Source organism: Eleutherodactylus coqui, chromosome 5 (assembly GCF_035609145.1).
Source record: "Eleutherodactylus coqui strain aEleCoq1 chromosome 5, aEleCoq1.hap1, whole genome shotgun sequence".
Classification (NCBI taxonomy): Eukaryota; Metazoa; Chordata; class Amphibia; order Anura; family Eleutherodactylidae; genus Eleutherodactylus; species Eleutherodactylus coqui.
The window spans coordinates 110156952-110301130 of NC_089841.1; the positions used below are offsets into that span (position 1 = coordinate 110156952).

Genomic DNA, 144179 nt, shown 5'->3' on the forward strand with positions numbered 1-144179 from the left:
GACTGAGTTCTTGTATGAAGAAATATTCCTTCATCTGGATGTGTAAATGATTGTTCTTATGAAAGTTTCTCTCTGACATTACAGGAAGGCAGCCGTCTATACCCATCAGTTGTTGCTAGGTGGCTGTCTCCCCAAAGAACAAATCAAATGATAGCAGTATGAACATCTGTCATCCATATAATTTAGCATTGTACATAAACACAGTGACTAAGCATGGGTCTGGGTTATTAGGTTTCTAAGTAACATCAAAAGGCAGAATATGAGGTTGCACGCTATGCAAACCATTTGCAACTGTGATCTATCTGGTCACAAATATAAGCTTTTACATAGCCTACTGAAGTTAAATGACACTAAGGCCTGCTTAGGGGGCTATGAGGGATGCATTAGTGGTTCACATGCTCCAAGAAAACACTTTAATTCTTTATCAGAAAATCTCTTATCACTAATGTATATTTAAATAACTACATTTCCTGTTTTCAGAAAACATTACGAGAAAAAGCCAAGTCAGGAGATATAGAATGGCCCAGTGGCCAAAAATCCAGGCAATCTTCTTCCGTAAAGAGGCACAGTTTGCGAGAATATCAGCAGAAATCTTGACACAGCCGCAGTGTATGAGCACAGCTTAAGACATGGGAAGGTAAACAATGCTACTATCCTGAGACTTGTCGATAGTGTAGCATAATCAAGTAGCAAGAGAAGCATCCTATTTATATTTTTTTTTATCTATGAGGTCATCTATATACAACCCACTCCCTCTAGCACGGGAGACCCACATGAACTTCCAATTCTTTTGATGGCGCTGCAGAATAAAGCCCCTAATGGCTGGCGACAAAAGACGTATGGAGGGTCATTAAAGGGCTAACTTGCATTTGTGGATTCCACGGCAAAGTGTGTCCACAGACAATGATTTTTGGAAGTATTCCTGAGCCCATGCAATGATTTGCATTGCCTGCTTTAATGAAGTGCTGCCTGAGGACCCGTAGATCTCAAGCATCCAATACTAACCTTCAACCTCGTCTCTTGAGCACATGAATTTCTGCAGATTCTCTGAATCTTTTGATGACATTATACACTGTAGATGGTAGGATATTCAAAGTCTTCACATTTGTATGTTCAGCAACATTTTTCTGAAATTGTTTCACAATTTTTAAATGCAGTTTTTCACAATTTGGTGAACTTCAGATCATCTTTGCTGCTGAGAGACTCTGCCTCTCTAACGTGCTATTTTTATAAACAGTCATGTGACTCAGTAAAATATTGACCCCCCCAGCTGTTTTTCATTAGTACCACATATTTTTCCAGCCTTTTGTTACCCTTGTGCCAACTTTTGTGAGATGTGTTGCTGCCATCAATTTCTAAATGAGTTATTTTTCTTTAAATGAAATAGAAAAATGTCTAACTTTCCCCTTCTGATATGTTCTATGTTCTATCGTGACTAAAATATGGTTATATGAGAATTCAAATCATTGCATTTTTTTTATATCTTCATTTATTTCCATTTTAAAGTGTCCCAACTTTTTTGGAATTAGGATTGTACGTTAATGCTACCATATATAGTTTATGCACCATTCAAATACCTGGCAAGGACTCATAGTTTTGCCTTAAGATCTAAAGTTTCAACTGTGGCCTTGATCACAAAATGAACAAAGCTCAGAAATATACCAGGAAATCACAAAGCATTCTCTGCCAAGTAAACCGCTGAACACATTAGAGGGGTCATAGAAATGTTAATCAGAAAACAACATAAAATAGTATCAAATCATTATTGTTTTCATTATCAGAAAGCTTTTGCGGTAAGTTTCGTCAACATGCACTATAAAGAAATGTGAGGTCACAGCGAAATCAAGACAGGAAATCATTTAGTTATATCAGAGATAAACAATAATACAGGAAACAGCAGATGTGCAAACGTCTTAGCAGAACACTGAATAATCTGACATTTTGCTACCAGTACAGTTCTACCTGTGGTGCTAACCTATGCCAGGCAGAACTTACATATATATGTATTATGTTCACAGGTGACAGATATTGCTGGATTGCCTTACAATGCCAGCCCATGTCCATGTGCTCCAAGTAGGTATTAGTGTACGTGAGTAAAGAGAAGGAGCGGGGAGCACAGCGCAGGGGACGGTACAGCAGGAGCGGTTAGCAGAAGCCTGGGGATGCAACCGCTGCAGCAGAGAGCAGAGGCCCGGGGAAACATCAGAACAGAGCAGACGGCCGGGAACAGCAGAACTGCAATGGGCAGCAGAGGGCCGGGGAACACAGAAGACAAGCGGGCAGCAGAGGGCTGGGAACGGTGCAGCAGGGGCGGGGAGCAGAGGGCCGGGGACGCTACACCAGGAGCGCCGAGTACAGTGCCGGCGACAGCAGAACAGCTGCTGCCCGATGAGGGCCAGAAACAGTACAGCAGGAGCGCCAAGCACTGTGAACGGCCAGGAAGCCTGCGAGCTGGGACACAAGAGTTACACTGGCCTGCCAGGACCTGTAGGCAAGCCTTATTTTGCAGCCAATCAGCGTCACCCCCCCCTGTCACTCTTGACTCCAACAGGACTTCCTGGTGGCGTCAAGATACACTAATACCCTCCAAGTACACCTCTATGTGAGAAAAAGGAGGGCTGCTCTCTAAGGCCTCAGGCACACTAATGTTTTGCGGCCGTGTGTTGTCCATATAACTCCACAGACCGCACTCAGCTCCATTACAGTCCAATAAGGTTTACACATGGACGTCTTTTCACACAGCCTGTTGGTCCACATAAAAAAAAACTCATAGCATGTCTCAGGGGCGTAACTAAAGGCTCAGGGGCCCAAGTGCAAGAGTATGAACTCTGGGCCCCCAACCCCTTCTCCATCTGCACCTGTACCAGCTGCAAAATGTATTTACATACATGATCTAGCCCCTTGGCGTAGGCTTTTTAAACATACCTAATTTCCTGGACCACGTGAAAATCTATTTGTAGCCCCTTAGTGCACTTTCACCCAGCCGAAAAAAATCGTGCCAGATTTCTGCATTGCGAGACGCACAAATCTCGCACGAATAGGAAACGCATTCTTTTGAATGAGGTCATACACATGAGCGATTTTTTTTTTCTGCATTGCGAGATAATATTGCAGAATGTCCTTGCTTTGGGTGTTCCCTTGGAACACCTCGCATTGCTCATTGTTTTAAATGGGGCCGGCACAGCATTGCATGTACGAGGTGCACGTACGTGTGATGGGATGCAAGGTTTATCCATTGAAAATAATGGGAAACCCTCTGCGATCCTCTGCCATGGCTAAAAGCATCGCTATTTTCCCGATGTAATTAAATACAGGAAATCTCCAGGTTATACCAGCATGCTCTATATCACTATATACAGGGAGTTGTAAGGCCGACTTCACATCTGCGTCAAAACCTCTGGCCTGGAGATTCCGTCACAGATCCAACCCGGAAGAAAAAGCGCTGCATGCCAGTGGCATGTCCTATTCCTGTCAGCGGAATCCAGCTGTGATTCCGGCCAGCGACCCCGTGCACCTGCTTTTTCTGTGCTGCGCATGATTCGCAATCGGTCACGCACAGTACAGATTTTTTTTTTTAAATATTCCTTTTTCCTGCGTCATCGCAGCCTATCTGCAATGTCAGTTGTGGATGGGCTGCAGGTTGGATGGCTTCTATTGACTTCAATGGAAGCCGTTCGTGTGGAGTCCGCAGTAAAATAAGGCATGCTGCGATTTTTCCTCTGCTCGCAGAATACACAGTTGGTTTCTGCAAGTTTGAAGTCAATGGAGGCCATCCAACCTGCAGCCCATATGCAATTAACATTGCGTATGGGCTTCAGGTATCTGCGTCATCGCTTGCTGATGGTGCGGGAAATACAAACATTGAAAAAGAAAAAAAAACCTACTGCATTGGCCGAAGGCAAGCCGCTGCAGTCATCCGCATTACAGAAAGATCAGGTACGCAGGCTCACAGCCGGTATCCACATCTCGCATGCAGAATCCCAGTTATTGTCCCAGTTTTCTGATGCTAACACATTGGAAAGAATGGCGTCCAGACTGACTGCCATACTTGTATTTACCAGACCCTCGTTTTCCTTGAGACTTCCATAGTTTTGCAAAAGAGGTACTACGGTACTGCGGTGTAACTTATTTCTCAAAAATATCAGTTGCCTGCAAGAAAAAGTTGCAGTGAGTTATGCCGGCTACAATCTAGCATACAGCAGCTGCACTACCCATATTCATCATACAGCCTGCTCTACCATAGCTATATGCTATAGTGGAGGGCATACAGTAACATTATATGCTACAATGAACAGTAACATAAATGTGCTACATTGTATACTCTAGAAATTCCTACAGCAGCACAGATGTAGTCTAAGCAAGCCACACAAAATCCTAAAACCTCCTTAGCAGTCATTTCAGTGCATCTCCAGCCATTCCTATTATTCTGCCCATCAGTAAAGCCTGCAGAGGGCTCTTTAATTTAGAGAGTGACACTATAATGTGCATAATACCTGCAGTCATTCATAAATCCTCCAGCCCACCCCAGGGCTGGGGGTCCAGGATGCCATGTGTGTCTGTGCTGGATACAAGAGCCTGCCTAGGGGAGTGGTGTATGAGGTTAGTCAGTGTGTGGGAGGGGAGACTGCCTGCCTGCCAGTCAGGGAGGGAAGAGGAGAGGAAGTGTGCAGCACAAACACACAGCCCCCTCCTCCAACACTGTCCCAGCACTGACACCGGGCTGCTGCCTGCACATGATGGCTCCTCTCTAGCTGCTGCACTGCATGCACTGCCTCTATAGGGAGAATCCAAGAGAAGTGACAGGACAAGCTCTGCCTGACCATGGACTCTGCATCCAACGGTAAGTAGTCCCCAAGGGACCTGGCTGCTGTCACATGTAGTGGTATAAGCATTAGCCACACACACAAGCTTAGATCATCACGTCCTCATCTGAGGTTAGTATGTGTGTTAACAAACATCCCTGCAAATCATCATGGCTGCAAGCATCAGATCAGTGATCATCACCCTATTCTAAGCTAAGCCCTGGAGTCACAAATAATGTAGTGCATCATGTGTGTGTCTAGAAATACCCCCAGAGAGTAGATGGCAGCCTGTGGGTAATGCATGGTGAGCTCACTGCTGCCCTGCCCAGTCCTGGGCTGTTTGTTGTTACTTTGCTGAGGGCTGGATACCTGCTGCTGCCTCTTCTGCTATCTGCAGACTAAACTATGGAGAAGCTGAAGGTCAACAAAAAAAGCAATCTACATGTGGGGAGATACTTCTAGGGAGCCTTCACTGTGTGCATCTGCCATGACCTTATGCCCAGTCATCTAGTGATTAATGGGCTGTAGTGTTTATTGATGTCAGTTGCTACTTTGTTACTACAGACTGTTATTATTGTTGCTCTTATAAATATTGTTATATCCATTGTCAAAACAAATGTCAGATAACATCAGCACAAGGAGAACTATTGGTGGATTGTTTACTAGATATTAAATTGCTGCCCTTCGCCAGAAAGAACAGGAAGTGCTGAGCATGAGCACCCATTGCTGTAGAAGTGGATGGCCTCTAGTCTTATTTTTGCATGGCTTTTTAATGATCTTGGAATTTAGGCTTAAAAAGCTTTTTTTTTAACCGTGTCAAATGGAAACTCATCCTTTTCAGGGATAGAACTAGTCATTGTCACTTTTGTTCCTACACAAAGCAATCAGTGCTTGGGTCACGAGGACCAAATTATGGAAGGCACATTGGTTTCCAGAATGCAAGAGGAAGCAGACTTGTTTCGCTGTTTTAGTATACATGTTATTACATTTTCCCCCCATCCCATTATAACTCATTGTGTGGCTTTTGTAGTGGTGTGGAGTTTACACCTGAAAGTATTATTTCATACCTAAGGTGAAACTTTTTCATTGTAACACGGTGTCTCTAGCCAGTGCCTCTTAGGATCACTCCGCAACCACTAGGATTAATAGATAGACATCCCAATCCCCTGAATAGGGTTTGCAGAAATGTATTCACATGTGGTGGAAATGGCGTGGAATTTCCACAGCGGAAAAAACTCAACAAATCTTCAGTGGAAAATCCTCACCAATTTGTGTGAATTCTGACATGGATTTCACCACTTTGGAGACCTTGCATCACGTGCACCAAGCACATGGTGCCGCTGGCCCCATTGAAAACAATGGGCGGTGCGAGAGAACCCACAAAGATAGAACATGCTGCGATTTGTTTCCTGGTCCAATGCAAGAAACTATTGCTCATGTGTATGACCCTATTCAAAAGAATGGGGTTCATATTTGTGCTTCTCGCAACGCACAAATCTCACGCAAATAACGTAATTCCGCCATCATTGAAAGGGGAAGAGAGTCTTGTTTTCACTGCATACACCTTCTGGCAGGCATGACACAACTTTATTGTATGGGTCATTCCAATTACAATGTTATCAAACTTATATAGTTTTACTTTGTCTGTGTTACTTAAAGTTTCCTTCTTTTTTTTTTTTCTTCCAAAGATATTTGATTTTCTGCTGCCATCTTTTATCAGCCATAACTTTTATTCTTCTGTCAATATAGTTGTGTGTGTGTGGGGGGGGGGGGGGGGCTCGTTTTTTGTGGGACGTCCTGTAGTTTTCTATTGATAATATTTTGGAGTTCATTTGACTTTTGAGCGCTTTTTATTAAACTCTTTTTCTTGGAGACAGCATGACCAAAAATATGCAATTCTGATGTGTATTTATTTATTTTTTCTAACGATATTCCATGTGCGGAATAAATGTTACTTGAAAGATCAGACTTTTATAAACATGGTAATACCAAGTATGTTTGTTTTTTTTTGTTTTGTTTTTTTTTAATCTGAAAAAAGGTGTTCGTTTTTATTTTAACTTATTTCTTTTTTCTTCTTAGTCTGAACTTGCAGGGGGACATTTGAAACACTCGTACAACGATTGGGACATTTAGAGGGTTAACAGCCTCAATCAGCCTTAGCGCTGATCGTGGCTTTTGTGGGCGGTTTTCGGCTATGACAGACAGTTGGCACCCACCTTGCATGGAGCAGGATCATCTCATGATCCCACTGCATATAAACCCCTCATACTCGGGACATAAATGTACGCCTTGTAGTGCTAAGGGGTTGTACCATGTTTAAAAGGTTTACCCCTGTTTACAAGTTGGAGCATAAGTTTGAAAGCAGTAGAAGCCCAGCCACTGGGATCTCCATCTATCCCAAGAACAGGGCTATGGCACATCCCTGAAGTGAGGGGCAGTGGTGGTCACACATGCGCACTGCTGTTCCATTCATTTCAATGGGACCACCAGAAATGGTCAAGCACTTGAACTCTGTTTTCTCCAGCAGTCACATAGAAATGAAAGGAGCTGGAGCGCGTATTAGAGTTGCGTGCATTTTTGGGTGTAACTGCCCCTTCTCTCTGTGTCTTGAGTTCAAAATGCTAATGCCCACAGACTAATTCAGTGCGGAATTTGCAGCCAGACGCCCGCCGCGAATTCCGCAGCAATGTTTGTCCATAGACATGCAATGGTAAAAGATGCTCTCCTGCCCACAAGCGGAAATCAATGGCGATTTTATTTTTAGTTTTTTTCCCCCCACTCATGGGGGGAGGATTGCAGCATGTTCTAATTTGTGCGTAAAATCGCAGTCAATGTAAGCTGTCGGTCCTGCGATACTCTCGCTGTGGGGACATCAGATGTATCGCAAGAAATTGCGTCAGCGCCACGTGTCATGCACTGCGCATGCACTCCGTCTCACCGGCTGAGACGCTCGCAGCAGATCCTGAGAGGTGAGTATAGGGTCTCTGGGGAGCACCGGGTCTGATTTCGCTGCAAGATTTCGCAGTCGGAATCCGACCCGGCCATGGGCACGAGGCCTATGAGTGACAACAGGAAATTTTATGCAAACCATGAAGCAGTACAAGAGTGGATTTGTTTTGTCCTGTATATATTATTTACAATTACTAATAACATTGTGGTAATTGAGTTACACCGTCGTGTTGTATCCTGGATGTATGAACTTGAAATGGGCTCTCTGTTATGTCTAGTTCAGGGCAAATTCATATTGAGACTGATGACTCCTCTTTTACACTTGGGCATTCTTGAGTTATTAGGTACTTGTCCTAGAATTACTTTGGCAAACATAGACATGGGCTTACAGGGTATAAATAAATTCAGAATTTGTTGTGCTGCTTTCTTGCTGTAGTGTCTGTGATTCCTATTATTTATGCTAGAAATCGGAGCAAATAATCAAGGATTCAAGAAAAAAAAAACTGTCAAAAAAAGTTGCAAAATGCCCTACCTCTTGTGCAATGGTGTGTAGAAGTTGGGGTTCTAGCGTGGACATTATACAGTGTAAGGAAACTTTATGGCATCTTACAGGGCCACTCCGTAATTTTTAAATTTTTTACATTCACTTAGCTACCCCATCGGTATATATGTAAGTGAGCATGTGTTACCTTAGGTAAGCCCTATTTACATGCAATGATTATCACTCAAAATTCGTTCAAACGATGGCTTTTGAGCTATAATTGTTGTGTGTTTCCTCTCTTCAGCTGACTGCTGATTTTTAGGTGAGCTTAATCCATCTTTCATCTGGAGATAACACAGACTGCACTGTGTTCTGCTTTGGGGCGCTGATTACATTTTATTCAGCTGACAGCCCCATGAGAGAACAAAGGAGCTGATTGCAGAGCTCAGATCACCTGCTGTGTTTTGCAAGCAGGGCCTAGAGCCTCATGTACATGCTAATAAAGTGCTAATGGGAATTAGTGCCCATTAGCACTTTATGCAAAATGATCGCTAAAACCCTCAATCTTTCAATGGTTTGAAAGATTGTCTTTGCATGTAAATGAGAGTTATTCCTTTCTAACTGAAACTCCTGGCCTCTTTCTCCTCAGATGGTCATGTAATCTCAGTTGACCAGCTCAGAATTTCTTGGATACATGCGGTCTGAAACTAGTCAATCTGTATCTGTTATGTTGTTGCATGACTCCTACCACAGAAACTGCCTAGAGGGGAATACTGACATTCCTGTTACAGTTAGGGTACATTCACATGGGTGAGCGAGATATCGGGCCAGGAAATTCAGCCTGATATCGAGCTTACCAACATGCATTCTTCACGTCAATGTGAGGTGTCTTTTATTCAAAAACTCCTTGCATAACTTCTGGGAAATTACAATCCTCAGGCGCGTTTCACACGCGTCAAAGGATCGTAAGTGCCCCCCATTAATTTCAATGGGAAACATTGCAATTGTATGCACATCGCACGGCAAATGGAGTGCCATGGGATGTCTTTTTTAAGGTCCCATTGAAAATAATAGGTGAGGCATACCGTGGGAATGCCTGAAGATAGAACAAGCTGTGAGGGAAAAACTTGTTCATGTGAAGAAGTCCATTCAAAAGAATGGTGCTAATATTTGTGCATCTCACAATGCACAAAACTCAAGCGAGATTCTTGTCCTTGTGAATAAGCCCTTACTGATGATACACAGCTCATGTCACACAGTTATAATAGAGGAGATCACAGCTCATCCCCCCTCACTGTATACTTCTGGTCTGTAGCTCATTTAGGTGAATATAGATGATAATGATAATTATAGCAGGCAGAATGGTAGGTAATGTTATACTGATGCATCTTGGGTAAGTTAAAAAAAATCTATCTTGCTCAAAATGGTGTCTGATAAGTATCAGAAAGGAGGATACATTGCATGTGAGTGACTGCACTAATATATACACATACACACACACACACACTGAAGTGTCCCTTTAATAAAAAAAAATATGCAATTAGAGTGCATACAGCTAAAACTGTCCAAAGACTTCTGATAACTGCTGAATAATAGCTGACACTGATTCTACGGGAGACTATAACAGAAGCACATTTTATCGGCACATAGTATGGAACCTCCTTCAGACTTTGTACACAGGAATAAGTTGTCTGCATGACCCCTACGGTTCCATGCATTGCTGCATGCTTGTATGTGGTATGGCGGTTCAAGAGTCCCCGCATGTTTATATTACAGGCACTACAGCTTCCCTAGGAAGTAATATTTCTACGAACTATAACCTCTGTAATATGGCTTGTGATAGGGAAAATACCACGTGTTGTTTTGTTTTTTGGCCTCTATCTAAAATTAAAGGCGCACAGTTACAGCAGAGCCGTAATAGTATATAAGTTACTATCCAATATAATTATAAATCCATAGTGAATCATAGCTGTTCTGTATCTAGTAAGATCCAGCAGCTGTAACCCATCTCACAGCGATCCGAGACATTTTGAAGGTAATACAGTAAGCGACACTACAGCTTCCTCCATTATATATGCAGCACAGCCTTTTTTCAAAAAAAGCAGTAAAAAAACGCTGATGCCCAGTAAGAAGAGTTGTAGGGCCCTTATTAAACTGGTAAACTACTATCAATGTATTGCTTACCAAACATACAGTTGTAGTTCTCGACACAAGTTATCTATGAAGATGTTATACATACTATTTACAAACATAATGTTACAGACTTGGACTTTCAAATAGAAGTCATCCTGCCATAATGATGTGGGAGACCCTTCTTAGAACCATATTGGGGTGCTGCATAAAAATATATAAGCCGGCTCTTGTTTGTGGTGTTTTATAGTAGGATTTCTCTCCATTTAAATCATTATATGAAAATTGCAAGGGGCTAATAAACGCACCATTAATTTTTTGGATTTTTTTTTTTTTTTTTTTGAGATACCATTTTAATATTTTTCATATTATCACAACCAGCGACATAAACCTGCCACATTGGTAGAAAAAAAATTCAGAGCAGCATCTGAGGACTGAACTGATGGGTCAGTGAGATTAAGGCCGGGCTCACATGAGCATAATTTAAATGTGTATTACACGTGCAACGTACGCGCACATAATATGTGGTAAATGGAGTCATTGAAAGTACATTGATTTTTTTTTTCCTTGATCCATTTGCGTATATTCTATTTTACCGTGTATTACGCGCAATAAAACTCTATTCTCTATTGATGCGTACAAAACACTGGAAATGTGCAATTAAATTGAGTTAAAAGTTGGAGAAAATTTTTTTTTATAGTTGAGTGAAAGCTGCTGATGTGATCATATCGGTATAAGATAAAGCAGATATAATCTTTATGACTTATGGTTTTTAAACATGTCAGTAAAAAATAAATAAAAAAAAAAAAAAAAATATATATATATATATCTATATATATATATATATATATATATATATATATATATATATATATATAAAAATAGTAGCTGAGATTGTTTTGTAAGTTGTCAAAAAAAAAAGAAATAATCAGGTTTGCAACGCTTACTGCTAGCGATATGGTTTTTGACTCTGGTGCCAAGTTTTAAAGGGAACCTATCATCATCTAAGTATAAGGGCTCACAGGGCAGGTACCAAGGATGTACTTTTTATACTTACCCGACTCCCTGTTCCCGCACTGTCAGCCCTGTGCTGCGGACTGATCTCCTCAGGCTGAGCACATGCACTTCCATTGTTCTCTATTGCAATGTATATGCAGAGCCTACAGAGACGAGTCCGCAGCACTGCATGCACCCCAACTTCCACTGGTGACAGTGTGGGAATGGGGAGTCAGGTATGTATTAAAGTTCCAGGACCTGCCTTATGAGCACCATAACTTACTTTGTGGTGCTCATAGGTGGTGACGAATTTCTTTTAAGTAACACTAGGTCTTCCCCAGTGTCACTTCAGTATAATGATATTTGGAGCTGAGAATTTCGGGTTGGGGAACACTGTTTAAAATTTACCTTCTCATACCCCATATAATAATTTGATATTCTTGCCTGGAATTGACAGGGCCGGACTACTAAATAGTAGGTTTCAGAGAGTCCCGGGTCTGCTGTCTGACATTTCCCATCAATGTGAAAGAGGATCTCTGTACTTTTTTTGGTGATTCACAATACTTATTTTCTAATGTAATGTTGGCGTCTGATCACAGGGGAAAAATTCTCAAACCCTCATATCGTTTTGAGAAGTTCCTGTTTTAGTTGTGAAAGCAATTGAGCAGACCTAGTATCTCTCATAACAGTGTATACGATACATATTCAGTTTGATGCTGGTAAAAATAATAAACTTTTCCAAGTCTCTATTTTAGCTAACAAAGTGCAAATGCTTTATGTAACACTCAGGAGTTTGTCACCTAGTAGCTGTACTAATGCAGCTGTTATACTGTATGTATTACACACATTGTATGCAGAAATATATATATATATCATTTCTATAGCGCCCGCATAGTCTGCAGCATTGCACAGATATGGTCATCACTTTCATCGGCCCCTTTCCCTATCAGGGCACACAATCCAAATTCACAATTAACTTTTTGGAGTGTGGGAGGAAACCAGAGTACCTGGTAAAAGCCCACGTAACTACCAGGAGAACATACTAACTTCATGAGTGAGTCAGATAAGCGAGTTCTGTAGCTAATTGTCCCAAGAAGTAGAGTACATGGCGTGCCTTAATTTTCATAAGCATTGTAGACTGTTTATGTGTACCTTTTTGAAAAGTATATAGAAAAAGGGGTATGAATTAGAGAAGTCCAAGAATATGTAAATATTCCTACAGACATGCAAAGTTTTCTTTATGCAAAATACTAGTGGCTCCTGGATGCCAGCCATGAGAGGATGTACTCGTACAAGTGAGAATTGTCTTTCCAAGCCTATCCAGTTGCAAACTATTTGTTATACCACATCTGCCAATTTGCACCATCATGTAAGTTGAAGAATCCTGTGCCAGCAATAATCTTCCCCATTTTGGTGTATTAATACAAGAGCAGCCTACAGACCCTGCATGTGCGACTCTATAACAATCCCAGCGAACCATCTGTATACTATGGTCCCTTTGGATTTTAGGTTTAGGTGGAGACACTGATGTGCAAACTTGCATTGCATGCATTTGTAACTTGTAAAAGTATATGTTTAAATGGCCTAAATTATAGGAGTGCACTCATTCCATGTTGTCCACTGGCATTCCTCAATTACTGTTTGTTAGAATATGTATCCTGTAAAATGTCTTTTTACCGCATATCTCGTGGGCTCTGCATGCCCGTCTGTAATGCGATAACTCGTAGGCTGTCAAATACATTGCTCTATGCAGTTCCGATCACATTAGCGTGTCGAGATTGCGCAATACACATGTGCAATAAAGAACGCAGCGTGTTCTATTTTGCCGCATATATATGCAAGATAGAGCCCATTGTTGTCTATGGGCGTATATATACTTTGCAGTATGCGGTATGCAGGGTCATGATCGGCTCCACAGCTGTAAAAATGCTGCAGGACACCTGCAGCGGTTTATGTTTGCAGTCATGTGAGCTTGGTGTAAGTGAAATATATTTATATTTTTTAATGTTTCCTTTATTCTTTTACCAATCTGGTTTCCTAATGTAATCACAAGTCTTTTTGCTTCTATAGAACTATTCATGAGACGTTGGTTAAAATATTTATTACTGCATAGAATTAAAGGGAACCTTTCACCACCGACCGCCACCATAGTTTTGGTGCTGTTCAGGGGGGTGATTGGGAACTGGTTTAAGATATTTTGTACTCGCCCACTCCCCCATTCCCATGGTGTCTGCTGGTGAAGTTGGTGTACGGTCTGAAAATGTGACTGGTCTCAGACTGCTGGGCACACGCTCTCCCATAGGCTGCTGTGGGAGAACATACGCACAGTGGTCTGAAAAGAGTCAGAATTTCATGGCTCCCTGCCACCTCACCGAACAGCACCATACCTTTATGGTGCTAACAGGTTCCCTTTAAATTGAGGTCAAAGTATTTCTCTAACTTACTCCTATGATCAATGTCAACTACACATGTCATGAAAGTTAGATTGGTGGTGGTATGAGACCACCGAATTAATCTTAGGAATTGGGCAGTACTTGTCCTATTTGCAGAGTACTTTTCTTGGGATTCGTGAAGGTCCCAGCTCTGATTTTTTTTTTTTAATGTCATTTGTAATTGCCACCTCCTAAAAGCATTGTCTGGGAATCTCATTTCCATCTTAAATCATTTCGGAATTACAACCATTTTTACATTTTCCCTTCATTGCCACATAATCAAAAGTAATTGGATGTTTGGATGATTTCATGACAAATTGAAAAAGTTAAAAGGCTTGGAGTTACCTCAAGTGTTAGATCTGCATTACGTAGTGGTTCATGGAAGCTGTGGTCCGAAAAGGTGTCAATGCAAGTGAAGGCAGCCATCTTTAGGGTGACAAAAAAAAACCAAACAAATCTATCAGGGAGATAGCAGAAGCATTAGGAGTGGCCAAATCGTGGGCGGACTTGGCAATACGAAAAGGCCTGGGAGAGCACTAGAGACAATTAAAATGGATGATTGCAGAATTCTTTCTTTGGTAAAGAAAAACCCCTTCAAAATATTAAGCCAAGTCAAGAACACACTCAAGGAAGTCCGTATAGCATTGACAAAGTCTACAATCAAAAGATGCCTTCAGGAATCTAAAAACAGGATATCTCAAGATGCAATCTACTGGTAACAAGAACAAAAAGGCCAGATAAAACCTTGGCAAAAAAGTCTTTAAAAGGACAGAGTTTTGGAACAAGATTCTTTGGCTAGATGAAACCAAAATTGGCTTGTACCACAATGATGGAAAGCGAACAATATGAAGAAGGAAAGGAAGGCTCATCGTGTGAAGCATATCACACCATCTGTTACATATGATAGAAGCATTGGTATGGCATTGTCAGGTATAGCTGTCAGTGGAATTGGATAACTGGTATTTATTGATGATGTGATTGTTGATGGAAGTAGCAGAATGAATTCTGAAGTGTATCAAGCTGTACTTTCTGCTAAGGCTCAGGCAAATGCTGAAAAACTGATATGAGAATGCAGTATAGCTGAATAATGACCCATAACATGCCACAGAAGTAACCCAATAGCTTCTTAAAGGGGTTGACCCACCAATATGAGTTGCCCCCTTTCCACAAGATAGGGAATAACTTGCAGATCGATGTGGGTCTGACCCCTGTGATGATGGCTGATTCCAAGAATGGGGGTGGGGGGTCTGGCACGTTCAGGAATGAAGAGGGCATCAGTAGTGTCTGTACTTTCACTAAATTCATTTCATTAGGACCTCCAAATGAATGGAGAAAAACCACTCATGTGCCACTCCATTGCTGGATGCTCCAGACTGCATTCTTGGTATTGGTGGGGATTCCAACAGTTGTATCCCCACCAATCTGCAAGTAAATCATATTGATGGGACATCCCCTTTAAAACAAGAGAATGAAATATTCTGACCTCAACCAGAGTGAGAATTTGTTTCACTTACGAAGACTAAACTGAAAGCAGAAAGACCCATAAACCAGCAGAAGCAGAAGTCACATCCAGTAAAGGCCTAAATCCTCTCAAGGGAGCAAACTCAGCATTTCGTAATGTTCATGCGCTCCAGACGTCAGGCAGTCCGTCAGCTGCAAAAATATTAGCATTTTTGCATTCAAGGTAATCGGTTCCTCTAATTATTTTGAGCTGTGTCCTTTTGAGGCACTATGTAAAAAATGGCTAGAATTCTTAAAGGGCTTACTGCAATATTTTTGTTAAACCTTTTTGAAGGAAATGTGAAAATCTACACTTAATTTACTTTGTGAGCGACTTAAGCTGCTGTATGCATTTGCTACATACTTTGGACTCTTCCCTTGGGAGGCATATGTCAGCAAGTCCTCCCAACATATACCTACGAAGGTAGACTCAACCATGAGCCTAAGAATACTGAACATGAGTAGTGAGCACCTCTATAAAAAGTCTACAATCTGTACAGGAGACCAAGTTATAGAAGACTAGATGTAGAATTACACTGGGAAATTATATTCAAAAGCAAAGCTTCAATTGGAGATATTCTACTGCTACAGCAGGCTATGCCCATTATATTGTATCTCACTGCTAAGCAAACTGACTAATCAAAGGCAAATACATTTATTTCGTTCTGGTTGCTAGGAGATGATGACTTTTGGCACACCACTTTTCCTTGATGCCTTGTATGGCATCGGCCCAGCTTGGATTATGTACAGAACATGGAGCCTGAGATATCTGAAATTGTGTGAGCAATTTACAGGATGCAGAAAATTTAGTAAATATCACGTGCTGCATGGACTGGGTAAATTTTAACCTAATTTCCTGGAATGGGCATATCCTGCAATCTGTTTGTGGATATAATACAATTATTCAGCTGGCGTGCTATGGTTACCCATACTAAATATTATGTGATGATGAAGATAATTCCCCCAGCTGTCCAGGTACAGTATCTTGTGTTCCAAGATGCACAGATTGTATTTGGCCTGTAGTTAATCAGCAGAATATATAATTGTCTTTTCAAAGGGCGCATTGTCTTATAAGAAAAACAAGTAGTGATTAAATGAGTATAATTCTGCACCATGTGGAGGGACAGTTGGACAGGGTGGAGTCGTAACTATGCACAAAGACATACAGGGCTGTTCTGTAGTCGTACAGTAAGCATGCTGAACTACAGAGCGCACAACCCTGTATCCGTCCTCAAAAGTGGAAAAATGTGACTAACTAATGAACTAACTTGTTAAGCTGAAGTGTTACAAATTGAGGTTAAGAAGGGTGAGTGTAGAAGAGGGAGGGGGGGGGGAGTGAGAGGAAGCACTCTAATGAAATGAGGAGTTACAATTCTCTCATATCCTTAAAGGGGTTGTCCCGCGAAACAAAGTGGGGGTATACACTTCTGTATGGCCATATTAATGCACTTTGTAATATACATCGTGCATTAAATATGAGCCTTAGGCCGCCTGCAGACGAGCGGGTCGGATCCGGCAGCGAGAAATCTCGCCGCGCGATCCGACCCCAGAGCCTGCAGGGACGAGCGCGTACTCACCCGCGCCTGGCGGCCCCGGATCTTTGATGTGCCGGCTGCCGCGCAGCCGGCGCATGCGCAGACCGGAGCCGGCGGCCAGGTGAGTGCGTGCCCCGCAGAAAATTAGAACATGCCGCGGTTTGTTTGCCGCGCGAGATTTCGCGCGGCCAAACCGCGGCCGTCTGCATAGGAGTGCGTATTGTAATGCACTCCTATGCAGACTTTCAGCGGCGGAAATCCGCTCGTCTGCAGGCGGCCTATGGCCGCCTGCAGACGAGCGGGTCGGATCCGGCAGCGAGAATTCTCGCCGCGTGATCCGACCCGAGCGCCTGCAGGGACGAGCGTGTACTCACCCGCGCCTGGCGGCCCCGGCTCTTTCATGCGCCGGCTGCCGCGCAGCCGGCGCATGCGCAGACCGGAGCCGGCGGCCGGGTGAGTGCGTGCCCCCGCAGAAAATTAGGACATGCCGCGCGAGATTTCGCGCGGCCAAACCGCGGCCGTCTGCATAGGAGTGCGTATTGTAATGCACTCCTATGCAAACTTTCAGCGGCGGAAATCCCGCGGGAAATCCCGCGGCGGGATTTCCGCTCGTGTGCAGGAGGCCATACAGAAGTTATTCACTTACCTGCTCCGTTGCCAGCGTCCTCGTTTCCGTGGAGCCGTCTAATTTCAGCGTCTAATCTCCCGATTAGAAGCGCTTGCGCAGTCCGGTCTTCTCCCTTCTGAATGGGGCCGCTCGTGCTGGAGAGCTGCTCCTCGTAGCTCCGCCCCGTCACGTGTGCCGATTCCAGCCAATCAGGAGGCTGGAATCGGCAATGGAACGCACAGAGCCCACGGTGCACCATGGGAGAAGACCTGCGGTCCACCGTGGGTGAAGATCCCGGCGGCCATCTTCGCAAGGTAAGTAAGAAGTCACCGGAGCGCGGGGATTCGGGTAAGTACTATGCGTTTTTTGTTTTTTTTTAAACCCCTGCATCGGGTTTGTCTCGCGCCGAATGCGGGGGGGCTATTGAAAAAAAAAAAAACCTGTTTCGGCGCGGGACAACCCCTTTAAGGCTATAAGTCTTAAGGCCCATTTAGAGACAACGATTATTGCTCAAAAATCTCTCAAAGCCGTCTTTTGAGCCATAATCGTTGTGTGTAACTGCACTTACATCGTGCAGTTTTCGTTAAACCATCGCTCATCATTGTCTTTTAGCATGCTAAAAGACAACAATGAGTCTTATCAGGGATTCACAGGGGGATACAGCTGATACTATTGTTTCAGATGTATCCTGCTCCCTGATGATAGCCTGGGTATGAAGAACACAGCCGTCCAGCTGCGTTCTCTATACCCTGCACGGAGCGCTCGGCTGTATAACAGCTGTGCGCTCTGTGCAGAAAACAGCTGAATGCAGAAGACAAGCGGGGCCACCCCGCTTGTCTTTTGCATCCTCCGCTCAGAGTGCTCGGCAGTATGACAGCTGGGGGTTCCCAGCAGGGAACAGCTGGATGCAGAGAACAAGCACCCCCCCCCCCTCCCCCCGCTTGTTCTCTGCATCCTCTGGAGCGCAAGGTGATTGCTCAACGTTTAAGCGATCATCTTGCATTATAAATGACACAACGATTATCGCTCAAAAGACATCATCTGAGCTATAATCGTTGTCTGAATGGTCCTTTAGAGCTTGTTCACACTGGCGTCAGCACCATATAACTCTTTCCATTTCTCTGCTCCTTTTGTGGAGCATTGAAATGGAATTAAACAGTTTCCATTTTTTTACCCATTGATTTCAATATTTTTGGTTCTTCGTAAAACAGATGTATTTCAGTTTTCATGAGCACAAAAAAGTCTGCTCTGCTATTTTTTTCCCGTTTTGGTTTCATTTCCATTTTTGTAAAACGGAATCTTTTTTTTTTTTTTTCTTTTTCTTTAAACACATTGATTTCAATGTGCAAAAACAATGGAAACTTTTTATTTCCATTTTTCTCAACAGTAACGGAAAATTGAATATGGTTAACAGAGGTGAATGCCAGTGTGATTAAGGGGGTTTTCCAGGATTTCATTGTTGATAGCCTGTTCTTAGGTTCTACTTCACTTAATTGTTTTAATTGCTCCCTGTACATTTAGTAGTGGTTGTGTTTTCAGCATTGTCTTGTTTGCTTCAATGGGACAACACTACAATACCCAGCACAGCCAGAACTTACTCCACAGAGCAATGTAAACAATTAAGAGGCTGTAGCACTTGCCCGAGTGGTCTATTCAAGCAGTTCATCTGTAGGGGTGCCCAAAGTTAGGCCCCACTAAACTGCTACTGAAAGATAAAGGAGTTTTCTGAGACTACTTTAAAGTTGGGTTGGATGAAGGAGAACCATGGCCGCCAGATGTTATTAAAGCAATGGTAGTATTCATTGACCATGCAGTTATCTTTTCTTAGTATTCCTGTGTTAAAGACAGTATAGGGGTGATTTCCATGCTTGCATAATAAATGGAAGGTTTAAATTGAGAGGTTGTTATATTAGGGTTTGCGGTGTAGCAGCGTTGTGTATGGGTCCCTTGAAAGTGATGTATTCAGGAAAGAGCAAATACAAGTGAAGGTCCACCATATGTGTCAACTGTGGTTGGACAAAAATGTAAACGGGTAGCAGGATACTCCAAGACAGCATGTGCATTTCTTGTTTGGAACTCAAAGCTATTGGGCTGGAACTCTGTTGATCCTATAGTTGTCGTTCTGCATATTCTGATAAGAGTTGTTTTACTTTAATGTTAGTCGCAGCCTTCAGATTAATGTTTTGGTACCTGATTTGAAAAAGACAACGTGTTTCATTACAACAGACAACATATATACAATACACCAGGCTTGCAATTACCAGTAGTGGGCATGTTTATTTTCTTTGCCTCATTTTTATCATGTGTGTTATACATTCCGTAAATTTGACATCACATAGTGAAAGTGACGAAAACAAGTACGGGATCAGATGCTTGGAATTCATAGTATTTTAGTCACAAAGGCAAATAGAAATCGGGAGCACCCACCAATATGCCACAATCTGCCCGAGTAGATATATATCAAAAAATATACTCACCTTAATAGGACCGGATCCTAGGTCCACAACATCAGTCCAGCACAATATAAGAAAAGGCAGCATTCAAAGGTGCAAAATTTAAATAGATCACGTTAATATGACCACCTTCTACTTTCAACATCGGCAGCATGTAGTCCATGAAGGAAATTGTGTGTCGTTGGGTGGGGATATAAGGTGTGCGATAGGCTGTCTGCTCATATGTCACTTGTCATTGAGTATCAGAAAAACAGCTTTATCAGCAGCACTCCATTTCAGCCAACATAGGAGGGACTGGAAAAATGCAACAGCCACAAAAAAGGAACTTGAACCGTTGTTCCAGCAAAAGCTTGAGCCACTTGGGTCGAAACATAGCATTTTGGACATAGAGCAATAAAGGCTTGGATATTGCAGCACTTTATGCTGCCACAGATTGTTTTTTGCACTATGTCACTTGTCATTGTCATGGGTAACAGGAGCAATTTATCAGAGTTACAAAACGGATGAGTATTGGTTTTTGGGTCAGGAGTGGCAGTATTTCTCAAACATCACAGGTTGTGAACTGTTCACCTGCTGCCTGTCTAGCTACTTTCTGTGTGACGCACTTTGATTACTCTAGTTATTAGCTGGTGGTCATAATTAGCATTAAGCAATTATTGAAAAAATCTGGTTGAGAGTGACCAGCCCAATTTAAAAAAAAAAAGGAAGAAAAAAATAGTGAATCAGGACTTCTGTTCCCAATGTACATTAAAATCAGTAGGAGTAAAAAAAAAAAGTGGATTCTTTAATGTGGCTTCCTTGAACAGTGGACAAGGTGCACTGCTGCTTTGCAGTGGTAGGGGTTTCAGGCTCAGATCTCCATCAAGGTCCTTTTCAAACCCAGAACTCCAGTGCTGCAAGGCAGCAGTGCTCATCCAACACACCTGTCCTTTCTACTCCAAGCAGAGAGCTAATGTTTTTGGCAATTTCTTCTGAAAGTTGGATTGGGAAGATCCGATTTAACAAAAATCAGCCTGATTTGTATCACCTAGCCCATCGCAGTGAGCAACACCAATGATAATAATGTGACCCGACTATGTATAATAACTACTCCCCAGTAGATATACAGTATATATTGCCATAGTGTCAGCAAAGATTACTCTTCCTGTAGCGACTACTTTTGAATAAATTGTGTCCCTCTAGTGGCACCCGAGAATCTGTTCAGGCGCCTGCTGTCACCAGCAAAACACAGTGTACGGAGTGGAAGCAGATTGCTCCGACCTCTGTATAGTGGGCATCGCTGGTAATTGCAGGTACAGCTCCTATTGATTTTAATGGGAAACAGGTTTACACTTTGCACCTCGTGTTGTGGTGCTGACTGTGGGTGCCCAAACAGCTGATTGTCAGGAGTCCTGTGTAGTAGACCCCAGCCAATCAACTATTGATGACCTATGTCCAGAAAACCCCTTTAAGAACTCATATCAGTAACCTTCTAACATGCTAATTGTTCCAAAATTTCACTTGTGGAATCCAAAACATGTCCGATTGTGAATCCAAGAAGTAACGAGTATCTCAATGCACTCTGGACAATACAGAAGTTTACAGCAACTCAGGAAATACTTTTATAAATGAATTAATAGGAGGTCAGGAAGGGAGGAGGAGTGCAACTGCAGGTAGGGCATAAGTCAAACTTCCTACTCCCTCCTAAACGTCTCATCTGTAATTAGTAATAACTGTAGTAAAATGGTAACATCAGGCCTAATCTATATTATGTAATCAGTATTTTTATTTTGAAGCCAGAGTTAAAACATTCCTATCGACTTCTCCCAAAACGGACTCTATGATCTTTCGGCTGTGACGGCTATAAAAGAATGCATGACCAACTTTAGTATTTGTTAGGCCGCCTGCATACGAACGGGTCAAATTCGGCATGCGGGAGTTCACAGCAAAATCTGACGCTGTGCCCGGCTGGTGACCCGGTTTACCTGTCATTTTTCTTCTCCTTTCTCTGCACTGTGGATGGTCGTGGTGAGCCAATGTCAGACATGCGCAGTACAGATTTTTTTCTTTTTTTAAATGTTTATTTCTCCCGCGCCATCACTTGGCAGTGGGTACCCGAGACCTTTTCTGCAATGTTAATTGCGGAAGGGCCACAGGTCAGAAGGCTTCTATTGACTTCAATAGAAGTTGTCTGTGTGGAATCCGCACAAAAATAGAGTGTGCTATATATATTTTTTTTGGGGGGGGGGGGGTTCCTCCGCTCGTGGCAATTGCAATTTGTTTCCACGAGTGTAGAGGAAGAATTTCTTTCCCATAACATGCTGTGAACGGTATTTCCCAAACGCCCACCACGGGTTCCACAATGCAAATCCGTTTATGTGCAAGCACCCTTTAGAGAAGAACTCTCCTGTGTTGAGGACCTTGTCAAACAACTCGTCATATTTGAACCTCTGTGGTTGTGACATGGAGGGGACATGTGGTTTAACTGCCTTGTTCTGGTGATCGATTTATAACTGCACACATTAGATTGTAATCCGTTATCAGACTCTGCATGCTGGCTTTGAGGCCGGAGTCATTATGCCAGTAATGACAGTAACATAATGTTTCCTAATTAGAGCTTTCCCAGTAAACACTGCACGACTTGTAATCCATGTCTGAAGGTCATTACGACGACAGGCCCCACCCCAGACGGGAATTTTGTGTCCCTAGGCTCAGCTCCAGCAAGCAACACAAGTAATAAAGTAGCTGATTGTTTTATTTCCACGCCATTGCTTCTTTGTATCAAACATGTGTTTAAAAAAAAAAAGGAAAACAGAAAAAGGTTATTACAAACAGTTATAAATGCGTTTTACTGCAAAACCTTTATTTTGTTAGTTCGGGTTCTGACATCCTCATTGCGTCCTATTGTGGTTCATAACATAATATGGAGTTTACCCTTAATTGCTTAATCAATGCATTTATAAGATGCCTACATGTCAAACTGTTGACATTATTTCTGTGTACTAGAAAAGCTTTATATGCAGCACATATTGCCGGACCTTCTAATAGGGGATCACAGATTAGAGAAACCATAGCGTAAGGCCGGATGCACATGGCCGGATTTGCATTGAGGAATCTGGAGTGGGCGTCCGCCTCCGGATTCCGCAGAAAATGCCTGCCATAAGCATGCAATGTAAAATTGGGCTTTCTTACCCACGAGCGGAAATCGATTGCGACTTTCTGCTCTGAGGGCAAATTGCAGCATATTCTATTTTGAGCCGGATTCCATGCAGATGGTTCCATTGAAGGCAATGGAAGTTGTCTGACCTGGGGCCTTTCTGCAATCATCATTGTTGATGATCCCTGGGTCCTGGAAAGACCATGCGGTAATGTACTTAATGCCTGTTACCGGGATTATTACTTCTGAGCCTTGTCCTCCCACTGCAAATAATATTAAAACCAGTAAATGGAGTAAATTGAAATTTGAGAAATCCCGTTCACATGTTGCTGAAATAATCTACAGTATACATTTACTTGCAGTGCGGATTTTAAATCCACAGCATCTCAGTATATTTTGGATTTTTATGCAGATTAAGGCCTCCTTCCCACGAGCGTGACGGGGTCCGCCGCGTAATATTACGCAGTGAAGCCCGTCACGGCGCCCCCCAGAGCCCCTATACTTACCTGCGGGAGATAGCGTGAAATCGCTTCCCCGCCCACCACCGCCGCGTCACCGCCCGTCACCGCCCACCACCGCCGCGTCACCGAGCGTGTCACGTGACGCGGCCGGCCGTGTCACGTGACGCGGCCGGCCGCGTCATTTGGCGTCAGATGACGCGCGGCGGTGGGCGGGAAAGCGTTTTTTCACGCTATCTCCCGCTGGTTACAGCGGGAGATAGCGTGAACGGACGGCTTCCATTGACTGCAATGGAAGCCGTCAGTGCGTACAGCCCGTCCTCACCCGCAGAAAATAGAGCATGCTGCGGGTGAGGACGGGAGAAATCGCGGTGCGTAATTCCGCGCTGGAATTACGCATCGTGAGCATTGTGCTATTAGGTTCAATAGAACCTAATAGCTGCGGGCAACGCAGCGGATTTTCGCCGCGAATTACGCGGCGGAAATCCGTTCGTGGGAAGGAGGCCTAACTCTCCTCAAATCCACAGGCTTCACATGGATTGTGGTGTGGAGTGCAGAGCGGGGAGCAAAAGGAGAGATGCAAGTGTGTTTATATATATATTATATGTTTCTTTTAATTAGAGCTTTCCCAGTAAACACTGCACGACTTGTAATCCATGTCTATATATATTATAGTGTATAAAGGGTATGAATGGTGGCCAAGAGGAGCATTAAAGGAGCAATATTAGCAGCTGGTAGCCCTTGCGGTTTACTGATTATTGCCGTGGTGCAGGTGAAGCCCAGCAATTAGTGCTACACACAGCGCTAACTAATTGCCAGGCTGTACTTTCAGGTGCAGTCCGGCGATTGTCGGCAAAATACTAGCAATAGCTGCTAGCACTCATATGTAATAGCACCCTATAAGTTAATTTTTGACGCTGGGGGCATTATCAGTTAATAGAGGCCATATGGGGTATTATTACTGAATGGGCCACTGTGGGTGAGAAGATTATGTAGAGGTTTGGAAAATACATTCTGCACGCAAGTTGTGACTCAGCCTTCCATCCTTCCGAGGTCGGTAAAATGAGAACCCAGCTTGGTGGGGGGTAATATGTAATAATTACCTGAAAGGGCTGTGGAATAAGTTGGCGCTATACAAATACCAAGATTTATTTAATAGCAGCAGCTGTGAGCCCTGTCTCCTGCCAGTGAAGTTGTTTAAAGTGGCAGTGACATTATGACTTGTGCTTATTAATGTTCTGTTTATTGATAATTAATTACCAGGCAATGTAATGTCTGCCAACACCAGTTTAAAAAAAAAAGACAAGTATTGATGAATATTGTCCTTTTTAGAGATAATGGTGATCATAGAATGGTAGAGTTGGAAGGGACCTCCAGGGTCATCGGGTCCAACCCCCTGCTCAGTGCAGGATTCATCCCAGACAGATATTTGTCCAGCCTCAAAAGAATTCCATTGAAGGAGAACTCCCCACCTCCAATGGTAACCTGTTCCAATCATTGATCACCCTCACTGTCAGAAAGTTTTTTTCTAATATCTAATCTGTGTCTCCTCCCTTTCAGTTTCATGCCATTGCTTTTAGTCTTTCCTTGTGAAAATGAGAATAGGGCTGATCCCTCTGCACTGTGACAGCCCTTCAGATATTTGTAGACCGCTATTAAAGAGGTTGTCCCGCGCCGAAACGGGTTTTTTTTTTCAACCCCCCCCCCCCCGTTCGGCGCGAGACAACCCCGATGCAGGGACTTAAAAAAAAAACCGCTCAGCGCTTACCTTAATCCCCGCGCTCCGGTGACTTCTATACTTACCGGCTGAAGATGGCCGCCGGGATCCTCTTCCTCCGTGGACCGTAGCTCTTCTGTGCGGTCCATTGCCGATTCCAGCCTCCTGATTGGCTGGAATCGGCACGTGACGGGGCGGAGCTACACGGAGCTACACGGAGCCCCATTGAAGAAAGCAGAAGACCCGGACTGCGCAAGCGCGTCTAATTTGGCCATTCGACCATTTTAGACGGCGAAAATTAGGCGGGCTCCATGGAGACGAGGACGCCAGCAGCGGAGCAGGTAAGTGAAAAACTTTTCATAACTTCTGTATGGCTCATAATTAATGCACAATGTACATTACAAAGTGCATTATTATGGCCATACAGAAGTGTATAGACCCACTTGCTGCTGCGGGACAACCCCTTTAAGTCTCTTTTGCAAGCTAAACCTTCCCAGATCCTTTAACCATTCCTCAAAGGACATGGTTCGCAGACCGCTCACATCTTGGTAACTCTTCTTTGAACTTGCTTCAGTTTGTCTGTCTTTTTTTAAAGTCTGGTGCCCAGAAATGGACACCGTATTCCAGATGAGGTCTGACTAAGGAAGAGTAGAGGGAGATAATTACCTCACGTGATCTAGACTCTCTGCTTCTCTTAATACATCCCAGAAAATAGTGTTTGCCCTTTTGGCTGCTGCATCACACTGTTGACTCATGTTCAGTCTATGATCTATTAGTATACCCAAGTCTTTTTCACATGTGCTTCTGCTTAGCCCAATTCCTCCCATTCTGTATGTGCTTTTTTTCATTTTGTTTGCCCATATGTAGGACTTTGCATTTCTCCTTGTTAAATACCATTCTGTTAGTCACTGCCCACTGTGCACGCTTTTCTAGATCTTTTTGAATACTCTCTCTCTTCCCTAGTGTTAGCTATCCCTCCTAGCTTTGTGTCGTCATCAAACTTGATCAGTTTCCCATCAATTCCCTCCTCCAGACCATTTATAAAAATGTTGAACAACACTGGGCCTAGGACAGAGCCTTGTGGTACCCCACTTGATACATTCTTCCACTTGGATGTGCAGCCATTTATGACCACTCCTTGAGTACGATCACTCAGCCAGTTGTGAATCCACCTAACAGTTGCCTTGTCAATCCCATATTTGGTCATTTTCAAGTATAGTATGAGATACTTTGTCAAATGCTTTACTAAAGTCAAGATATACCATATCCACCGCATTTCCCTGATCAACCCAGTCAGTGATACTGTCATAGAAGGAAATTAGATTCATCTGGCAATTACTGAGCTCACAGAATGCTTGTATAAAATTCTGATGTAGATTTATAGCAGGCACATTGATTTAGGTTTATTGTAAAATTCCCGTATTAAAATAAAAACCCTTGCAAATGCACTGTGCATGTACTGTCTTTGAAGACCGCTTACCACTACTTTGGAGTGATGCAATTGGCAGGCTGTTTTACAAGATGATAAAGCTATTTGTTCCATTAAATATGTAGGGCCGATATCCTTTCATCGCATTATAATCTGTTCTTGAAAAGTGAAGCCTTGTTTTTGTCTGCAGAGACTGTTGATGCTTATACAGAGTTGCAGATATTCTGAAGTTAGAACTTGCCAAACTCCATCCTGCATTAATGCTAGTCAGCCAAAAATGCATATAAATAAAATTTTACTTTTTGGATATATTAACACATGCAGTTTTTGGTGTAGACCTTTAAATCAAAAATGGGTCAGGCCTCATGTCCACGGGCACTCATAGATTCTGAGTGTGGAATCCCGCAGCAGATTCCTGCCGTGCCCGCAGACATGAGGCAAAAAATACATTTACTCACCAGTCTGGATGTGGGTCTCCTCCGTCGCGGCTGGATCTTTTTTTCTTCTGCACGGTGGATGCGCTTGGCACGCCTGCCAGTGTGCCGCATGCATGCGCCATGCTTTTTTTTCTTTCTTCAAATGTCTTGCTTTCCCGCGGATTCGCGGCACATCCACAGTTTCGGCTGCGGTTTGCCGCGGACCGGACGGCTTCCATTGACTTCAACAGAAGCTGTCGCTGCGGGATCTGCAGAAAAGTGGAGCATACTGCATTTTTTTTTTTTACTGCGTGCAATCCGCACGCTGGGAAAACAGTGACAACCTGCGAACGCCCATGATAGTCTATGGGCATATTGCAGCGGATCATCCGCGCAGGTGACCCACATGGATTCCACAATTCAGTTATGTCCGTGGACATGAGGACTCATGATGAAAAAACATTTTATTCATTTTTTTAAAATTCCTGGCCTTTGCGAGGTTCTGATCAGAGACTCCACCCCCCCCCCACCGTGTGTATTTATTTTCTAAGCTCATTAGTAATTTTAAAATGTTTCTCTAGTTGTAAACTATTAATGACCTATCCATAAGATAGGCCAACAATAGTAGATAGGTGGAGGGTACACCACCCAAGACCCTACTGATTGAGCTATCCATCGGGCCTGTGCACTCATCTACTGAGCTGATTTTGCAGGAAGCAGACCGCTGCATTCCCACTGCAGTGGCCTGGCTTGGTATGATGTGCAAAATTTCTATTCACTTCAATGGGGACTTTGCCTGTAATACCAAGCCTGACCACTGCAGTAGGGACAGAGCTGTCTGCTTCCTGCAGAAATCAGTTTGGTGCACAAGTGCATTGACCTGCTAAACAGAAGTTGGATAAGGTCCCAGCTGGCTGACCCCCCCCCCCCCCCCCCCCAAGGATAGGCCATCAATAGTTTAAAGCTGAACAACCGATTTAATATGGTATAGCTTGCTATGGTGTGCAAATATTTTTAAGGTGGAACTCAAAGTCCTTTCCCCTTTGGCTGGCTGTACACCTTAGTCTTCGACCATCTGAACCCTCCAATTTCTGAGCATCTAGGCAATCTGAATGATCTGCCGACATTTTTGCATAAAATTAAACATACAAATAATGGCTTTTAATCCTCTGCATTTCCATCATTAGCTAAAGTAAACTCAGCAGCTGCTGCTTGCTCTGGTGTGTGTGTTTATGCGAGGGATTTATGTGGCCAGTAGATTCCATTGTCTTCTCCTGGCATGAGCAAACTCTTTTACTGGCATAAATTTACTCAGTTCTTGTTTGCCTTGCACATATACCATGTGTCCCTGAAAATAAGACAGTCTTATTTTTTTGCCCCAAAAAGGGCACAGTGTCTTATTTTCGGGAGGAGGGGGTGGGGCTTGTACTTACCTGTTCCGCGGCATCCTGATGCTTCCCGATGGTGTCCGGCAGTGGCGCGGCGGCCTTCTCTTCTCACAGATGCCTTCTGCTAGCGATGGGGCTTTGAATACCCCGCCTCAAGTAAAGCAAGCGCTGTGATTGGCTAATCGAGTGCTGGCAGCCAATCACAGCTATTCAGGGATGTCATTCACTGAATGGCAGTGATTGGCTCATCGGGCGCCGGCTGTGATTGGCTACCTGTGCTCGATTAGCCAATTACAGCGCTTGCTTTGCTGGAACCGTGGTATTCGAAGCCCCGTCACCAGCAAAAGGCAGCTGTGAGACAGAGGAGGCCACCGTGTCGCCGGAGACCATTGCCCCGGACCATGTTTTTTTTTTTTTTTTGTGGGGCACCCGAGAGAGGTCCTTTTTTTAGGGGAGGCCTTTTATTTCAAGCCTCCCCGAAAACCTGATAGGTCCTACCCCGATAGTAAGACCTATTTTCGGGGAAGCATGGTAATATGCAGCCTCTCAAATGGAACGTCTTTTGAGCGGCTGAACAATGATTTTTATGCCGGTTAAAAACCCGTGGCTAACAACAAGTGAATGAATAGAGTACGACTGCCCACGTTTACACGTAACGCTTATCACTCACTTTTGTTAATTTGAACGAATTTTGAGCAATCATGTTGCGTGTAAAAGGGCCTTAAGATGTAGGTTTACCTCCTTAGGCCGCCTGCAGACGGCCTGGTCGTATCTCACTGTGAGAATTCTTGCAGCGGGACCCTAACCGAGCCCCTGCAGGGACCAGCGTGCCACTCGCCTCTCCCTCGGCTCCGGCTCTTTGATGCGCCGGCTGCTGGCTGCGGAGCCAGCGGCCGGGAAGTCACATTTCTGTGGGCAGTTAACTCGCAGGCGTCTGCCTAGGATTGCATTTTCTAACGCAATCCTATGGCAGCGGCCACGGGCGGAAATTCTGCGGGCACCTTACTCCTTGCACTCCCCTACTGGCAGATGTTGGGGGAAGATAAGGATCAACCAGTTTGGATTTCAACTATCCAATCCTTCTGTTCTTCGGAAGATAATCCGCTCTGTCAGCAGCTTTCTCATTTCTCTGCATTTAGAACACATGCACACTCGGCTGATCCAAGCTTGCTCATGTATGGGGGTGGCGGACAAGATAGCTGTTGGCAGAAAGTGTTCAGCTAACTATGTTACATGTGTGGGTAGCATGCTGGAGGCTCAGTATGTTTGACATTTACCTGATATATTTTTGTATGGGATATGATGATCATAATCTACAATTAAAGTAAAGAAAATCCTCTTTCCATACACTGGTGAGGTTTGCTGTTTTAGAAGACTAGTCTGAGCACAGATACCTACAGTTTAAAGCATTACCACTTTTGGCTACATGAGACCTGTCAGGTCACACTATGCCGACCACCAGCTTCGTCTGTTAGGTCTGCCCTGACAGAAGATTTTCTTCCTTTCTGCAGCAGCGTTTTGTGGAGTTGCAGGGTTTCCACTAAAAATAAGACCCTGGCTTATATATATTTTTGCCCCAAAAGTCACAGGGTCTTCTTTTCGGGGGATGTCTTATACTTGCCTAGCATGCACTGTCTGGATCCCTCCCACTGGTCTCCGTAGCTTTGGCCCGCTTGCTCACAGTACTTGGCCGCCGACAGAAGATCGCTTGTTGGTAATGGGATTCGTAAACCCCGCCAGCAAGCGATGACCGTGATTGCTTCTTCAAGCGCTGCATTGATTAGCTGAGCCGTGTCGCTCAAGAACCAAATCAATGCAGTGCTTGAAGAAGCAATCACAGCCATCGCATTGATTCATCGAGTGCTGCATTGATTGGATTAGCCTTGGTGCTCAAGAACCAATCAGAGCCGTCACTTGCTTGAGGCGGGGTTTACAAACCCAGTTACCGGTAAGCGGACTTCTGACAGGGGCTTAGGACTGCAAGGAAGCACATCAAAGCTCCGGAGACCAGCGGACGGCGCCTGCTAGGTAATGTATTGATTTTTTTTTTTTTAATGTAGTGTAGCTAGGGCTTATTTTTGGGGTAGGGCTTATATTTAAAGCCCCCAAATCAAGGTAGGGCTAAATCTAGGGGTAGGTGTTATCGGAGAAACACGGTATATGAGTGATCATCCTTCTGGCTCTGTCTACAGTGCTGTGATGTTCCAAGGCATCATTATCAGTCCATCAGCTCCCCTGTTAAAAAAAAAAATAATAATTAAATTGCTTAGTTCTGCTACTGTCTATGTATCTAGCTTGGTTCTGGGGCTGTATCTATGTACTGAGCTTTGTTCTGGTACTGTATTCACTGAGCTGTTCTTGCGTGGGTTTGCTGTCATCTTGCTGCTATCAGTGCAATATTTGTTGAAGTCTGACTATCTTGGACTTCTTTTTTTTAAGTATAGACTATGTTACAGCTTAGCTGCAGACCGTGCTCAGTGCAGTTATCTGAAGGAGCAAAGCTAAAAAGCAGGCAACCTTGCATAAAATAAATGGCAAACAAGAATCTATGATTCCACAATAATAACCTGAAAAGTGTACCCCGCAGCGTTATTTGTATACCATCAGCAGACACCTCTCTGCTGCGTTAGCTGTGCCCTACCATCCATCGACACTCGGGTGCTCCATCCACATGGCGATTGGTTATGCAAACCTTTAAATGGCCACAGTATTAGGACTGAGACAATACACACAATGTCCACAAGGGGGCCACCACAGTACTTGTAACCTCGATCATCTTATACACTGTTGCATGATAAGCCTTAGCAATTCCTCACTAAACCTCAGTAGCTATAGCATCAACCTGACTACACAGAGCTGATATATTTTTCTCACTTCGTGCTCTTTTACATTATCATCAAAAAAAGTGTTGGATCGTGCGAATTTGAATGATCGTTCAGTGTAAATACAGGCAACGATTGAACGTCAAATTATAATTTGTCGCTGCTCATTAATTTTAAGCAGGCATAAAAATTGTTTGCTCTTCGCAACGCGTTACATTGAAACAGTCGTTCATTTACTGGTACCGTGCCCTCAATGGCTGAGCGATCCAGCAAATGAAACCTTTAGATGATTTCTCTACAAATTCCCATCATTCGCTTGGGCAGAAGATTTCTCGCTCCATATAAATAGACCCCAACATGTTAAATAAACTGCTGCAGAATCATAATATCATCTACTATGAAGGGATTGTCTGGGCTGGACAGCCCCTTCCCGTATCTCGTTTTTATAGGATGGTTCCGGGGTGAACCTTTTGAAGGTGCATTCATGCCTACCTTCCCCTTCCCCCAATTAGCTATTTGTAAGAATGAGTCCTTCTAGTCTTATTTCAGCACAAACCTAGTATGAAGGCTGCATTTTTGGCTCCATAGAAGTCTATGGAGCTTTACTGTATATTCATATTGACTATTTTTTTCTCCAGCAAATTAAATTTTAGCATGTTTCATGAAATTTTGTATTCTGGGGATAATCTCCCCTAAAAGCAAAGGTTCTAAGGGAAAATACTTCTGTTAAACAGAGCTGTGTGTAGGCATGATCATTTGGAGCTATAGAGGCTGCATGCACAAAACTCTTCTGTGAGCATGAGTTCTTAAAAGGGTTGTTCCACTAAGTGAAGTTATGCAGTTATGCCCTACCCACAGGATAGTTGGATAACTGTCTAAGAACAGAGGTCCCGAAGGTCTCCAAGTGAGCATTGAGACTAGAGATGAGCGAACGTACTCGGTAAAGCCGATTTCGCAATCGAGCACCGCGATTTTCGAGTACTTCACTACCCGGGTGAAAAGATTCGGGGGTCGCCGGGGGGCGGGGCGTGGCGTGGTGGAGCGGGGGGTAGCAGCGCGGAACAGGGGGGAGCTCTCTCTCTCCCACTCCCCTCTGCAACCCCCCGCTCACTCACGGCGCCCCCCCGAATCTTTTCACCCGAGTAGTGAAGTACTCGAAAATCGCGGTGCTCGATTGCGAAATCGGCCTAACCGAGTACGTTCACTCATCTCTAATTGCGACGGTTGAGCAGATATGTTATGTAAAAATTTTAATGAGCAGCTGTGTGAATGTGATATGAAATATGCATTCTGTATATTGTATAGTAGTTCTGTATTTGTAGCTAATAAAACCAAGATACAAGCAGCAGATTGCGGTTCTTTCACTGTTCATGTTTCAGGCTGTCGGCTTCTATAAATATATTTGGAGAAGTGTTGTATAAGAGAGAGAAGCATATGAAGTGTTGGAGATCACTCAGGCGTTTTTAGGTAGGGGGGGGGGATGGGGGGAATCCCCCCCCCCCCTCTTGATTCTACAGAGCTGCTATATTACTTATGTGACGAAAATGACTGGTGATCAGTGCCGCTTCGGTCAACGCCTTGGACAGTGCCGATACTGATGGTATTCACACCCCATATCTCCATTTCCTAGATATGTGTTTGTTAAAATACAATTATGGACATGTGTATGGCACTAGGAAATGAGGACTTGGGGGTTAATTGCAGTCAAACCTGATTTTTTTTTTTTTTTTTTTTTTAATTAAAGTTTTGCTAGGACTAGTTATACTGTATAATATTGTCCCTATGTATGCCAAGTTAGTTTGGGTTCCAGAACAGTGCAGTTATAACCAGTACTGTGTAAAATGGCTATAAGAATCGCAGAACATTCAGTTCTTGGAGTACTCGGTGTGACATTACTCTAGGTGGGAGTTAATACTATTTATTAGTATGACCTAAAAAGGAACACAGAAATAATCTCCTTTTATGTAGTACTTGATTAAACAAATGTCAACAGCCAGGAAATCAGTGAACCAGGTGATGCTGAATTGATTTCATATATTTTATAGAAATTATGAACATACATATCAGCATGCAACTGATATGGAGGAGATATTCCATTTCAGCAGCCCTTTACTTTCTCCCTGCTGAGTTGCCTATAGTAGATAAATAAGGTTGCTTTTATGTTGCATTTTGCAATGTCTAGCATATGCCTGCAATAGATATCCCTGTATCCTAAGACATCCATCATCTGAGCGCTGAAACTATTTTTTACTTGGAAATCTATAAGCTCCAATGTTTATAAAAAAAAAAAAGTGTATACCCAGCCATGATGGGAATACTCCTTTACTGGTGTCTGCAGAAATATTAGGATTGATTCAAACAGGTAGCCTTTGTCTCTGCAGTATGAAGGGAGTTGGGAGGGGAACATTTAAAAGGGTGCTGCCAAACCTACAACCATTGCTCCTATGCCTAAATAGAGCATATGAATGCCATGGAGCAGAGGCCCCTCACTCAGAGGCTCCCTCTATGAATTGGAATGGAGGACTGGCAGACTTTGAGCCATCCTTCAACTGAATGGCTGTCATGTAATACCATATTTTCCCCGCAGCAGCCACTGCAGGGGCAAAGACTGGCTGGCTGCTCTTATGTCCCTTTTAGATTAGCTGATTCTTGTTTAAACATGCGAGTGACGTCACTGCTAACTCATTCGCACCCTTGCAGCCTGTTTAGACAGGTAGATCAAAAGTTTTTTTATGCTACCTGGGTTGTGTGGGTGGAGTTCCAAGATTCCCCCTCTCACATATCCTGGCTGAGTAGTGGAACGGTCTCATGAGAGATAAACCAAGTGGATTAATACGGAAATTCTGAGAAACCCCTATAAATGAGTATGGTCTATGATCTCAGGGTACTTTCACCCCTCTAAACTACTCCTTTTTTTTCTTTTTCACCTCTCATCTTCTTTAGCCTACTTATCTAATCTTATATGCCTCTGATTGGTCACAGCGCTCAGCCAATCAGAGGCAGCGCTTTTAGGAGGCGGGGATTTTTCAATCCACGGCCAGAGGAGAAGCTGAAGAAGAGTGCCTTCAGCGATCGTGTTCCATTGATTTCAATGGGGCTGGCGGTGCTACCGCTGGCCCCATTGGAATCAATGGGAGAAGATCACTACATATTGCATACCTAACGCAGGAGGAAGTGCAGAGGCGGTTAAAAAGGATTAAAATTGATAAATCGCTGGGTCCAGAGGGAATACACCCAAGGGTTCTAAGGGAACTAAGTGATGTGATAGCTAGACCACTATTTCTTATTTTTATGGACACGATCAAGACCGGGGTTGTACCATTGGATTGGTGCATTGCCAGCGTGGTTCCAATTTACAAAAAGGGGTCCAAAATAGAGCCTGGTAACTACAGGCCAGTAAGTCTCCCTTCAATAACTGGAAAAATATTCGAGGGATTTCTGAGAGACGCCATCCTAGAATACCTCGAGGAGAACAACGGAATAACTCCTCACCAGCACGGGTTCATGAGGGGTCGATCATGTCAGACCAATCTGATCAGCTTCTATGATGAAGTAAGTTCTAGGCTGGACCTGGGAGAGTCTATTGATCTCATATATCTGAACTTCTCTAAAGCATTTGACACCATGCCGCATAATAGGTTGATATATAAAATGAGGCAGCCCTGTCCGGGTGAAAACGTGTATCTGGGTAAAGAACTGCCCCGGAGATAGAAATCAGAGGGTGGCAATAAATGGTTCGTTCTCTGATTGGGCCACCGTTGCTAGCGGGGTGCCACAGGGCTTAGTGCTAGGCCCCATTTTGTTCAATATATTTATCAATGACCTGATAGAGGAACTGCACAGTAAAATATCAATATTTGCAGATGATACAAAATTATACAATATAATCAATGCAACGGAGGACAAGGTACGGCTACAAACGGACCTAGATAATCTGCGGGCTTGGGCAGAAAAATGGCAAATGAAGTTCAATGTTAATAAATGTAAGGTTATGCACATGGGCAGGAGAAACGGATGTCACCAATATACACTAAATGGGGTATTGCTAGGGAAAAGTGAGATGGAAAAAGATCTGGGGATACTAGGGGATTGTAGACTTAACTGGAGCAACCAATGCCAGTCAGCTGCTGCAAAAGCTAATAGAGTCTTGGGGTGCATTAAAAGAGGTATAGGGGCGAAGGACGAGAACCTTATTCTCCCACTATATAAGGCACTTGTCAGGCTTCACATGGAATACTGTGCACAGTTCTGGTCACCAGTGCTCAGGAAAGATGTTACAGTGCTTGAGGGGGTTCAAAGAAGGGCAACTAAACTAATACATGGAATGAGAGGACTGGAATACCCAGAGAGGCTATCAAAATTTAGGACTTTCACCCTGGAAAAAAGAGGGTTAAGAGGCGATCAAATACTATGTATAAATATATTAGGGGACAATACGGGGATCTCTCCCATGATCTGTCTATACCAAGGACTGCGACGGGTAACAAGAGGGCATCTGCTACATCTAGAAGAAAGCAGGTTTCATCACCAACACAGAAGGGGTTCTTTACTGTAAGAGGAGTGAGACTGTGGAACTGTCTGCCTGAGGACGTGGTGATGGCAAAATGCATTGAGGAGTTTAAGAGGGGACTAAACGTCTTTCTGGAGCGGAAAGGTATTACAGGATATAGAATTATGTGACCAGCGGGTTTGTAGTTCCTACCTAACTGTAAGACCCAGAACTGTCAAAGGTTAACCCAAGGATTATTCTGGTTGCCATTACTGAGTCGGGAATGAATTTTCCCCCAAATGGGCTAATTGGTTTCTGCCTCTTGGAGTTTTTGCCTTCCTCTGGATCAACTAGGGGTTCAAACAAGCTGAACTAGATGGACATTGTCTTCATTCAGCCTAACATACTACGTTACGATCTCCTGCCATGGCTGTGATAGCCCTGCGGGGTAGGAGGCTGTTTCCCTGCGAAAACGCCTCGCATCCCGGTCTTCAGAAGGATTGCGAGAGCGATATCGGGGTGTCAATCGCATCCTGTTATCGCAGCAGCCCTGAGGGTCCGTGATAGATGGAGATCTGCAGTACAAACTTCTTAGCTTGGTTGGGAAAAGCCTCACAAGTACAGTACATGAAGAGCATGATGACGTTTTTATTTTCATTAACCTTGACATATTAACTAGAAGTCCACCTGTGGTGTAGAGGGTCGGTACTGCGTCTCTTTTTAGAATTCTTGCATGTAAAACCTTTCCATATAAACCTCCACTTTCATTTCGCTGGAAGAAGCTGTTCATGTTGGACTGAAAGTTCTCTTTAGTAAACCGTTTATTATTTTTTTTGTCATTTTTCTGCTTGCATTATTTTAATAGCGGCTTCTTCTGTTTACGGTGATTGCTGTCTTTGTACAACCTGTACACTCAGTCTGAAACCAGATAAACATTTAGGAAGGAACTGTAGTATCAAATACCTGACAGCTAGCAGCCAGTATATTTTCTAGGTATTGGTAACTATTCACAGTATCAGAAGGGGCTCAGCTGCAGCACCAGGATCGGACCATGGAAAAGATTGATGTACTGTTTCCAGAAGAGCGTGGCTGTGTATTTTTTTTTTTTTAACCTCATAAACCCCTTTTTGAATTGTATACCATCAGGGTTGTTAGCAGCAGTGTTCCATGGCATAAGGTGACCTAAGTCTGTAATCTGTTGTAGAACCCAGTACTTTGCTGTAAATCCCCCTTATTGGTAGTTAAAAAAAACAACAAAAAAACCTCAATTTGGGTGCCATAATTTAATCGTAACCTGTAAATGGCTGTCTTCTAACCTGTTGCCACACTTTATTAGTATGATTAAATATTCAAAAATAATTTGCAATATGTGCAATAGTTGTATTGATATACAGAACTCAAACATTTTTAGGCCATCAGGACTACAGTTAAAAGGGTTATTCCAAGATCTTTTTATCATCCCTGATATCCCCACCGATCCTGAGAACAGGGGTTGTGTGTCCTCCTCTCTGTGTGTGCACTGCGCATGCGCAACTGCCACTGCATTCAATCTCCGCTGGGGGGGGGGGGGGGCGCAGTAAGTCCACAAAATCCCCATTCTCAGAATTGGTGGGGGGATCTCGGCCTTTTAACCCTTTCCAATCCACTGTCTGACATCTTCCTACATTCTGATTAAAGCTTGTACAGCTCCAATGTCAGAAGCGTCCGACAGGGTATTCTTACCATCTATTGCCAGCCACTCTGTTGTCGGAGCCTCTCTGGCGCGCATACAATGGCTTTAGCCATCTGATGGCACCGTTGTATAACAGCAAAAAGAGAGAGCCTTTTAGGAAACCTCGAATGCAAAATTGGATTGGATTGGAAAGGGTTAATGGACCGTTAGCTCTCTCCTCCTCCTAGAACTCTGATATATTGCTGTAATAGTGGGCATATCAGTTGTTAACCAAATTTCCTAGAAATAGGTATAACTAATGAATTTCCGTTCAGAATTTATATTGTTTTATCAGAATAGGACAAGCCAGCTACGACTACATACATATTTGGCCAAAGGCCACCAGAGCAGAATTCCTTTAACTCACGAAAATAAATTTTCACCTATCCAAAGGTTAGGTGATAAGTAGCTGATAGTTGGGGATCTCATCGCTGGGACTCCTACCAATCACGAGAATGGAGCTACCATATCTCCAAGTGTCTGGTATTGTAGCTTAGCCCTAACCAAATGGATGGGGCTAAGTTGTAGTAGCAGGTACAGCCCATGAATAAGACGGGCACTGTTTCTGGAAAACTGTTTTCCAAGTTCCATGTAGTAAATTTCATGAACTCCTTATCAAATTGACAGGAGCTGTAAAGTATAGGGCAATTCTATATTTTGGGCAGAGTTTGCTTTCAATAGAATAAGAAAATGTTATATATTTTTTTTCTTTTCACAGATCGGGCTCAATTGCCTAGGAATATGATAGAAAACAGTATGTTTGAGGAAGAACCAGATGTGGTTGATCTTGCTAAAGAACCTACCTTAAATCCCCTGGAATCTGAAGAAGTGGAATATGAACCAAGAAGCTCTCGCCTACTTGTGCGTGGTTTAGGTGAACACGAAATGGATGATGATGAAGAAGATTATGAATCCTCTGCGAAACTGTTGGGCATGTCATTTATGAACAGAAGTTCAGGTCTTCGAAACAATGTAGGGAACTACAGACAGGCTCAGGAGGGACTTTGTCCTGTTCCATCAGCAAGGACTGTTATCGTGAGCGTTGTAGTTGTTGTGATTTTAGTTTCAATAGTTACAGTCATTTACTTGCTTCCAAAGTGTACATTCACCAAAGAAGGATGCCATAAAAAAACTCAGCCAGTGGAGCTGATATACCCCATTGCTACTAATGGCCAACGCTTCCCATGGACTAAAAGTAGACTTCCGAATTACATAAAACCGTTGGAATATAACATTACTCTTTATCCTAATCTTACCACAATGACATTTTCTGGCAAAGTTAATATAAAGTTAAATGCCACTGGGAACGCAAATGCAATTGTACTTCATAGCTCAGGTCTTCAAGACATACAAGCAAACGTCACTTTAAGAAGCGGTGCCACTCATAACCTTTCCGTTTTGGAGTATCCAACTTTTGAGATGATCGCTATGGTTTTGCCTGAAACATTGCAAAAAGGAACAGAGTGCTTGCTTACCATTGAATACCACTCAAACTTTTCAACTTCCTACTATGGATTTTACAAAATGTCATATGTGAAGGAACAGAATATCAGGTAAAGTAACTAGAAATGTAATCTAATCGCTGTGCTGTCAAAATGGCTACATCTAAGCTGTATGTGGCTTCCACACCACTGGTTAGCGGATACTGTGTTAGGGTTACTTGACATTAATGATGAAGTGTGCCACAATGAAAATCTTATTGGATTGTATCTTTAGTCTGTGTGTTGCTTTGATTTTTGTTGATGATCATAAAAACAAAATACATTAAAGGGGTTGTCTCGCGGCAAACATCAAAATTTTACATTAGCCCATTCCCCCCGTCACCCCCCCCTGGCATAAAATAGCAATTTAAAGCGGTTTTTAAACCGCTTGCTACTCACCAATCCGACGAAATATGGAGTTATAAAAATCTTCTCCCTAAGATGGCCGCCGGTCCTTTCCCAGGGATGCACTGCGGTTTTCTCCCATGGTGCACCGTGGGTCTTCTCCCATGGTGCACCATGGGCTCTGTGCGTTCCATTGCCGATTCCAGCCTCCTGATTGGCTGGAATCGGCACACGTGATGGGGCGGAGCTACGATGACGACGCGGTGACCAGCTCTCCGGCACGAGCGGCCCCATTCACCAGGCAGAAGCATGGACTGCGCAAGCGCGTCTAAAAACGCCAGAAGACATCAGAATTAGACGGATCCATGGCGACGGGGACGCCAGCAACGGAGCAGGTAAGTGAATAACTTCTGTATGGCTCATATTTAATGCACAATGTACATTACAAAGTGCATTAATATGGCCATACAGAAGTGTATAACCCCACTTGCTGCCGCGAGACAACCCCTTTAACCTTCAGTCATTTTGAAATTTCACCAATTTTTTAATGTCCTATTAGCTTTTCCTTATGGTCTTAATTTAGGATACTTGTCTTTTTAGGCAAAGACACAAATTTAACCTCTTGACCCTTAAAAGTGTATATGTATGTCCTACAGCAATGGGGTTCATATGGAGAGTGTGCTGCCAGTTTTAATACTGATGGTTGTCAAATGCTCACAACTGCTGTGATCAGTGTTTATACTGATCATGGCTATTAACTCTTTAAATTCTGACAGCGAGATTTAAATGTCCTGGTTTGGAATTTAGGGGTCCTGAAAAATCCCCCTCCTACCCCAAATGAGATTGCGAGGTGGTGTTAGTTTGTCATGGAAGCCCAGAGTCTTCTGAAGGCCCCAGGGCCACCATGTATTTGTGCCTGTGACCTGTCCTAATACAATAATACAAAGTTCAAAAATACTCCTTTTCCCATATTTATAAAAAAAAATTCAAAACAAACAAAAAAAACCCTAAACATATTTGGTACCACCACGTCCGTAAGGCCTCCTTCCCACGAACGGATTTCCGCCGCGTAATTCGCGGCGAAAATCCGCTGCGTTGCCCGCAGCTATTAGGTTCTATTGAACCTAATAGCACAATGCTCACGATGCGTAATTCCACCGCGGAATTACGCACCGCGATTTCTCCCGTCCTCACCCGCAGCATGCTCTATTTTCTGCGGGTGAGGACGGGCTGTACGCACTGACGGCTTCCATTGCAGTCAATGGAAGCCGTCCGTTCACGCTATCTCCCGCTGTAACCAGCGGGAGATAGCGTGAAAAAACGCTTTCCCGCCCACCGCCGCGCGTCATATGACGCCTTATGACGCGGCCGGCCGCGTCACGTGACACGCTCGGTGACGCGGCGGCGGTGGGCGGTGACGGGCGGTGACGCGGCGGCGGTGGGCGGGGAAGCGATTTCACGCTATCTCCCGCAGGTAAGTATAGGGGCTCTGGGGGGCGCCGTGACGGGCTTCACAGCGTAATATTACGCGGCGGACCCCGTCACGCTCGTGGGAAGGAGGCCTAAAGACCCACTCTATCAAAATAATGAATTACTTATCCTGCATGGTAATTGTCGTCCTAAGGGTGCATTCACACAAACGTATATCGGCTCGGTTTTCACGCCGAGCCGATATACGTTGTCCTCGTGTGCAGGGGGGGGAGGATGGAAGAGCCAGGAGCAGGAACTGAGCTCCCGCCTCCTCTCTGCCTCCTCTCCACCCCTCTGCACAATTTGCAATGGGGAGAGGCGGGGCGGGGGTGGGGCTAATTCACGAAACTTAGCCCCCCCCCCCCTGCTCATGAGGACAACGTATATCGGCTCGGCGTGAAAACCGAGCCGATATACGTTCGTCTGAATGCAGCCTAAAAGAAATGTGTAATGCTGAAAGTTTTTAGTTTTTTCCTTGGTCACCCCACGACTAAGGTCAAATTGAGATGGCGATATATATAAACTTGAGAGTTGTTTTAATTTAAAATATATATACACACACACACACATACTTAGTATGATATCAGTAGAAACCACAGGTCGTCCTTGGAAAAAATAAACCTTCACACAACCCCTCCGGCGGAAAGAGAAGTGTCATGGTAGTCAGAAGATTGCAGTAGACCTATGTTTGTCTGTTTTTGTTTTTTTTTTTTTTTTTTTTTTTACGTAGTAGAGCAAAAAACAACTAAATTTTGGTATCGTAGTAACTGTATCTGTACTGTACCCTGTAACTGTACGCACAGAATATTATGTAATTTTTACCGCAATTTCTTTGCCACAAAAAGTATTCCACATCGCCCCCCCTCCCCCCCCCACCAAAGATGGTGAAATTGCTTTTTGTTTTTTCTATTTCATTGCATTTTGAGAGTTCAAGTTTTTCAATACATTATATGGTATACTAAATAAGAATATTGAAAAATGCTACTTGTCTCGCAAAAAACAAGCCCTCGGGCTGCTACATAAATTGAAAAGTAAAAGTTATGATTTTTTTGAAAGTGGGAGAGAGAAACTTAAAAAAACCACATCCTTAATGGGTTAACTTGGGTTGATCAAGCTGCGAAGGTCTTCATTGCCTTTTATGTCTTTGTTGTGGTAGTGGGTCAAGCACTTAAACTCTTTTCTGCACTACTAGCATCAACTGCGTATTCTCAAAGTTCTGTATGATTAGCATGCAATGGTTGGAATTGCTCTTTGAATAACACAACCACTTATCAGATCGTTACTATGAAATTAAATAGTTGTCGGAGGGCTAATGTTGAATCTTGTGTTTTGGCACAGCACGTGGCTTGCAGCTACACAGTTTGAGCCCCTCGCAGCAAGAAAAGCTTTTCCTTGCTTTGATGAACCGGCATTTAAATCCACATTCCGACTGGAGATCAAAAGAAGTGAAGAACATACTGCTCTATCAAACATGCCGAAGGTATTCTATTCTCTCTTGTATTGGTGTGTGATAAGAAATGGGCATACTTAATACAGCATATCTGCTGAATGTCTAAATCGGCAACATCATTTTATTTTATTTTTTTAACTTCCACAATTGTCTTCTGGAGGCATATTTAGGATTTCAGCCGCAGCTCAGCAGCGCTGCTGATTAGAGCCACCTGATTGGCTCTTCGGCACCACGTGACTACACAGCGTGCACGCGGATTGCCTTCAGCAGCCGTGCACTACACACTACAGTTAAGCAGCCGTGCACTACACACTACACTTAAGCAGCACGGGGTTAGGGTTTAAGTTTAGGGTTAGGTTTAGGTAACCCTAACCCTAAACCTAACCCCGTGCTGCTTAAGTGTGGTGTGTAGTGCACAGCTGCTTAACTGTAGTATGTAGTGCACAGCCGCTGAAGGCAATCCGCGTGCACGCTGTGTAGTCACGTGGTGCCGAAGAGACAATCAGGTGGCTCTATTCAGCAGCGCTGCTGAGCTGCGGCTGAAATCCCAAATATGCCTTCTGGAGACTTGCTAGTAAATGTAACACTGTCTATTTTAGCCTTAAAGCAACCCTCTGGTTTCAGGACAAAAATCAGCCCATGATTGGAGAAGGGTTCTATGTCACTTGGAATTGCACTTTTTTGTCATTCTTCCAATCTTCCAATTCCAAGACCAGTTTTCAGATGTCCAGTATAGCTGATGCAATCTTCAGACTACCTTGTCTCAACAGTGGATTGGTGGTGTTGGACTACTAATGCACTATAGCTGTTCTCTGAAAGGCCAAAGCTGCTCACATGATCAGAGAGTAGTGCACCGATTGCATTAGGTAATTAAATAAAAGAAAAAATTGTCGCAGACATCTTGGACAGCCCAGCAGAATCCAGAACTAATGGTTTGTAGGGGCGGCAGAGGAACTGCAGGTAATATATCCTCCCCATCCTATCCCGGAACAGATTTTTTTTTTTCTCCTCAAAAACTGGAGGGTTGTTTTAATTAAAAATGTATTTTATTTTTGGGATAATCTGAAAAAAAAAAAAAAAAACTTGTATCCAAAAGCTCTTTTTCATCAGAGAAAGTGATGCCAAGCCACAGACAGTAGAGGCCCCTGTGCAAGAGCAGTAAATGGGCCTCTTGTTCTCTTCTAGCTGACTGTAGAGCGCCAGTGGAAATCATCCAGGTAGTCCATTACATTTGCAATCAATAGTCAGCAGGAAGCTGCTTTTAGGCCGCCCGCACACGGGCGGGTCAGATTTTGCATGCGGAATCCTGCAGTGGGATCCGACCCTGTGCCCGGCCGGCATCTGTGCGGAAGTCTTTTTGCTGTACTGCGGATGGTCCGCACGGCGAGCCTTCTGACATGCCCGCTCCGGATTCCACAATGCAAATCCGCCCATAAGCAGGCGGCCTTAAAGGGGTTGTCTCACGAAAGCAAGTGGGGTTATACACTTCTGTATGGCCATATTAATGCACTTTGTAATATACATCGTTTATTAAATATGAGCCATACAGAAGTTATTCACTTACCTGCTCCGTTGCTAGCGTCCCTGTCTCCATGGATCCGTCTAATTCTGCTGTCTTCTGGCGTTTTTAGACGCACTTGTGCAGAAGGGTCTTCTGGCTTCTCTTCGCTCCGGCAGGAGCGGCGTTCTGGCTCCGCCCCCTTCTACGCGTCATCGCGTAGCCTAGCCCTGTCACGTGTGCCGATTCCAGCCAATCAGGAGGCTGGAATCGGCAATGGAACGCACAGAGCCCATGGTGCACCATGGGAGAAGACCCGCGGTGCACCATGGGAGAAAACAGCAGTGCATCCCTGGGAAAGGAGCGGTGGCCATCTTGGGGAGAAGATCTTTTAAAGTTCATATTTCGTCGGATCGGTGAGTAGCAAGCAACTTAAAAACCGCTTTAAATTGCTATTTTATGACGGGGGTGACAGGGGGAATGGGGTAATGTAAAATTTTGATGTTTGCCGTGAGACAACTCCTTTAAGGTGGCAATGTGCTCCTATGCAGCTGCACAGGTTACATCCACCCATGCCATCACTTTCTGATCGGTGTGGATCCTATTGGATGGAAGTCAGCGACCATGAGAATGAAAAGCTGTGGCGTTGGCCCTTTTACTTGAACAGACCTATGTTGCTGTTCCCTGCATAGTGGGTGATCGGGAGCGTCCCTATGCATGGGAAAACTTCAAAGGGGTCACGGCAATGAACTTGTGTTACAGCCTTTCGTTTCCAGCATTGTGGGAGTCCTGGCAGTCAGACCATCACTAATCGGAAAGTGATAACCTATCTTAGAGATGCGCCCTTTCTTTCTGTGGTGGAAGTCTTTTGATTATGTTTTATATATTTTTAAAAACTTCATTTTTTCCTCTCTGCGACATTTCATGATGCAGAAACGTTTTGTAATTTGATTCCATAAATTTGTTGGCTCCGTTTTCATTTTGCTGATTTCCATTAAGACCATTTATAGTAACTTTAAAAAGCTGAATACATTTGTAAATACGAGGCTTATGTGTCGTTTATATATCTTGAGTTACAGTATGTCTGACGGCCAAGAACTGCATTCAGATTTCTGCTGTTTGTTACTAAAAGCTGCCAACAATGACAGACTGCACCTTACAGACTCCTATATCTCAGCCGAGCTGCTATAATCCGGTGCTGTCAGCTCAAATGCATTTTGAAATTGAAGTTTTTCCCATCTAGGGTCACTACAGATTTTCCAGCTTTATGTAAAAAAAAATAACCTTGTCTTTTCAGATTAAAACAACCGTACTCCCGGATGGTCGTCTTGATGAGTTTGCCACCAGTGTAAAAATGAGTACCTATTTGGTTGCATTTATAGTGTCTGACATGAAAAATGTAACTAAAGATGCCAACGGGACTTTGGTAAGTTTAAAGCTTAATGTAGTAAGTAACCTCTCTTAACCCCCAACAGTTCCGCTAAATTTGGAAATACACTCCCAAAAATTAACACTTTTAATTGAACATTTTGAATTTACACCTTGTGTAAATATATTTGACATAGAACTTGGTTGCCTTAGCTGTATTTTTAGCTTCTTGGTGACATAACTAATTTTAGCTTTAAAGGGATTTTCTGGGCACAAAATGGAAATTCTGAAATCTTGGAGGTACAGCTAAGTAGCGGCAGCCTGTACCTTTTTATGTGTTGCTCTGGACCCTTTTGCTTCTCCCATGCAGCTGCCAATCTGCTGCTATGTTTATATGCGTTACTAGTGCAGTAAATGCAGCAACAGACTGTTACCTACAACTTCCAGAGCTTATTTACCAGCCAGCCTTGTAGCTCCGCCCACAGCTCACAGGTCCTACAACTTACCAACACCAACCTCTCTCTCTCACTCAGCGTGCCGGAAAAATCTGGCTGAAACTGACAGACAGGACTCTCCGGCACTCTGAACTGCACAAAAGCTTCTGTCCTTCCATCCATCACTGCTCACAAGATGTTGAAGGCTATGGACGGGGAAGGAAGAGGCCAATACGGCCAAGATGTCAGAGGAAGTGGAGCTATTTTTCAGGCGGAGGGTCACATGACATAGAAGATGAAGAAAGTAGCTAGATAAGATCGTGGGGTTGCTGCAAATAGTGTATATCCTACGAAATATGTTCATGTATAGCACATGTGTGTTACGGTACCTTAAAGTAGCCAATGGGAATGGAAACCAGTGATCTGTGGGGGTTTCTTCAACTTTGTATCCTAATGAGCATACTGATGCTGCAAATTTTAGGTTGATTGTGATAGCAGAGCACAGAAAGTTATCTTAACCAATTAAAAGCTATGTTCTCTTGTTGCAGAAACCCCATTGTAAAGTACACCCTTGTAGCCCAGCACACTGTGATATCGCATTGCTTTAAAGGCCCGTTTAGACACAAAAATGTTCGCTCAAAAGATTGCTTTTGAGCGCTCATTTTGCATAAAACTACTACTTGGTACTAATGCCTATTACTACCAATTAGCAGCGTGTGAGCCGCGGGGAGCTGTATTCAGGGAACAGACCACCCGCTGTTTTCTGAATACATCCCCTTTGTTCTGCCGTGCTGATTACAGCTAAGACAATGTTATCAGCTGTAATCATCTCTCCGTGGGCAGAGCACAATGTGCGGTCCGGCTAATCAGCTGTTCTGCTGAATGACTGCTTTCATGCCGAACTGAAATCCATCGTTCGGCAAAAAACTGAAAGATAGGCACATTTATACGCAACGATTATCGCTCAAAAGATGGCTTTTGAGCGATTGTTGTGTCTAAACGGGCCTTACGAGTCAAGCTAAAGAAAAATGCATCTATGTAGTCTATCCGGTATACCATAAATATGTATGCTTGGAAAATCTTTCTTGGTTATGATGTGTTTCTCATTTTGTTTTATAACGAACATATTCCCTTTATTAATAGGTATCCATCTATGCTATACCACAGAAGATTGACCAAGCCCAGTACGCATTGGACACTGCAATTACATTGCTGGAATTTTTCTCAGACTACTTTGGAATTAAATATCCACTTCCAAAATTAGGTTTGTACCCTGTTGGCCTCTACATATAAGGTGAACTTACATCATTTCCTGGGTAGGACTTGGTGATGAGACTTTTTAAAAGAGTTGTTCAGGATCGCTACAAAAATGGGCTAAGGGGAGACATGAGATAAAGTAATAAAAAAAAAAAATTATTTGTCAATGCCGCTCTGGTGCTTTCCCTTGGTCTTTGTTTATTGTTCTACAGCCATGACATCACATAGATATACTTAACTGCAGCAGCCAATCATTGTGCCAAAATTATGGTTGCAGCAAAATATGCACTGTAATATTCCAGTGAGCACTATATTGATTTTGTACTGGCGGGACCCTTATGATTTACGTGTATAAGTATATGGCGTTTTTTTTTTTTTTAAGTGTCTAGAAAGAAAAGTGTGAATAACAGTAGTCGCAAAATGTGCTAAATGTATTAATGGCACACATTAAAATATTGGAGTAAATTGTGCCAGGTAAACTTTTGGAAAAAATGACTAAAATGTCTAGAAACTTTTGCCAACTTGATCATACATTATGCACCACTGTGACAAATTTTATCTGTCTGGTCTAGTTTTCTCTTGTCTAGGGGCTTATTCCCACATCCTTGTGCTGTCCATATATTTACAACACTAACACATTTCAGTCAATATAGACATGCATTTTTTTCTACAGGACTATAAAAAATTTATACCACAGCTTGTTCTTTTCTGATCCAACTTCTTGAACTGTCGTCCATTCAAGAAAATGGTTTTGCAAAAGGGACTTCACACAGAGGAGACATCAGAGTCCACTCTGTTTTTCACTGATCATTGCGAAGTAATTCTAGAATAATCAAGCCTCCTTTTAAGGGTAGACACCCACTTGCATTTTTCTTGCACGTTTTTCACGCGATATCACTGTGTTGTTTTTTTTTTACGCGATTGTCAATAGGACTTTCTAATGTTAAAAGCAAATTGTAAGTTGGTGTTTTGTGATTTTTGTGCGATGTGCTTTAAACATTAGAAAGTCTCATTGGCAATCCCGTTAAAAAACGCAGCGATATCACGTGGAAGAAATGCACAAGAAAAACACAAGTGGGTGTCCACCCCCAGGGTTTTTTTTTGCACGTGAGAAAATAAGATGACACATGGATCACATATACACCTAGAAAAAACCCTGACATGTGTATGGATGTCACACGGATATACATGCGATAAAATAGGTCTTTACCTTACCTACGTGCATGAAAGTCATGACTCGGTGCTTGCACCAGGGAACTTGACTACTAGGGTAACTACCTCGGAAGGATGGAAGGCTGATTCAACCTTGAGCCGGCTACCTGAACAAGGCGGGGATTGAACCCGTAACCTTCAGGTCGTGAGTGAGCGCTTAGGACTGCTTTTCTGCTGCCCTAGCACTCTGCGCCACATGAGGCCCTTTTCATGCACGAACGAAGGCTAAAATGTGATTGTTCTCAAGCAATAGAAACCAAGTTATGATATGATGCCTTTTAAAGGCTAACTTTTTAATGGAGATAGATATATAGATAGAATGTGTGTGTATGTATGTATATCTGGTACCATTGTAATCGCATTGACCCGCAGAATAAGTTAACATGCAATTTACACCATACTGTAAACTCTGTGAAAGTCAGATCCCTCCCAAAAAATGGTGCAATTGTATATTTTTCTCATTAAATCCCACTGAGAAACTTTTAGAAGTTTCTTAGTACATTGCATTTTAAATTTAATGATACCATAAAAAAAAATACAACTCATCCCAAAAAAGACGAGTGCTCCTTTTGTCGATTAAAAAAAGGTTGTATCTGTTTTTGTATTTCTTGACTTGTTTAGCCTATAAAGGGTTTTTACTGGAATCCATATTGTTGGCCTGTGTATAGTGTAGATCATCAAACTGTAATCATTGAGGGTCCAACACCTAATAGCCCCACTATCAGCACAATGAAGGGCCAGACGTGATATCTGGAGCACCATGGCTGCTTTACTGTTTATCCAAGAACAGCAGTTTGATCAGCTTTGTTACTACAGCTCAGCCCCATTTTGCTATCCAATGTATATTCATAGAAAATCCCTTTTTAACCCCTTAAGGACCACATGCGGTAAATATACTGTATAGTATAAAATACAGAGTGGGGTTAAAGCCCTTGCTTCTGCAACCAAGCAGAAGCAGTCACAGCTGAGAACCCAAAGGCGAAGGGAGAAGTGGTTTCAATGAGCGCAAAGTACTAAAAAATAGAAGTGTTTCTTCCACTGCGTGACCCAGTGATCACGTGACCATCGGGATCCCCTGCTGCAGCAGAGCTGCAGGTTCCTAGCAGACCATGATCAGCTCTGCCAGTAACTATTGTCACCACAGGGAATGTTTTCCCCTGTGACTGGGGCTCCTATGGATGCCCCAGCTACAGTGGAAAAGTGTTTAATAAAAAGAAAAAAAATGTGAATGACCCCCAGAGGTCTTATATGACGTCAACGAAATCAGTCACTGTAAACATCCTATAATCCAAAACCATACATAGTATATATCAAAGAATCCGAAACAAAATGAGGAACCCGTTCCCATACTTTATTTTAGCCTAAATATACAAAATAAAAAAAATACATAACTATAAATGTTAAAACCTTTTTTTTTAGCTTTTTGCCCCTAATAAAACTAAAAAACAGGGAAAAAAGTCAGTGAAAAAGTAATTTAAAAAATAGCTCTATATGTCACGGGGGAAAAAAATAGGACCGTTAAACCACCACATGGGTATAAAATCCCTAAAAAGTGTCTGGTCTTTAAAGTACAAAACAGCCTGGTCCTTAAGGGGTTAAAGCCATTGATTTTGATAGCAGATCAACCTCTTTGAAGTTCAAAATTGACTGACTACCATTGACCAGTCTTGATCTATATGCCATAATATAGTATGTAATGAGAATATCTCTTGAAAGGAATTATCGAAATAGTATGCCATCCCTTATCAACAGGATCGGGTATATCTTTCGGAGAGCCCCTCCAATCCCAAGAATTGGGGTCTTGAAGTATTCCACATAAATGAAGCAGCAGTTGCCCATGCAAAAAGCCACTCTATGCATTTCTGTGGGTATGCAGAAAACTGCCAAGTTTAAGCGCTCGACAATCTCTGACACTTTCATTAAAATGTATGCAGCAGCAACAGGCATGCACAGTCGCCGCTGCATTCATGTGGACACCCTGGATCTTTGTCTTCAGGATTGATGGGGTTTACCCCGATCAAAAATAACTTTCTACCTTGGCACAACTACTCTAAGCAGCTACTGTATAATATAGATCTATATAGTTTATTTTTTAGCTCGGGGTTTCTAAAGCTGGATAGATTTATATGTATAAAAATGGGACCTATAAATACTGTTTATGCTTTGAAAAGTGATCATGGAGCGACACAGTTCTGCATGCACGCTTAATTACTAATCCCCAGTAGTCCTCTCTTTAATCCCTTGTTGTGCTGCTGTAGCGCTCCAGGGCATACTCTTATGTTTATTTGCTGAACTACATTACTTCATTAGCATCTCATTTGCATCAGTTTTAATTCTTGCACATTATTGAGTTCCCAGTTTATCATATCTCTTGATTAGTTGCTTGTTCTCGGTGTAATTATTTAGTGTTCTCTTACTCTGTGCAGTCAGGTGAAAACACTTAAAATGCTCTCAAAATGAAAATTCTGCATGTTTGGTGATATGAAGTTATGATTGGTATTCCTGCTCCAGGAGTTCTTGAGTTGATGAGCAGAAATAATCAAGAGACGTTTATCAGATTTTGGTGTCGTCTGTTTGACACTACAAAATATTCTGTTGCTTTCAGGCAAACATACTATTAATGCAGCTTTATGGTTTAGAAATGAGAATACTTGAAAGCTGCCAAATGCATGGAAACGATTGGCCGCAAGCCACCGTTCTGTTATCAGTCCGTGACTAGGCAGAGAGCGGAGATATTCCGTTGTTATAGCTATGCTTTGGAAAAGGCTCATATGCGAGGGTCTCATATATTTTTTCATGATTGGTAACTGCAGTATATGGTTTTATGCAATGGTTTATCCAGAAGAAGAATATGTAAATGTGAATGCATCCTAGTGATCGTACAGTGGATGTCTTCCCTCCATTGTATGGTAGGTGCAGTGACTGTTTTTTACATTCCCGATCGTTGACTTTTTTCCCCCCAATTCAGCAATTTTGAAGCTTTAACTTTCTGTTCCGTTTCCTCGTCATTTTCTTGATTAGTTTATGAAAACTTATATGTACATTTGAGCATAAGTTTACAGGTTTTTTATATAAAAAATACTCCCCTTGTAATAGTTACCTTGCTTTGCTCATCTAGTACAGATCTTCTCCGTATGATAGTTTACAGCTGCATTTAAAATTTTTGCACATGGAGGTTTATGGGATGCCACTGATGGCATCCCTATCAGGCCTTGTATTGGTTGCAGCAGTCATGTGGGTTAATAGCCGCTGAAGTAAGCAGAAGACTGGAGCGCGCTGGGGGAGCAGCACAACAGCAGGAGGTTAGTATTTGTCTTCCCCCCCCCCCCCCCCCCCCCATTATTGCATCCCCAACTGCCACTAATTTAACTTTTAAGGATAATTGCTACTTCCGGACCTGTTCCTTAGAAGTCTTTCCTGGACCAATACATCCTTCCATGCCTCTTGTTGAATACACTATACCACTATTCCCAAACTCCAGCTCTCAGGGACAACTAACAGGTCATGTTTTCAGGATTTCCTCAGTATTGCACAGGTGATGTAATTATTGTCGGTGCCTCAGACATTGCCACAGGTGTTCTTACTATAGGAGATCCTGAAAACATGACCTGTTGGTGGTCCCTGAGGACTCGAGTTGGTGATTCCTGCACTCTTTCAGCAGAATAAAGCGCCGTGTCCTAGTCTGCAAATATTGTGTAGGAATGGTTTGGGGAACATGACAGAGTTCAAGGTGATAACTTTGTCCAAGTTCCCCAGATCTCAATACGATTGAGTATCTGTGAGATGTAATCGCAGAGATTAAAATAGACCGTTCTCCATCACCGATGAATTAAAAACAAATGAATGTTGAAGCATCACATTAAAAATATTCAGAGTGCAAATCCAGATGAAAAACTAGGCTATAATTATGAGTGCACATGGTATTAAAAAACATTAGTGCCCTTTTACATGGGCCGATAATCATTCAGATTTCCGCTATGCAGCTAGAATCTAAACAATGATTGTTCAGTGTAAATGCATGCACAGATTGGACGACTAACGATAGTTTGTTCATCGTTTAGATTCTGCATGTATAAAAACTGAACAAAAATCGGCCAGCATAAACAGATAGTTCTTCATCTATGAACGACTGCCTGTTTACTGGTGAGTGGAGGCCGGAACAATTCCCGCCTCCATTTAATCAGCAATGATCGTTTCTGTGTAAAAGCTCAGAGACCATTAGCGCTGGGATTATCTGTCTGGCATTTGCACCTGTCAGGTCATACCAGTGTAAAAGAACCCTAAGCTTGTGTTTTCTTGTCTGGCCAAGTGCCCATCCTGGCAAACTCATGCCATCCTTGTATAACATGGGCAATCATGTAGCAGTTCTGTATACATCTGGCTGAGTATTCATCCGGCACAATCACATATTGCAGAGATTTCAGGAGATGTGAAGAGACTGCGCCTTTAATATGTTATTTCCACTATTTTCATCCGTTATTCGTTAGTAATAAGCAATTTTTTAAATATTTTGATTTATGTTTCATAGATTTAGTGGCCATACCAGATATTCAAGCTGGAGCAATGGAAAACTGGGGGCTTCTTACCTTCCGGGAGACTACACTTCTTTATACAGAGAATTCCTCATCACTTATGGATAAACAGCTGATCACTCAAGTCATAGCTCATGAACTGGCCCATCAGGTGCGCTTGTTTTAGGCCTTTCATTTTATTCTTTTTTTTTTTTTAAATGTTGGTGCTTTAAGGCAAGTTCACATCTGCATTTTCATCTCTGCTTTATCCGGACCCTGTTTTTATAAAAGAAAAGCATAAATTCAGAATGGAAATCAAATGTTCTTTCCCGTGTTGTGGTTTGTTTTTTTTGACTGATCCATCTGTAGGATCTGCCAAAAAAATGACTCATTTTTTTCTGTTTTGATTTCCGTTTTTAATTTGCACAGATCCATTTTTTTCTAGAATTCTATTATTTAGCCTCTGTGCATACCCCATTGACCATAGTGTTAAAGAAACAAAGAAAGCAACCATTGCATTTTTGCTGCGTTTCGGAAGTGCATCAGTCTGCTCTTTTTGTTCCAGTTTAAAAAGGGGAATAGAAACAAGAGAACATGCAAACGGATTGAAACTGAAGGTATTCAGTTTCCAATAACCTCTGTGGACACCAAGGCTGATAGTTTTCTTTCTGTTATAGCTGCTAGCACGACGAAATGGGTTGACGGAAAATGCAAATGTGAATTTGCCCTTTATAGAAGGTTTATTAATTCGGCTGTGAATTGCACAACCCCCAACTGGCCAACCTCTTAATGGGAATTTGTTACTGTATTCATTTTGTCTTATCTGCCAGCAGAGAAAGTTATGGACAGGGCTGATGGGTGCTGGCAGATACGTATTTGTACAAAGAACTGTGCCAGTAGTTCTGGCATTAAAAAGTCCCATTTTGTGCAAAACTTTCTGACTTTTCGGCTTGTTAAGCCTTTCTAGCTACTTTTGTACAAAGCGGGCAGGCCTTCGTGGGATTGCACAGCCTGTCAAATTCTCTGATTTACACCTGAAACAGGTGTAAATTATACCGCTAATCTATGGTAGGTTTTACCGGTCATAGATTTCAGCAAGTGGTGCACAACTGGCCAAGAATGCGCCAAATGCAATAAGTGACTTGCACCTCTTATTGTATTAAGCACATCTCACTTTGTTGTTAATTAGCTCAGACCCACATGAATAACTCTGGTCTTGGATATGTGCCCTGTGTGTTTCTGAAGACACATCACATTGTACCTTAAAGGGCCACTCTGGCACTTTTTTTCCATGCCTGTCCACTCACTTGATTGCTGTCACACTCTGGAGGTCTTTTCTATGTATTTCCGGCATGTCCATGCAGTGCAGCCTCCTGTCAGCCACCATCTTGACAGTTAGAATTTCTACTTTGCCTCACATCTAATCCATGATGCAATAAGCCCAGCATTCGTTGGGGTTAGACAATTCTACCTGCACGATGAATTGTCTTATTATCATTCCCTTCTTTAGTTGCCTAAATTAAGCTACAGACTGTAAGTATACAGTTAGTAAGACTAGCTGTGATCTCCTCTATTATAACGGTGTGACAGGAGTGCACATCTTTCCCCTCAACACAGTTGCTGTAGTAGATCCATGTAACTGAAACACGCAGATTGAGAAACTGACTTGATAATTAATCCATATCCCCAAGTAGATCTGAGCTGGTCAGAAATTAGATCACATGGCCATCTGATTAAAAGGAGGCTGGAAGATTCAGAAAGAAAGGAATAACTAACCATAGTAACACAAATCACTTTTATATACTGGGGGGACAGCTGCATAATGAACTAATGAATAAAAAATAAAGCAGGGGAATGTTCCTTTAAAAGGGTTTACCAGAATTACAAGTTCTACTCTATTCACTGGACAGGACATGACTTTCTGATTGGAGGGGGTCTCCCCACTGAGACACCCACTGATAGTGAAAACTGAGGGCCTGTGTCTCCCATTCTCCTCATTGCAGGCTTACTGCATCCCCTGTAGTCAGGAGGAGGCTGAATGGAGCAATGGTAGCGGAAGCCTGCTGCTGCTCCATTCATTTTCAGTTGGACTGCCAGAGATAACGAAGTGGCAAGAGTATGCTCGGCCAGCGCTCCATTCCGTGTGAGGTCACTGCAGGTAAGCAAGGCACCTCCACAGTAATGAGAACGGCGGACATGGGACCCCCATTCTTAGGATAGGTGATAACTTGTAATTCTGGTAAATCCTCTTTAAACTCTGCACACGGCAGCTATAAAACACTGTGATGGAGGACGTATGCTGAATGAGGGTCTCCTCGCTGCGCTCTCCCACCTCGCTCCCTGTCATTGGGTAAATCTATTCTAATATACAAATGGAACATTTCACACCATATAACTTCTATGTGGACTGGATTTTTTAAATCTTATTTGTTGAAATATTTCACTTTATCACGTAATTGGGAGTTCAAATGGTGGGAATGCAAAATCGGTAATATTGTGTGATTCTGCTAGAGAAGCAAGTGGGTGAGAGCTCGATTGTAGACCTTATGTTGTTATAGTGATTGTAGGGAGGCGTAGTGGTCACAGCCTAATATTGCTTACCCATTCTTCTTGAACCATTCATTCTTTCTGCTGGGATGTGCCAATGTTCTTCTTTAATATAGGTTCTTGTCTTGCAGTGGTTTGGAAATCTCGTGACCATGGAGTGGTGGAATGATCTGTGGCTAAATGAAGGCTTTGCAACCTACATGGAGTATTTTGCTTTGCAATCAAAGTTTAAAGACCTGAATGCTGTGAGTATAATTCCTGCTTGCAAAAGTTCAATACAGAATCTCGCCATGTGTTGTATACCTGTACTACATAGTATCACTACTGGGATTTTACATAGTAACATAGTAGGTAAGTCTGAAAAAAGACCTATATCCATCCAGTGCAGCCTATCCCCCACCCCCCTCCTATCCCAATGTCTATCCAGAGGAAGGCAAAAAACTCTAATAAAGCAGAAGCCAATTTTACCCATTTAAGGGAAAAAAATTCCTCTGACTTCAAGTCTGGCAATCCGAATAATCCCCGGATCATTACTTCAGACCCTTCTGAAGTAATCCGTGACTATAACATGTAATATTGTTTCACTCAAGAAAGGTGTCCAGTCTTGAACTCTCTTGTTTAGTTTGCCATAACCACAGTGAGTGCAAGCTGTTCTGCAAAGAAGTGTGGTCCTGCATTTCTCAACAGGGTTGTAAGAACTGCTTGCACCCTATAGGGTGTAATTGGTTGCAATTAGAACTGGTAAAGATATTGCGGCTCCTTTTATTTTAGTGGGAGATGGATTTAGGATAAGTGTATTTCTTTAAAGGGGATTGATCAGTTCTCCTAACATGTCGGTTATAGTAAATGAGTGATATTTTTCCCAGGAAATAACAATTCTGCAGCATCTTTTCTTAGGCCTCTGCATTATGGTAAGTGATTTAGCATTTTATAGAGCCCTTTTAATTCTGGCAACCATTGTTTGGATCATGATCAGAGTTCCAGAATGTGATCTTGTAACATGTATGATCTAACAGGAGATCATTTAGACTGGCTTTCCCTTTTTTTAATATGTTATCGGAAAGACCACAAGATGGCACTAAAGGCATTTCTTGTGAGCTTGTTCATTAAAGAGCCTCTGGTTGTCTGTGTACTTTTCTATATGAGATACAAGGATAGCTTGCAGGGCATTTCATTTTGTTTAAAAGGTATGTGGCAAAATGGAAAAACCTTTTTTTCAGTCACGTGATGGTATTACTATCTTACGATCATGACAGTAACCATTAGAATTAGTGTCCCGCATCTTTATAATTCTGGACCGCCACAGCTGCATAAATAATGGCGCTCAGGCCAGGATATTCTTCAAACTTTTAGAGGTGTCCCCCCCCCCCCCCCATCCCTTTTCCTTGCAACATTTCTTTCCTGACAACAGCAGTCAGGTGTTTAACAAAATGATACAAAATGAAGTAAAAATACAAATACTGTAATTGTGGAGGCTACTATGTTTCATCACCATCATCCCTGTGAATCCGGTTTTTACCAATGGTAATTTTAGAGAGGATCCCATTTTGAGAAATAGTATTGTCTGTTTATTTAATTGTTCTTATTGTTGAGCTATTGCTATAGATTACCTCAATGTTCTAAATTGAGACCCAAGTCTTTGACTAGACCTTTGAACAAATTAGGATATAATCATGTGGTCACTTCAGTTTTTTTTTTGGAATTGCTGCAGACCTGCAGTGTTTTACCAAAATTTTGGAAAGCCTGGGAATAAAAATGTGACCTGTGACTAAACCCCTACCGTACACCTGAGAAGCCTGTTAGACTATTATAGGGGCACTTTAATAGTTTATTAATCAATAAGATCGTCTATGGACCTCATCAAAAAAAACTCCTAAAATGTTAGGTAACATAGGCACTGTACCAGCAGCAAGTTTCTAGATCTATTTGCTACCTACCATCTAGTTTTGACCATACCTTGTGTAAACGCTTTTAAACTATGGCTAAACTACAACTTCAGCTGCGGAATCTCAGTCTAGTTGCTCAATTAAATTGTAATGGGAAGAAATCGGATTATTTTGAAGTTCAAGTTGTGCATTTTTTCCGTTCTTGAGGCATGCTGTAATAGAAGTAAAAGGGAAAAGTGGTGCAAGAGTTGTGCTTCTGTCCTGGTCTTCATTCACATCTATTGGAGTGCAGCTGTTGAAACTTTAATTAGTGCAGAAATTCAGTGACCATCTCTTCCAAAGTGTGACTGTGTGCATTCCTATGGATAGATCTGATATGTGAGTAAAGTTATTGCTGAGCCTAAAGGGCAGAGCCAGATTCCGCATGTGGCAGCCCACAGCGGAATCCGTCCATGACCGAAGCCGGCGACCCTGCGTACCTCCCTTTTTCTCTTCTTTACTCTGTACTGTGGGTGGTCACAGCGAGCCGCCGGCGGACATGCACAGTAAAGATTATTTTTTTTCAAATAATTATTTTTCCCACTCTGTCGCTAGGCGATGACATGGAATCCGTGACCTGTTCGCTATGTTAATTGCGGACGGGCCGTGGGTCATACGGCTTCCATTGACTTCAATGAAAGCAGTCTGTGCAAACGGCACATAAAAATGGACCATGCTGCAATTTTTTTCCTCTGATCGCGGAAAACACAATTGGTTTCTGCAAGTGTGCAGGAAAAAGCATTTTTCCTTAGCCTGCTTTAGACGGTATTTGCTGCAGATTTGCGTTGTGGACGCCCGCTGCAGATTCCGCCTGTGTTCATGTACAGGCAGGCTTTGGAAAAGTATTTGCAGATCACTAAACACTTGATCCAGATGAAAATATGGCTCATGCTTGAATCCGTTACCTGGCCATGTGCATGAACAGCTCATGACCATTAAGGCCTCTTTCACATGGGCGACAGTGATATTGCTGCTACGAAAGCGCAGCAATATCGCAGCTTTGTGCCTGCAACTTTGTCGCTTTGCGCCCGTGACTTCGTGTAAGGCCGGTTCCAGATTCCGTAGCAAATGCCGCCCATGGCATGCTATGTAAAATTGCTTTTTCCTCTACACAAATGGAAATCAGTTGTGATTTTCCGCTCATTGGGGAAAAATTGCAGTATGCTCTATTTTCGTGTAGATTCCGCATGGATGGCTGCCATTGAAGTCAATGGAAGCCGTCCGACCCTGCGGTAATGACAAAGATCACAGATTCTACGTCATCGCCTAGCGACAACGCAGGAAAAGCAGTGTTAAAAAAAAACAAACAAAAAAAAAAAACTGTCCTGCGCATGTCAGACAGCTTGCCGTGAGGACTATCCGCAGTACAGGAAAAGAAGAAAAGCGGGTACACGCAGATGCCGGCTGGGCACAGGGTCTGATTCCACTACGGGCTCCCACTTGCAGAATCCGATCTGCTCGTGTGCAGCCGGCTTATAGGTAGTTTTATAGGCACCTTTCACACAGGTTTCCTCCTCTGACATTTCTGCGTCACAATGTTGTCTCCGTGGGTCTGGAATTCCGCATCTGTTAAAATCTACACGTCTTTACTTCAAAAATACACGTTTCAATTTCACAAAAGAAAATCCTTTTGCTGTGGAATTAAGGGACGTCTTACGGAATTGTTGTGGATTTCTGACATATAGGAGATATAATTCCGCAATTACAAATCTGCAGGGGAAAAAAAACCCAATAAGTTCCCAAAGACGTTCCACAGGACGCATTCTGCGATTTAAAAAAAAGCAACAAAATCCGCACTTGTGCTCCTTGCTGTGGACGATTCTGTGAAAGGGTCCCTATACATTTGTAGGCATTGGCAAATACTTGTGTTCAAATGCAGATGCAAAATACAATCAGCCGCCTCTAATTCAGCTTCTAATTACACAAATCAGGAAGCATAAATAAACAATTAGTCTTGATTTCTGTACTCGGCAGATGAGGGCCTGAAGGTGCTTCATACCTGCCATTTGGATAAGTTTTTTTTTATGCAGCTGTTGAAACAAAAGTTACAATTCTCTTCAGTTCATGAGCCACTCCTGTCACTGGCTTCAAAGACTGCATTAGAAAACTGTATATAGTTGGTCAGCTGCAAATTCGTGTCACATCAGCAGTAAAGTGTGCATGTACAACGTGGATTTTGCTGCAGCTTTCGCACTTCGGGTCGATAGATGCACGGAAAAGTTCTGCAGCGTCTGGATGAGATTTGCTACAATTTAATCTACTTTACCGATTCTGTATTCACTGCTGATTTTCTGTCTACTCTGCACCTAATAAGTTGTGTGCTTACCGTTAAAGCGGCACACGTGAAAGCATCCTCGGCGATCATACAGTGGTGTTTGCTGACGCTTCCCGCTGCAATGGAGTCCCTGCTTTCTATTAATTAGTGGAGATATAAGCATAAACCAGTAGATTCACCACTTCAAAAGATGAATGCATGATCAATAATTCAGTATCATGCTATGTGATTCATTGCTTATCTCCTACATGTCCTTGATATTTATTCCACCCTGTGTCTTTTATGGAGGGAGGGAATAAGATAAAAGCTCTTTGCCGTCATCTTGCTGACACTTTTGAAGAGTCAGCAGGATCTGTAAATATTGCCTCTAGATCAAATGTGTCTTCTCTGCCTCTTGCTTGGGCGGCAGTTTTCTGAGGGAATTGCCTATAAGCCCGGATATTACTAATGACGCTGGTGGGGGTTACAAGAAGTTTTGTGTGCATTACAGGTCAGACGCAGAAATGAGCCATAATGGGTACAAGTCTAGGTTCTGGGATGTTCTGTACTAGTTTGCAACTCCTTGCTCTGTGAGGACCATGTAATGGGGTGACTTCAGCTGTAGAGTGTTTCTTTACGTGAAGTTGCATTGTTGGACTTCATACATAATGGCCCGTGTTGACCAAGACTGATGCATCTTATGCCAGTCTAAGATGGTTGGAGTGATTTGCACTAGAGATGAGCGAGCACCAAAATGCTCGGGTGCTCGTTACTCGGAACGAACTTTTCGCGATGCTCGAGGGTTCGTTTCGAATAACGAACCCCATTGAAGTCAATGGGCGACTGGAGCATTTTTGTATTTCGCCGATACTCGCTAAGGTTTCCTTGTGTGAAAATCTGGGCAATTCAAGAAAGTGATGGGAACGACACAGCAACGGATAGGGCAGGCGAGGAGCTACATGTTGGGCTGCATCTCAAGTTCACAGGTCCCACTATTAAGCCACAATAGCGGCAAGAGTGAGCCCCCCCCCCCTCCCAACAACTTTTACTTCTGAAAAGCCCTCATTAGCAATGCATACCTTAGCTAAGCACCACACTACCTCCAACAAAGCACAATCACTGCCTGCATGACACTCCACTGCCACTTCTCCTGGCTTACATGCTGCCCAACCGCCCCCCCCCTCCCCCCCACAGCGCACACCAAAGTGTCCCTGCGCAGCCTTCAGCTGCCCTCATGCCACACCACCCTCATGTCTATTTAGAAGTGCGTCTGCCATGAGGAGGAACCGCAGGCACACACTGCAGAGGGTTGGCACGGCTAGGCAGCGACCCTCTTTAAAAGGGGCGGGGCGATAGCCCACAATGCTGTACAGAAGCAATGAGAAATATAATCCTGTGCCACCGCCATCAGGAGCTGCACACGTGGGCATAGCAATGGGGAACCTATGTGCCACACACTATTCATTCTGTCAAGGTGTCTCTGCATGCCCCAGTCAGACCGCGGTTTTTAATTCATAGACACAGGCAGGTACAACTCCCTATTGTGAAGTCCCTGTGGACCCACAGCATGGGTGGCTCCCTGGAACCCACCGGCGGTACATAAAAATATCCATTGCAGTGCCCATCACAGCTGAGGTAGTAATGTCATGTTTAATGCAGGTGGGCTTCGGCCCACACTGCATGCCCCAGTCAGACTGGGGTTCTTTACAAGTGGAAACAGATGCATTTATAATTCCCTGTGTGGACCCACAGCATGGGTGGGTGCCAGGAAGCCACCGGTGGTACATAGAAATATCCCATTGCATTGCCCAACACAGCTGAGGTAGTAAAGTCGTGCTTAATGCAGGTGGGCTTTGGCCCACACTGCATGCCCCAGTCTGACTGGGGTTCTTTACAAGTGAAAACAGATGCATTTATAATTCCCTGTGGACCCACAGCATGGGTGGGTGCCAGGAAGCCACCGGTGGTACATAGAAATATCCCATTGCATTGCCCAACACAGCTGAGGTAGTAATGTCGTGCTTAATGCAGGTGGGCTTCGGCCCACACTGCATGCCCCAGTCAGACTGGGGTTCTTTACAAGTGGACAGATGTAGGTTAAACTCCGTGTGCACCTACAGCATGGGTGGCTCCCTGGAACCCACCAGCGGTACATAAAAATATCCCATTGCAGTGCCCATCACAGCTGAGGTAGTAATGTCATGTTTAATGCAGGTGGGCTTTGGCCCACACTGCATGCTCCAGTCAGACTGGGGTTCTTTACAAGTGGAAACAGATGCATTTATAATTCCCTGTGTGGACCCACAGCATGGGTGGGTGCCAGGAAGCCACCGGCGGTACATAGAAATATCCCATTGCATTGCCCAACACAGCTGAGGTAGTAATGTCGTGCTTAATGCAGGTGGGCTTTGGCCCACACTGCATGCCCCAGTCTGACTGGGGTTCTTTACAAGTGAAAACAGATGCATTTATAATTCCCTGTGTGGACCCACAGCATGGGTGGGTGCCAGGAACCCACCGGCGGTACATAAAAATATCCCATTGCATTGCCCAACACAGCGGATGTAACATCAGCTGTAATGCAGGTGGGCTAAAAATTCATTTGATTACACTGTAGGCGAGGGCCCACAAAAATTGCTGTATCAACAGTACTAATGTACATCCAAAAAATTGGCCATGGCCAACCAAGAGGGCAGGTGAAACCCATTAATCTCTTTGGTTAATGTGGCTTAAGTGGTAACTAGGCCTGGAGGCAGCCCAGTTTAACGAAAAATTGGTTCAAGTTAAAGTTTCAACGCTTTTAAGAGCATTGAAACATATAAAAATTGTTTAGAAAAATTATATGAGTGAGCCTTGTGGCCCTAAGAAAAATTGCCCGTTCAGCATGATTACGTGAGGTTTCAGGAGGAGGAGCAGGAGGAGGAGGAGGAATATTAGACACAGATTGATGAAGCAGAAATGTCCCCGTTTTGGATGGTGAGAGAGAACGTAGCTTCCATCCGCGGGTGCAGCCTACGTATTGCTTACGTATCGCTGCTGTCCGCTGGTGGAGAAGAGAAGTCTGGGGAAATCCAGGCTTTGTTCATCTTGATGAGTGTAAGCCTGTCGGCACTGTCGGTTGACAGGTGGGTACGCTTATCCGTGATGATTCCCCCAGCCACACTAAACACACTCTCTGACAAGACGCTAGCCGCAGGACAAGCAAGCACCTCCAGGGCATACAGCGCGAGTTCAGGCCACGTGTCCAGCTTCGACACCCAGTAGTTGTAGGGGGCAGAGGCGTCACGGAGGACGGTCGTGCGATCGGCTGCGTACTCCCTCACCATCCTTTTACAGTGCTCCCGCCGACTCAGCCTTGACTGGGGAGCGGTGACACAGTCTTGCTGGGGAGCCATAATGCTGGCAAAGGCCTTGGAGAATGTTCCCCTGCCTGCGCTGTACATGCTGCCTGATCTCTGCGCCTCCCCTGCTACCTGGCCCTCGGAACTGCGCCTTCTGCCACTAGCGCTGTCGGATGGGAAGTTTACCATCAGTTTGTCCACCAGCGCCCTGTGGTATAGCATCACTCTCGAACCCCTTTCCTCTTCGGGAATGAGAGTGGAAAAGTTCTTATACCGTGGGTCGAGCAATGTGTACACCCAGTAATCTGTAGTGGCCAGAATGCGTGTAACGCGAGGGTCACGAGAAAGGCATCCTAACATGAAGTCCGCCATGTGTGCCAGAGTACCTGTACGCAACACATGGCTGTCCTCACTAGGAAGATCACTTTCAGGATCCTCCTCCTCCTCCTCTTCCTCCTCCTCAGGCCATACACGCTGAAAGGATGACAGCCCAGCAGCATCTGTACCCTCAGCAGTGGGCCAAGCTGTCTCTTCCCCCTCCTCCTCATCCTCCTCATGCTCCTCCTCCTCCTCCTCAACGCGCTGAGATATAGACAGGCGGGTGCTCTGACTATCCAGCGACATACTGTCTTCCCCCGGCTCTGTTTCCGAGCGCAAAGCGTCTGCCTTTATGCTTTGCAGGGAACTTCTCAAGATGCATAGCAGAGGAATGGTGACGCTAATGATTGCAGCATCGCCGCTCACCACCTGGGTAGACTCCTTAAATGTTCCAAGGACCTGGCAGATGGCTGCCAACCAGGGCCACTCTTCTGTAAATAATTGAGGAGGCTGACTCCCACTGCGCCGCGCAAGTTGGAGTTGGTATTCCACTATAGCTCTACGCTGCTCATAGAGTCTGGCCAACATGTGGAGCGTAGAGTTCCACTGTGTGGGCACGTCGCACAGCAGTCGGTGCACTGGCAGATTAAACCTATGTTGCAGTGTCCGCAGGGTGGCAGCGTGCGTGTGGGATTTGCGGAAATGTGCGCAGAGCTGGCGCACCTTTCCGAGCAGGTATGACAAGTGGGGGTAGCTTTTCAGAAAGCGCTGAACCACCAAATTAAAGACATGGGCCAGGCATGGCACGTGCGTGAGGCTGCCGAGCTGCAGAGCCGCCACCAGCTTACGGCCGTTGTCACACACGACCATGCCCGGTTGGAGGCTCAGCGGCGCAAGCCAGCGGTCGGTCTGCTCTGTCAGACCCTGCAGCAGTTCGTGGGCCGTGTGCCTCTTCTCTCCTAAGCTGAGTAGTTTCAGCACGGCCTGCTGACGCTTGCCCACCGCTGTGCTGCCACGCCGCGTGACACCGACTGCTGGCGACGTACTGCTGACACATCTTGATTGCGAGACAGAGGTTGCGTTGGAGGAGGAGGAAGGTGCTTTAGTGGAGGAAGCATACACCGCCGCAGATACCACCACCGAGCTGTGGCCCTCAATTCTGGGGGTGGGTAGGACGTGAGCGGTCCCAGGCTCTGACTCTGTCCCAGCCTCCACTAAATTCACCCAATGTGCCGTCAGGGAGATATAGTGGCACTGCCCGCCTGTGCTTGTCCACGTGTCCGTTAAGTGGACCTTGGCAGTAACCGCGTTGGTGAGGGCGCGTACAATGTTGCGGGAGACGTGGTCGTGCAGGGCTGGGACGGCACATCGGGAAAAGTAGTGGCGACTGGGAACCGAGTAGCGCGGGGCAGCCGCCGCCATCATGCTTTTGAAAGCCTCCGTTTCCACAAGCCTATACGGCAGCATCTGTAGGCTGATCAATTTTGCAATGTGCACGTTTAACGCTTGAGCGTGCGGGTGCGTGGCGTCGTACTTGCGCTTGCGCTCAAACTGTGGCACTAGCGACGTCTGGACGCTGCGCTGAGAGCCATTGCTGGATGGGGCCGAGGACAGCGGAGGTGATGGTGTGGGTGCAGGCCAGGAGACGGTAGTGCCTGTGTCCTCAGAGGGGGGTTGGATCTCAGTGGCAGGTTGGGGCACAGGGGGAGAGGCAGTGGTGCAAACCGGAGGCGGTGAACGGGCATCGTCCCACCTTGTGGGGTGCTTGGCCATCATATGCCTGCGCATGCTGTTGGTGGTGCCTCCCCAGCTGATCTTGGCGCGACAAAGGTTGCACACCACTGTTCGTCGGTCGTCAGGCGTCTCTGTGAAAAACTGCCACACCGTAGAGCACCTTGACCTGTGCAGGGTGGCATGGCGCGAGGGGGCGCTTTGGCAAACAGTTGGTGGATTATTCGGTCTGCCTCTACCCCTGGCCACCGCACTGGCTCGGCCTGTGCCCACACCCTCACATGGCCCTCCGCGTCCTCGGCCGCGTCCACAATCTCTAGGCCTACCCCTACCCCTCAGCATGCTGTATTACCAGTGATTTGATTTCCCAGGCAGGAAAGAAATTGGCGCAAGGCTGCACTCAACCGTAGCTGGTTGCGTCTGATTTTTGTACGTTGTCCACGCAGCACACACGTACACGGAGACCTTAGGACTGACACAGGCAGGCCAAATATAATTAATTGAATTCGCTTTTTTGCAAAGGGAGGGCCCCACTGCGGATATTCAATGAACAATACGTTTAATAACTGTGGTGTGGCCCTGAAAAAGTGTCACACAACTTTAGTGTAGCAAAGTTATTAACTCTGGCAGAGCAGGTATTTGCCAGTCAGGAAAGACAATGGCGCAAGCCTGCACTCAACCGTAGCTGGTTGCGTCTGATTTTTGTACGTTGTCCACGCAGCACACACGTACACGGAGACCTTAGGACTGACACAGGCAGGCCAAATATAATTTCTTTTCCTTTTTTGCAAAGGGAAGGACCCACTGCGTATATTCAATGAACAATAACTGTGTTGTGGCCCTGCCTACACAATTCTGTCCCTGTAGTATCAATGGAGGGTGCAATGCTCTGCACAGACGATTTTTAGAAAAAAAAAAAAAATGCAACACTGCTAACAGCAGCCAGCACAGTACTGCACACGCTTAAATTTGGCCCTAGAAAGGACCGTTGAGGTTCTTGAAGGCTACACTCACTCCTAACACTCTCCCTGCCTATGCACCACTTCTGTCCCTAATACCGGGTGCAATGCTCTGCACTGCCGATTTTGAGAAAAAAAACAAAACACTGCTAGCAGCAGCCTGCACACAGGTAGATGTGGCCCTAAGAAGGACCTTTGGGGTTCTTGAAGCCTACACTGACTCCTAACGCTCTCCCTACAGCAGCACCAGCACGATAGTACTTTCCCTCAGCTAACTCACAAGGCATGTGTGGCGAGCCGCGGGAGGGGCCGACTTTTATACTCGGGTGACATCTGATCTCCCCAGCCACTCACAGCAGGGGGGTGGTATAGGGCTTGAACGTCACAGGGGGAAGTTGTAATGCCTTCCCTGTCTTTCAATTGGCCAGAAAAGCGCGCTAACGTCTCAGAGAGGAAACTGAAAGTAACCGGAACACCGCGTGGTGCTCGTTATGAGTAACGAGCATCCCGAACACCCTAATATTCGCACGAATATCAAGCTCGGACGAGTACGTTCGCTCATCTCTAATTTGCACCCAATATTTTAAAAGGTGCATGGCTCTTAATAAATATAGCACATTTAGAACCGTCTGGAAGTTTAAAAAAACAAAAAGCTGCTACAGTATGAGCAAGTATAGCTTTATTCCAATATAGGGGCTATTTTCAGGCTTTCTTCTTAAGAGTGAGTTCACACATTGCAGATTTGTGCAGCAATTTATAGTACAATGTAAGTGGGGTTTTAACCAGCCCCGTTCACTTGGGCTACCTGAGTTTTTATGCCAATGTGAGGTGTTTTTCTGGCAAAAATGCCTCCTATCTCTTCTGTGAAGTAAATAAGGAAGTTGGAAAAATACCTCTGTGGCGCCACCTATTAGATGGCAGCATTCCTTACAAATCAATGTGACTTTCTAACAAGTCTTAACAGTGATTGGGAATAGGAAACCAAGCCGGAGAACCATGCACAGACAGCTGTTTCAGGGTCCTTGTCCCTCATCAGTGTTCAGTAGGCTTCTGGTTTAGTCTGTGAGGGGCCTGAGATGTAAATCAGGAGGGGTGTCATGCCTCCTTAAGGAGAGCACCCAAAAAGTGTATGGAGACACCTAGGGGGTAGGTGGGTCGAGGGATAGAATTACTTGGTGAAACCACACCAAAATATGCATGCAGATGTTTGTGCGGGTTTCATCTGTGATGTGTGAATTCACCCTAATAAATTTGAGTAGAACTACATCTTGACTATGCCTACTTTTCTTCCTACTTTTGGTCAGTGCCAAGTAGTCACAAATTGTAGCACAAGTCTGTTGACACATCATGTGCAGCTTCTTTAAGAACAGTTTGTACCAAAATGGGGGCCAGTATGTGTGATTCAGATCATGAGGAACGTATTCTAACGGATTCTGCAGGATAGCGGAATCCCCAGCGCAGGTGTGAAAGCGCCCTGAGTCGGTGGCACACTGCCTTTCGTGTATTACGAACATAACTTTGTTAGACTATTCCTGTCTTTTGTATTTGGTCAGTGATCATTTGTTCCTCGTGAAATATGACGGCTGTTTGATGCAATGTATTGCCTTTTTCTCTAGGATGATAAATTCCTGAAAGCGCGTTGCGATGCCATGGATAAGGATTCATTACAAACCACTCATGCTATATCTACTGATGTGCAGTCTCCAGAGCAGATTGAAGAGATGTTTGATGACCTGTCCTACATCAAGGTATGTAGTAATCTGCTCTCTACCCTTCAGTCTCTGTTCAGCGTACACCCGGGTAAAGATTGGAGAAGTATGTGTCCACAATCTTGGACATAAGTCGAAAGTATCCTTTGGCCATACATCTGGCTGCTAAGGGGGCGATATCCCTGAAAGCTTACTGTAACACCATGTATTTTTGTTAGCCATTAAAAGGTATCATATCTATAAGATACTTGGTTTCTCTCACTGATAACAATCACATCTGGCTGCTATGTGTTGGCGTGTCCTTTCTTAACCCTATTGGAAAGCATAAGTGACTACACTTTCCAAAAACGTTTAACCTGTATAAGTAAAAATATATACTGTGCCATGTACATTTTTATATAGTGAGAGTAAAGATGTAGAACTTGGCTAGATGTTCATTTATTTATTTTTTTTGTTTAACGGAAACTTGTCACCCATTATAAGTACCAAAAACTAAGCTATAGTTTTAGATGACCTGGAGTCCTAAGAGCCTGTTTTTTATACTCGTCCGTTTCACCGGCAAAGTGAGCATGCTCACACCAGCGTGACTCTGTGTGCGACCACTTTTACTCATCTTACTGGAAATGTGCATGCACATTCTTCTGAAGAGTCAAGCTTGCTATGCATAGACTAAGGGTTAATGTCCACGGACAATTTCTGTTGTGCACTATTGAACCTAATAGCTTTTCTGCCTGTCAGTGCTCACATGCGTGTTTCTGCTGCAGATTTCCACTGCAGAAAAAAAAACCGGCATGTTCTATTTCACCGTGTTTTTTCGCAGCGGAGGTCTCCATTGATATAGTATTAAGGGCTCTTTTCCGTTTTCGCGGCTGGCTGATATACAGTGTGATCTGATACATTGGATTCCAATGCATCAGATCACATGGCTGTATTCTTGAGATGTAAAAGCGCCCGGTCAATATAGCGTCGGGCATTTTTATGTCGGGCCCAAAAGATAGTCCTGGAACTATCTTTTGGGCCAGAATACGTCGGCCGCTGCATGGGCTCCTGTAGGAGCCCATGGCAGCGGCCGGAGGTGGGAGGAAGTTTAGCAGCTTGGCCCGCCCTCTCCCCGCCCTTTGTACATAGCAGTCAATGGGAGGAGGCGGGATGGGATGGCGTTTAGCTCCGCCCCACCTCTCCCATTGCAAAGAACGAGTGGGGAGGAGAGCAGAGGTGAGCCTGCGATAGGGAGGGGAAAGGGGTGACGGCATGGTAGTCTCGGCGTATATGCGCTGGGGCACATGCTATGTGAACGGGCGCACAAACGTTTAATTTGTGCGCCCGTTCACCAGTTTTATCTCGCCCAACATGAAAACGGCGGCCGATATACGCTCGTGAGAGAAACCTAATGGAGACTATGGAAAACCACGTGTTTTTTTTGCGATAACCAGCGACGACGTTTTGTTTACCACCGCAGTACTCCTGTGGCGCAAATCTGTGGGCGTAACCCGTTCTGTCCGTCGGCATGAGCCTTAACTTTGCTGGTGGACACAGCGGAAACAGGATACTGGGCTATTAATAAAAGAGGCTCACCAGATTCCACATCACCTAAACTATAAGCACTATAATTTAGTTTATGGTACTTAGAGTTGGTGACATATTTCCTTTATTATACAAAGATGAATTTTAAAAACTGACCAGCAGGTGGCGGCAGTGTACAATTATTTACCATTCATGTCTGTATGTCTATATAACAGTCTGCATGCACATGTGTAAATTAAATGTGTATATATGACTATTGGATGTCCAGTCAGGATTTTTTTCTAATCTGGGGAACATGGCTTGAAACCCAAATACACGGACACCAGTGAAGGCTGCTGACCAACGTCCTTGTATTGTATATGTTAGGGTGCGGGCAGACGAGCGTAGGCGTATTTACGTTCGCACGAGCGCAACGTATAATCGCCCGAGCGATCGTTTTTCACCGATCACGACCAGAGCTAGAAAGCGTATTTTCGTTTGTTCCTACTTTGCAAACGGTCTTTTCGGCGATCGAATATGCGTTGGCGCGTATTTCGGTCGCATATGTTCCGTTTTTTTTCGAATTGCCGTTTTTACGCGCCGTAAAATCGCCCATGTGAACGAATACATTCGAAACCATTGCCTCCGATGGTCACGTATATACGTTTGGTCGCAAAAACGCGCCGTTTATGCGCTCGTCTGCCCGCACCCTCAGGTTGTTTGGTCATCAAACAAGTTTGCCATTACTAGCTCCTCATTCATACCTATCTCCTGGGACTTGTAAAACCACTGACTTCTTTTTCCCATTCTGCATATGTCTTCCTTGGATATTGGACATTGCATTTTACTTTATCCCATCATTTGCATGTTCTTCTGTTTTTGTTCTAAGTTTAGGGGAAATAAATAATATTTAGTTATATAGTGCCAAAATATTCTGCCGCACTTTAAAAGTTAGAGGGAATATAGACAAAGTAAGACATTACATTAAGTATTAAACCAAAAGTCAATTTGCATAATAGGAGTGAGGACCCTTATCGCAAGAGCTTACAATCTATAAGGATATAGGGGTGACACAAGAGGTAGCAGTGCTTGTTCTGTACAATGATCCAGCCATCCTTTGTATAAATAGGCTATTATATATAAAACTGTATGAGTCGGTCAGCAGCTGGTATCTCTGCGTACGAGTATGAAGTACATTGGGGTGTGGGGGATCCTCTGGGATGAAGTGGGTCAGGTTGTGAGAGGGAATGTAGAAGATACGTAAATGGAGAAGAGCTAGTTAGGAAATATGGTAGTCCTCCCTAAAAAGATGTGTTTTTAGGACATGCTTAAAACTGTGGGCATTGGGAATTGACCTGATTTGTCTGGAGTGGTGCAGCTTGGGTAAAGTCTTGGAGACGGAATTGGGAGGTTCAGATTAAAGAGGAACTTAGTATTCGGTCATTAGCAGAACAGAAACACGCAGGTAGGGCGGATGAGGAAGGAGATAGGGGTCGGTGCAGCACTGTGGAGAGCTTTTTGGATGAGGGTAACAGGTTTAAAATGTATTCCATAGTGGATGGGCAGCCGGTGCACTGACTGGCAGAGGGTGGGGGCAGCCGGTGCACTGACTGGCAGAGGGTGGGGGCAGCCGGTGCACTGAACGGGCTAAAAGATAAGTCTGAGACTAACTGTAAGCGTGATACTGGGCTGAGAAAACCTGCCTAATATGCTCTTGGACATATGTTTTATTCACGGATGCGAGGCGATTTGCGCTTTTTTTTTTTTTTTTTGTAAAAGGGCTTTGCATCGCTTCTGTGAAATTCTGATCCTCTCGTGCAAATTTCAACCGATGGAGGATCGGAAGTGTTTCCCATTGATTTCAATGGGAAACCTCGCATCGCATTCACATCACACGGCATGCGAGAGCCATGCGATCTATTTGTGTTTCCATTTAAATCGATGAACACGAAAAAATAGAACATGCTGCAATTTTTTTCCCCGTTGCATCATCGCTGTGAGGGAATAGATTGCTCATGTGTGACTCCATTCAAAAGAATAGAGTTTATATTCGTGCACGTTTTGAGAACCATGCAACGCACAAAACTTATGCGAGATTAGCGAGTACCATGTGTGAGAGATGCTGTCATGTGCAGGTCAAAAACACTGCAATACGCCCTTCTACCCCCTCCCTGTAAACGCAACAAAAATGACCTGATAACTTTATTCTATGGGTCAGTACGATTACTACGATACCAAACTATATATATATATATATATTCTGCCGTCATCTTCTGTGCACATCAGCTTTTTTATTCATCCTTTGACATAGTCTTACGATGGCTTATTTTTTGCGGGACATCCTGTAATTTGAGTTGGTACCATTTTTGAATACATACGTCTTTTTGATCGCTTTTTATTGCATTTTTTTCCTCGTAAACAAGGTGACCTAAAAGCGCATTTCTGGCGTTCGTTCTTTCCTTTTTTTTTTCTTATGTTCATCGTGCGTGGTAAATAATGCATTACTAAGATAGATCAAACTTTTACGGTTGCAGTGATACCAAATATGTATCTTTGTTTGTTCTTTATATTCTTTTATTATAAATATGGCAAAAGGGTTTTTTTTTTAATTATTACCTTTTTTTTAAAATAATTACTAAAACAATTTTTTTTTTTACTTTTTTTTTTTTCTTTAATCCTCAGAGGGGACAGCAACTTGTGATGTTTTGATCACTCCTGCAGTATGATGTAATGCTGTAGCATTACATCATACTGCTATCGAGCAGGCAGTCTATCAAGCCATCCCATAGGGAGGGCTTGATAGGCCCCAGGGCTGTCATGGCAGAATGCCTATCAGAAGGCCCCCAGCTGCCATGACACCCGCATGGCTCCCTGCCATCTTATCTCGGGAAGGGGGGCATATGGAACCCCCGAACATCATTTAGGGCATTTAAAGAGTTAACTGCTCTAATCAGCCTATTGGAGCTGTTGCCGCCAGGTGTCGGCAATGTATGGAGGGAGATCACCGTGCGATCTCTTTTTGTGCATAGGCTGCTGATACAGGCCGTAAAAGGTGTATCGGCGGGCGTTAAGGGTTTAATCATTCCTGTCCGTTGATAGAATAAGTATTTCAATTTATGCAGTAGATTTACTATGAACCTTGAATGCTTTGAGAATGAGTGTGTCAGAATTGGCACCACAAAACATCATATTGGGCTGTGTGGCATAATTGGTCTCTTACAGTAGCAGCTGAATAAGTTACAGATGAAGCAAAGTGTAGCTTGATTCTTGACACACGTGCTTCTTTATTTTACAACTTTATGTGCCACAGTTTATCCTTTCAACAGGTTATTACAATAGGGTTTGTTGTGTGAATATAAGAAAACAATAACTTTCATAAAAAGTTATCACAGTCAAGATAAACTTTGCTATATCTGTAGTGTAAGAACAAGAATTGGTGAAGCTGCAGGGCTGTTAACTAGATTCTCATGTGGGAAATCATGGGCATTTGTATGAGTGGTGGAGTGTGCTGTATCTGCAGCATGTTGAGTGCTGTACAATGTCAGCCTGCAGGCGTTATATGCCAACACCTTGCCACACACCTCGCCTCACCGTGTTTTCATGCCCTTGCCTCAAGTGTTGAATGCAGTCGCGTAGATACATTTGTATTAAATCTTTGTATTTATATTATGTCTTCACTCACTGAATTTCTTCCTTTTTTCCTATAGGGTGCTTCTATTCTGCAGATGCTGAATGTTTATCTCACCACGGACATCTTTCATAAGTGTATTGAGAAGTATTTGAGCGATCACAAATATGAAACAACAAAGAGTGATGGTTTATGGGACAGTATGAACCAGGTAAGTACATTGCAGTATTTTTGTAATCATTGTCATTCTTCACAAGTAAGTCTTCAGCCACTCCACAATTAGTTATAACTCTATATGCCAGCGTTTTCCAAACTGTGCTCCACAAAGCCATGGGGCTCCACGAGCAATAGTCAGGGGCTGCAACCGAGGGTCTAGGTCTGTGTCGGCGAACCTATGGCACGCATGCAGGATGGGGCACATGCACCAACCGCTGCTCACCACGATAGGGATTACTGTCCGGGGTGCCGCAGTTCTCCGGACAGTAATCACACAGCGGCGTTGCTGCTGCCTCTGATCCCGGTGCACACTCTGACGTCCATGTGCACCCAGGATCCTCCTTCCCTGAGTCCGGTCCTCGTTAGTTCTGTTGGAGAGGAGAAGAGCGGAAACATTTTGGGTGCACACATTGTCATCAGTGTGCACCCAGGATCAGTGCTGAGAAGAGGAGGAGTGGCGCTAACTTTGAGAAGGAGGTAAGTAGCTGGTTTGGGGGGCTATTACTGGGGCTACTGTGGGGTTAATATTACTACTGGGGCTTATGTGTGGTTAATATTACTGTTGGGGTTAATATTACTACTGGGGCTACTGTGGGGTTAATATTACTACTGGGGCTTATGTGTGGTTAATATTACTGTTGGGGTTAATATTACTACTGGGGCTACTGTGGGGTTAATATTATTGGGGCTACTGTGGGTTTAATACTACTGGTGCTACTGTAGGGTTAATATTACTGGGGCTGTTGTGGGGTTAATATTACTACTGGTTCTGCAATAGGGATTGCTATTACTACTGGGGCAGCAATAGGGGTCGCTATTACTACTCGGGCAGCAATAGGGGTCGTTATTACTAGTGGGACAAATATAGGGGACACAATTACTGCTGAGGCCACTGTGGGGGGCACTATTACTACATGGGCCTCAATAGGGGCCCCTGCATTCCTCCCTGTTTTTTCTTTTTTTTTTAAATGGGCCTGCCCTTTTTATATCGACGGAGGGAAAAATATGTTGTGACAGGCCACACCCCTAACCCCTCTCCTGACCACACCTTCTGTCCCGCTTTGGGGCTCTACAAGAAACTTTTGCTTCATAAAGGCCTACATGGCTGAAAAAGTTTTGGAACCACTGCTTTATATGACTTGTACACAATGCTGACAAGTCTACAGCATGAGATGATTGCCAAGCAATGAGTGAAAGTGCACACCATATACTTTACTATACTGCAACAGACAATTCCCTGTACTTGCTTCCAAGGCTCATTTAGTTTGTGTTCAGCAATAGTTAGACCATTAGTATTCAGCTTACATAAAGATAATTCATAAGAAATAATCGCATTACTCGCTCTTCAGCAGTTGAAATGACAGGAATTTCTCCTTATTATTTTATTATAACCAGTAATGTCCATTCACATGAATTAATGTGAATTAAAGTGACCCTCCGATTTTAGGACAAAATTCTGTCCTGGGTTCATAGAGTGGAGGAGGTATATTACCTGTACTAGATCTTCTAGTCCATCTCTCGGTTCTGCCAGTTCCTGGTCCAGTTTTCAGGCGGCTAAGATGGCTACTGCCATTTTCTGACTACACAATGCACTGGTCTGCCAATCACAGAGCAAGTATTGTGCATGGTGGACCTAACACTACCAATACACTATAGGTGATCAGATAGTCTGAAGATGACTGAAGCTATCTTGGCCACCCAAAAATGAAAACATGGACTGGTGAGAAAATGAAGTACAGTAATGTACCTTTTCCACCAGTCCCAGGACAGAATTTTGTCCTTAAACCGAAGGGTCATTTAAAAGGGGCTGTTCTAGTGGTTTTACTGCAGGAAGCAGAGTGCTCTGTACATTGTACATTGGTCCAGGTTGGTACTGCAGGCTAAGTACTATTCAGTTCAATAGTACTCAACCTGCAGTACAAACCCTGGCCACTTCACAATGTATGGAGCTGTCTGCAGCAAAACAGCTAGAAATGGGACAATCCCTTTAACAAAGACTGACTTTTGCTGGGGTCGAACTCGCAAACACAGACCCACCATCATTTGTGTACCTAAATACTAACAATGAGTGAAAATAACTTATGGTTTTCCATAGTTTGGGCAGTGGGAAGCAAAAGTAATCGTAAATCTGAAAAGTAGGCAGGAATCAGTGAGCAGACCACATCCGTATCCAGCAATGGGGTCAGAGCTATGACAACGTCTTATTAATAGGCAAAATTGATGTTTTTATGTGTTGGAATGGAGCTGCCGAGGAATATCTCCATTCAGAATTGTAAACTGCTGCTTGGGTGAATCTAGGACCCGTAATCGTATAATGTGGGTAAAATTTTTATTTTAGGTAACGCAATCTAAATGTCAAGAAACTGAAACGATAGATTAAAATATATGTATAAAAATGTGCTTGGACTAATATTTCATAAAGTCCAAAAATTTGGAGACCCACCACTAATTAAAGAACTACCTCCTTTCAGAATATATTAAGCACCTACTCATATTAACAAGATTTATAACTTTCATTAGCGCCTGGGAATGATCACGTTTCACTTAGTCTATCACCATATCAATGTTCTTTCTTCATTAACTTAGGGGAAAAAATCATGTGATTTATACCGTGCCCTGACTGAACGCGAGCCTAACCATCTCTGTGTACATTTAATTAACATCTACATCTATTTTATTTCATGGCCAGCCCAAAAGTCAGGAAATAAGTTGATTAAAAAGGGTTCACAGAGAGTTTACCGAATTATTTCTAACAATAAATTTATGATTCTTTGAGTCTTCACTTTGAGAAATACTAATAAAGGTTGCGAAGAATAACCTAAGCTGTATGGCTCTCTTTGTCAAATGCAATAAAGTAGGGCCAATCTAATTAAAACGGAAATTGTGTAGACCGATAACCGTGTTATCAGATTTGCTGTATAGGTTGTCAGTTATGACAGTAGACCAATATTTCACTCTTCAGGTCGTAGGGTCTAGTCGAGATGTGAAGAACATCATGAAGACCTGGACTCAGCAGGCTGGATATCCTCTGGTGACTGTTGAAAAGAAAGGGAAGGAGGTGTATGTGAGTCAGGAGCGATTCTTGCGAACTGTAAATTCCAGTAAAGCAACTGGGAATTCCAGGTGGGTGTTTCTAGTTTTGTTCTGCTCAATAGAGGATTGGCAAGATTTGGCAACTGTTTTTGAAAAATGTTTTCTTGCATGTCTGCTGTCTAATGGGATGCCAGTTTCTTCCTATAATATTGATAAAGGCAACATTAGAGGGGTTATTTCATAGTACTTCGATAATCTTAGAGTTATAGTTTGATAATCTTCTAGCGTTGAAAAGGGATATTGTGCAAGTCCTGTACTTTAGATGGAACCCATTCTAATTGCATTTTTTTTTTAGTAGCACACTGTGGCATGTGCCCCTTTCTTACATATTTGGACCCTGTAACGGACCCTCGGAGAATGGAAGCTTTTTACTTAATCAAACACAAGGTAAGTAATGTCATTATGGAAACATATTTAATTTTTTTTTTTTTTTTTTTACTTTGCTTTATTGATTGCACAGTACAGAAAATAAAAGTTTTGGTTAAATGCATGTCACACACCATGTATAGTTACAATCTGCACAATTAGCAGAAATACAAATAAAAAAAGACTATTTTCCAAAAGCTGAGTTAGCGATTGTATTAATAAACTTTTAACTTCTGTAAATCGCCTATGCTGGTCATACTGAAACAATATTTAGCGAGAATTAAAGGGAGAAGGGAAAATGGACTAAGTCCTAATGTTTAATCTACGGAAAAAGTAGAGTAAGTATCAAGCCAGAAGCCTCATATCTCCTGAAATTTGCCTGGGCAGCCTCTATTCTGGGAAATAATTTTTTCGTAGGGGATTACGGTGTTTACTATCCGAATCCAGTGTGATATTAAAGGTGTTTCTGCAGCCATCCATTGTAAGACTATGCCTTTACACGCTAAAAATAGTGCTTTTGTAAGAAAAATACATATGTATTTTGACCAAAACGTCTCTGCTAGTAGACCAAACAATTATCTTGGGATTTAAATTTATATTGAAAGGTGGCAGTAAAAGTGAGTTTATAAAAGTAACTATATTAGACCAGAAGTCATTGACAAGAGAGAAATCCCATATGAAGTGCCAAAAATTTGCTTCTGGTTGGCGACATCTATGACAAGAATTTAAAGGGGTATTACCCATTTTATATAATCGACTAGGAGTGAGATATGCTTGGTGTATTAAATAAAGCTGAATCAGTTTGTTTTTTTACAGCGGGGGAAACTGAGAGATGGGATTCAATGATGTCCAACCATTCTTCGAGTGTTAGGGATGGGATGGAAAGTTTCCACCTATCATAGCGAAGGAGTGGGTTAAGGCCTATCTTTGCTGAGAGTAGGTGTGTGCAAAGTGTTTAAATTAAGCCCTTAGGCCCTTGGGATTTAAGAATACCGATTGTGGGGAATTTTGAAATTTGGGTAGAGGAGGGGGAAAATTGGGTATTTAATGCGTGTCTTAATTAAAAGAATCTAAATAATTGAAGTTGCGGGGACTGCAGCGTCTCATGTAAATTGGTGAACGTAGGGAATACCGCATCCGTGTACACATCTCCCAGTGAGACAACCCCTAAGTTTACCCAATATTGGGGGTCCGGAACCGACTATAGGGCTATCAGGCCAGGGTTGTTCCAAAGGGAGAGGTCGGACACCACGTCCCCATATCTCTGAAGAGACGTGATCTCTCTCCACATACTCGGGGCCAGCTTGTGAAGTGGTAATACATCAGAAGAGTTGGTACATTCTGGAAATTCTAAATAATTTAACAAATTGCTGCCTTTTACTTGTTTCGCAAGATATTGGTCCGTGGTGGGCATTTCCTGGTTCAAAAACCATGGTTGAATGTTCCGTAGCTGTCCAGCCAAATAGTATAACCGGAGGTCCGGGAGGGCCATTCTGGCTTGATCTTTGGGTCTTTGTAATGATGAACGACTTAATTTAGAACGAGATGAGCCCCATATAAACGATATAATGAGGGAGTTAAAGGATTGGAAGATACGCTTTGGAACGCTCATTGGCATATGTTGCAGTACATATAGACATTTGGGCTGAACAGCCATTCTGACAAGATTTATGCATCTAGCCACCGAAAGTGGTAGCTTAGACCACCGTTTAAGTTTGTTTTATAATTTCTAGTTTTGGATCGATGTTATCTACCAGAGCATTATAGTATTCTCGGGACATATTCACCCCTAAGTATCTGAATGTGGAGGCCACGCCAGACTGTATCAAGAAACACAGGGATCGTCTAGGGAAACAAATCTAGCTTCTCTTACTACGGTATCGCAAAAAAATACTGGTGAACAGCTACATCTGTCTGTCTTTTTATTTACAAGTACCTACAAAGTTAAGCCCCTTTTACGCGCCACCGGCGCAAATCGTTTAGTGTAAACGCAGCCACGGATCGAACTATGGACAATAATTTGTTTGCTTATTGTTCACCGTTCATTTCATGCAAGCATGAAAATCATCATTGACTTGTTCGCTAATCATTCGGTTTAAATACCAATCATTCAATCGTTCTCATTCACTTATACAGTGAATGTGAACAATTTACCAAGTAAACAAGCCAATGATTTATCTGCCTGTAGAAACTTTCGGCAAGAGCGAACTCTGACGACATTCGCTCATTCGAATGATAAATCGTTGGGTATCCACCACATAACATAAAAATAGACTATACTTGTAAACCAGAAGTTAGAGTTGTTGACAAACACTGCACTCAGTGTTGTCACTTTTGAAAAACTGCCCCCCCCCCCCCCCCGAAAACTGAAAAATGCTGTAACAATGGCAAGAGCAGCTAATTCTGATATAGAATACCAGTCAAACATTTGTACACCTTCTCTTTTTGTTTCAATAATCTTTTATTGGGTTTCTTTTTTTTTTTCGAAACTGGCAATAACAAGTTAACACATACACTAACAAGAAAATACCAGCATAACATTCCAATAGACCTATAATTCCTATCATGAATTGGGTAGGCTATGGGGTGAGACTAACCTCTATTGGTTTACTATAATAAGTGAAGGGGAAAGGTAGATGAGTAACTACGGTAGTACTAGGTAAAACAAAGAAAAGGTATTGCCTTAGCTCCTGCGGATGATCAACTATCTGATAAAAGCCTAGGACTCTACAAAAGTAGAAAATGATGACCCTATTAGATGCCAATCTAGTGGCTAGGATTTTTGCATAAATTTTTACAGCAATGTTTAGTAGTGATACAGGACGAATGTTTTGGGAGTATCTGGGTATTTCCCTCTTAAGTTTACCCAATATTGTGGGTCCGGAACCGACTGTAGGGCTATCAGGCCAGGCCAGGGTTGTTCCAAAGGGAGAGGTCGGACACCACGTCCCCATATCTCTGGAGAGACATGACCTCCCTCCACACACTCGGGGCCAGCTTGTAATTGCTAGTTAAAAGGTTCTGCACAGGTGCAGGGATAGGATATTTTGAAAAGCCTTATAACAGACATTCGTGAGGCCGTCTGGGATAGGTGATTTACCGAATGGTAGGCAGTTGATATGTTAGGACCCCCAGCAGATCATGTTTTCTGGATTTCCTCAGTATTGCACAGGTGATGTAATTATTGTCGGTGCCTCAGACATTGCCACAGGTGTTCTTACTATAGGATATCCTGAAAACATGACCTGTTGGGGGTCCCTGAGGACTGGAGTTGAGAAACACTATGTTACAGCACTTCCATTATTGTGATTGGTGAATCAAGAGTTTTTTTCTTTGGATTTCAGAAAGAGTTGGTAGATTAATATTTTGCAGTAATTTTTGAATTTGATGGGTAGTGCTTGGAAACCTAAAAGGGTTATCTTTTTAGATGATAAAAGTCTGAATAATAATCACAAACTATTTGCTATATCTATAGGGTTTGTGAGTTTTCCTTTGTTCCCTTGGTCAGTTAGATACAGGATCCGCAACTTCAGATGTTGAGCTTTCAGGCAAGATGCCAGCAGCATTCCAGATTTATTATTTTGCAAATAGTATTGGGCTTTTAATCTTTTTTAATTTCCTCTCATAATTTTGTAGTAGTAAACTTTTAAGTTTGTGTGCATTGAAAGAGCTCTTTTGCCTGTTGGGATGTCTGCTTCTGCTTGTTTTGCATTACGAGAGTCTTTTTTTATTTTATCAAGTAAGTCGTTTAGGGTTTTAGTCTTTTCTTTTTTTTTTACAATGGTGACCTATTCTAATAAAGGAGCCCTCTTATAAGACATGTGAGTTCACGTTGGGGGAGTGAAGTAGTCCATTAAATCACTTTCCAAATAGTTTTTGTGTTTTATCTGTCATAATAAAGAAGCCATTGCTTGACTATGTTGGGGGTTGGTTATACTGTTCAGCTAAAGTCAATGAGATTGTGGCATAGTCAGACCAGGTGATGGTATTAATTGTTGAATCTTGAGAAAGTGGTAGTAAATTTCTATCTGATATGAACACATCGATCTTTAAATAACCTTATGTACATTCAATTGGAAAGACTAATCCCTCTCAGAGCTGTGCAATGCTCGCCAAACATCAAAGTTTTTTCTTTCACCATATGTTGCCTAAGAATTGGGCCTGGTTGCACAAGTTGACGGTGGTACCCATGTTGTCAGATACTGAATTGAAATCGCCAATAATTGCTCATTTTCAGCTGTTTGGACAAATTTTGAGCGATAATAGTTGCGTGTAAAAGGGCCTTTAGACTATAATTGCACTATACCTGCTCTCGAATTGGCCAGAGCTGCTCTCGTGATCAGCACTGGCCAATCAGAGAGCAGTGCACATTAGCTAGTTAGAAAATTACTCTGACCATCTTGGATGACTGAAAACTGGGCCCAGAACTTGGCAAACACGAGGAGCGACTGCGAAGAACAAGTGCGACAATATACTCCTATCTCAATCTTGTTCTTGGACACCGTTTTAGTGATTCCACTGGAACCAAATTAGAGCATTTCCTACTCGACAGAGAAAGTCTAGCACAGTCTCAAAATCTATTGCATAGCGTTGAGTATGTGCAAACACTAATACAAATACTTAACTTTTTGCCTGCGTGATTACTTATGCAAAATAACTTTTGAGTAGAACTTTTCATCAAAGTGATCATCCTAAGATCTCATAAAATAATAATCATTCCAGAAGAAAGTAAATATATGCTTTAAGATACTGTAACCTTCTCTTTTCTCTTTAGGTAAAATTGGTTTGCCAAGCGAGCCCTGCTGGCTGAAGTTTAATGTGAACATGACTGGATACTACATAGTGGATTATGGTCATGATGGTTGGGATGCTCTCATTAAGCAGCTTAGAAGCAATCCCACCGTCTTTGCTGCCAGTGATCGAGTCAATCTGATCCACGACATATTTGTCCTTTCAGGGTAATTCTCAGATTTTGTTCTTCTCTTGGAGTCTTCGTTTTGTCAGTAAGATGGAGGCAGCTTTTAATATAGTGAGCTTGTAGTTTTTACTTTAACCCCAAGATAAGGAATGATTTATTGTCTGTCCATGATGTATTTTCTGCTGTCCCGCTGCCTGCAGTATGTTTTATTGGAATGTTGTTTGTTTTTCATACTGGACAGGAAATATTCCCTGACCTCAGACTCCCCTAGATGTTTCAGCATATGTCTGATTTATTGACATTGCTAAGTGAACAAATCTCAGCATCTTGTGGTTTTTGCTATGTACACATTTTAACCAACCAAAATTCTGATTCGCATCACTTGCTACTTTCCAGATAAATACCCTGTTCAGCAAAACGGAAGCAGTTTAGGCAAACGATGCAGCTCATGTGCCAGTTTTATACATTCAAGGAAGTAAGATAGATTACCAAAAATAACAGGACAAGTGCAATAGAAAAATTATGAATTAAAAAAAATAATTGTTTGCTTTTCATGTCCGTAAGCTGCGTTCAGTGGAGACATACACTTTTTCAATGGTCGTATGCAAGTTGCCCCCGGGATACTTGGGTGCAGTTTGCATCAGACAGTACATGGAGAAACATCCATGTGCTGCCCCATAGTCGCAGGCAGAGGATATTGTATGTCACATTCTGGTCCATGATATGGGATATGCTGCTGGCTATAGTGGGTACGTATGATGTCCGTCAAATATAGAGACCTCACAATGATGGAAAATACACCTGCGTGAATAGGCCCTTACTACGTTGAATGAATAAACGAATTATTATTAGATGTGCAAGTTGTCCAGGAACTCAACAATCTGGCTGACAATACTTTAATGGCTGGCCATACATATTAGAGGAAAGTCTGGCATCTTGTAGGCAGCTACAAGACTGGTATGGGGTGGGAGTGCTTCTACACTAGATCACTCAATATTTCTACCATCACAGTCTTATGCTATTTTGCTCTTTTATTCCCATTGATAAACTTGAGTGCTCATGTTTCCAGAGGGTTGTCAATCAGCTGATAATCTATAAGAAAATCCAACATACCTGATCCCCAATAGGTTGTCTTGTAAAACTTTCACTTGATAGGAAGGTTGAGGGGACATAGAAAAAATTCTGAACACCATAATTAATGTTTATGGCCAAGTTTTAGGGGCTACCAGAGAACTTGGGTACAGCTTATCTTTTGGAAATGCCAGTAAAGAGCGGGACAAAACAAATTCAACATGGCTGATCCTTCTCGAATAACTGGATGACACGATTTACAGCAGCCCAGAAAAACATGGAGTCTGAACAAAAAAATCTAATGTGTATGGCCATTTGGATATGGTACATTTTTAAATAGCATATTAATCACCGCCTTTCAATGGTTTATTTGGGTTGTTATAATCTATAAAGACAGATTTTCAAAACTTAATCTGGTTAACGAAAAAGATAGTGTGATACCACTTTGGCCCAGACGTCACTGCTACACATTTATGTATAATTTAGGCGAGAAATTGGTGTAAATTATAACCTAAATCTACACTACTTCTTAGCAGGTGTGGATTTCTGCATAGGTTTACAGGGATGCCCAATATATGAAAAGGTATGCGCCCCTTCATATAATAAATGCACCATTCTCTGACGGGATAATAAGACTGGTGTTTGAAACGCCAGTCTTAAGAAATCTCCCCAATAGTCTTTAAATACCACATCAGATGCTTTGGAATTATAGGGGAATTTATCAAGGCTGTGCTGTAGCTTTCTGTCATCAAAAAGTTTTACATTTTAGAGCAAGTAGGGCTTTGGTTTAAAATAAAAAGTAAAAAAAGTGACTTTTTTTTGTGGTACGCCTCTCCCATTTTGTCAAAGTGGCCACTACATCCCTACTGTCATTTAGCTTGAAACTACATTTATCATAATTCCCAGCTCTGTACTTGCTTCCTGTTCATGTCCCCACTAAGCACTGTCCTGCTATTGGTCAGCGATCCGGTCCCAAGAGCTGATTAAAAAAAAACCTGTCTCTGGTCGTTCTTATTGAACAAGCTGGACCTGTAGCGCTGGAATGTCTGTAGAACGTATCCATGGCAACCTGTGAATAAACACGTCTGCAGTGCAGGAGAAGGTAATGGATCACAGAGCTACAGACACAAAATCCAAACCAGAACCACATTGCAAACTTTAATAACTGTTGATTGTCGTTCATTTGACAGCAACTTAGCATAACCAGAATACCCCTAGCATCGCTGAGAAGGGGGCATGTGAGGCATTTCCTTACAGTTTTGGTTCCTTAGAAGTTTGTTATAACCACCAATGATTGCAATGATTTGTTCTTGATATGTGAAGACTTTACATCTCTGACTTACATTTGTATGTATATTCACTGGGAAACTAATCGAATTGTTGCTTTATTTTATAAGAGTTGGAAAGGAACCGCTGTTAAGGGCATTTGACCTCCTTGCCTATCTTGTGAATGAGACGGAGCCTGCCCCCATCCAACAGGCACTTCATCAAACTCGTATCATCCACAGTCTCCTAGCTAAACAGGGCTTTAGTTATCTAGCAGCAAATTTAGAGGTGCGTGTATTTTTTTATTTTTTTTGCCTTTCTAACACTTTTTTTGGTGTCTATCTAACATCTACCTTCTTCAGGTATATTCTTAACCCCTTAAAGCCACAGGACATACAGTTATGATCTAGAGGTTTGGGTTTGAATGGAGTAAGATGGGCAGCCAATCCTGCTCTATACATTACGGGCGCCAGCTGTCTTTGACAGCTGATACCTGCCTGCAACGGCCATAATCAGTGTGAACGTTGATTGCAGCTATTAACCCTTTAGATGCCATTGTTGGTTCTGACAGTGGCATTTAAATGTTCCAATTGGTATTCAAGGGTCTTGAATAATATGTTAATGTGATCAAACGATTGCAAGTTCTAAAAAAAAAAAATGATATAAAACATATTCATTAATTATAATTATTAGAAAAAATAAGCTATTATTTAATAAGCTATTAAACCATTCTGTTGCCTGCATTAACAGGAACTTAGCCCGCCAGCCATTGTGTCCCCCTCCTTGTCACGAGAACGCTGCCTTCCTTGCAAAAGGTATGTGAGTGCCATGGGGGACATTGCTGGAACCCAGTCCAGTCAGAGGGGTATGTATCTTACTCGCCGCTTGAGGCAAGTACGGTTACTCACCCTCTGTCCTCTTGCCCATCGTCAATGTGAATGAACGTGGGGGCTCCTTTCTCTGTTGTGGGGATTGGCATACCCATCTGCTGAGGAGATTCCTTTCTGGCCTCCCTCCTGCCCTCCATGGTCCCTGATCCATCAGAATGCTCTGCTCGGTGAGCGCCCCTATCCCCCTTCAGGCCTGCCAGATGGGGGGAGGGGCAGGTCTGGAGTCGGCATCGCAGTCGAGGAGGCCATTGATGATGCCCACTCTCGCTCTGTGTGCCTCTTGCTGCTCCTTTTGCAGTATAGAGACTGCTGGGAAATGTCAGCCACTTCTGCAGGATGGTAGTAGGGAGTCTGGTTTCCTCTCTGCTGGCGGCGTTTTCCTCGTAGTGTTGGTTTGTGCCTACACCCGGTGTCAGTTTATGGCGCGGATCCTTCTGCTGCATGCTCTAGTGTGCGGGAGACGCCAGCTCAAGATCCAGACACCAGCTTCAGGCCTGCTAGTCTGCTCCCATGTGGGTGGAGCTTGCGTAATGAGCGGGGGGGGGGGGGGGGGATTTCGCCTCTCCTCCTATCAGAGCTCAGCGAACACTGTTTCATTGGTCCTGGTCTCCTGCCTCTCTTGGGGCTTACCTCTTCACTTCCTGCTTTGCTGGTGGCTGACAGGATGGTGTGGCATGCTGTGGTACTCGTAGTTCCACTCCAAGCAACCTAGGGACACAGGAATCCACTCACTATTCACATCAGATCTCCTCTGCTCCATTGAACTGGATAGATTTAGGTAAGCTCTGCCTGCCAACTAGCTCCCTTGCTTGTTAACCCCTCCTGCAGTACCTTTTGCTGTTGTAGTGCACCATTGGGTTTGGTTAACAGTCCGTGACATCATTGTTAGCGCTATGTCTAAAACCAGAGTGGAAGACTCTAGACAGGGATCGGCCCCAGCCACATTTTATGCGTGTTCTCACTTCAAAACGAAGTTTTCATGCAGTGAGTTAGAACCAGTCTGTCCTAACTGTAAAGTCACTGCAGGCAGTCATAGATTCCACTACTAACACCCCTTCTGTTCATCCCTATCAATATGACCATATGTCTAGAACGCCCTTTCAGAATGTATTTGATGGAGGCGACTTCATATTTCAAGACTTCTCCTGTGGCAGTCCATGAAAGAGGTTTAGGTCTGCTCACTCAAGACAGTCAACTGGGTCTCCCATGTCATCATCCCGTTCAGAGCCCCCAGAAGTGCAGCTTCCTCTCCATTCCCGTGTGTTGTGGTGCTGAAGGCAAACGCATGATTGGCTAGGGTCCCAAACTGTGGACCACAACCAATCAACTACTAATGACGTATCCTGAGGATATGTTATCAGCAATAGTTCCCTAGAAAACTGCTTTAAGGGGTATTACAGTTATTCTTTGTAAAGTTAAATGATTAATTTTCCACTATTCTTTCTGTATCAATACATCATGGCTTTCAAGAAAATTGATTGGAAACTTTATATATAGCTTCTCACTATACATTGAATAACTTGTATCTTCTGAAACTAGAAGATCTCTTTAATGCCGCCAATTCCTGATTCATGCAAGTAGAATATGATCAAAATCCCATGTGTCTAATAATACGAACGAAGTATCAAAGGTAGCTGTGACGCTGTTAGTTTGTGGCTATAGACCTACAATCTGCCCCAGGTTTGCACTTGTTCTACACTTGTGTGAAGCTGACTTAATACTGCTATTGGTTTTGAATATAGATATCTATATTAACTGTCCCATATGTTCTATTATAGATGCGTATCTTTAACCTTTTAAGAGACAAAATTGATAATCAGAAGTGGACCGATGATGGGACATTGTCTGCACAGGAACTCAGATCGTTACTCTTGGATTTAGCATGTATGCATGGTGATGACCACTGCATTAACGAGGCTACTCAGCTGTTTAACATCTGGCAATACAATGGAACTCGGTAAGATTTTTATTATACTGTTGGCTAATAAGTAGTTTGTTTGACAGCTATTGAAGTTTGCGGGGGAAAAAAAGGTCCTTGGGTGCATTGTGCCATCTAGTTGATTCTTTCCTAGGTTATTGCAGGAGTCTGATCATTTAAAACCTGTAAATATAATGAATCTGAGGAGCTTTGAGCCACTCCCAAATACTTATCTAATATTTCGAGCTCTGTAGATGCAGCGAGTGGGATGTTGGGTGTCAGTTTGGGGTTCACGGTAGCTATGACTCTGATTCCCAACCACTCTACTACAAGTGAAAAGGAGTAACAATAGATGGTGGTTGTAGTTCGTGACGCCGAAGTGAGGTGCAGCCCGGTAGCTGCACTCCCACCCTGCTCGTGCTACAAACCAAGTTTGTGGTTATTGGGTATCGTAGTACCTTCCCCATGAAGGATGGCCTAGTATGTGGCATAAGTACAGGTGTTGCTCGTTTGAAGGAGCTCCAGCAGTCAGGGTAAAGGTGAAACGAGTAAAAACTCACTTTTATTTGTAGATTCGGAAAAATACGTCAACGTGCAATACCTTCACAATTTCCATCCACAGCAATTTGGGGTTTGGTGACTGGAGATACTGCCCTCGGAACAATGCGTTGTATCTATCTCTTGAGATACCAGTCTCTATACTTGCGTCGTATCTGGCACCTTCTTTTGGATGTGGGGAATGGTTCTGTCCTTAAGGGCCCTTTTAAACATAACAAGTGTTGGGCAAACTATGCTTGACACTCATCCCTGTGTATCTCCGCTCCCGTGCTATTACACAGGAGCGAGTATCTCTAGATCGCTCATAGCACGGCCAGCAGGGAGACGGGGCATCTGGAGGAGAGTTCTCTTCCTGCACTCCCCACCCACCTCCATTCACTGTAAGTAGCCGCTGCTCAGTGCTGAACGGTGGCTGTTTACACTCAACGATGTGTCGTTCGGATTTTAAGCCACTTAAAACTGGACAGTTTCTGCTTGCTTTTACACGGGGCGATTATTGTTCAAACCCGTGTAAAAGGACCTTTACTGTCTTGTTTTCCAGCTTTAGATTTTTTTTCCTTTCTTTTGTAATCTTCTTTATCTATCTTTCTTTCTCTTTCCTTCTTCTAATCTTCTCTATTTTAAACTCCACCTTTCCTTCTCACTGAACTAATTACTAATGTATCTCTAACTCACTGAACTTGCTTTTCTCTTCTAGCTCTAGACTTGTTTACTCCTAGTAATGCTCTAGACCAACTGAACCTTCTGTAAACTGGGTGGCGTTTATATGTAGGTTCTAAGCCCACACCCGAGCATAGAGGGGATCTAGTCTAACCTCTAATAGGGGGGAGTTGGTCCTCCTACCATTAAAACTGTTCTAAAGTGACATACATACATTTAAATAAACTCAATTCGTACTTTATGTAGTGACAACTTTGGGTCACTCAAAGAAAGCAAGCAGTTGGTCTAAATCTATTTTAAATCTGCATTGTGCTCAGCTGTTTCTGGTGGTCCAGTTGAAATGAATGGAGTGGCAGTGTGCATGCTTGACCCCTGCTCCATTCAAGCAATATTTTTACAAATGTACTCAACATTTTGAGTTGTCCTTTTAACAGCACATAGCCTCTTTTATGGCCAAATGAAATGTGTATTTATTTGTAGCAGGATGTTTATATCTCTGGAGCTTTGGATGGGCTATAAACTAACATTTTAACATAGTTTTATCACATATCATCTAGAATTTCATTTCTAATCTCAACCACAATGATTGTGTTTGTCTTGTAGTCTCCCGACAGCTGTCAAGAAAATTGTATTTAAAGTTGGAGCCCACACAGATGACGGATGGGGGTATCTGTACAGTATGTACAATACATCATTGTCTGAAGCAGAAAAGATCAAAATGCTGGAAGGACTTGCTAGCACAGATGATGGCAAAAAATTACAGTGGTATGTATTATCCTAATGCCTTGACATATATTTCTACATTAGTATTAGGCAGCCTGTCTGGAATATCACTGGCAATATACCGCCACAGGGAAGGAGGGGGGAGCAATGACAGGTCTCTGCAATGAGCCTATCTATAGATGGGCTCACCATGGAGAATCGCGGCAAATCGCCGCATGTGGCGATTTTAATACCATGAGTGGAGAATCGCTATGGTTCTCCGCTAGTGGATGTCGGGCTGTGCTTTCCATAGTTAGCCTATGTAAAGCTTTTCCTAGCGTGATCCCAGGGCGATTTATCGCCGCCGATCACGCTATGACTATAGCCCGTGGACAGGCAGCCTTAAAGGGTCACTCCAGCGAAAATGCTTTATTCCATCTCTGCCACCTCACCTGATTGCCTTTGGAGGTCTCCCCTGTATATTACACTGTCTTCCATGCAGTGCAGCCTCTGATGCTTGTCAGGCACTATGTTGGTTTTTTGACTTTCGCATAAAACCCATCATGCATCATCAAAGCATTAGCTAGAGGCTGTACTATTTCTGCCTGCTGAGTGAACAGTTTAATTATAATTACCTTCTATATTCACCTAAACAAGCGAAAAAACATAAGTGTGCAGTCTGGAGGATGAACTGTGATCGTCTCTATTGTGGCTGTGAGGAGCTGTGTGATATTCATCCATAACTGTGATAGGAGGGTCGGTGCCCTCCTCTAGGTAGTTTTGTGGTATGGTCCATGTGATAGCATCACACAGACTGAGAAATGGACTAGAAACTGAAGACATAAGCTTAAAGGGGTTGTCCCGCGGCAGCAAGTGGGTCTATACACTTCTGTATGGCCATATTAATGCACTTTGTAATGTACATTGTGCATTAATTATGAGCCATACAGAAGTTATAAAAAGTTTTATACTTACCTGCTCCGTTGCTGGCGACCTCGTCTCCATGGTGCCGACTAATTTTCAGCCTCCGATGGCCAAATTAGCCACGCTTGCGCAGTCCGGGTCTTCTGCTTTCTTCAATGGAGCCTCTCGTGCAGGATGCCGGCTCCGTGTAGCTCCGCCCCGTCACGTGCCGATTCCAGCCAATCAGGAGGCTGGAATCGGCAATGGACCGCACAGAAGAGCTGCGGTCCATGGAGGAAGAAGATCCCGGCGGCCATCTTCACCGGTAAGTATAGAAGTCACCGGAGCGCGAGGATTCAGGTAAGCGCTGTGCTGTTTTTTTTTAAGTCCCTGCATCGGGGTTGTCTCGCGCCGTTTCGGCGCGGGACAACCCCTTTAAGTAGATCAGAACTGGTCAGAATTGAGATCACATGGCCACCTGCGGAGAAAAAGGCTGGGAGTTTCAGGTAGAAAGGCATAAATAACCAAGCTAACAGTAGCTCTATATATATTATATATCATATATTATATATTATATATTATATATATATTATATATATTAGAAAAAAAATCACTGGAATAGCTCTTTAACCCCTTCAGGACATGGCCTAGTTTGGCAGTCAAGACACACTGATTTTTGGGGAATTTTCATCTCCACTTTTCAAAAGCCATACCCTTTTTTTAATTTTTTTTTGTTTTTTTTTCCTGTCGACACGGCTGTATGAGGGCTTGTTTTTTGCATGGTAAACTGTAGTTTTTATTGGTACCATTTTTGAGTATGTACAATGTATTGTACAACTCTTTTATTATTTTTTGAGCAAAAGGAGAAAACACAAATTTTGCTATTTTTTTTTCCTGCAGCATTAATCATACAGCATAAATAACATGATTTATTTTCTGCGGGTTTCTACGTTTGCAAAGATACCAATATGTTTTGTTTTTTTTTGTAGGTTTTTCGACTTTTGCACAGCAAAAATCTTTTATTTTTTTTTCCCCAGAAATTATTTTTTCTAAGCTTACTTTTTATTTTTACTTAGTCCCATTAATTCTTTTATTTTATTTTTTTTAAGGACTGAGCTCTGAGGGCTTGTTTTTGTGTGTGACGAGCTGTATGTATATGTATATGTATAATATATATATAATTTTTTTTTTTTTTTTTTTTACCATTTTAGGGTGCATGCAGCTTTTTTGATCAATTTGTTTGTGTAATTTGGGAGGCAAAATGAATACAATAGGTATTTTGCCTCCGTATCTTAAAGGGGTTGTCCCGAGGCAGCAAGTGGGTCTATACACTTCTGCATGGCCATAATAATGCACTTTGTAATGTACATTGTGCATTAATTATGAGCCATGCAGAAGTTATAAAAAGTTTTATACTTACCTGCTCCGTTGCTGGCGTCCTCGTCTCCATGGTGCCGACTAATTTTCGCCCTCCGATGGCCAAATTAGCCGCGCTTGCGCAGTCCGGGTCTTCTCCTGTTCTCTATGGGGCTCCGTGTAGCTCCGTGTAGCTCCGCCCCGTCACGTGCCGATTCCAGCCAATCAGGAGGCTGGAATCGGCAATGGACCGCACAGAAGCCCTGCGGTCCATGAAGACAGAGGATCCCGGCGGCCATCTTCAGCAGGTGAGTATGAAGACGCCGGACCGCCGGGATTCAGGTAAGCGCTGTGCGGGTGGTTTTTTTAACCCCTGCATCGGGGTTGTCTCGCGCCGAACGGGGGGGGGGGGGTTTAAAAAAAAAAAAAACCCGTTTCGGCGCGGGACAACCCCTTTAAGCTTTTAACTTTAAAAAAAAATTTTTTTATGGGTTTTGCCATGCAGGATAAATAGTGTGTTCAACTTATTCTATAAGTTGTTATGAATACCATAATACCAGATATTTCGGATTTTCTATTTGTTATCTTTCTTTTTAATACAAAGTATGTAAAGTGCAAAAAAAAGTTTTTGGTTGTGTTTTTTTTTTATTTTTTTTTTTACAAATCTTTTTTCAGCTTTTTTTCTTTTTCTTTCTCTTTTTTTACTTTTATGTAGGGGACTTGAAACCCAAAAGCTATGATTGCTTTGACGCATTGCAGTGCTTCTGTAATGCCTAATCGCTTACAATAGTGATCATAGACCATGGCAAGCCCAGACACCTGTGTATGGTGTCCAGTGACCAGGGCCAATGAAATCACGGAGGGAGCGCACTCCCTCTGGGAACCCTTTACATGCTGCACTGTACATTGATCACAGCATGGGGATTAAAAGCGGGGATCACTGTTCTGATCAATCCCCGCCGTTGCAGTAGGAAGCCGGTCATTATTCACAGCCGACTCCCGCTGCAGGATGGCAAGGGCTCACTTACATCCTGTTGCATTAAGTACCACCCTGCTAGGATGTAAACTTGCGTCCTGTTGCGTTAAAGGGTTAAAGCATGGTTATTTGTTTTCCTTTCCACATTTTCATCTTTTTACTTTATGATGTTAATTGCTTTTGTATAAAAGACAAAAGTATTGTAGAAGTGATACCTTTTATTGGCTATCCAGAAAAACTCTAGTTTTTTTTTTTCCTGACTAACACAGTACAATGCTATTTTTGCTATACCTCTTTTTAACTTTAAGAGCACATGGTATGATTTTTCTTGATTTAAAGACCTGTGGTTCAAATGGTGCCCTGGTGAGAATAGCGAGCAGCTGGTGTGTTGGAATCTGCTACATTTTTAATCAGCGCAGTTCCCTCTTTTCTGTGTAACTGATATAAGCTAATAACCATATAGCAGCCGTGCATGAGAGAGCTGTACCTGCGGTCGGGTGGCAGGGGACTCTGCAGTGCGCAGTGAAGCTGCTGTCAGGAATGCAGTGCTGTCCAGCTGTATGCAGTTTGGAGTTAATGGAATTGTATGATACAATTAGGAGTACAAGGGAAATGATCATGGGTTACAAAAAGTCACAAGACAGTAGTCACATATTCAACTTTTCTAATGGAGAAGTTTTTTAGGCATGATGGTTACAAGGCTCAGACACCGTTTTGGCATTTACAGAATTTAGGCAATGTTGTGGTGGTGCTCACCTCTGTCTTGGCTTACTAACTGTAGGCATTGCAGCTCCCTGACATTGACTCGGCGTATTCCTGGGTCAGTTTCTTAGTAACTGCTGTAGCTTACTTGCGGGGGAATTCTATTCTCCACCTGCCTCTATCAGTTCTCAGCTGCAGGCTTCATGCACTTTTTACTTGCTGTGGCTCTCTGTAGTTAGACCATAAGTCTACTTTTTATGATGTCTAATCACTATTGGAGAAATTTAGCCTTGATCAGGTCACTGGACGCCCTTACACTACCTGCTTACCCCCTTACTAATGGCCCCATATTGTTTTTATGTCCTAGCTAAATGGGCTTTAATCCTCAGGGACGTAAAAACATGCATCGGCTGAGGATTAAAGCCCCCTGGACTGAGGATGTGACAGCTCCATGCTGTCAAGCCAAAGACGTCGGGTACTAAAGATTATTACAAAAAAAAAACTTTTCTGGATGTTCAGTTGACCACAAAGGGGCATAACTGAATGATTTATATGTCTCCTCCCACTAAAAATCACTTGTTAGATATTCCTATGAGCCTTAATAGAGCCATGTATAGAGGTATGTATAGCTAGCCACAGTGATCAGAAGCTGCCTACGGCAACTGCCTTATGACCGGGCCAGCGTCATTCCTAAAATGGGTTGTCACGGTGGGACAAGTTGTAAACAAGTTTCAGTCTTCAAGATTAAAATCTTAAGAAATTACTATGCAATAAAAATGACTTGTGAAGACTACAGAAAGTGCTGACTAGCATGATTCCGGATAGTCCAACAGGGAATTAAAAATGGTGACACATTGGGATTGGACTTTAAGGAGGTGGACATCTGAATCCAGTTTACAAAGTAGCTAGTTTTCCAGGCTAGAGGAATTTAAGTTTCAGGATGCTGTTAGTTGAATCTGGTACTAGACAATAGTGATCTTTCTGTATTTGTTTTTGCCACGCATGGAAGCATGTAAAGATATAGAAGGATATTCAGAATGGCCTTATAGTTGAGTGTGTATGAAGTGTACTAACTAGAGATGAGCGAGCATACTCGCTAAGGGCAATTACTCGAGCGAGCATTGTCCTTAGCGAGTACCTGCCCGCTCGGAAGAAAAGATTCGGGTTCCGGCGGGGAGCGGTAAGGGAGAGCGGGGGGGAATGGAGGGGAGATCCCTCCTCCCGCTCCCCACTGCTCACTCCTGCAATTCACCTGTCACCCGCGCCGGCAGCCGAATCTTTTCTTCCGAGCGGGCAGGTACTCGCTAAGGACAATGCTCGCTCGAGTAATTGCCCTTAGCGAGTATGCTTGCTCATCTCTAGTACTAACACATTTTCTTCTCTGACAGTAAGAGTATCAAGTGGACTTCATTGTACTTCTGTAATGTAAATATTTCCCCATTAAACACCATGAAGACCAGATGTTATATTATTTGTAGGAAATTAATGATGTCCCGTTTCATCACGTTGTCTTCACCATCCCAAGGAATGTTTTATAGTGCAGAAAGTTTTCCTTTGTAGCACTGTTTTATCGTTACTATTGCAAGTTTAATTACACTCTGTGGTACAGTCGCTTCCTTGAAAATGTAATTGATATTTGTAGCATGATAAAGAATACAATATTTTTAGACTTTATCTTGCTGTTTAAACAACAATTGAATTTTTGTAAAAGCAAACTTTTTTATATCTCATACAGTTGGTGTACATAACACAGAGACTACCATGAGAAGGCCTGAGCTCGGGTTCAATTTTTTCCAGTGTCCTATGTGAGCCAGTGCAATCCTCTTTATCTGCCTTAAGGTGCATTTAGACGGGACGAGTGACCTGCAAACGATGCCGGACACTCGTCCCCCACACATACTAGCTCCCGTGCACAGGCAGCATAAACGATGGACGATGAGCTGATCGCTCAGTGCAAATAGCAGCCGTTCAGTACTGAACAGCCGCTAGGTTATGTCAATGGTGAGGGGGCAGGGGAGAGCGTCGAGAGAAATCTCCTGCAGCTCTGTGAGCGAGCCAGCGATACTAGCTCCTGTGCAGGAGCACGGGAGCGAGGACACACAGGAACGAGTGTTGGGCATCATTTGCCCGTCATTCGTCCCATGTAAATGGGCCTTAATATACAAGAAAACAAGAGTGTCTAGCCGTATCGCTCTTGGAATAGTGAAGTTAAAAAGTGATAAATTCAATCTTCAGCGCTCAAAATATTAATTAGATCACTTCCATGTAGCCCAAGAGGCTGTCAACAGTCTGTAAGCATTGCATAGACCAAAGTACTGACCATCAACGGTCTATATTGTGTAGTGAGCTTCAGTTTCCTGTGGCTGCCCCTCTACATCTTTAGATTGCTCCTCGAGCTGATGAAAGCACTTTACCAAATCACAAAATACAATTTTTAACACGTCAGCCGAGGTATAGATGCATCCGAGCTGAACATGATCTCGTTTGTAGATTGGAAAATAATTGAGTAAACCCATGTGTGATTATGACATTGAAGATTAGACTTGGTCTGTAAATCTATAAACTATGTGTAAATGATTTAATGTTCTAACTCTAAAGTATTGATCCTGTCCATCAGGTTGATGTCAGCCAGTCTTCATGGAGAAGACATACGAACACAGGACTTTCCTGCTGTAATCCATTTTATTAGTAAGAATGTTCCTGGATTTCTACTGGCCTGGAATTTTGTAAAGCAAAACTGGGATGAAATTACTCAGAAGTACGTATGAATTTGTCTTTTGAAAAGATAGTAGCCTAATCATTGCTTTGGTTTACAATACATTTTAGAGCATTTAATATCAGAGGATAGACACTTGAGTGAGCGAATGACGTACCAACTGGCTAGAGTCAGTTAACTTGGGCCGTTTGCAGGGCATGGCTATAGTGACTTCAGTCCCTAGTGCCTCTGGGATACAGTCTTCCCTGTCACATAAGATGATACTAATATTACCATTAGTACATGATAGGGAAGAAACCAGTAACCTATTTCAAATTGGGGCTTAGGCGCTTTAAAGGCTGTGGGCACTTCTTTGGGCATACCTTTTTCACTTAAGGGCTCATGTCCACGGGGAAAATCAGATCCGCTGCAGATTCTACATGGAGAATCTGCAGCGGGTCCCTCCTGCCCCGCGGACATGAGCGCTGAAAATAGAAATTTAAAAGCATTTACCTATCCGTAGCGGGCGGCGAAGGTCAGCTGTTCCTCACGGCCGGATCTTCATTTTCGGCCGGCGGATGAATTCCTGACGCCGGCGGCACGTCGCCGGCACGTCGTCGACGTGCCGCGCGCATGTGCCGGGCACATCCGCCGAGCCGAAGCAAGGGAGATGCGGCCGTGAGGAAGAGCAGAGCTTCGCGGCCCGCTGCGGGTGAGTAAATGCTTTTAATTCCTATTTTAGGTCTCCCGCGGATCCGGACGGCTTCCATAGGCTTCAATAGAAGCCCGCGGGAGCCGTCCCCGCGGGAGACCCGCATGAAAATGGAGCATGGTCCAGATTTTTTCATGCTCCATTTTTTTTTAAATGCCTTTTATTGACGATCCGCGGGTATTTATCTACCCGCGGGTGGTCAATGCATCCCTATGGGGTGCGGATCCGCGCGCGGGAGATCCGCTGCGGATTTTAAATCACATTTTGCCCGTGGACATGAGCCCTAAATGTATGTATTTTGGGCTGACAATCATTTTTGCAATAGAGTTTAATTAAAATATTTGCACTATTTTGTCTTTTGCCGCTTCTATATATTACTGTATATAGACATTGCAAGCCTAATGGCCCTTTAACAAGAATGACACTAAGCTAAATGACTGCACAAGCACTGACATCACCGCTAAGGTCATTAGCGCTCTTGAGGAGCGTTTATACAGACAGACTTCGATGCTGGATCACGGGTGTCTCGCTGGCTTTTTGCACAGCACTTCACCATTTACACGGAACGAGAAGCCAGTAATAGTTTTTATGCTGACCGAATAGTGAGCATTTTGGGGGGTGTTATTTGCATTTACATTGCATGATTTTTGCTCAAATTAGTTTGTTTGAATGAATTTTGAGCGATAATGGTTACGTGTAAATGGGCCATAAGCCTCAGTAGGAGATCTGTCAGTGAAGCTGGATTGATAGATTAATTTGCCTCTCCTCTCTACTCTAATGCATGTTCTTATCACAAAAGGTTTGTCTTTATAGTGGTCATAAATTAGCCGCTAGAAGTTGCAGGAGAAGAGAGATAGGGGCTCCTCAGTCCGGCGCACAGATAGATCTCCCATTGAGACTAAGGTTGCTTTTACACTAGAGGACTATTGCCCACAAAAAAATCACTCAAATTAGCAACTTTGACCGATGGTCATTCTATGTAAAAGCGAGATTGGACTGAGTGAGAAATTGCTCATTAGTCGCTGCATTTCAGCTCACTGAAACAAAGTGTCTAACGGAGCAAATTCTTGCAAGGTGGGAACAGGCAGTCATTCATCTATGAACGACTGCCTATTCACAGTGAATGGAGGTGGGTGGCCAAAAAAAAGGTCTCCAGTGGGCTCCGCCTCCTTTCATGGAACGACTATCCCTTCTGTGTAAAAGCACTGGAGTGATAATTGTCCCATGTAAATGAAAGTACTCGTGGACTGCTGTGTGTTTTTGCAAATCGTGTACATTTTTTAATGAAACCCCATTGCAAAAATTATTCTCAGTCCAAAATACATTCATTAAGAAAAAAAATTGCCACCCAAAGGTGTCCATGGCCTTTAAGTTATACCTTTGCCAAATGGAGTTTGGTTTATGTACAGTGTATGCGCATATATGTATCCTATCTATCTATCTATCTATCTATCTGTGTATGTACATAGTCAAAAATTTTCCTATAATATGAAATGATTTTTTTTTTTTATAGATTCCCCCCTGGCTCATTCCCTATACAGTCCATTGTGACAAAGGTGACTGCCAACTTTGGCACAGAAGTTTACTTAAATGAGGTTTGTTATTTACCTTTAACACCTTTTTATCTAAATGTTCAAAGTATATGATAATGGCGATCTCTGTTGGTGTGTCTGATTGTAGGGATCACAGGACCTTATGGTCCTTACACATGGGATGACTATTGGGGGCTTCAACACCCGCCACTCTTCCCAGTGATCACTTCTGTACTTTTATGCAGGAGTGAGAATCGCTTAGTGAGTGGAAGTAGAGTCGGTCGGGGATCGTTCCGGACGGCTGCCTCCATTCATTGTAAGCAAGTTGTCGTTCATAGCTGAACAGCCCCTGTAAACAGATTGTTGATCGTTGTTTGATTTTATGCGTGCAGAAACTGAATGGCGTACTAATATCAAACCAGCGAGAATCTGACTTGATCCAACGAATGCCATGGCTTATGATAGCTTTTAGGGTACAAGTCCATTGCAGGAACTTAAAACATTTTTTTAAAAAAAGCTAAATTAATAATCCCCCTTTTGTGTACTTTTCCCTGTTTGTATATATAAAGAAAAATAAAAATGTAAAAATTTCCACATTTTATATCCTATCCGTATTTACCAGTACAATAAATTGAAAACACTATTTATCCTCCATGGCAAAAATTTAAAAAAAAAAGAGGCAAAATGCTTATTTTGTTGATTTATGCCTCCCAAAAAATGCAATAAAAGTGATCAAAACAGCCCTACAAAGCCCGAAAGGGTATCAATAGAAACTACAGCTTGTCATGCCAAAAATAAGCCCTCACAGAGCTCTATCCATGGAAAAATAAAGTTCTGAGTCTTTGAATGCAACCATGTAAGAAGAAAAAACCTTTAAAAAAAAAGGTTTTAATTGTGCAAAAGTGGGAAAAACGTTCGGGTTTCGTCATAATTGTACCAGCCTGCAGAAAAAAAAGTATCATGTCATTTATGCTGCATGAGTAACACTGTAAAAAAAGAAATGTCCTCCCAAAAAAATTTACTAAAAGTTTTACATTATATGTACTCAAAAATGGTATCAATAAAAACTATAGTTTGACACACAAGAAACAAGCCCTTACATGGCCGTGTCGACGGAAAAAATAAAGTTATGGCTTTTGAAAAGTGGAGCTGAAAATCCTCCAAAAATAGGCCGTGTCCTTATGGCAAAAATAGGCCGTGTCCTTTAAGGGGTTAAAGCAATATATAGCATTGCAGGAATTCTATCACTAACCTTAAACCACTCTCTGCCAACTTTCTATGTTTACTACTTCACACGTCTTTACAAAGTGTTTTGTTATTGAGCTATAAAGTGGTATTACGATGGTATAAAACACCAGAGTTATTGTAGAAGATAGATGGAAATGCTCCTTCAGAGTGTTGGAGATGTGGCACTAGGGTCGGAAATGTGTCACACATGTGGTTCTAATGTAAAAAGATAAAACCCTTCTGGCGTGCGATTAATGGAATCCCCAATAACTGCTTCCAGTCAGATATTTGTTTATTTTCATTGATTTTTCTTAATTTTCACATATGGCGCAATTCTAGTTCTGTAATAATTCATTTAATTAATGGAGCAAACGTACTTGTGTTATGCCTGAATATATATACGTAAGATAAGGGAATACAAGCGCTCAACGTTCTCCAACAACCCCACTGAAATTAATGTAGTGGAAGTGCACATGCTTGACCATTTGGGGACTTTCAGATCCCCCGCTCTTGTGATCAGCGAGGCGCCAGTGATCTGATGCCCACTAATCAGCTATTTATCCCCTATACAAATAAGGAAGATGGAACAATACCTCTACAGCACCCCCTATTGGATGGCAGCATTCCTTCAAATCAACTTAACAAGTCTGTAAAGCAATGATTGGGCATGGAAAACAAAGCCAGAAAACCATACACAGACATGAGAGGCAAACCCCCCGAAACAGTTGTCTGTATGGTTTCCTATCCCCAATCATTGTTAAAAAGTTGTACATTGATTTGAAGGAATGCTGCCATCCAATAGGTGGCGCTGCAAAGGTATTGTTCCATCTTCCTTATTTACATAAATTACCCTGAGGAGCGTGCATGGCAGTATAAGCCTCCTCACTCCTTTTTAAGGTGTCTTCTAACACCCTTTCTGGGTGCTCTCCTTTGGGAGAGACTATGCCATCCACCGAACCACTCACCCTCTAGGTGTCTCCACAAACTTTTTGGCTGCTCTCCTTAAGGGGAGACGACGCCCCTCTTGATCCCCTATACTATGGATAGAACATAAGTTTGTTTCATGGGGTAACACCTTTTAAAATGGTCATCTCAAGATAAACTTTTATCACCTATCCACAGGATTGGTAGAAAAAGTCTGATTAGAGGGGTCCCATTACTGAGACCCCCACTGATCTTGAAAATGGAAATCCATATCCTCCCCCCCCCCCTCACTGTGGGATCAGTGCACCCCCTGCAGTGAGAAGGAGATTGAATGGAGCAGCAATGCCACTCCATTATGCTTTAATGAGGCCGATTGAGGTAGCTGAGTGCTTATACTTGGCTATTTCTGTCAGCCCTATTGAAATGAATGGAGCTGTGCAGCGCATGCTTGGACACCACCCCATTCAGTCTGACATCGCTGCCCTCAGCCAGAATGGGAAATGTTTATTGAGGTCAAGGTATGTACACTTCAACTTTAATGGCTCACTGAGTTTAGCTGCTGATGACACAATTCCTTTAAGCATGTGGCCAACTTCTACTGAATGTTTGGTACATATATTCATACTTTTTTTTTTCTTTTTTACTTATAGGTGATTAATTTCTTTAATTCTACTAAAGGCAAAAGCAGAGACATGTGGTGCGTGAAAGAGGCCATTGAAGCCATTAAACTGAACATCCAGTGGATTGACAAAAACCGTGACAACCTTAATTGGCTGTAGTTGACCCAGCCAAAATTGTGTCGGGTGACACACACTTTACAAAGCCAATAAAGCACAGATCGTATTTGACATCCTGCAATGTTGTGTGGACTACTAGAGGGTTCTTGATTGCTCAGGGCAAAAACAAAAATCTTTAATATGAGTGACTATTCATATGGAGAGAGACTGTATTTATTACAGAGCTGTGACTATCGCAATGTTGCTAGCTAAGCTGTACTGCACTGTGCCAAGAGCGGCTTCCATGGCAAAGCAATTTCGACAACCACTGTGCTTAACCTGCCAGGTAACAATTTTTGACTTGGAGGTTCTCTGTGGTATGTGTCAACAGCACAAATTCTACGGGAACGTGGATTTCTAGACTATGTACATAATGAATACAGCCATATTGACAATGGAGAATGGGATTTGTTACTTGTAGGACAGGAACTTCTCTTATCATTTGTTACGTTTTAACACTGGACAAACCTTTAGTTTGGAAAATGATAAGAATACATTAAATTTGTCTAGCTGCCTTTTCCCCCTCAGGTTTTGCATTTAGCTTAACAAATGTTAAGGCTGCGAGGCTGTATGTGCCGAATCACTGCTGACCAGAATGATCTTTTTTTAATACGGAGTGGTTGTATATGTTTGAAGTTAAAAAAATAAATGTAACACAATAGAGAATGTGGACTTCTAAGACTAGTAGTAGGCAATAGAAATGACTGACTGATTTCATGACTGTCTACTGATATGCACTATGTTTTATACCAGGCTTGTGTTCTCGGATATTGCACTCTCCTGACCTGACTTAATGTACATGCTAATTAAATAACCCCCTGCTACTTGTATATAATCACTCACTTTGGAAGTGCTGCAATATGTAATGACGTCAATGAAGGGAAAATTAAATCTTGGAAAACCTCAATAAACTTGTTTATTATTAAATGACCTTTCAAATGGCGATCTGGCAGCTTTATCTTTATTTACGGTGCGAGTGGCCCTATTGCTTTTAGTCATTCTGGATAAATCAACATGCGGTTTATATGTACCTTTACACCTGTTATGGAAAAAATGCATATCCCTCTGTCTTCACTGTACTGCTCCAAATTGGTTATCGAGAAGTGCATGCATGCAGAGTCACTGAGACTGACACAATGCTTGTATCAACATCACTACACTTTTGATTTATTAATCGCATCATGGTATATATATACTTCAAATAAAGTAGCATTAGAGATACATACCCCTAAACTCGTAAGAACTCATGATTGGCTTAGCTTCTAATGATTAACATATGTTAACTCCTTAATGTGTGAGTTACTACTAAAACATGTGATTTTCTAACTAAGCAAGATGAAAGTAAACTTATACAGTGTCTATTGTCCTAGTAGCTTTTCTTTATCAGCAGTGGGGGCCCCAAAGCACTCTTGTGAGAAAGATCTGTGGGAGGGCAGTGTGAGACCTGAGAACCATGCATAAGAGATGAAGGACAAGACTCTAATACGTGCTAGTGTATGATAATGAACAAGTTAACCATTTAGATGCTGTTATTTTCTAAGAAGGAAAATATACAATAGTGTGTGTTTGCATAGGGTGATGTGAGAAACATTTGAAAAGAGATACATACATACATACATACACACCCCAGCAGATCATCTTGACTGGAGACTGCTAATTCGAGCAATAGTCATCCCATGTACACGTGGCCACTGACGGGACACTGAGCGAGAAATCGCTCACTTATTGGAGTAGCTTGGTTTTTAGCTCCCCTAAAATCTAAGCGACTATCGCTCCATGTAAGCAGGTAGTTGTTAATCGATAGTTTAGTGCTGAAAAACTCCTTTAACAGTCTGTGATCTTACACTTTTTAGCTGTTCTCTATCCAAAGCCATTTTAGTACACACTTCAGAGGTAAAGAATGGGGAACCTAGCCTAGACGTTCTGGGGAAATTTTACAGTGTGCTATATGGGGGATAATCTATTACATCTCACTAGTAACTCATTTTATCTAACGTTGTATTGTGCAATGGGATGTTTTTCTACTTCTGTTATGCTTGCTTCCTTTCACCCTGTTGTGTTGTGTTCTAGCACATTCTAATGGTGGTTTTAGATGGGACTGTCATGCCAACAATTTATCATTTCTGTGATTTCACACATGAGCAATAGTTGTGCAAGGAATGGTGGTGGAGCGTGCCAGAGATTCCTTCTGGCTGCTTGCCTCCATTCAGTGTAAACAGGCATTCGTTCAAAGATGAAGGACTACTGAGCTAGAAGTCGCCCCCCAGTCGTTCTGTTTCAGCTCACAGAAGAAACGACTAGAAACTATTGAGTGATTTCTCGTGTTGTAGCTTGCCCGGTGTCCTGTTTACACTGGAAGACAGTCACCTGTAGCTGCTTATTTGAGTGACTATTCAGGCAACTACTTACCCATGTACAAGTAGACTAAAGGTACCTTTTTATATGGGATGCATAAACCCATGACAGTTGTCCTATGGGCTTTTGCTCTTGTGTTTTCACACGAGAGAGATAGTTCAGAGAATGAAGGTGAAGCAGACGTAGATCTCTTCCACCTTTACTAACAGCAAACAGGCAGTTGTTCATAGATCTGCCTGTTTACACAGGTTGATTGTCACTTGGTTTTTAGGTGAGCTAAAAACCAAGCGACTGCAACAAGTGAGCAATTTCTCGGTCAGTGCCCTGTTGATCGTTGTGTTCACACGGGGCAACTATCTACTGAATTTGCTGTTTCCAGTGATTATCCAGGTGGTAATTGCCCTGTGTAAAGGCCACCTTAGGCTGCAGCATTCTGCTAACAGCTAACTCCCCTCTAAAGAGCCATTTACACAGTACGATTATCATTTAGAAGTGTTCACATTCCTGTGCTCCTGCGGGAATTTGAGTTATGGTCGTCCCGTGTAAATGCATGCAACAACTGAATGAGTAAACGAATGAAGCGCTATTAAGTGTAAACAGTAGAGATGAGCGAGCACCCAAATGCTCGGGTCCACGTTATTCAAGTCGAGCTTTTCGTAAAATTCGAGAGCTCTACTCGAATAACGAACCCCATTGACTACAATGGGAGACTCGAGCATTTTTGTATGTGGATGCTGGATCCCGAGCTTTTTTTTTTTCTTGGTTCGTGTTTTTTTTCTCTCCCCCTTCCCCTTCCTGGCAGACCAAAAATTTTCGAATGGCGCGTGCTGTGGCGGGGAGGGGCCAAAACAGGCACGTCACAGCGGGGAGGAGCCAAAGCTTGGGCGGGGTCGAACACAATTTGAGGCTCGTTCGAGAAACTAGCACCATCGAGTACGCTAATACACGAACGAGCATCAAGCTCGACAGAGTATGTTCGCTCAACTCTAGTAAACAGCAGTCATTTACTTCCAAACGATTGTTTCCGATTCCCCACCTCCATTCAGTGTATAGAACGCTTCTTGGCCTGCTTCACCTCCATGCTGGCAGCGCAGGAGCAAGCATCACTGGGATGAGTGTCAGGCATCATTTGCCCAACAGCTTGTCCCGTGTAAATGGGGTCTATGAGTATTTGAGTTTTCTTCTGGGGCGGATACCTCTGACAGCAGCCGGTCTCCCGAGAACAAAAATGATCAGGCAGTTGAAATCAAATCCATCATGATCCTCCTCTTCCCCCAACATCTGCCATTGAGAGAGAGTCGGAGGCCCCCATTACATTAGTAGCCACTCTGAGTCATAAACAAAAGTGTGAATAAATTGTAATTCCATAGATCTAACTTATGATGTCCGATCACTTTATAATGAAGCCTCATTAAGTCTCTATTCACCTGCTTTTATATCTCAACAAGGGTTTGTTTTTTTTGTTTGTTTTTTTTAAACCCATGTGAACTATGACATTCAATGTTCTGACTGCATTACAAAAGGTCTATTAATATGCTGCAAACCTGGCCAGTATTCATAAAGCTTTTCTTTTTAACACTTGTTATTGCAGTCCCTGGGGCCAACTTTAATACTGCTATTTACTTTGCTATGGCTTAGCCTGTAATATGTGGGCAGTCTCCCACCTCGTTCTGGCGATCAGTGGGAGTTCTAGCAGTCAAACCCCCATGGTCACACCGTAATGACATGCCAAGTTAATAGGGGGGGAAACTTCTTTAACTGTGGGGATCCGGAATAATAATGTTCATATGTGTCACATGTGTGACATAAAAGAATCGGTTTAATATCCATAGTTTCCTGTGTTCTAAAGTCTTTTGTAGAGTCTGTTTGTTCGCAGAACAGAATGTAATGTCTTGAAAGCAATAGCGCTACATTGGGTGCATATGGTGCATTAGTCTGGCTCCGAAACAAGTAGAGATCACATAAAATCATTTTATGATGCATTTAATATGATCATGGAGCTGCTTGTACGCCATTTCCAGAGCAGGTGTCTTTCCTCCTGGGTACCACACACATCTGCTTTCCGGAGAGTCGTTTTCCAAACTTGCTTACACGTTCAGCCTAAGATATTAATGAACCGGTGAGAATAAATGAACAGAATGGCTCTGTGCCACTAACATTTGTGGCCCCTTAGTGATGACGAGGAGTTGTCATATTTAGTACTTATTTCTCTTGTGATCTGTTCATTATAAACAGTCCCCACTAAGTGAAGTTAAGAGATGTTAAATTGTAAGTGGCTGCAGGATTTACACTTGCTCCGTTCACATCATCCTTGGAGTTCTAGATATAAAAGGTAGTTTGGGTGAACTACTTGTTTTTAGTGGTCACATTTTATACGTGCCAGATATTTTTAAGATGGCTTTATCTACAAGATGCTGTAAAATAAGGTTCACATATCTGCTAAAAGCATCTGTTGCAAGTTTTGTCACTTTTGATAGCATTTTTCTATCCATCAAAAATACTTAAACCTTGAGAGAACGCTATTAAGTCAGTGGGGTCAGTCAGTCAGTCACCAACAGAACGGACCTCATTTCATGGCTTTCATTCTACCTGACTCTGTTTACGTTGATGGAGGAAAAGGCAGAGCTGTACATAGCAAAACCATGGTGTTCTGCAGCATTATTTTCTGAAAATTCTGGAAATCCCACAATAATACCAACCCTTTGCGATTGTGTGGGGTTGAGTGGGTCACAGCCTAGGAGACAGTGGGGTAAGGTTAGGGGCCTTGTCACATTGGCTCTACTGTCTTGCACTTGGAGGGTAACCGTTGACATGTCGAAGGGCTGAGGGCAGGTTAACAAACGGGAAATCCAATAATGGATTACCTTAGTCTGTTTAGGTTCTTCTGTCATGGTCATGGGGGAATTCCTGGATGGTGGAGTAAAATCACCCTGGCGCAGCCTCCATGGGGGAATTCCTAGTTGTCGGAGTAAATCCACACATACACACACGGTAGTCTTTTAAGAGGCAGCCTCCGGAAACCGATGGGCGACTGGTTGCTTTACTTGAAGTAACTTTATTATAACTTCAGAATACGCACCAGCAGGAAAACGGTGCAAACACGTCAAAGTAGTGTGATAGGGAGGGCTCACAGCTGAAAAGGAGAAACCAGTCTCGTAATCTGTAGGTCCTGATCCCGGCAACACACTCTCTTCTCTCCAACACTCTACCGGTCAACAATCACATTTGATCAACAAGGGTGCACTGCAGGGCGGTTCCCCATTCTCTCACTTTTAGTACGGAAGAAGTCCTTTCATATCTCCTGGGTACAGCAGGCCCAGGGAAGGTTGTAGACTTTTCTTAGCTGCTTCCATTCTGGGCCACACAGGCTGAAGGTGCCTGCGTGGTCCTCTTGCGCTCTCCAGAACAGAACTCTTTAAACCCTCTTCAAGTCTGGACTCCCCTCTTGCACACACCTTGCTTTCACATATATATTACAAGATCACGTGACAAACAAACGGATACATTTTCCAGACAGTCATCTCATATACCAGACAGTTAACCCTTTCAGTCTACAGCTATGCAATACACATTATTCATGCAACACAGAAGACATGTGACCTCACATAGATAAATGCATGCATACAGTTAGGGAGGGGCCCCATTTTACCGGGCCACTACAGTAGCTGCTCCAGGCCTGAGGTTCCTAGGGGACCTATGGCTGCACAAACCGCCCGTAGTGTACAGAAGTTCATGTATGGAAATTTCTGGAAGGTGCTGGATGATCTATGTAGTCTCGTGCTTATGTGTATAGGCAGTACATTTTATGTTGCATGCATATGGAGTATATTGCCTATCTGAAGCACTGAATGGGTTACTGTCTGGGTCATATCTGGAAATGTATCTTTTGTAAGTCATGTGACCATGTTCAATATACCGTATATACTCAAGTATTAGCTGACCCGAGTATAAGCCGAGTCAATAAGTTTTACCACAAAAAAAACTGGTAAAACTTATTGACTCGAGTATAAGCCGAGCTATACTCGTGTATATACTAGGTAAGAACAACAACGCAATACTCACCTCCCAGTTGGCGTCTGTGTCCCTGACGCGATGGTCTTCCCTGCTCAGCTTTGAATTCTACCACCGTCAGCGCTGTGTAAGTAAGCGCTGTAATTGGATTGAGCGTTAGCCAATCCCAGCCAGCGCTCGATAAACCAATCACAGCCATTCAGTGATGTCATCCACTAAATGACTGTGAATGATCGAGCGCTGGCTGTGATTGGCTGGTGCTCGATCCAATCACAGCGCTTACTTACACAGCGCTGACGGCGGTGGAATTCAAAGCCGAGCAGGGAGATGACAGTGGGGAGAATTACATAGCAGCTCGCCACACCGCCGGGAAGACCATCAAACCGGGGACACAGCCCCCAGCTGGGAGGGGAGTATTGCGGGGGTTTTTTTGGTTTTTTTTTAACCTCACTTGAGTATAAGCCGAGAGGGGCTTTTTCAGCATAAAAAAATGTGCTGAAAAACTAGGTTTATACTTGAGTATATATGGTATGTGTTTGCAAGCTGAATGATTGGGTCTTTTGTCTTTGTCTGGAGTGGAATGTAAAAAGAGATCTTGCTAAGGAGTGCTAGCCACATGCAGGTACCTTCAACCTGCATGTGGAGAAGATGGAAGAAGTGGAGAGGTGGCCTAGAAGTTTGTCCCTAGCATCCCTACTGAACGAGTGTGTCTGAAGTGTGCAGTCCGCCGTGCAAAGTTCAAGTCTGGCTAAACGAGTGAGTGATTGGTAGAGAGTTCGTGTTCTCCTACAGAGTATATATTTATCCAGGAGTGGTACTGCACAGATAACTTGGACTGCGGGCCCGGTATCACCCCATATCTGCCTCCCTGTCCTCATCACTAATCCTACCTGCACTGGTGTGTTTATTACAGCTACTTCCATCCAGCATACTGAAATTTTTGCACGTTGTTCAAGTAAAGTTTCAGTTGCCGACTGTTCCCGGCAATTGTGTTTTTCACTACTACCTGTGTGTGTGTGTGTGTGTACTTTATTGCACCATCAGTTTCACCGCGGAGGAAGGAATGGTGGCATCACCCGTGACAACCAGAGAACCAAGTAAACAACCAACCCCATTTTATAGCCTGCCCCTGGGACTTGTTCCCTGGTTACCCTCCGAGTGAGAGACAGTAGCGCCACCGTGGTAAGGCCCTACTCTAATCCTCGCCGTCTCCTAGGCTGAGACCAGCTCCTCGGATGCTGCACACCCACCAACTTTAAACTGTCTGGACTCTCTTCTGGACAGGACTGTGGCTTCTTCAAAAGCAGGCATCCTGTAATAATGTGTTGTCTGCAACAGAAGAGCAGTTGGGACCTGGCTCTGGCAGTTGCTCCCACCCCACAAAGCAGTGACTGAAGCTGTTTATCCCTTTAGATGTTCAGCAGGTACTAGCTGGAGCTGCTCCTTCCTCGGAGTGCAATAGCCCAAGATGGGTCCTGCATCTGCTTGCCTGCGATGTTAAAAACTTGGGCAGGACTACGCTGTACCAGTGAATCCTGTCAGAGCTAAGGTAGGGGTCCCAGCTGATCCTTTAACACCACCTGCTCTATGTTGCAGCAGCTTGAAGTGGACCTGTGCAACCTCCACTGCATTTACTCAGGGCTTACCTATGTGACTGGTGATGTAGTCAGGAAGTTTGGGGGTCCCACGCGATGTAGACTGTAGTAGTGTAAAAGATCGAAGGTCCAAGAGGGATCAAAATGCTCCTCGTGGTGTGTAGAGGTCAGATAAGGCCTTTGGGAGCGGTAACGAACCTTTTTTAGGGTGGATTGTGGAGAATTCTTTACACCGGGATGGAGTTTATCTCCTGCACCCTGTTCACCAACTTTAAATTTGACACATGATTCAGGATATGATGCAGTAGATGGAATATGCAAAATATACTTTATTCAAGACTGCAGAATTAAAAGTGAAGAGTGGGAGAATAACGGTTAAGAAACTAAACTTTTTTACCTTTGCGTGCTAACTAAAATATTGGAACAGTAATACTTTGTGAGCAATCCATAACAGCAGCAATGCCTGGTAGCAATGTCAATAATGCTCAGTCAATACCAGTACTGTTCCAGAGAGCTACAGATCAAGAAATATAATACACAGATTCTCTTTACGGGATGAAATACCAATACAGTCTATTAGACAGGCCGATTACAGTATACGCTCACAATGCTCGATACCCTAAGCAACATTTGAGTCTCCTCTTACCAACAAATACAGTAACTCACTATGTGAACAGAGGCTCCAGCATCAGAAATTTTCAGTTCAGTGACCTTAGTGTACAGTAAGCTCTATTTTACAACAGCAGGCCTGTTGAGCAACTATATTTTACCCTTTCTGGTGTGCCTTATGAGGCCGGCCTCACTTACGGTTTTGTGGAACGGGAGTTGCCGATACTACTAACCCATACAATGCTACACAATTGGTTTGGGTTAGGAGACCTACTCTCCACTCCTCTTTATGACTTTCTGTCAATGTTGGGCGATCCTTAATCTCTCAGAGCCAGAGCAGTGCTCTTTCTATCTCTCTCCGGCTCAGTTCTGTATTACTTTAATATTGCTCACTCTCTGGCCTTTTCCTCCCCAGCACTGCTTGCCTACTCCTCAAAGTCTGCAGCCTCTGTTTTTTTTTGTCCAGCACCTGCTGACCTCACTACACAGCAAGTGGTTGTTCTTTTTATACCAAGGTGTTCACCAATCACAATCAGTTGAGTCGGCATACTCCGTTTTGATGCAATTTTTGGTGCATTTCTAATTCCATCTCCATGGCAACCTTAATGCCTTAGAGTAAGTTCCTTAGAACTGCATAGCACGTATTCCTGTAACTGCATCTATGCAGTAAGCCTGGGTCTGTATGTGGTGATTATTATTATTTATGGGGGAAGGGAAAGGGGAGAGCAAATTGTGTGGACATCCCAAGGCCCATGGTCTAGTTAATCCAGCACTGCACAGGACCACACACTGAAGCCCCCCTTCCTTTTTTTAAAATCTCTAATTAATTTTTTATGGAAAAATTAGAGAAATTAAATGCATACTAATTTGTTATTGCTGTCTCCATAACATCCCGTATGATGATATTAAAATGTTGTTTATCCTACATGGTAATTGTCGTAAAAGAAACAAACAATGCCAGAATTCTCCTCCCAAAAAAGTAATAAAAGGTAATCGGTAAATCATATATACTGATTCCCAAATGGTACAAGTCTTGTTGAGAAAAACAAACGCTCATGAAACTCTATTGTTGCTCTTGGAAATGTATTGACACAAATGTATTCTTCTTTGAAGTGTATTTATTGTACAACAGTATTAAAAGGGAGTATTCCCATATCTGGTATCCTATTTCAATGTATTTGAAATCACAAAGCAATAAACACACAAGATGTTTATTTCCAAAATGCTCCTTTCTCCAGATCTTGCAGATATCAATTCCTCGGTCCTCTGGTTGTTTACTGCTCATGGCCAGGGAAACAGACCACCTCTTCTATGGAGAGAAATAGCACAGCGGTAATTAGTAGCCGCACTGAAAGCTAGCGTGCATGAGATCCTAAGATCCTGACCACCAGATTTAGATGATCTCCTCTGCTATTTCTTTCCATAGAAGAGGTGTTCGGTTTTCCTGGTAACAAGCAATAAACAACCAGAGGGCAGAGGAATCAATAGCTGCAATATCTGGAGAACGGAGCATTTTGGAAATTGAAATTGTAAAACAATGCACTCACCCTTAAAGTGTCTAATGCCCTCAAATATGATTCTCAAGGTGTAGATTACTCCTTCAGGGTGCGTTCACACGAGCGCATAAACGGCGCGTTTTTGCGCCCAATCATATATACGTGACCATCTGAGGCGTTGGTTTCGAATGTATTCGTTCGCACGGGCGATTTTACGGCGCGTAAAAACGGCAACCCGAAAAAAAGACGGAACATACGCGACCGAAATACGCGCCAATGCATATTCGATGGCCGAAAAGATAGTTTGCAAAGTAGGAACAAACAATATTACGATTTCTAGCTCTGGTCATGATCGCCGAAAAACGTTCTTTCCGGCGATTAAACGCTGCTCACGTGCGAACGTAAATACGCCTACGCTCGCGTGACCGCGCCCTCAGACAAAAGAAAATCTGTATAGATTCAGTATTGCTGGAATAGTAACAATCCGCAGAAAAAAAGTTAACGTGTAACTTATACACCTCAGAGAATGCTGTAAAAATAAAATGCTGGAATTACATTTTTTTCCATTGCCTCAAAAAATAAATATATGCAATACCTTACATGTAACCAAAATACTATCATTAAAAGTACATCCTGTCTTGTAGAAAACAAGCCTTAGCATAGGAGTGCTGAATCAGGCTCTTAAATCATTCAGAAAATGATGTTGTGGTACACCAAGGTCTTGCCAAAGGCTACAGGGCCAAAATACAAGACTTCCTGCATTATGACTTACTCTTCCCTTCCCCCAATTCCCTTTTTAAAAAAAAATTATCTTTCTTTTTTTCATTATATGCTTTTTTCTCTTATGATCTACTTTTTCGCCACAGTAGGAAGATATCTTCCCTACCAAGGGAATAGAGCGGGTTCACAGGTTAGGTAGAGCTATCTACGAGCGGAGGTTTGGCGAGTAGAGGGTGTTGGATTTTTCCTTTAAGAGGTCATCCTCCCCTCCTTTCTGAGATGGGGCTGAAGGTCTCTCCAGGACCAAGCATAATTACAGATTATCCTGGCAATACCATATGATCTACCTGAATAGCCCCCTACCCCTCCAGAGGTTTATTCTACTTGTTCCGTGGTATAGCATTGTGCCTTAATCCGGTAGTGGAATTGTGTACCACTATTGTTGTTGTGGTTTGTTGATATCTTTGTACTACTTTAGGGTGAATGCCCACAGACGGATTTCTACCGCGTTTCCCGTGTGTGAATTCCGCAGCTATTAGGTTCTATTGAACCTAATAGCTTTTCTGCCTGCTAATAATGCTCACATGTGGAATTCTACCGCAGATTTCCGCAGCAGGAAATAAATCGCGGCATGTTCTATTTGCCACAGATTTATGCCGTGGGAAATCTCCATTAATATAGCATTAATGGAGGCCACGGAAATTCTGTGATCAGCAGCAGGCACTTATTGTTTTTTAACGGGGTACTCCCATGGTGTAAATCCGCGGGTGTATCCCTCAATGCTCATAGGCATGAGCCCTAACACAGATTAACTTGTTTTTACAAATGGAAAACTTAAAAATAAAGAATTTGCAAAGAGAAAACAAACCCTGATGTGGCTACATAGATGGAAAAATAAAATAAATTTTAGTCTTTTGGATGCAGTGATGAAAAAAACAATCAAAGAAATGCTGCATGCTTAACCCTTTCCTGTCCCAGGATGTACATGTACGTTATGGTAGGAAAGGGGTTCCCATGAAAAGCCGTACATGTACGGCATATGCATGGCACAGGTCAGGAGCTGAGCCCATACCACCAACAGCACGGGAGCTAGCTGTGACTGACAGCTAGGATCCTGCTGCAACAGTGAGGGTAGCATAGAAGACTGATCCCTGCCTTTACTTGCTTATATGCTGTGATTAATGTTGATCATAGCATGTATGAGGTTAACGGAGGAAGGGAATTCCTTCTGTGATGTAATTGGCTCTCTACCAGCCAATCATGGAGAACTGATGGTTGCAATGGCAAATGGATTCCATTTAATGGCTTTCGAGTCTGCCATAGCTTCTTAAGAAAAAGAATACAGCTAATACCGCGTTTCTCCAAAAATAAGACCCGGTCTTATACTAATTTTTGCCCCAAAAAACACTGGGTCCTATTTTCGGGGGGGGGGGGGGTCTTACTATACTTAGCAGGCTTCGTCCACGTCTCTTCTGCCGCTCTCCAGAGCATCAGCAGGCTTCCTGTAGTCCTCAGCCAACTACCGAATATTGCTTCCATTGTATTGGTCCATCATGCACTGCACTGACTGGCTGAGCAGCACTTGAGAACCAATCAGAGTCATCACTTCCTGGAGGTGGGATTTATGAATCCCGTAACCAGCAAATGATCTTCTGTGGGTGGCGAAGGACTGCAGCAAGCATACCAGAGCTCCAGACAGCAGCGGGAGGGACATGGACTGAGCCTGCTAGGTAATGTGTTCCTTTTTTCAATGTAATGCAGCTAGGGCTTATTTTTGAGGGAGGGCTTATATTTCAAGCCTCCTGAAAATCCTGAAAAATCAGAGTAGGGCTTATTTTTGAGAAACGGGGTACATGGTAGTACAGAAGTACTGTGGCGAATTATCTGGGTAAGCATAAAATCGCAGATTAAACTCCACCACAGGGACATTTAAAAAAGGTAAAAAAAATACAAATCGTAAAAAAACGGTAAAAAAAAATGTACGTAAAAAGAGTGATCAAAGAGATACGGAGAAGATATGATCTGCATCCACTTTGCATACCTCTGTATGTAGATCAACTTTAGCAGATATCCAATGGGCTGCTACCATTAACACACTGTTTATCAGTGATCTGTATGTGGGTACAGCAAGGATCACATATAATGTATTCCCTGCTAACCAGTTTTTTGGCACTGAAACAATACCAGCTCTAGCACACTTGCACACTTTCTCAAACTGCTTTTGTTATAAATATTGATATAAGAATATGTTTAAAAATCTCCCGAGCTATTAGCAGCCGGGCAGTCTGATGGGCAGGCCAGACTAGCTCCTTTAGGCCTTAGTCACACGGGCGTTTTTTTCCCGCGATTTGCGGATCGCATGACGGATGCGCATCCGCAAATCGCGTGACTGGGGCCGAAAAATCGCCCGAAAAAACTGCTCCTAGCCGCGTTTCAATAGAAACGGGCCGGAGCAGTTCAGCGCTGACCAGCGCATTGAATTCAATGGAGCCGGCAATACAGCCGGCTCCATTGAAACCAATGGGCTGCCGGCGATCTCACGATGAATTTTCGGGAAGGGCTTAAAAATATAAGCCCTTCCCTGAAATTCATCCAGAAATGTGTAAAAAAAAATAAATATATATATACTCACCTGGTCCCGGCAGACGGAGTTCAGCCGCGGCCGGCCAGCAGTTCTCCTGAACTGCTCTGAGTAGCATTCAGCAGCTGGGGATTTAAAATCCCCGCCTGCTGAATGAGCTGCCTCTGATTGGTCACAGCCTCACCAATCAGAGGCAGCTCTCACTTACCCATTCATGAATGGGTGAGTGAGTGCTGCCCCTGATTGGCTCAGCGCAGGGACCAAACAGGGGCAGCTCTCAGCTATTGAATGACAGCTTTTAAATCCCCGGCTGCTGAATACTACTCAGAGCAGTTCAGGAGAACTGCCGGCCGGCCGCGGCTGAACTCCGTCTGCCGGGACCAGGTAAGTATATATATTTTTTTGTTTTTACACATTTCTGGATGAATTTCAGGGAAGGGCTTATATTTTTAAGCCCTTCCTGAAAATTCATTGTGCGATTGCCGGCAGCCCATTGCTTTCAATGGAGCCGGCTGTACTGCCGGCTCCATTGAATTCAATGGGCAAACATCATTCTTCTCTGCCACAGCTGTTACAGCTGTGGCAGAGGAGAATGATTTGTCTACTATATGTTCTCAATGGGGTCAGCGCTGCTGCCGCCGGCCCGATTTAGTGCATATAGAGTAGAGAACAGGAATCGCAGATAGGTGCGATCTGCGATTTCTGTTCCATAATTTATCGGAAGAGCGCATAAAAAGCGCTCATGTGTCCGATACCATTGCAAAGCAATGGTTCTATAAAATCGCCGGACGCATGCGCAAATCGCGCGAAAAAACGCCCGTCTGACTGAGGCCTTAGGCTGGGTTTGCACAAGCATAAGATAACTGTGTATTACATGCGTGATGTCCTTGTGTGTGATATGCGGTAATTCACAGACAATCAAATACATTGCCTCACGCTGTTTTCCTCAAATTTCTGTATAAGTATTGCATGTTAGGCAAGCGCAAAAAAGAATGCAGCATGTCCTATTTTGACGTGTATTACACGCGAGAGAGCTCTATGGGCGCGTAATCAACGCTGCCCATACTCAATTACATGTGCATATGGGCGGCGTATATGCGCGCCGTTGTGAAGTGACAGCGCAGGAAATTTACAAAGAAAAACAAAACAGTAAGACTGTGTATGACAGCGTGCGTGAGAGATACGCTGCCATGTGCAGTACAATATCACATGCAATACTCGGCATTAGGCTTGCTCACCACCGACTCCACTGCGGAAAAGTCCTGCGTGACTCACACAGGGTTTTGTGCATACGGCAGTGTGAGCCCAGCCTTAGCTACACTTTTTTCAACCCCCTGTGACATGAAATGACATAGGTGACATCATTCACGCACCTCTTGGAAATCTACTGCTATGCCACTGGCTCCGCGCACAGATAAGCGACGTGAATTGCCCACAAATGGTGTACTTCATCTATGCATACGCAGGGAGCCAACGGTACAGCACCGGCGCTAGATTTCCCAGTGTTCATGTATGACGCTAGCTACACTATCCATATCACAAGGAGCTGGAGAGTTGACTAAGTTGAAAAAAATGCAGCTAAGGAAGCCCACTGGACCGCTAAGGTGCACTTACATACATGACAGGAGCATTGCAAACATCAACTACAGAGGTACTCATATCAACATTTATAACAAAACCAATTTGGGAAAGTGTGCAAGTGCGCTATTGCAGCGCTGGTATTGTTTCACTGTGCAAAATAACTACTGACAGGTTCCCTTTAAAAAATAAATACAGTAAATTACAGCATTCTTAAAGGTAAAATCTTACTCTGGACATGAAAGACCAAACATTCCCTAGTCATGAAAGTGTTACGGGGTAGTGCCACCATAACCAATCCCATTGTTTACACTGCCATGGATCAAATCTATAAAAAGGGATTTCCACCCAGATTGTAAAACTAGCTACATATAAAGTGATATGCAACAAATGTTTAGGTTAGAATACCCCTTTAAGAGCTACAAACCTTTAAGATCCAGGACTGGGGAACATTCTTGCATATGTTAGCTATTTAGATTTGGTATGTAAGATTAACAGTGTAATTCTCCTTCCCGGTATAACTTCTTGAGTGTTTATCTGTTCCGGAGTACATCGTCCTTTAGCTAGAATTGGCCATAAGAACGTGACATGTTTTTACAATGTGATGTATTTTCCCAATGATATACGGTAGTAGGTAACATTTTATCATTTCTACTTGCTCTTTTGTAAGAGTATAGATTTTTACTCCAGAAGTTAATATACATTAGCTACTTAGTGACCTTTGTGCTTTCAAACCATTGCATCAGCCATATTTCACATTGGCTGCCAGTGCGCTGTCAGACAGTAAAAGCATTGTAGCGGTATCTGTGATAACGTATGATCACGGGAGTGTCATGTCTGCAGAGTGAAATACTGTATATTTATATAATATCTCATGCTTTGTTTAAAAAACATTAGGAAATTCTCATCTATACGGTATACTCCCTTCTTTCACCATATCGGGACTATACACCACCCCTTCTTTCACTTTATCTACAGTCATGAGAAAATCTAAATTATGGCCCTTAGGTAAAGCGCTGAGCAACAAGCCAGCGATGTCTTTCAGTCTTAATGCTCTACATGAGCGTTGTGACCTTAGTGGTGACGTCAGCACCCGTGCAGTCGTTTAAATGACTGTCGGTCCAAGTAAAAGGGCCATTAGGCTATGATCACATGGAATTTCAAGCAGATAATCCACGTTTTAAAATCCCAGCTGAATGAATATGTTTTAGCGATTTTTCATCTACACACAGCAGAAAATATCCGCTGTGAAATTATGCCTATGTCTTGCGGATTTCAGGATGATTTATCAACTGCCTTGCGGAAATTCCACAGTGGACATTCCGCAGCGTATCTGTCCTGTGTGAACATAGCCTAAAGGTACTTTAACACAGAATAACCTATTAGATTAGATTGGAGTCAGGAAGGAGTTTTTTTTCCTTAAATGGGGAAAATTGGCTTTTACCTCATTGGGTTTTTTTTTGCCTTCCTCTAGATCAACAGGCTCAATTGGATGGACATTGGCTCAATCACATATGAACAATAACCTTCAGTGTTAACCCAGCCAATGATTGGATAATGAATAGAGATGAGCGAGCATGCTCGTCCAAGCTTGATGCTCATTTGAGCATTAGCATACTCAAAAGTACTCATTACTCGAGCGAGCACCACGCTGTGCTCAGGTGCTCAAGAAAATTTCACCCTCTCCTCCCCACATGTTTATCTTTTGCTAAAGTGTAAGCAAAATAGTATTTTGCATAAACTTTAGCAAAAAATCAACAGTGTAAAATGAGTACAGTCTTGTTATATAGTTTCCTTCATCCCCACTAGTAAAAAGAATTCCCTGCTGCTGCACCTGCCACATCTGTGACAGATGCAGCAGAGGAATTCTTCAATTCCCTACTGCAGCTGTCACACATGACAGCTGCGGTAGAGGATCCTGCTGCTGGCTCCCTGTCATTGGATTTCAGGGAAAGGCTTTAAATATAAGCCCTTCCCTGAAAAACAAACCAAAAAATACATACCTCCCTTCAGCTGCTGGGGCTCAGACGCGTCTTCTCTGCGCTGTCCCTGGCTCTGTAGCGCTGATTTATCAGCAGGCGGGGATTTAAAATCCCCGCCTGCTAAAAGAACTAATTGTAATTGGCTGAGGCGCTCAGCCAATCAGAGGCAGCTCTCGCCTGTCATTCTTTCGACGAGAGCTGCCTGTAAATGGCTGAGCGCCTCAGCCAATCACAATCAGCTCTTTCAGCAGGCGGGGATTTAAAATCCCCGCCTGCTGATAGACCAGCATTACAGAGCTGGGGACAGCGCAGAGAAGACACGGCTGAGCCCCGGCAGCTGAAGGGAGGTGAGTATGTATTTTATTTGTTTTTTACACTACTTTCACTGGTTTTTCAGGCAAGGGCTTATATTTAAAGCCCTTCCCTGAAATCCAATGACAGGGAGCTGGCAGCAGGATCCTCTACCGCAGCTGTCATGTGTGACAGCTGCGGTAGGGAATTGAAGAATTCCTCTGCTGCATCTGTCACAGATGTGGCAGGTGCAGCAGCAGAGAATTCTTTTTACTAGTGGGGATGAAGGAAACACCTGCCGCATGCGGCAGATGTGCTCTGCATCCCCGCGGGGGACACGGCAGCGGTGGAGAGGTAAGTTTTTTTTATTTATTTTTTTACACTAAAATTATTGTTTTTCAGCAAAGGGCTTATATGTAAAGCCCTTCCACGAAAAACAATTCAGGGGTGCCGGCAGACTATTGTTTTCAATGGAGCTGCTGTCAGCAGCCGCGGAGCATTAAAAAATGCTTGAGTCTCCCATTGACTTTAATGGAGTTCGTTACTTGAAACGAGCTCTCGAGCATTACAAAAAGCTCAGCTCGAGTAACGAGCACCCGAGCATTTTGGTGCTCGTTCGTCTCTAATAATGAACGATTATTCGTTCGCTTATAGTTCATTCTTTGCATGCAAAAAATCATTGTTGACTTGTTCGCTAATCATTTGGTTTAAACACCGCTCGTTTTGTCATTTTCATTCACTGATATAGTGATCTGAAAGACTAAACGATCCTGTTGAAAAGAAAATTTAAAAAAACTATTTTTGTGTTTAAACTGAACTGTGTCATCCTCTGGCATTTGCTTGGCTGAATGATTTATCGCTACATGTGGAAGTATCTTCCCTGTGTACAGCCCTTTTTTACCTGGGAGATAAGGCTGGTGGATGTGACTTAGGGTCCTTTTATATGAGCCGAATTCTTGACCCGATGTTGATCAGTGCTCATTTCATTTTCTTTCACATGGGCCGAAAATTGCCTTATGGAGATGAACAATCATAATTACACTAGCTATACATCTCCCTGTTCACATGGGCAGATGTACAGCTGATCAGTGAGTATTTTGATCAATCAGCCAACAAATGAGCATTTCCTCTTTTATCAGCTGATCATTGGCCCTTTTACATGACCCAACTGAACAAATTGAACAAGCATTCGGAGCAATGCGCAAACTCAATCTGTCCATGTAAAAGGATGAGTGGCCATATACTTTAGATACAAATTGTCCACAACTGCCAAATCAGCTCCCAACTGTTCCCTGATGTCAGATGTTAGGGGTGATAAGGAGCAGGCAGATCCTGTTGTTTTCAGGACATACCTGCTGCTAGGTGTTATCTCAGAGTGACTTTCTTGCCTCAACTGAGCATTTATATGTATAGGGTGGGAGACATAGCTGTCAGACGAATGCGCGTTCCACCAACAGGTATCTGACACACATGAACAGCCTTACCCTTCTGTTCCAGCAGATAAAAAACATTCATGTTTGTGAATATGGCTAATTTCAAAAATGCAACTGATTGCAACATGTTTAATTGGATTATATCTTCACAAACACCGCTTAAAGAACTTGTCTAGTTGTAAACTATTGATGGCCTATCTTCAGGCTAAGTCATCCAGAGAAGATCTTTGGTGTTCTGCGGCCTGAGATCCAAGTTGCAGGGCCAGTGTGCTCATGCACAGAGCTGTTTTCTGCAGGAAGAATACAACTCCATACCCACTGCAGTGGCCAGGCCAAGTTCCCATTGAAGTTAATGCGAACTTTGCCTGCAATACTAAGCTAGACTCATGCAGTGGGAATGGAGCTGCCTACTTCCTGCAGAAATCAGCTCAGTGCATGACCACACCAGTCCACAGAATAACTAATCTGTGGCGGTCCCTTGTGATGGATCCCACCAATCTACTTTTGATGATCTATCCTAAGAATAAGCCATCAAGATTTAAAACTGGACAATCCCTTTAACCCTACTATATAGCAGCTGTACTTATACTTTAGTAATGACTGTACTGGAGAGTGTTATATCAATAGAGAAGAATGTATAGTATTCAGTTTCACCAGACCAAACACCTTTGAAAGTATCTGCCATTACTTTTTCCCTTAAATGCAACACACTTTTAAACCAATCTTTACTTTTTATAGGATTGTTCAGCATGGCTAATGTAAACCTTATGAGGCGTAACTGAAATACCATCAATCTAAGGAAATGTCAGTCATTACAGCATTGGTTACGTTCAGCCTTTGAAGTCCGATTTGTCCTATTGAGCACGACCACCATTCTTCACACCTGACATTGATTTCACTGAGAGCATATAAATGTCACAGCTTCCCGATGTTCTCCACTTCTCCAGTGACAGAATCCTTCATGAACACTGGCTTAATTTCAAACACAATGCCTGACTGAAGCGGACAAGTCTCCCTCTGCCACACCAATCCCAACACTTCCCTCGTAGATCCAGAGCCTTCTCTGATTTCCTCAAGTAAAACAAAATGGTTTGGAATTAATTTATGTCTATAACACTTGGTGAAACATTACTAATGGTTACCACATGAACTTCAATATCCCTTGTTGTTTTCTTTGGCTAATATTTCCACAACAGATTATCCCTACGAACAGGAATGCCAGAATTATCACTGTAACTCTTTGCTGAGTTAAAGTTGGAATGTCAAGCCAGATACAAATAAAGCAGAAGTAACGATATAATTGACTTTCATGAAAAAAGTCTCCTAGTTCTAAGCACTGAGCAGCAAATAAATGGAAAATTGAATTTGTCAGGCTTCTGAGCATTTGGCACATTTAGATGGTAAGCGTTTGCGTTAACCATGATTGTCTAGTATGCAGAAGAAGACGTGGTCATAGTTTTCTTAAAGGTGTATCACCGTCAAGTTTTATTATTTAGACTAGGGCTCTTGGAGGGTAATGACTCTCCTTGCGTTGATCCAACCGACAGCAAAATTTCCCCAAAACTCCCTAAGAAAAAAGGATACAAAGTAGCCCTCCTCCAGAAGAAAGAGAACTGTCTGAGTAGGTAGCTACCTAATTAAGTCAATGTTTGACCCTTTATAGAAGCTTGAAACATGACTTTGCCTTTAATTAGAATAGGACCTGTGCACGATACTTGCTTGATTACAGTCCTATCCAGTGTGCAGTGGCATCTCTCTATGCCCGATGTCAGATCGGGTGAGATAGTTTTACTAAATAACCTCTTTAACTCTTTCAAGACCGAGGGTTATTGATGCTCCTGTGTCCAGGTCATACTCTGCAGTACTGGTATTTCCACTTTGAAAAAAATCATAACGTTTTCATTTTCTGGTAACATCTATAGGAGGCCTTTTTTTCTGGGATGACTTGTATTCTTCAATGGTACGATTTAACGTACCAAAAAATGTATTGAAAAACTTTTAAAGATTTGTAAGTGGGTCAAAATTGGGAAAAAACACAATTACACCATTTTAAGAGGATTTTGCTCTTATGGCGTTCATGGTACAGTACAAATGAAATGTTTTCCTTATTATGTAAGTCAGCATGAGTACAGCAATGCCGCATTTATATAGTTTTTTACGTAGTACTGCATAAATAAAATACCATATATACTTGAGTATTAGCCCACCCGAGTATAAGCCGAGACCATAAGTTTCACCACAAAAAACTGGTAAAACTTATTGACTCGAGTATAAGCCTAACTATGCTCGAGCATATACTAGGTTAAAAAAACCCCTCCATACTCTCCTACCAGCTGGAGTCTGTGTCTGTGCGACAAGCTGCTTGAATTTTCCCTGCTGTTATCCCCTGCCATCCTCTCTGCTTAGCTCTGTCAGTGCTGTGTAAGTAAGCGCTGTGATTGGATTGAGCACCAGCCAATCACAGCTGGCGCTCGATCCAATCACAGCTCTTACTTACACAGCGGGGAATGACAGAGCTGAGCAAAGAGGATGGTGGGGGATGACGGCGGAGAGAATTCAAGCAGCCTGCCGCACCACCGCTGGAGACATAGATGTCGGCTGGTAGGTGAGTATGGAGGTTTTGTTTTTTTTAAGCTTTGCCTGACTCGAGTATAGGCCGAAGGGGGCTTTTTCAGCACAAAAAAAGTGCTGAAAAACTAGGCTTATACTTGAGTATATACAGTACTTTTTTTTTATTACGCTCTATCGCCATGTTTTGACCCTTATATCTTTTTTATTTTTCCATTTAGAGGGCTGTGTGAAGGCACATATTTTGTTTTTCTTGGTACCATTTTGGGGTACATATGACTTGTATATACTTGTATATGACTTGTACATACAGCCATGTATGGAGTAGGCTTGCTTCCCGAGTCTGCGTCATACACAGCATATGCTGTGGACGTCTATATACATCCTAACCGCAGGAGGCATAGGCAATGCGGACATATATCGCTGTATGGCTGTCAGGAAGGGGTTAATTCGCCAAAGTCAAGTTATATTTCAGGACTTTATAAAGAGTCAGACTTTGACTTACAGGATGGTTACCTACAGGTGGCCCTAGAGAGACAATTTCTGGACGAGCTACTTTACATTATTTACACTAGTTAAGCCAGCAAAACTTTAAATAAAGACTTTCTACTTGCTTATTCTTTTCATGTGCCTGTATCTGCTGCAGAATATCTCTCACCTAATGGGTGGACTCACATAATTATGTATTTAGTGTGACAATAGTGCATTTCTACATTGAAAAGGGTGAAATCTGTGGTGAAAATCTGTAGCAGAAATTGACAGGCTGAGGAGTTAGAAATCTGTATTGCAGGTAATTTCCATGCAGAAACTTCCCTCAGCTTGTGTGAGATCTCATCCACATGCCTAGTTCTGTAATCCATGGAAAATCAGCAGCGTTTCTGGTACTGTACTCATGGACATATCCTTGAGGGAGCTAGTCACCAGAACAGATCCATCTCTGATGTCTTAAGGAAAACAAATCCGCGTGCGCTCTAGTCACTCCAAGCAACTTTTTAGCACAAGATTAAGTAGTTTGATTAAGCGTCTCTCTTGGCTGACTGGCTGAGCATGACCCCTTAGATGCGTACATTACTTAGCCCATTAGTCAAGCCTGATACTCATGGCTTTGGATTGTTTCCCTTTAAAAGAGTTGTGCAGGATCAGAAATAGGGGTGACCTGCAATATCTCACACAACCCGTGCACAATTATGGTATTTTTTTTATTATAGAAAGCAGCCATGTTTTCTTAATCTCTTCAAAACCTAAGTGTGACCTTGGCACTCACACATGGGGTGTACTGAAAGCGCTGCGGAATAAGTTGGTGCTATACAAATAAAGATTATTATTATATTATTACTGTCAAATTAGATGACTTTTTGGGGGATTATATTTACTTCAAGTTCCATACTTAAGAAAACAGTTGAGTGGCTTTTGTTATGCTGTTTTCAGTATAACCATAGAAGTCAATGGGAGTTACTCAAACAGTGTAGCACAGAGTAGCACTCCCACGTTACAGAAACGGCATAAGCCAGCCATTCTTGCAATTTCCGTCCTTTAGGCCACCTCATACAGAGCAATGTTTCCATCGCAGCAATTTAAGGTCAAAGACCCCTAAAGTAAAAAAATAAGTGTATTTGCCACTCTACTACAAAACTTTGTAAAATTACATAAACTTGCTTCTTTTGCCCCCGTGGAGAACTACATTTAGCCTCTAAGACAGTACTGTGCAAATTTTAGGCAGGTGTGGGAAAAATGCTGCTAAATAAAAGTTCTTTAAAAGTATTAATAGTTTTATTTTGTCAATTAACAAAATGTAAAGTAAATAAAATGAACAAAAGGAAAAATCTAAATCAAATTAAATCAAAACAGCATCAATTCCTCTATGAATGCTTGCACACAGTTTTTGAAGGAACTTGGCAGAAAGGTTGTTCCAAACATCTTGGAGAACTAAGCACAGATCTTTGGATGCAGGCTTGCTCAAATTCTTCTTCTCTTCCTGTAATCCCAGACAGACTGGATGATGCTGAGATCAGGCTCTGTGCAGCCATATCATCACTTCCAGGACTCCCTGTTCTTCTTTACACTGAAGATAGTTCTTAATGACATTGGCTGTATGTTTGGGGTCGTTGTCCGGCTGCAGAATAATCAGATGGCTTCTATTTTTGAAAAATGTCTTACTTTGCAGCATTTTTTCCACACCTGCCTTTTGCACAGTACTGTATTTCCTTGGCTTCATAAACCGTAGTCCTACTATAACAATAAACTCCCCTCCGCCATTAACCGCACTATTTATTCTGCCCTGATCTGTGTTTGTTACTTATCATCCAGTGTGATAGATGAACAACTTAAACAAATGAATCACAAAAATGAAATTCCTAAATGTAGCGTAAAATTTGTAAATCTGCTTCATAGGAGGGATTATCACTGGAAATGTGAAATGCAACGCAGAACAAATATACAAGAAGCAGATTTCCCTAATGGCTCTTCTGTTCATAGAAACTGCTTTACAGGTCAGCTTGAAAGGAGACAAAATTCTTTGATAGTATTCCAGAAATGTAAATACTATTCTAAATGTTTATGTATCTTGAGGAGCGAAAGCAGAACAGGCCGTACTGCTTGCAGCGATCCTGCATCCCCGACTCTCAGGGAAGAGGAAATTGGATGTCATTGTGAGTCAAAGATGAGAGTGTTACGGATGGTGGGCGCAGGACAATGAGAAGCGACTCCGTCTCTAGGATTGGAACATTCAGGTAAATTGTCCTGACACATGCAAAAATAAGCACAACGCTAATGACAATTGCTTTTGTCAGCCGCAGTGGGAGTTACGCATCCTGTGCCATGTATGTGCTGGTCAAATGAACATTTAGCTTAAAATGACAATTGGATTTGTCTTTTTATGGTTGAAGGGTTTTCAAAATATATTCCTGAGCCCATATTCTGCAATATTTTTCATTAAAGGGGGTGTCCAAGTTAAAGAAACTCCTGTCATCGGGTCCCCCGTGCATTAAAATAAAAAAATCAGTAGTTACCTCTATCCGCTCCCCTGTTCGTCCCCTGTTGGCGGCTCTGGTCTCCATTCAAGATGAATTTAGGATTAAATTGACTGGTTTCACTAGCTTGTACCATGTGGTGTTGGTCTCAGGGTTTTTTAGGATTATAGCAGGGTTAGCCTTCATTGAGTGGGGGCGCTCTTGTCAGGGCAGTCGCCCCACAGTTAGGCAGGGAGATCGTAGGTCCTGTATAGAGTCAGTGTGCTATCAGAACATTGCCTTCAATATAGGCCGGCTGTCCCTGGAAAGTTATCTGTGTGTGTAGTACCATCAACATCAGAGTTTGAGTCAACAAATCGTAACTACTGTAATACCTGCTATATAACCTTTTACCCTAAGGGCTCATTCACATGATTAGATGTGTAAAACGGCAGAGACCACATATGGCAGCGAGTTTACTGCACAAGACTGTGTATCTCACGCACACTGTTATGCGCAGTGTGACTTTTGTCTTTTTTTTTCAATTCCCCGCACTATCTCATGGCGGGGTTCCACGTGAATCGTCGCCTATATGCAATGCATTGCATATGGACAGCATTGCATACACTACCTATAGAAAAGAATAGGTCTCACGGTGTGTGATACTCTGTTAAATAGAGAATGCTGCAATCTTTTTCACACCTGTATCTACACACAGTGTTTACACGCTAATGTGAACGGATTAATGAACGTCCTTGTACTGTCATTGACTCCATTCACGTGCCCATACATCGTGTGCGTAATAAGCACTGAGAACACAGTCATGTGGATAAGCCCTAAGATGGCACACATGTATGTTTTGTGTGTATATTGGAGTTAAAGTATCTTTGAATAAAGATTTTTGTGATTTTTTTTTGTGTCTGATATTTCCCTTTCTGTGATTTTATCTTTGAACAAAGGTTTATATTTTTAAAGGGGTATTATAAGTGTTAGTTATCATAGTCAAAATGGCTATTATTGCCCTTTTTATCACCCTGTGGGTGGCTCTATTTGGTTTTGGTTTGGGCCCTTTTCCAATCTGGCAGAAATCCCATTTGCCAATTCTGAAAATACTGACCCCTGACTAGAGATGAGCGAGCATATTCGCTAAAGGGCAATTACTCGAGCGAGCATTGCCCTTAGCGAGTACCTGCCCGCTCGGAAGAAAAGGTTCGGCTGCCAGCGGCAGGCGGGGAGCGGCGGGGGAGAGCAGGTAGGAACAGAGGGGAAATCTCTCTCTCCCTCTCCCCCCCCCGCCCCCCCTGCTCACTGCCGCAACTCACCGCTCACCCGTGTTGGCAGCCGAACCTTTTCTTCCGAGAGGGCAGGTACTCGCTAAGGACAATGCTCGATTCAGTAATTGTCCTTAGCGAGTATGCTCACTCATCTCTACCCCTGACACCATGCAGAGACACTCGTAGACACTGTGGGAGTAAGTTACACCATTCCAGGAGTCAGTCTTGGTCCAGCATTGAAAACTTTCAATATAATCAGTAGAAACTACCCAACACGAAGCTATACTGTATGCTGTTTCTGTGGCTCATAGTCATTTCTATAGAACTCACAGAAATGGTATGAGACAGCCTGTTCAGGTGTCTCTGTGGTCCCAACCGCTGCATTCAGCTGGACCGGGGAATGGTAGGGGATCACTTCTGAATACATATGAGGGTCTCAGAGGTGGGACCTGCATTTATCAGACTTTCATGGACGATCCTGAGGATGTGCTATAAAAGTCTGTGATGGAAACACTCTTTTAATGTATATGTGTTTTTCGGAATTATATGCCAAGTAAAAATAACAAATTATTCTTTTTGTGGTCACAAGTTGTAGGATGCTGCTGCCATCTGTTGCAGTGACCTAATGTGAAGGGTCAGGACACTACAACAGGCCAAAGATGCTATAGAATGTTTACAGGATGAAAATGGTGAATTTGTTAAAAATGATGTCCAGAGGGCTGAACTTTTAATTCCCATTTTGTATCTGTTTTTTCTCAGAAAGTAAATGCAGCACCAACTGATCTTCCCTGCGCTATTGGGGGAATAAAAGAATGCAGGCTATCTATAAGCAGAGAGATGGTGAGGGAACACTTAGCTAACTTAAATGAATTCAAGTCTCAAGGTCCAGATGAATTACATCCTAGGATACTAAAGGAAGCAGTGGAGGTAATTGCTGAACCATTTGCTATAATCTTTGAAAATTCATGGAGGACAGGATAAATCCCAGAAGATTGGAGAAGGGCAAATGTTGTCCCTATCTTCAAAAAAGAGAAGAAGGTGGATCCAAGAAACTACAGGCCTGTGAGCCTGACAAAACTGAGAAAAATCTTTGAACAAATTATTTAACAGCATGTATGCAATTACTTGGTTGAGAATAAAGTAATTAACTAGACCCAGCAGGGGTTTGTAACAAACAAGTCATGCCGGAAGAATCTAATTTCAGAGTCATGCCAGACAGATTTCTGTCCAGCCTCTGTTTGAACACTTCCATTGAAGGAGAACTCACCACCTCCCATGGTAACCTGTTCCACTCATTCATCACCCTCACTGTCTAATATCTAAGCTGTGTCTCCTCTCTTTTAGTTTCATCCCATTGCTTCTAGTCTTTCCTTGTGCAGATGAGAATAGGGCTGAACCCTCTGCACTGTGACAGCCCTTCAGATATTTGTAGACAGCTATTAAGTCTCCTCTCACCCTTCTTTTTTGCAAGGTAAACATTCCTAGATCCTTTAACTGTAACTCATAGACGATGGTTTGCAGACAACACACCATGAAAAAAAGTTCCTCTATCACCCCCCTAGAGGTCACTGTACAGGAAGAGAGAGATGGCCATAACAGGCTCCAATTAGATTAGAGTATATGCGCACTATATCACATTTGAGGTGATCTTTTTATTTCTGCTAAAGACTTGAGCTGATGAACATGTATTTGCCCCCCGCCTCTATTCAGGATATTTGTCAGCTCCACGAATGTTTATGCCATCTGGATTGCTGATATTTTTGATCTATTTAGTTCTAGTGAATATGTAAAGATTAGAGATGAGCGAGCACCAAAATGCTCGGGTGCTCGTTACTCGAGACAAAATTTTTGCGATGCTCGAGGGTTCGTTTCGAGTAACGAACCCCATTGAAGTCAATGGACGACTCGAGCATTTTTGTATATCGCCGATGCTCGCTAAGGTTTTCATTTGTGAAAATCGGGGCAATTCAAGAAAGTGATGGGAACGACACAGAAACGGATAGGGCAGGCGAGGGGCTACATGTTGGGCTGCATATGAAATTCACAGGTCCCACTATTAAGCCACAATAGCAGCAAGAGTGGCCCCCCCCAACAACTTTTACATCTGAAAAGCCCTCATTAGCAATGCATACCTTAGCTAAGCACCACACTACCTCCAACAAAGCACAATCACTGCCTGCATGACACTCCGCTGCCACTTCTCCTGGGTTACATGCTGCCAAATCCCCCCCCCCCATGACCCAGTGTCCACAGTGCACACCAAACTGTCCCTGCCCAGCCTTCAGCTGCCCTCATGCCACGCCACCCTCGTGTCTATTTATAAGTGCGTCTGCCACAGGAAAAGCAGGCACACACTGCAGAGGGTTGGCACGGCTAGGCAGCGACCCTCTTTAAAAGGGGCGGGGCGATAGCCCACAATGCTGTACAGAAGCAATGAGAAATCCAATCCTGTGCCACCTCCATCTGGAGCTGCACACGTGGGCATAGCAATGGGGAACCTATGTGCCACACACTATTCATTCTGTCAAGGTGTCTGCATGCCCCAGTCAGACCGCGTTTTTTTATAAATAGTCACAGGCAGGTACAACTCCGCAATGGGAATTCCGTGTGCACCCACAGCATGGGTGGCTCCCTGGAACCCACCCGCTGTACATAAATGTATCCCATTGCAGTGCCCATCACAGCTGAGGTAACGTCCGATTAAATGCAGGTGGGCTTCGGCCCACACTGCATGCCCCAGTCACACTGGGGTTCTTTAGAAGTGGACACATGCAGTTACAACTCCCTGTGCACCCACAGCATGGGTGGGTGCCAGGAAGCCACCGGCGGTACATAAAAATATCCCATTGCATTGCCCATCACAGCTGAGGTAATATTGTCATGTTTAATGCAGGTGGGCTTTGGTCCACACTCCATGTCCCAGTCAGACTGGGGTTCTTTAGAAGTGAACACAGATGCATTTACAACTCCCTGTGGACCGACAGCATGGGTGGCTCCCTGGAACCCACCGGCGGTACATAAAAATATCCCATTGCAGTGCCCAACACAGCTGATGTAACGTCAGCTGTAATGCAGGTGGGCTAAAAATTAATTTGATTACACTGTAGGCGAGGGCCCACAAAAATTGCTGTATCAACAGTACTAATGTACATCAGAAAAATTGCCCATGCCCAACCAAGAGGGCAGGTGAAACCCATTAATCGCTTTGGTTAATGTGGCTTAATTGGTAACTAGGCCAGGAGGCAGCCCAGTTAAAATAAAAATTGGTTGAGGTGAAAGTTTCAACGCTTTAATGAGCATTGAAACGTATAAAAATTGTTTAGAAAAATTATATGACTGAGCCTTGTGGGCCTAAGAAAAATTGCCCGTTCGGTGTGATTATGTGAGGTTTCAGGAGGAGGAGCAGGAGGAGGAGGAGGAATATTATACACAGATTGATGAAGCGAAAAGGTCCCCGTTTTTGATGGGGATACAGAACGATGCTTCCATCCGCGGGTGCAGCCTACGTATTGCTTAGGTATCGCTGCTGTCCACTGGTGGAGAAGAGAAGTCTGGGGAAATCCAGGCTTTGTTCATCTTGATGAGTGTTAGCCTGTCGGCACTGTTGGTTGACAGGCGGGTACGCTTATCTGTGATGATTCCCCCAGCCGCACTAAACACCCTCTCTGACAAGACGCTAGCTGCAGGACAAGCAAGCACCTCCAGGGCATAGAGCGCGAGTTCAGGCCACGTGTCCAGCTTCAACACCCAGTAGTTGTAGGGGGCAGAGGCGTCACGGAGGACGGTCGTGCGATCGGCTACGTACTCCCTCACCATCCTTTTACAGTGCTCCCGCCGACTCAGCCGTGACTGGGGAGCGGTGACACAGTCTTGCTGGGGAGCCATAAAGCAGTCAAGGGCCTTAAAGAGTGTTGCCCTGGCTGTGCTGTACATGCTGCCTGATCTCCGCGCCTCCCCTGCTACCTGGCCCTCGGAACTGTGCCTTCGGCCACTAGCGCTGTCGTATGGGAATTTTACCATCAGTTTGTCCGCCAGGGTCCTGTGGTATAGCAACACTCTCGAACCCCTTTCCTCTTCGGGTATGAGAGTGGAAAGGTTCTCCTTATACCGTGGGTCGAGCAGTGTGTACACCCAGTAATCCGTAGTGGCCAGAATGCGTGTAACGCGAGGGTCACGAGAAAGGCATCCTAACATGAAGTCAGCCATGTGTGCCAGGGTACCTGTACGCAACACATGACTGTCCTCACTAGGAAGATCACTTTCAGGATCCTCCTCCTCCTCCTCCTCCTCAGGCCATACACACTGAAAGGATGACAGGCCAGCAGCATGTGTACCCTCACCAGTGGGCCAAGCTGTCCCTTCCCCCTCCTCCTCATCTTCCTCCTCCTCCTCCTCACCGCGCTGAGATATAGACAGGAGGGTGCTCTGACTATCCAGCGACATACTGTCTTCCCCCGGCTCTGTTTCCGAGCGCAAAGCGTCTGCCTTTATGCTTTGCAGGGAACTTCTCAAGAGGCATAGCAGAGGAATGGTGACGCTAATGATTGCAGCATCGCCGCTCACCACCTGGGTAGACTCCTCAAACTTTCCAAGGACCTGGCAGATGTCTGCCAACCAGGCCCACTCTTCTGAAAATAATTGAGGAGGCTGACTCCCACTGCGCCGCCCATGTTGGAGTTGGTATTCCACTATAGCTCTACGCTGCTCATAGAGCCTGGCCAACATGTGGAGCGTAGAGTTCCACCGTGTGGGCACGTCGCACAGCAGTCGGTGCACTGGCAGATTAAACCGATGTTGCAGGGTGCGCAGGGTGGCAGCGTCCGTGTGGGACTTGCGGAAATGTGCGCAGAGCCGGCGCACCTTTCCGAGCAGGTCTGACAAGCGTGGGTAGCTTTTCAGAAAGCGCTGAACCACCAAATTAAAGACGTGGGCCAGGCATGGCACGTGCGTGAGGCTGCCGAGCTGCAGAGCCGCCACCAGGTTACGGCCGTTGTCACACACGACCATGCCCGGTTGGAGGCTCAGCGGTCGGTCTGCTCTGTCAGACCCTGCAGCAGTTCGTGGGCCGTGTGCCTCTTATCTCCTAAGCTGAGTAGTTTCAGCACGGCCTGCTGACGCTTGCCCACCGCTGTGCTGCCACGACGCGCGACACCGACTGCTGGCGTCGTGCTGCTGCTGCTGACACATCTTGATTGCGAGACAGAGGTTGCGTTGGAGGAGGAGGAGGAGGGTGGTTTACTGGAGGAAGCATACACCGCCGCAGATACCACCACCGAGCTGGGGCCCGCAATTCTGGGGGTGGGTAGGACGTGAGCGGTCCCAGGCTCTGACTCTGTCCCAGCCTCCACTAAATTCACCCAATGTGCCGTCAGGGAGATATAGTGGCCCTGCCCGCCTGTGCTTGTCCACAAGTCCGTTGTTAAGTGGACCTTGGCAGTAACCGCGTTGGTGAGGGCGCGTACAATGTTGCGGGAGACGTGGTCGTGCAGGGCTGGGACGGCACATCGGGAAAAATAGTGGCGACTGGGAACTGAGTAGCGCGGGGCCGCCGCCGCCATCATACTTTTGAAGGACTCCGTTTCCACAACCCTATACGGCAGCATCTCCAGGCTGATAAATTTGGCTACGTGCACGTTTAATGCTTGAGCGTGCGGGTGCGTGGCGGCGTACTTGCGCTCAAACACTTGCGCTAGCGACGGCTGGACGGTGCGCTGAGAGACATTGGTGGATGGGGCCGAGGACAGCGGAGGTGAGGGTGTGGGTGCAGGCCAGGAGATGGTAGTGCCTGTGTCCTCAGAGCGGGGTTGGATCTCAGTGGCAGGTTGGGGCACAGGGGGAGAGGCAGTGGTGCAAACCGGAGGCGGTGAACAGCCTTCGTCCCACCTTGTGGGGTGCTTGGCCATCATATGTCTGCGCATGTTGGTGGCGGCTCCCCGGCTGATCTTGGCGCGACAAAGGTTGCACACCACTGTTCGTCGGTCGTCTGCACTCTCAGTGAAAAACTGCCAGACCTTTGAGCACCTCGGCCTCTGCAGGGTGGCATGGCGCGAGGGGGCGCTTTGGGAAACAGTTGGTGGATTATTCGGTCTGGCCCTGCCTCTACCCCTGGCCACCGCACTGCCTCTTGCAACCTGCCCTGCTGCTGCCCTTGCCTCCCCCTCTGAAGACCTGTCCTCAGTAGGCGTAGCAAGCCAGGTGGGGTCAGTCACCTCATTGTCCTGCTGCTCTTCCTCAGAATCCTCAGTGCGCTCCTCCCTCGGACTTAATGCCCTTACTACTACCTCACTGATAGACAACTGTGTCTCATCGTCATCAGCCTCCTCACCCACTGAAAGGTCTTGAGACAGTTGCCGGAAGTCCCCAGCCTCATCCCCCGGACCCCGGGAACTTTCCAATGGTTGGGCATCAGTCACGATAAACTCCTCTGGTGGGAGAGGAACCACTGCTGCCCAATCTGAGCAGGGGCCCGAGAACAGTTCCTGGGAGTCTGCCCGCTCCTCAGAATGTCTCATTTTCATGGAGTGAGGAGGCTGGGAGGAAGGAGGAGCAGCAGCCAGAGGATTCTGAGTTGCAGCAGTGGACGGCGCAGAACTGTGGGTGGACGATAGGTTGCTGGAAGCACTTTCTGCTATCCACAACAGGACCTGCTCACACTGCTCATTTTCTAATAAAGGTCTACCGCGTGGACCCATTAAATGTGCTATGAATGTGGGGACGCCAGAAACGTGCCTCTCTCCTAATCCCGCAGCAGTCGACTGCGATACATCTGGATCAGGAGCTCGGCCTGTGCCCACACCCGGACTAGGGCCTCCGCGTCCTCGGCCGCGCCCACGTCCTCTAGGCCTACCCCTACCCCTCTGCATGCTGTATTACCAGTAATGCAGAAACAGAACGCTGTAATTAAATGTGCCGCTTATTGGCCTGTGGTTGGAGGCTGACTTCGCTTACGGAACGCCAGGAAATAATTTGGCGCACGCCTGCTGTAACACTTAACTGCCTGCGTATGATTTTGTTGAAGTACTACACCCAGCACACACAGACCCAGAACACTGAGCAGCACAGTGACAGGCAGGCCAAATAGATTTTTTGCCCAATATTTTTTTGAAAAGGCCAACTGCGTATATTCAATCAATAATATATGTCTTCTGGCCCTGGAGTGTGTGACAGAACTGCAGAGTGTTGCACTGTTATTAACTGCAACAGAGCGGTGATTTCTGAGCCAGGAAATAATTTGGCGCACGCCTGCTGTAACACTTAGCTGCCTGCGTATGATTTTGTTGAAGTACTACACCCAGCACACACAGACCCAGAACACTGAGCAGCACAGTGACAGACAGGCCAAATAGATTTTTTGCCCAATATTTTTTTGAAAAGGCCCACTGCCTATATTCAATCAATAATATATGTCTTCTGTCCCTGCCTCCACAATTCTGTCCCTGGAGTATTACTGCAGGGCGCAATGCTCTGCACGGCCGATATAGCAGAAAAAAAAAAAAAGTGCAACACTGCAAAAAGCAGCCTCCACCGTACTGCACACGGTTAGATGTGGCCCTAAGAAGGACCGTTGGGGTTCTTGAAGCGTACAATCACTCCTAACACTCTCCCTGCCTAACCACCACTTCTGTCCCTGTAGTATTACTGCAGGGCGCAATGCTCTGCACGGCCGATATAGCAAAAAAAACAAAAAGTGCAACACTGCAAAAAGCAGCCTCCACAGTACTGCACACGGTTAGATGTGGCCCTAAGAAGGACCGTTGGGGTTCTTGAAGCCTACACTAACTCCTAACACTCTCCCTACAGCAGCTCCAACACGATAGCACTTTCCCTCAGCTATGTCACAACGCATCTGAGGCGATTTTTATACTCGGGTGACACCTGATCTCGCCAGCCACTCACTGCAGGGGGGTGGTATAGGGCTTGAACGTCGCAGGGGGAAGTTGTAATGCCTTCCCTGTCTTTCAATTGGCCAGAAAAGCGTGCTGTCTCAGAGATGAAAGTGAAAGTAACCCGAACATCGCGTGGTGCTCGTTACGAGTAACGAGCATCTCGAACACGCTAATACTCGAACAAGTATCAAGCTCGGACGAGTACGTTCGCTCATCTCTAGTAAAGATACATGCATAATGTAAAATGGTCATGAAAGGTGGACAAGCCATAATGACAGTTTGCAAATCAAAGCTTTGGATGTCCATTGCTTCTACAGAGATCATTCAATGCCGAAAACTATGTTATACTGGTTATCACTATGCCTACACCTATAATTGGCCCCCACCTCATCAGCATGTGATTATTTTTAAATAAGGCACATGTAATGCAAAGACATTTGCAACAGTTTGATAAAAGTAAACGGCTATTCTTATTGTTCCAGACATAGTTTATGTGCATTGCTCTAAGTTAGGGTTGAGCGAACTTTTCAAAAGATCAGTTCATCCGCTTCACCAAATTTCTGCAAAAAGTTTGTTTTGGTACGAATTAGTTTGAATTTAATGAAAAGTTCACCAACACCCCTGAAACTGGTGTATAACACTAAGAGCAATAATCATTCAGTGTAAAAGCACGCCAACAATTGAACGATGAATTATAAATTGTTCACTTTTCATTCATCGTTCATTTTATGCAGACATAAAAATCATTGTTGGCTTGTTCGTTAATTATTAAGTCAGAAGGCCCAATACTTTCATGGCAAATCAGACCACAGTCTTGTTGTGGGACATAAGGGTCTTTATTGATCAAAGTATTGTCTCTACTCTCTTTGGTGACAGTTTCCACTAGGAACTGGTAGGATTCACAGTGAAGCCTAGATACTTCAGTTGTTGACAGGGATTGAGATGAGACTTGTTGATATTTATTAAAAACTGATGGTATTGCAGGAGATGAATTGTTACCTGAAAATCCTGCTGAAGTAAATGACTCGAGGAGGTCTTCACTAACCCATCCTTTAGATATGGTATGACACATATACCCTTCATTGAGAGAGCTGAGGATAGTACTACTATAAAGGCACTCAGCACTGATATGATGAATGGCAATATATGAACTGAAAATGGTGGAATCCAGTGATCCTGTAAACCACAAATCTCAAAAACGTTTTGTGGCTAGACGAGATTGACACATGAAGGTAAGCATCTGTGAGGTCTATGGTGGCAAGGAAGTCCCCTTCCTCCAGCACTGTGATAGTCTCCATTTTGAATTTGTATTTGTGAATGAATTGATTGAGGAAGGTGAGGTTTATGACCAGCCTTCACTTGTCACCTCACTTTCAGATAGTGAGTATTTTGGAGTAAACTTCTTTCCCTCTTTCTGTAGATGGGCCTTCCTCCAGAGCAGACTTCTCTATGAATTCTTAAGGGAATAGAAAACTGCATTCTTGCTGGTGTTGACATAGAAATGATCTGGAGCAAGCCTGAGAATTCTATCGCTTAAAGTCATTTTATAGTTGATGAGACCCAGGTGTCTGATGAGGTCTTTGACCACTGAGAAGAAAAAGCTGTTAATCTTGCCCCTAGCCAAGTTTTATAGACCAGGCGTCAATCTTTTGAAGATTTCTGATGATTTGCCGTCTTTTTGAAGAGGACTGTTTTGTTTCTTCTGACAATGAATTCTCTTCTTCTGTCAGGATGTTTATTACTAGTTCTGAATTGTGGAGATTCTTTCCTTTTGGCATCGAAAAAACTTAAGTGGCATCTTCTTTTTAATCTCAGGAAATTTCCCCTTCTTTTGACTCGCTCAGAGACTAAGATTTTCTCTAACTGGGGTGAAATGGAGGATTACGAAAGTGATTCATGGAGAGAAAATCTCCTAGCCATTTTTTTGAATCCACAACACTCTTCTAGTTGAGTTGGTTAGGTCCATGGAACAACAAGAGAATTTAATGCCATACAGAGGCAAAATTATGATGCCGATTTTAATAAAGGTGCCTTCTGCTGGATCTCATCCCTATGTACTCCATCTTCTAAATCCATTGTTAGACAGCTCAACCAGATTCTGAGGCCTCTGGCTACCTTTGTTACAGTTGAAATAGATGCATAAGCCTTCTTTATACTAGATTCTGCTTCATGCTCCATAGTATCCTTCAAAAAGAGGACTCCTTTGATGGAACAATAATTGTTCCTTCAGTGTTTGAGAAATCAAATAATCTTTCATGTGTAGGTTTATGGGCAACATCTCTTTCTGATTCTACTGTAGACCTAACAGCTTTTAATCAAGCATGCATCTGGGTCATCTAAATTCGACAGTGAAGAATAATGCTGTGATCTTCTAGGTATTTTTATGTCTTCGTGAAGATCTAGGCTTTTTAAAACTGATGACAACTAATCTTTGAACCACGATAGGAATTCCCTGGTTCCCCCTTGATGGGAAGCATTTCCAGGAGATGCATAGTCTGTACAGATATCTAATGGAAAGTTGTCAGATAATGGCTACTGACATCCTCTACACACTTTATGTTTGGAATTCCTGCTTCTCTTCCTGCTACTCTTGAGAGGTAGACACAGAGCGGTGTACATGTGAACATATAATATGACATCCATAGCAATGCATCTAGCATTTCCCGCCTTTCTTGATTAAAAACACTTTAGCAGTGTAGCAGACATAGTCTTATTTACCTGGATAAGCAGGGGGCGCAGTGGTTAGACTGGGAGAGACCTCAGCCCTGGCTTACAAAGTCTCTATTAGTAACTTAATATTTGCCAGCACCACTTCCAGTGACTCAACTATCACCTCCCTTCTGGTGACATGGTTGCACTTCACTTGGCTTCTGATAATGCACCAGCGTCAATTCCGGTGATGAGTCAGATGCCCAACTTTGTATCAAGGTGTAGGCACGCACAATACCAGTGATGCATTTTTCCATGTCACATCCAGTGAAGCACCATTGCCAGAGCTCCAAAAAGTTCCTCCAGCCACCAGAGTGGGTCCTCTCCTTTGCTAACAACCATGAAACTTCTCTGTAGAAAGAGGGAATAATGCAGCAGTAGTGAGCTTGAGGGGACAGTTACTCACAAGCTACACCTTCAGACCTTATTCACACAAGCGTTTTTATGCGGCTAATTTAGCTGCATAAAACAATCACGACCATCTAAAGCATTGGATTCCAATGTATTCATTCAGATGAGCGATATTAAAACATCGTGCCAGGAAAAATAGGACATCGGCAACTGATTTTATACGCGGATGAAAAAGATAGGTTTTGTCCTGTCTTTTGGCCGAGAAACGCTGGAAGCTCCCATAGGCTTCTATGGGAGCTGAAAAAAAGGGAGGGGGAGGGAGTTTAGAAGCGTGTGACTAAGGCCTTGTACTGAAACTTTTCCCATAAACTATATGTCAATCTACTCAGCTCCTCCTACTCTATAACATGATGCCTGCAGTTTGGACAGCATGTTTGATTTGACACCTTCCCTTTAACACATTTGTGCTTGTGCTGCTGTAGGATGATCAGGAAATACTTTTTAGGTTTTTCCACTTTTGCAGAATAAAAAACGTTTTTTATGGAATTTGTTTTTTGTACATCGCTACATTCAAAGTCCCATAACTCTTTTTATTTTTCAATCGATGGAGCTCTGTAAGGGCTTGATTTTTGCATGACAAGCTGTAGTTTTTATTATTATAATTTTGGGGTACATATGGCTTTTTGATCAATTTGCTTCCCAAAAAAACACAATAAACTCAATAAAAGTGATCAAAAAGTACATTTTGCCTCCAGTTTTTTGCCTTTTTAAAATATCATTTGCCATGCAGGATAAAAGGTTTGTTCAATTTATTGTGCAGGTAATAATGCGTGGGATGATACCATATGTGTTTTTAATTATTTTTCTTAATCAGGAGAGAAAAGTGCAGAAAAAAAGTTTTTTTAAACAACTTTTTTACAGGTTTTTTTTTTTCTTTTTACATTTTTTAATGTCCATATAGGGGACTTGAACGTGTGGTGCTATGATTGCACTGATAATACACTGCAGTATTTTAGTGGTGCAATGCATTATTGCTTATCATAGCTGGTGAATCCATGTAGTCTTCCAACATCCTCTATCTGTACCTTGTTCTATTGTTCTATTGTTGTCCATGTTGATTCTACATTTTTCCTATGAAGCCTCAAAAACTAAGCAGGTGTAAATATGTAACCTGTGCCCCATCTTGATTCTTGATCGAAAGGAATTTTGCAACATCCCAAAATACCTGCAAAACATGAAAAAGGGTAAGAAAAGTCATATGGAAAGAAAAGGAAGAGGTCTAACAAAAAGATAGACAAGGTTGTAAGTTTGTGCTGATTCCCTGATTTAATGATTTCAGTAATTTCCTATTATTATGGACCAAAACACTGAATGGCCACTTTATTAAGGCCCATTTAGATGGGAAGAATGTCAGGCAAACGATACCCAACACTCATCCCCGCATACACTCGCTCTTGTGCTGCTGCATAGGAGCTAGTATCACTGGCTCGCTCACAGAGCGCCCAGCAGAAGTGCGGGGAGACTGCAGGAAATTTCTCTCCTCTCGCTCCCCCACCCCTCTCCATTGACATAACATAGCGGCTGTTCAGTACTGAATGGCTGATATTTACACTGGACGATCAGTAATCTGCTCATCATCCATCGTTCATGCAGCATAAATGATGGACGATGAAATGATTAAGTCAACGGAAAGGGGCAGGGAGCGTGAGGGGAGAAATCTCCTGCAGCCTCCCCGTCCCCCTGCTGGGCGCTCTGTGAGCAAGCCAGTGATACTAGCTACCATGCAGCAGCATGAGAGTGAGTGTATGAGGGGATGAGTGTCAACACTGCCAACCTTTTGTGGTTTTCTTGTGCAACGGTGTTAATAGTATACCGAGAATTGTGCTACTGAAGAAAAAAATCCAACAAAAGTGGATCTGTGGATGTAAGCAACTTAACCTCAAAAAGGGTCACATGAGGATATCAAGAATAGTTCTAATGAATGCTTTGATCAACATGTAAGAACAAAGAACTCATCTTTCCTTACCACGGATAGGCTATTCTGATGAGAGGGTCAGAATTTGCCATAAGCAGCATGAATTAATGGGCCTGTTCATTGTTGCATTCAGAGCAAGCACAAGGCAAACAGATGGCGGGATAATGGGGTACACTTTAGGTGGTTTAGCACAGGAAGATCTTTGCTTGGCCTAGGGTATATGTTCCAGTTGTCCACAAGTTACTTTCCTGTAAGAACCTCAAACATGCCCAGGACAGTATGGGTATTCTGGGAATTTGTATTATTTATATTGATACAACATGTGAGGCAGCAAAGATGGATTATTACTGTGCTGGGAGCTGTAGAGTAGGCATTATTTTGGACTGAGTGAGGGCAAATAGTTGTGTGGGGGCACTGAGAGGTGCATTACAGGCAGCTGCAAGATGGCGAGTTTATGTGCAAAGAAGAGTTGTGGCTGAAAGATGTCTTTGTAAGACGGTGGGGGTAGTAACTCCCAGTAGTATTGTGATGTTTGTTTGTAATATTTCGTTCAAGAACTGTACCTTTAAGAGGCGAGGTCAGCCTTGGAGAAGTGCGGGCTGGTGAGTACCATGTGCGGAAGACAGGCCTAAGGCTCGGTAAGTGATAGTGTGTAGTAAGAATGAGGAGTTTCAGCATGAGGCTGCATCTGAGAGATAGTTTTGGGACTGAAAAAGGGGACAAAGTCCCTGATGCTAATATTATTTTTCCTACGGGAGCGATAGTGAGAGACTGCAGTGTTAGTCCAGCGGACAGTCAGAGTATCGCAGAGAACAAACTTCAGAGTACTCGCAGTACCAGTACTAAGATCAGCAAGCGTAACCCAGGCTGAAATTCCATCTGAGACATAAGAGACTGCTTTATTTGCTTGTTTTGTATTGCCACATTGACTTTCCAAACACATTAGTTTTACAGCAAGCATGTGGTCTTCAAGTGCTTTGACGTGAGAACTGCAGGAGTTGCCGCTACAATGTTTGCCAGGTAGGAAAACCTTTGGGTCTACCACATCCTCCTCTAGCCTTGGGCACTGCCTGTTTAGCCCTCCCGAGGGCCGATTACCAAACCTCCCTCGGGCATAGTTAAGCCCGACCTAGCTATGGAAGCCCCCTGTCTGTAAGAGTCCAGGACCGATCCTCCAGACCGGTTCTGAATTTTGTTTCTTCATGGCAGTCTTGACACAGATAGAGGAGAAACGATAATTTCACAGGGCACAGCATGTATTATAAATCATTTCAGGCTTTACAGCCTCTATTATAATTCATTTAAGGGGGCATAGCATGTATTTTGAAGTCTTTTTAGGGGGCACAGCATGTAATATTCATTTCTAGTGCATGGTGTAGATTATTATTTCTGGGGGCACAGTGAGTAGCGCTATTCAGGTGATGCATTATGTAGTGCTTATGATTACAGAAGAGCTAGAGATAAATGGGCACAAAATTTCGCATAGGCAAAATATAGAAATCATAAAAATCTGGACCAGATGAAGAAGAAAAGGAAGGAGTCCAGAGAAGATCACCTGTGAGTCACTGAGTATCATTATGTATTCTGTATGCATTAGTATTGTGATCACATGTAAGGCTCACAGCATTCTAGCTTGTGACACCACAACTCTCGGTATATCAGTAACATTGCTCAGGGCATACTGAAAGTTGTAGATTCACATGGTAAGAACTTCTATAGCACGCAATGGGTTGTCAATAATGCTTTGTTATATCAAGTATACCAAAGCGTTATTGTAGTGTTAACCAGGTACAGTATATAAAGCTAAAACATTGTTTTAATCATGAGGTAAATGATGTAAAAAAACCCCAAGAAAACAGGGGCCCACTAAAGGTCCATTTAGACACAATGATTGCTCAAAAGCCATCTTTTGAGCGATAATCGGTGTCTAAACGCACTGCCATCATACACTGTTCGTGCACTTTTCATTTATCATTGATTTCTAGCAAGCTAGAAATCAATGATGACTCTTATCAATGCCGCACAACAATTTTCCCAGTGGGAGGCGCTGATAGCATTCTTTTCATCTGGTATCTCGCTGGGAGTTCCCAGCGGGTTACCAGCTGAAAGCTCAGAGAACAAAGGAGCTATCAGCTCAGCGGGACACCACTGATAACTGTAGGAACAAAGCAGCTGTTTTGTATATACAAACAGCTGCATTGTTCTTGCAATCAGCGGTGTCCCGCTATGACTGAATTTATAACTCTTAAAGTAGCCAATTAGCTATTTAGAGTTATGCAAAGATGATCGCTCAAAACTGTCACTCAAACTGCTGTTTGAGCGCTTTTTAAGCGATCATCTTTCAGTCTTCTTGCACCTTAAGACACCTTATCGCCCAAGGGCCCACATAAACCTGAAGGCAGCCCTGGGTATGTGACCAATATCTGTTTTGTATTTGTCTCAGTATTTGCTCTTATTGGTTCTATTTTTTACTGGCCAAATAGGATTCCATTTTTTCAGTTAGAAAAAAATTTCACTTCGTATGCAAATTTTAATTACTCTTCATAGAGTATAACGGTCGTGTTTTCAATCAAACATGGACAAACGTAGCACACTATGTTTTTAAGACATGGCCGTGAAAAATATATCATATAAATAAATACATATTTACATTTTCTTTAACTCTGTATTACAGTCTGCAAAACACGGAATAAATTCAGATTTAAAAATGCACTCACCTGAAAGCGACCTTAAAGACGCCTCATTCTTACTAGCATTATGTGCAACGTGCATACTGTGGGGGTACAGAGCAGGGCGTCTGCGAGGTGCCATTTCAGCTAATAACTGCATCAATATTTCAATGTTTTTGCATCCTACTGTTACATAGAAGAAAACAGCACTCCAATAAAGAATACCGTATGGAGCCATCTCGCTATACAAGCCAGCCAGTGAAATGAGATCTTACGATGTGATCGCGATTTCATCATGTTACTAGATTACGGTATAAGATTACGTCATCGCTGTTTAGGTGTTTGGCCCAGATAAAGTTGTGTATTAGGTCCCAATAGCATGTCGACAGCAATTTTTTGTCTACTTAAAAAATAAAAGCAGAGCACCTGAATGTTCTCCACGGACAACAACTCTTTATTTTTAAATGTTTGCTGTAGTTTTCATAAATAAATCAAATTACGTGTGAATTTTAGTTGGAGGCTGATTAATAATGTAACATTTTCTCACTTCAGTATAAATAAATCATAAATGAAAAGGTCATAGGAGTAAAGGAAAACAATAGCCTAACTTTCTGCATGTAGTTTGAGTATTTTCATGTATTATGTATAGCGACCATAAAGGAGGTGCCCTTTTTGAAGTTCTGCATTTCAGCTATGTCCTGCCATCTTTTTTTTTTTTACAGGAGAGAACCATAGACTATTGGCTCTCACACACAGCCATATAGTATACAAGCTATGTGTGGAACAGTTATACAGCACCCCAGGGGCGTAACTATACAGGGTGCAGGGGATGCGGTTGCACCCGGGCCCAGGAGCCTTAGGGGGCCCATAAGACCTCTCTTCTATAGAGCCCAGAACTATGAATAAAGCATTATAGTTGGGGGCCCTGTTACAAGTTTTGCATTGGGGCCCAGAAGCTTCAAGTTATGTCTCTGTGTAGCATGATTTAGGTATGGGTACGGGTACAGAAACAGATAGAGGGGGGGGGGGGCCCATCTCATATTTTGCATCACGGCCCCTGAGCCTTTAGTTTCGCCCCTGCAGCACCCATAATAATAGAGGCGTAATTTGTAACTGCTGTGTCCTAAAATCTGTAACAGGGCCATAAACTACATGGTGATTCTCTTGCCGGAAAACCCAAATAATCCTCATTATATTTCTAATTCTTACCTGGTTTCCTATAAAATTGACCTGCACAAAGATCATGGAGCAAACCTATGAAAACTGTGTAAGCGTGTTTTCGCACATAGCGGCAATCCTGCAGATTCACGACAAAATCCACAGCATTTCCGCATCAAAATCTGCACCAGCGGTATAGATTTTTACTTGGATTCAGCTGTGGGCCTGCAGCTGATTTCAGCCTTGCAGCTACAGCTAAACAGAAGCAAGTATGGATCATTTATAGGACTCCCTCACTGCCTACACTCAGAACAGCTACAGTGCACCACCACTTAGTAGCGGTTCCGGGTGCAGGCGGTGAGTGACATCACCTGGCTGCCTTTGACACCCGTCTTTGAACTGGTCCCTACTTCTGAGCGCTAGCATGCTCGCAGTAGCAGCTGGCAGGTGAAGCAGCTGAAACCGGCACAGATGAATCTCTCGGAGCCCAGTGTTGGACATAGCTGCCTGTTTCCGGGATCAGCTATGGTGGTAGGTGACGAAGCTCTGCGGTGGGGGCATCCTGAGCATCATCCTAGGAGAGCATTCTTGGGGCAGTGATCAGCACTTTGTTGAGTATCTGTACTTGTTCCTGCTTGGCTGTAGCTGAAATCAGCTGCACTCCGCGACTGAATCGAATCAAAATCCAAATCCAGCATTTCCACATCAAAGTCTTTGATGTGGAAATGCTACCGACTTTTCGACAGGTTCACAGCATTTCCAATACGAGTGAACGCACCCTAAAAAAAAGCTGTGTTTGTTGCCCATAGCAACCAATTACAGAGCAACTTTTATTTTTCAAGTTCGGTTCTGTGATCGGTTCCTAGGTAACAAGGGAATTTTTTCTTTTAGACAGTTTTAGAAATGTCACTTGTGTCTATCAAGCCATCATACCTCTCAAGGAAGTGGACTGTACCTGTGACATCAAGACTTGACTACCAAACAGGCACAAACATGTACTTAGTTGAACAGCGTGTGCAATCAAAAAATTTAAAGTTATTTTAGTAACCCATTAATTAAAAAAAATCTGGGTCTACCAAGATGACGAGACCTGACACCACCTGGTTTCTTCTTGTGCGGTTTCTCGAAAGGCTATGTATAAAGGAATTAGCTGCGAACAATTGACGCCCTCAAAGACGTGATACAGCAGGACGATGCTGCCATTACCGATGTCACATTAGCAGATGTCTTTCCCAATATGCAAACTCACATGGGGAAGAGAGACCTTATGGGTTTCCTATGGGCCCAAGTGTGACCACCCTCTATATGTGTGCTACTGCTTAATTATGTATGCACCCATTTGTGCCTCCATAAGCATCAAATTTTCTGCAGAGGAATTGAAAAGATTTGTTTTGGCTATCTTCAAATAAACTTGCTCACTGTACTCAGACCAGCGAGAGAGGAAGAAGTCTCCAAATTGCTCTTCTCTGCTCGCCCCACCACCTGCGCTAGCGACCCCCTCCCCTCACACCTCCTCCGTTCCTTCTCCCCAGTGGTCATCTCCCATCTCACCACTATATTCAACCTCTCTCTGACCTCTGGCATCTTTCCCTCTTCTTTCAAAGGCGCCATCATAACCCCACTGCTAAAGAAGCCGACTCTGGACGCGACTGATGCTGCCAACTACCGACCCGTCTCAAACCTCCCCTTCATCTCCAAACTACTAGAACACCTGGTTTACTCCCGCCTTGTAAGCTACCTATCGGAGCACTCTCTCCTAGACCCCCTACAGTCTGGCTTCCGACCTCAACACTCGACAGAAACTGCCCTTACAAGGGTATCGAATGACCTACTGACAACCAAATCGAGGGTCAATTACTCCCTACTGATCCTCCTCGACCTTTCCGCAGCATTTGACACTGTTGACCACAAACTCCTCCTCAGTACGCTACGCTCAATTGGCCTAAAGGACACTGTCCTCTCCTGGTTCTCCTCCTACCTATCTGACCGCTCCTTCAGGGTCTCCTTTGCTGGCTCTACCTCCCCTCCTCTTCCCCTTGCTGTTGGGGTCCCCTAGGGCTCGGACCTCGGCCCCCTTATTTTCTCTATCTACTCAGCCCCTATTGGACAAACCATCAGGAGATTTGGCCTCCAATAC

The 144179-nt window shown here is 43.4% G+C and overlaps 1 protein-coding gene across 2 annotated transcripts; it reads left to right on the top strand.

The window, feature by feature from the left end:
- The first annotated feature begins 4653 nt into the window (after window positions 1-4653).
- On the top strand, window positions 4654-100796 carry LNPEP (leucyl and cystinyl aminopeptidase). 2 transcript variants are annotated; one of them, XM_066603019.1, is made up of 18 exons: window positions 4654-4840; window positions 38170-39004; window positions 42086-42227; window positions 44993-45121; window positions 46641-46761; window positions 52495-52649; window positions 55156-55269; window positions 67169-67300; window positions 72472-72603; window positions 75571-75731; window positions 75997-76088; window positions 80842-81025; window positions 83454-83610; window positions 85991-86169; window positions 87952-88113; window positions 94605-94745; window positions 96908-96989; window positions 99728-100796. In XM_066603019.1, the coding sequence occupies exons 1-18, from the start codon at window positions 4822-4824 to the stop codon at window positions 99854-99856; spliced, it is 3066 nt and encodes a 1021-aa protein (XP_066459116.1). In that variant the 5' UTR covers window positions 4654-4821; the 3' UTR covers window positions 99857-100796. The 2 variants fall into 2 exon arrangements, with proteins under 2 accessions (XP_066459116.1, XP_066459117.1); XM_066603020.1 differs by having other exon boundaries at window positions 76000-76088.
- Window positions 100797-144179: the final 43383 nt, after the last annotated feature.

What these genes read in the sequence shown, in the direction of transcription:
- LNPEP (XM_066603019.1), top strand. An exon ending in GTGAAGGAACAGAATATCAG is followed by an intron (nt 39,005 to 42,085) that starts GTAAAGTAACTA and finishes GTTTTGGCACAG; the next exon opens with CACGTGGCTTGCAGCTACAC. An exon ending in AAAGCAACTGGGAATTCCAG is followed by an intron (nt 75,732 to 75,996) that starts GTGGGTGTTTCT and finishes TTTTTTTTTTAG; the next exon opens with TAGCACACTGTGGCATGTGC.